This window comes from Antedon mediterranea, chromosome 7, assembly GCF_964355755.1.
Source record: "Antedon mediterranea chromosome 7, ecAntMedi1.1, whole genome shotgun sequence".
Taxonomy (NCBI): domain Eukaryota; kingdom Metazoa; phylum Echinodermata; class Crinoidea; order Comatulida; family Antedonidae; genus Antedon; species Antedon mediterranea.
This window is the reverse complement of record NC_092676.1, coordinates 10,957,939-11,102,117: the sequence shown is the minus strand read 5'-3', so window position 1 is coordinate 11,102,117 and position 144,179 is coordinate 10,957,939. Positions and strand designations below refer to the sequence as shown.

Here is a 144,179-nt window from a genome sequence, read left to right as displayed (position 1 = left end):
ATCGATATCGGTCTATAATTTTCTATGTTCTCTCTTGCTCCTTTTTTATACACAGGAATTGTTTTAGCAATTTTTAGTTGACAAGGAAATACACCCGATTGAAGGGATACATTGATTATATGAGATAACGGTTTAGCCAGTATATCTGAGTTATTTTTTATATAAATGGTACCAATGTCATCACAACCACTTGACTTATTTACATTTAAGTCATTAATGTATTTAATGATATCGGACTCGGATACAGCTCTAAAAAACATTGAATTCAAAATGTCATGTTGTATTTTATATTCGGTGTTACTATTACGGTTATCATCACCTGTCATTTAGTCACCTATATTTATAAAGTATGTGTTAAACGCATTGGCTATGGATGTTGGGTCATTAAGTTGATGGGAGTTGATTTTCATTTTTTGAGGCATGTCTTGATGTTTCTTCCTACCTAATAATGAGTTTATGACACCCCATGTTTTCTTTATATTACTCTTGTGCTTTTCAAATTCATTTTTGTAATAAATAGTTTTCCTTTCTCTTATTATTGATGTTAACTTATTCTTATATTTCTTATATTTAGATTTATTTATATCTGTTGGTTTCTGTTTATATTTGATGTATAATTTATTTTTGGTACAAAGAGATTTTTGAATTCCATATGTTATCCACGGGGATTTAATTGTATCTACTTTTAATCTAACTCTTTTTAGTGGGAAATGCTTATCTATCATTGTTTTTAAAGAATCTGAGAAACATTTATATGATTCATTCAAATTTTCAATGCTAGTTACATATTGCCAATCATAGCCCTGTAATTCAAGTCTAAATTGCCGTTTTTGTTGATCAGTATAGCTTCTTTTTATTATAAATTTTTCTGATCGTGGTAATGAATAATTTTCTGAATCATCCATGCAGAAAACTGCAAAGTGGTCAGATATGTCGTTAACTAATATCCCTGTGTTAATATTTTGGAATTCCTGATAATTTGTATAAATATTGTCAATTACTGTTGCGGTATCTTTTGTGATTCGGGTGGGTTTATTAACTAGTGGAATGAAAGATTCTGTTAGCATGTTGTCTACGTGAGTTTGAACATTATTGTCACCGTTATAATTTTGTAGATCTAGGTTAAAGTCACCCATAAGGTATGCCTTTTTATTTTCATTGTTTAACATGTGCATTAATTCACTAAGTTGATTATTAAATGTTGGAATATGGGCTTTAGGGGGCCTGTAGATTATTCCACATATAATTGATTTATCATTATTTTTTAATTCAATTATAATGCACTCTCCCTCGTTTATCATAGCAGACAAGTCATTTCTTATTTGATATGATTTTAGATCTTTTAGATCTTTTCGCAGGGCCTTTATTTCAGAAGATGACGTGTCAGTCCTCAAGTCGGTAGTCGCGGGAACTTTAAGCTGACGTGGCATAGGCGTTGCCTCAGTAGTTTCAGATATTTGTTTAGATTTCGCTCTAGTAGCACTCATTTTTTACAATCGACTTCTTATTTTACTTTTATTTGATTGTAGAAGCTGTTTAAAACTTACGTTCAGTTTATTTCATCCTTTAACTTACTTTTGGGAGTTCGATAAGTTTTAGCTTTGACGGAGTCTTCATTACATAGCGCCCTAAGATAAGTTGTAAGTTAACTTGTTGTGTATTATTAGTATTGTAACAATGTAATCTGTTAATTTTCGTGAGACTGTCATTACTGTTTTACTGATAATGTTATTTCTGATTTGATTCTTTAGAATTGAATTAAAGTTCATCTAGTATCTTACACTGGAGTTTATCTCAATACTGTCTCTCTGCGCCTGCGCCGATCCCTCGCCTCGCCAGTATATATGACCTTGACCTTGTAGTATCGTGCGCAAAAAAAATACACTCTGGTTTGAGGATTTTTTTAATTGAAATCCGGGTTAAAGTAGCAATAGGTTAAACACTTGATTCCGTGTTTGGCCCTTTGGCACTACCCCGGAAATCAAAATACAAGCTTATTTGAACATTAAGTATAAGTAAAGCAAGATTATCCGGGTTCAATTAACTAAACACAGGTCGGAAATCAATACTTTGTTTTCCCAAGAATAAAGTAGGCCTCACCATAGTTATGGGCCATACCATACCATACCTATGCCATACCTATACAAATATTAGTATAGATATTTTTAAAAGTATGCAACCGTACACAAATCTTAATAATATTAATGATAATGATAAGCTTCCATGAATCTAGCTGACAGAGCGCGGACCGCCCACACTGTTACAAAATAAACACAGTTTAATTAACCGTCGTTAACAACAAAACGGTCGCGTGCCTAACATATTGTTTACTGCACATGCTCAACAACCTTTAACCTTGTTGGCTATGCTTTCGCGCGCTCTTATCCTGGTGGCGTGATTAATATTTTATATTTTTAGCGCTAGCTGCTATGGCGACGAACAAAACTTTATGCGACGAATGTAATATAACTTTTCTCCCAGAAATATTACAAGATTATTAATACATGTAATTACAAGATTAAATACATTTTGTTTGTAAATTGTAGTACCCTTTGGGTTTAAAAAACATTAATTTTGCCATGTTCGAAATCTGCCGCAATTAATCTACGCTAATGTTTTTATGACCTTAAAGTAGCATTTTATAACCTGTAGTAGCCTTACATCTGAGACAACAATTAGTTGTTGTCTCAGCCTACATTTAAAATTACAAAATCAGCAAGCCTTCTAGGGTTACTAGTAAACCCTATGATTTGCCGACATTGATATAGGCCTAGGTAGGCCTGTTGGTAGGCTAATCTTATGTGTAGTAGCTACAACGTGTAATCATGATCTATACTCATCGTTGTCTACTTCTTGTGGGAATAATAATCAGTAATAGACAAGGTACTTTTATGCTTCGTTTGTTCATGGTTAAGTTTGCCTTGCGTCTACTTTTCAAAACGAAACGAGCGCTAGAGAGTAGTAGAGTCAGTGGTGACGTATCGCAACTATACATAGCCAGCCAATCCCGGATCAGGGATCGCAGTTTACATTCAGTTAGGCCCGGTGATTGGATGTGATGTGGATGACATAACGACTAGCCAATCACCAGGCACTACAATTTAAATATAATCACATCGATAATTAAGGAGATTTATGAAGAAACCACTGCTTGGCCATATATTAAAAACACGTTTGTTGTACTTGAGACCACAAGACACGGTAACAACATACATGGTCAAATGCATAATTCTAATATTCTATAGATTAGCACAATTTTTAATGACAGGAGGTGGCAGGCCACTATGATAATTCAAATATAAAAATTGCATATTTTATTAATATTACCAACTACTTAAAATTACCAGTCGTAAGAAAGTGAACTTTTCGTAGTCCGATTGTGATGAAATTAAACAGAATTGTTCAGCAATATATTGTTGTTGTCAATTAATCATCGACGCAGACATGTCAATAGAACAATCTGTCTGCGCATACAATTTCTACATGGCTACGAAAAAAAAAACGCTCCGTATGAGAATGACACAACATAGATCAGCTATCAAAACATTAAAGCTTGATCAACCTGTAGTAACATCAATACAGTACAATAAAAAAAATACACTCTGGTTTGGGGATTTTTTAAATTGAAATCCGGGTTAAAGTAGCAATAGGTTAAACACTTGATTCCGTGTTTGGCCCTTTGGCACTACCCCGGAAATCAAAATACAAGCTTATTTGAACATTAAGTATAAGTAAAGCAAGATTATCCGGGTTCAATTAACTAAACACAGGTCAGAAATCCCAAGAATAAAGTAGGCCTCACCACAGTTATGGTGAGGCCATACCTATACCATACCTATACAAATATTAGTATAGATATTTTTTAAAGTATGCAACCATACACAAATCTTAATAATAATAATGACAATGATAGTGATAGTGATAGTGATAGTGATAGTAATAGTGATAGTGATAGTGATAGTGATAGTGATAGTGATAATAATAATAATAATAATAATAATAATAATAATAATAATAATGTGGACGAGGACACTTTTCGACTGGAAATGTGCTGTACAAAATACTGAAAATCTTTATAATATTACTGAATAGTAATATTACTGGGAAAATAAGAGGATCTCTGCGTTTAGAGAGCCGCACAAATATCGATCATAGACGCGCCAAAACGTTATCCCTCTATTTATTTATTTAATTAGTCAAACCGTTCATAAGCTTACATAGCTACATCAGTATCAGTAAAATACATATTACATAATAATACATCCTCCATCCCATGTACTCAAGCTTAGTTAGCAGAAGAAAAGAAACTACACGTAGGCCTACATGATCTCATTGCTGTATCTACATCATATTTTCGAAGCCTCTCATATTATAGTTTATATAACACCTAAATAAATTCCAGTCATTTGATTGGACGATTGTGGGTCACATGGCGTGCAATAGTACGCACTATTAAACGATCGTTTAATAGTACTTTTTTAAACATTTTTGTGTACGAAAAAAAAAACATTTCCCGGATGAAAAAAAATCTAGTATACAAATTACTGTGAGATACAACAGTATCACCTGTCGTCTGGACTCAGTTTCGTTTCTTTTTTAAACATTTTTGTGTACGAAAAATGTTTCGCGGTGTACGATTTGGAGAGATATTATATGTACTAATTTCATTCAAAAAGGCATTTAAATTGGCTTTACGTCGTTTTTAGGATTTCGATTAATTAATGGGGACATCCCTACAAGATGTGGAATCGTCGGAAAAAACATAATTAGCTTATGATTTAAGTTGCCTGTCGAAGTTTCGTATTGCTGTCTTTCACCCTAGGCCCAGGCTAGCTAGTAATAGGCCTAGGCCTGTTAGTATTAGGCTACGCCTCGGCGTTTTAGCCTTGCTAGGCCTAGGATTGTTTGGTCGTTTGTTGACATAATTAACACTACAGTAGGTGCGTTTATAAAATCCACATGATTAATAATATTTAATAATTAGTATTAAAAACCAAATGTTACTGTTATAATCAATGTGAATCAAATGTAGGTCTTGGCTAGGCCCTAGCCTATGCCTACCTTTTATTTGATTCAAATGACAGGAATCTATTTAGATGTTATATAAAACAAATAATGAATGTTTTATATTCGTCTAATGGTACAAATAATGACATTTGATGAATGATGAAAGGTTATATTTCAACTCGCCTCGCGCCTCGTTGAAATATAACCTTTCATCATTCACCTCATGCAATTATTTGTACCATTACACTCATAACATTCATTATTTGTATACTATCATATTATGGTGCTTGTATCACATAAAGCTTGGTTAAGAGTTATCCTATAGTCTACGATACTAGGCGATATATATGAAGCATACGAAATTGTCATATGATACTGAAGAAATCTAAATACAGTAGATTAATCGGGTGGTATACGAACATAACGATGTTTCCAATAAAGGATCAGGACACGACTCCCTTACACCTTTTGTTTTTTAAAAAAGTTACTCCTTTTATTTTAATTCCTCTTACTTATGTTATTAATTTATCTTTTACTACAGGAATCGTACCTGACCACATAAAATTAGCTAAAGTGGTCCCAGTTTTTAAAAAGGGAAATGCAAATTTACTTAACAATTATAGACCGATTTCTATGGCAAGCCTCAGCTGTCTGAAGTATTCAAAATATTATATTACTATATCATTTTTTATTATATTATATATTGTATTGTAATGAATTTTACGTTTTGCGTTATATTACTTGGTTTTAGCATTATATTATATCTATTTCTAATATATTATGTGAAAAATGTAACAAATTATTGACTTTTTGTATTATTTTATTCGGTTTTGGCATTATATTATGAACATTTACTATTATATTATTAATAAAATACCTTATATTATAATATAATTGTATTATATTAAACGCATTTACTTTACTTTATAACATACAACATTATTATATTATACGCATTCGTTAGTTATTATTATTATTTTATATGATGTTTATTATACGTCACGGCTTATTTCAGTTCTTCTAACTCTTTCTCTCCCTCCCCCTGTTCACTAGCAATCAGCGGCAGAATCTGAATTGTGTGACTGTCGAAGAATAACTATTATCTTTACTACGTAGGCCTAGGCCTACCAGGGGATCTAGCCTAGACGTAGCTAGTTAGATAAGTGACCAAGGACCACCGGACAGCTACAACTAATACTACAATACAATAATACTACTACAAACAATAACTACTACTGCTACTACCTAGGCCTAGCTAGTAGAGTAGGTAGCTACGGATCCGGTAGCTACTACTAGGCTCGTAGGGCGTATGTATGATATTAACTACTAGTACTAGGCCTAGGCTAGGCCTACTAGTACTAGGCTAGGCCTAGACTTAAGTTGTAGTAGGCTAGAGCCGGGCCTGCTGCCTTATAGGCTAGGCTACTACTACTACTACTACTACTACTACTAGGCAGCCAGCCCATGATGGGTACGAGTAAGCCAAAATTTTGGATATAAGTAAACCAAAATTTGGGTACGAGCGAGTTGGCATTGGTACGGGTTGACCTGTATCATTCTAGCTAATCATACTAGGCCTAGGCCTCAAGTAAGTCTACGCTACCCAGTCCGGCTACAATATGGTCTATTTTGTTTTATAGCTTTATTGATAGCTGGGTTCAAATCTGGGTTGGGACGGCTTTTTCTCATTCTAAAACAGATTTCCTTATCATAATAAAATAATATATGAATTTATTTGTAATATTGTAATGTATACATAATATAAGTAGGCCCTAATTGACATTGCATTTATTATTATTAATTATATATTATACGGTTACCCCTTAATTATACTATAGTATAATTTCCTTGTTATATTTTACAATATTTTCTTCATAATTCTACAATTTTGTCTTTCACAGCACAAATTTATCATACTGAATCATCACACACCAAGTCTCATAAATCTCTACTGTATTTGTCCAAGCTACTCCAGCTACATGGTATTGCCTTGAGGCTAAACTACACGGTATACTGGCACTACCATCATTCCTGGCTCGTCAACCTGGACCACATAAGCGCAGTTTCAGTTTCAGTTTATTTACCATTTCAATTTATGAACATAAGAGATGAACAACTTATATGGATGGATAACCGTAAGAGCGAAGCTCGTTTACCGGTCACCCGTTAGTGCAGTGGCTTTACAGACAACATAAAGACAGGACAAAGGTGCAATACATAACAAGACATGTGAACACTTGTGTTTGCAACCCCTTCGATAAAATTAGAAAGTTAGATATTATAATATTTCTTTTTGATCATACAATGATAATTTTTAAATTACTTCTTAAGAAGTAATACTACTGATTCAAAATACTGTAGTGACTTACACCCTTTGGTCAAGGCTTTATTTGCTCTTATGCTTATTTCCTCCAACATACAGAGTACATAGGACTTTGGAGGTATGAAACTTTGTTTGGAGTAGAACCAGCTTCCGGCATTAAATGTTAAAAATATGTTCATATTACTCATTAATTAATAATAATTATTAATAAATTAATAGAAAACTAGAGAGGGCACTTTTCGAAAAGAAAATGAATATTTTTTTATGTGCGTTATTATTCCGCTCGAGTTTATTCAATGTACTGTAATATACACTGTTATACTATTTTATTGGAAAGTAATTATTTTTGTGTGAATCTTCTTGAAGTTGTTTGAAAGCGTATCCTTTTACTTCTTTTCTTCAGAAAACATCTAATTTAGGTCTTAAGGTGACAAATATACACCTCACACCAGATTCTGCCCACACACACTTCATCTCCTGAACTAATATTGTACAGTATAAGTCAAAATAATTGTTTAAAATTTTTTTTTATTGAAAACAATCTGCCTCAAAAAATATTATACAATAGTAACAATATCAGAAAGGTAGGTATTGTAATAATGTTTAAATTAAAAAATGTGAAAAAAAACTGAATGTTTATACATACATTACAACTGAAATATATTAACTACTAGGTTATTTTAGTAATGTATACACAAGTACAGAATATCAGAAATTAATGAATCATGTGTCTAAATGTGGCATTATTAGGCTAATTTGCTTTGAGAAAAACATTGATGCCATTGGCCTATACAAATAATCAAGGCAATTAGACAAAATATTTATATAAACAATTATACTAATATTGGTAGGCATAAAAGTGTATATACACTTTCCTTAAATAATAACAGTATAGGGCCTTACCAATTTATTTAATACATAATATATGAACTATATTACACAAAAGAAATATAAATGAATTTATATGGACATAATGATTATCAAAACTAGTCAATATAATTAAATTTTAAACTCATTACCAGCATTATAAATACAATTTTAAAAAGATGAGAATGAAAGTGAATATCAGATTCTTAGTCCTCATTATACACAATTTTCTACTATTAGTATCACATATTAAAATATAAAACAATCATGTAGCCTTTAATGAATTTACATGGAGGTCTATTCAAATAAATTTAAATAAAAGGGTCACAATATATCTTCGTCTCCAGTTTGTAGAAAATGAAGTTAGGATTCCATTTATTTCAACAATAAAAAATATTCAAAATATCCTCTGCCAGTTTGCGTTCAAGAGTACAACCTGCTTAGTTTTTAATACGAGTACTGCTTTCTATACACATAACTTTGATTTCTGCAAAAAAAAAAAAATCACTGTAATAATGTACTTTAATTACTGTAATAATCTAGGTATAGATTATGTTGAGAGGGCCAGTGAGAGGGCGTTCGACTGTACTACCATAAGTCCTCTAGGTGTATAAAACTTACTTCTTGTCTACAAAGTGTATAGTAGTATGCTAATAGTACTATTATTAGATTAGGTAGTTGGGAGTAGATTGGAGAGATGATACATCTATTTATAAGAGAGTACTGTATATATGGAACTATCTGTGTTAGCCGCCTTTGTATTTTTAGATATAATACCAATAGGTACTATGTATTGGGATGCAATTCAACAGTTATGAATAACAAAAGTCCTATGTACTCTGTATATTGGAGGAAATAAGCATAAGAGAAAATAAAGCCTTGACAAACAGGGTGTAAGTCACTATTTTGAATCAGGAGTATGACTTCTTAGGAAGTAATTTTAAAATTATCATTGTATGATCGAAAAGATATTATAATATCTAACTTTCTCCTTTATATAAATATATTATTTTATCTAAGGGGTTGCAAACACAAGCATTCACAAGTCTTGTTATGTATTGCACCTTTGTCCTGTCTTTATGTTGTCCGTAATGTCACTGCACTAACGGGTGACCGGTAAACGAGCTTCGCTCTTACGGTTAACCATCCATATAAGTTGTTCATCTCTTATGTTCAGAAATTGAAATGGTAAATAAACTGAAACTGAAACTGTGCTTATGTGGTCCAGGTTGACGAGCCAGGAATGATGGTAGTGCCAGTATACCACGTAGTTTAGCCTCAAGGCAATACCATGTAGCTGGAGTAGCTTTGACAAATACAGTAGAAATTTATGAGACTTGGTGTGTGATGATTCAGTATGATAAATTTGTGCTGTGAAAGACAAAATTGTAGAATTATGAAGAAAAAATTGTAAAATATAACAAGGAAATTATACTATAGTATAATTAAGGGGTAACCGTATAATATATAATTAATAATAATAAATGCAATGGCAATTACTTATATTATGTATACATTACAATATTACAAATAAATTCATATATTATTTATTATGATAAGGAAATCTGTTTTAGAATGAGAAAAAAACCATCCCAACCCAGATTTGAACCCAGCTATCAATAAAGCTATAAAACAAAATAAACCATATTGTAGCCGGACTGGGTAGCGTAGACTTACTAGAGGCCTAGGCCTAGTACGATTAGCTAGAAGGATACAGGTCAACCCGTACCCATATGCCAACTCGCTTGTACCCCGGAATTTTGGTTTACTTATATCCAACATTTTGGCTTACTCGTAGTCGTACCCATCATGGTCTGGCTGCCTGGTAGTAGTAGTAGTAGTAGTAGTAGTAGCCTAGCCTAAGGCAGCAGGCCCGGCCCTAGCCTACTACAACTTAAGTCTAGGCCTAGCCTAGTACTAGGCCTAGCCTAGTAGCTAGGCCTAGACCTAGTAGGCCTAGTTAACATCATACATACACCCTAGTAGACTAGAGCCTAGTGTAGTAGCTACCTCTACTAGCTAGGCATAAGTAGTAGCAGTAGTAGTTATTGTAGTAGTATTATTGTATTGTAGTATTAGTTGTAGCTGTCCGGTGGTCCTTGGTCACTTGTCTAGCTAGCTACGTCTAGGCTAGATCCCCTAGTGCCTAGTACGTAGCTAGTAAAGATAATTAGGCCTAGGCCTTGTTTTTCTTCAACAGTCACATAATTTAGATTCTGCCGCTGATTGCTAGTGAACAGGGGGAGGGAGAGAAAGAGAGAAGTGAAATAAGCCGTGACGTATAATAAACATCATATAAAATAATAATATAACTAACGAATGCGTATAATATAATAATGTTGTATGTTATAAAGTAAAGTAAATGCGTTTAATATAATACAATTATATTATAATATAATGTATTTTATTAATAATATAATAGTAAATGTTCATAATATAATGCCCAAACCGAATAATATAGTACAAAAAGTCAATAATTTGTTACATTTTTCACATAATATATTAGAAATAGATATAATATAATGCTAAAACCAAGTAATATAATGCAAAACGTATAATTCATTACAATACAATATATAATATAATAAAAAAATGATATAATAATATAATATTTTGAATACTTCAGACAGCTGAGGCTTGCCATAGATTTCCGTTCTCCCCATTATTATAATTTATTTAATTGTATGCGTTGTATGTGTATAATTATACGGTACCGTTCTTATTTTGTTTTATTATTATTTTAGGGGTCATTGTGAGACAAGTTTTACTTCTAATTTTGATCCCTAAGATGGTCTTATATTAATTGTTGATTAATGTTAAAATATTGTTTGTTATATATTGTTTGTAATGACCATCTTAAATAAATGTTTATTGAAACTTGAAACTTGATGATCATATAATATTTCAGTTGGTGTACGTGTGTTTAAGAGTGCCGGTTATATATTATTATCGTCTACTTTTGAAGAGGGTTGTTCTTTGTGATTTGTGTGTAATGTTTGTTGTAAATGAAATAAATAAACACATATACGCAATAAATCAAAATTAATAACTACTGAAAAGTAATAACATTGGCTAGCATTGTTGGAAAATATGTCAATACATCAGTATTACGCTCAAAATATTATAATTACCCCTTAATATATTATGTAGTCGCCTTTATTCACAGGTGTAAATAATTATTTAAAAACTGTTTACGAGGAAACGAAGAATCATTCTGTGTTCGCGCAGTGTAGAGTAACTATTTTGTTGTTCATTTCCTCCTGATATTGGTTTAACAACCTTATAGGTATGTATTCTGTTTTTAGTATTTATAAATTGAGTAAATCACGAGACACCTTCTTTTTTTCTCATTGTCGTCATTTTTTGTTTATATATTTTAGAATTCCTATTCCAAACTAGTCCATTGTGTTCTTTATTAAAACTTGGAAGTTTTCTTTTATTCTTTAGTGGAACTTTTAACAGTTTCTTTTATATTATTATTCTTCTTTATCATGATATTTAATTAATGGTGTTCTTCCATCGTAGAGTAGCTTTATTTATTCATTAATTTTAACTATGCTACTCTGTATAATACAGTTTATTGCATATTGATTTAAGCTATCAGGTGATGGTTATGTTTATTTTTCTCTGCCTTGGTATACCAAGTTGATGGTAGTTATTACAACGTCTGAAAATGTTCATACTAGACTAGTCCATGTCATTTTAATATCTTTTGATAAAAATTGTAGTCAATAATTGTATCACCACCCGAAAAGGGACAAATTTCCATAATGTCCGGTTAGCCATATTGATGCATGATCCGATATGTACAACTCATCACCTTCCAGAATATGTAATAAAAGTAAATTCACCATTTATTTTAGAAACTATGACTGTGTAAAAAAAGACTTAATTTTGACAAATTTTTGAACTTTTTTATAAAAAACGTGCACGAATTGTCTAATCCGACCTGATCGTATGACGTGATTTTAAGTCGAAATGGTTTCAACTTTAGTAAAATTACTAGAAAAGGATGGAAATACATAATTCACGCACAAAAATTATGTCATTAACGCTACGTGCGCACCGCACACGTAAACATTTACATGCTTAAAATGACATGAATCGTGTAGAAAGTTGATTAGAAATTAATTGTCCATACTATCGGATAGAGGAATGTCCTACTTCAAAAGATTGAAAAACATGGACGAAGGTCGTTTACCAAAAGTTCTGCTAAGAGCGCTCTTTGCACTTGAAAACACTTTAAATTGGAATTGGCTACATAATATAAAATCTATTTTAATCAACTGTGATATACAAAAACATTTTAACTTAGAATATGCTAATAATTGGCTTAAAGATTTCAAAGAAAAAAACACTATAAGAGATAAGATGAAATGGCTTGAGAATGCTAAGAATAAACCATCACTAAGTAATTATATAAGGTATAAAAATGAACCAAAACTAGAAAAATACTTATTAGATAAGTGTAACTACCATGCTTCAAACCTAGAATTTAAAATTCGCTCCAATTCTCTACCACTTGAAGGTAGAAAAGAAGCATGGTCACCTCAAAATGCAGGTATATGTTTATTGTGTAATTGTAATGAAAAGGAAACTGTATATCATTTCGTATTTGAATGCAAACGACTTGAGTACGTTAGACATCCAATACTCATGAACCTTAAAGATGAGCTAAACAACAATAATCTGTCCATGTTCTGGGAATTGTTTACTACTAGCTCTCTAGATCTTAAATACCACTTATTCTTCGATGATCTTGAAATCCATAATGAATTTAAAATTACACCAAATCAATTGACCCATGATGTATACGAATTAGCAAGTATTATTTTCGACAAACATTGTAACATTTTTCTGACCATGGCTTGGAACACACGAAATGATATATATAATAAAATCCCTTCTCAAACTTAATTTATTCATTTTCTTAGTATTTAATCTGTCTCAGTTTTCTTAATTTTTTTTTTTTTTGTTATTTTGTTCTTATGTCTAATTTCTTGTTTTGTATTTATATTTAAGTGTGTATGAATTATTTTTCACTGTAAACTTGTTGCACATCTCATTGAGACTTTGCCTCTGATTTAAAAGAGATACAATAAAAGTTCAGTTCAGTTCAGTCCGTATTTTCAAATTTTAAATGCGCGTGCGCGTAACTTTGTTTACAACACGCCATTATTTATCCACAGCAAGTTTGCCCTTTATATGAATTACACTTTTACCAAGTGTCAATGAAAAATAACGTTTGGTTTCTATTCTATGGTTGATCATAACAAATCATAAATCGCACAACTCTGACATCATTCAAAAATAGGAGGTGCACAACTTCACGTAAATGTCCATATGTTGACAAAGCTATGAAATGTTACGTTTACACGTTTTAAAAAATGACAGGAAGAAAGAATAATACAGAACTAGATTTGAACTCGTCACGGTGACGAGTTAGACTATCGCGCAAGCGCATCGTATCACGCACATGCTATTTATTAGGCTTAGTCTACAGTAGGCTGCACCACAACGATTGTACAAACAGCATAACATTGATCAAAACCGTCCACCAACAAGCGTTAACAGTGGACGGTATTGGCATTGTAAATGGTTTAGTTGACGGTTAATTTTGATTATACACTACTCAAGTTTATTTAATTGTTTGAATATGATGACCTTTTCAAATTAAAAAAAGTTCATATGCCTGAAGGAGAATTTTTTGAGTAATAACATTATTGAAAATTGGAAGAAAATTAATAACGTTTACGTGATACCTATGTGCTCTATTGAATGTGACGAACTGTGTCTAAAGAGATAAAAATCCAATTTGTAAAATTCAGATGGCCATATGATGACGTCATAACATACTTACGGTCTAAATTTCACATGAATTCATATCCACAACTCATTACCTTTTATAATTAGTTAGAAAAAAATAAGGGTCAACAGCCATCCCAGAGAGCTATAATCGATTGAAAATCGGCATATTTTTACACAAATTTGCATAAAATTACCCTTTTTTAAGCGCACGATTTTTAAAGTTTGACGTGCACGTGTGTCATTATTTTACATTCATAATTCATCAAAAATGAAAGGAACTTATCATAAAAGGTATACAGAACAACAATCAATTGCAAAAAAGGTCTGTCTAAGCTGCGTACGAGCTAAGTACGCAGAAGCGCGTAGGTGACGCAGACGTTTGTGAAAAATGTGAAATACTTAAAATGTCCTGAAACGTGTAGAAAGTTGATTAGAAATTGATTTGAGCAGTTTTAACTTTGAAAACGCGCGTACGCGCAAAATTACCAACGTTCAAAAATTTTGCTGATGGTACAGAAAGATGACCCTTGACATGAAGCATACGTGTGTCCAAGTTTCATTTGAAAAAGGCTGTTATTTTTTAGTCAATTTAAGAGTTTAAGAAAATCACGCGTAGTTACGCTATGTGACCATATTTTCATTAAACCAAAGTATGTTGCACAACTACATATATACGTGCATCTGCTGTCCAAGTTACAACATAACTGCTATCGCCGTTTTTGAGATCTGCGTGACACAACAATTGAGCAGAAAAAATGTTTGACAATAATAATAGGCAATCGTTCTACAGAGAGCAATAGACTAAAAATATATATTTCATACAATTACAAGGAGAAAAAAACAGAACGAATATAAGGAGTAGCCACGTTCACGTAAGATTTTTATCATGTCCCCAAAAACATGAAGATTAGTTAAATCAGACTTTGAATATGTTATTTTGTAGCTTTAATAAAGTTAATCACTTCCATAGAAAAAAAACAACAAAAAATCATGTGTTCACTTATAAAATGGCAAAATAAATGGTTAAATTCAACCAAAAATCCATTGGCTGGCAGCCAATTTGACTTTTTTTGCTTTAAATTACATTTTTTTCAGGTAAATGCATTTTTTTTTTCGATCAAATTTTTGGTCAAAGTGGATAACTATTATGTTGCATTAAAATGGAATATTCAACAAAAAAATATTTTTTTCAGGGGGACAATACATCTGAACAGGAAGAGCGTTCCTAAGAATTTAACATCGTCATCTAAGTATGCTAATGAGGTGCACTGATGCGTGAAACGCCAAACACATGTTTGGAGCACACGTGGGAAGGGATTGTTGATTTGTTTTTTTGTAGTGTGGGCCTCTATGTAGTAGCTAGCCAGCAGGCCTAAGATAACAAAGAATAGTAACTAATAGGCATTGTCCATGGTTTTCTTGCGGATGAGCCATGGCATCTTTGCCTTAAATATTTCGTGTCAAAAAGTAGGCCTAAGTAGCGAGCGTGAATTAATTTGAAAACAAACCTGGCCCATCTCTATTTTCACCTCACTCACGCTTACCTTTCCGAAATTGTTACAATTTCGGCAGTAATCAAGAACGTTCAAAATCGATGATATTTATTAACTCCGTAATTTTGCAGAACTTTAGGTTTCAAAACACATGATTTTAAAGATGTATTGTCCCCCAAAAACATGAAAAATGAAGATTAATTAAATCAGACTTTGAATATGTTATTTTGTAATTTTAATAAAGTTAATCACTTCGATTGAAAAAACAAATGTTTTCACTTATAAAATGACAAAATAAATGTTTAAATTCAACCAAAAAGCGAATTTGACCATTTTTTTTCAGGTAAATACATTTTTTCGATCCAATTTTTGGTCAAAGTGAATAATTATTATGTTACATTAAAATGGCATATTCAACAACTATTTTGTTAATAATTATTTTTTCAGGGGGACAATACATATTTAACTATAAAAATTTCAAGTGTCAGCCTTTTCGTAAGGTTGGACGGTCTAGGCAGGGAGTTGTTAATTAGGTTAGGTTAGCTTTCGAAATAGTCCTGGCTGTTTCACATTAATTTCTGGTTCGTTCTCCAGATTGCGATCAGGTATTTCATTCTTTAATCGTCTAACTAACTTGATGTATGATAGTGGGTTAAACCTAAGCAATTTAACTATCAAAGGAAAACAACTTGTTAAAGCTAGCGGTCAACGAAATCAAAACAACAACAATGGTGACTTCTTCCAGTGGGTGGTCGATGATACAGTAAATAACCAAGCACTGATTGATTGAATTTCGTCTCTGCATATGTGTCTTCGTAAGATCATGATAATTAACAGGCTCTCCGAGAGAGCACGTTAGCCGGAATTAACGTGATAAACAAGATCACGTTAACGACATGATAAAGAAACATATTATTTAACATAAATATTCAACATTTTAACATAATATTCACCCACCCTTTTTTTTTGGTTAGGATCTATTTTAGAAGTAACAAGTTGTTTCAATCAGACCCCTCACAAAACAAAATATTATAAATAGTTGAATAAAGAAAATGTAAACGCCATTTATAAACTTCAAATTATCTATGTAAGTATGGAAATATATACAAAGAACAGTAGATTTACTCATGATATTTTGACAAATAATAATATTTTATACATTTCTTTAGAATCATTAAGGTTTTACAAGTTTAAGAATTTAATCCCTTTTTTCACTTTGCCTGGTGACTCTACTTGTAAGTTATGTACTAGCAAGTCTGTGCACCTTAACTGGTAAATAAAATGCAGTTATGTGGTTTTTGTCTACGGATTAGTTTCCATTGGTTTTCACAGGCGCCTTAACCAATTTGGTGGATAAGCGTCTAACAAATCGTATTATATTATTGGTTTTCACTTTTTCGTCCGCATTGCAATCAGAACATAGTAGTCCAACTAGTACATCAAGAAAATGTATATACCAACCCAGTTTTGGAATGCTGTTTGGAATGCTGGCACAACGAACAAACAGATTGATTAATTAGAAGCAATACAAAGGAAGGTACTTAGAATAATTCTTGGTATAAATTATATAACCTATGAAAATGCTCTCAGTGTATGTAATTTAGAAACCCTCGCTACTAGAAGAAAAAACCTATGTCTAAGGTTTGCTGAATACCTCAAAAAGTCGGCATATTTTCAATCATGGCTACATCCTAGAACTGTACAACTTAAGAAAGACCAACCCATATCAAGAAATAAAATGTAGAACTAAACGATATAAAAACAGCCTTTACCATACCTAATTAACCTGTTGAATAATAAAGAATAATTACATTTAGCCGTCATCAACCAATGTGTAATAATAAACAAATAATACATAAGTTTTAATACAGATATTTTATTAGGCCATGATTCGTAACAATTTCTTTTACTTTTCAATGTTTTTCTCATTTTCATATTATGTACTTTATCCAATTCCATTTTAATATAAGATGTTCTTTTTATGTGATAACTTTTTTATATGTGCAATATTTTGTAAAATTTTACACAATTTAGCCTTTGGCTACAATATAAATTTCGCTTTATTGAATAAAACCTTGAATTGCATTGAATAGATTAGATAAATCTTGAATCCATGTCCATGATTTTCTGAACTATCCAAACACTAGCCTGAGACATATTCTTGCATTGCTATCAATAAAATGATTCTAAAGATGATGATGATTTCTCGTCCAGAAACTATTTTGTTTTTGGACATTGCCTAGTTCTGCAAACAAGTGTTGATTATCGCTATGCGTGACCACCAGGATTTGATCACTAGGATTAATTCCGGACTCCTCTTTCGAAAAAGGAAGAGAGTGAATCATTCCAAGCATTGCTTTTTAGTCGCGTACAAAATGCAGCCATGTATATGGCCTTGTTTATATTAGTTGGAATTGACATGGTTCTATTAGTCTCAGACCCTTTCCACTGCCAATAATGATTGTTGATCCAATCATTTTATCCTTTTTTTTTCTTTTCTTTTATTTTTTTTTTCACACTTCAAATACACATAATAGTAATAAGCAGGTATCAGAGAAATAATAAAAATGTAGTAATCAAATTAATTATTATGGTTTTCAAGCAGAAGCAAGCGTCAGTGAAGATTTCACAGCAGCAGTTAGAGCAATTAGAAAAAAACTGAAACCAATGATGGCCGAAGAAATTAAGAAAGGGAAACAAATTAAACTAGAAAGCCACTCCGAGAGTGCATACCTCCGCCTAATGTAACATTCTCCTACATAAGATTTCTCCGGGAAAAAATATATATATATGTATATTTGTGTGTGTCTTAATGCGGTTTGTGATTTAGGCTAATTTCACTATAAACATGTCTATGCGAGTTTGGTTTAATGGTTATTTAACATGCCTTTCAATTAACAATAGCTTCAGTTGACTAACAATAGAACAGCAACGCGAAGATCAAACGAGTGAATTTAAAAAGAAATATGTTTTTTAAACTAGGCCTACTCGCATCAAAAACCTTATCTAATTATGTTTTAAAATTACAAATAATAACTCTTGCCTCTTGTACAAAAATGAAGTTTTTTGGACAAGTAGTTCTCAAAAAATGCAATTTTAGTTTACTTGTTACTTTAAGACTGCTCACCGGCTTGTGAAAATTATGTCCCTTCTTTTAACACTAGCAGGTCTGAAAATAATTCTAAAAAGTGGTCCAGAATTGAGACCGTGGTCAAAATTGGGCAATGTCGTTCTTGCACCAGGCGACATGTATCGTAGTAATTTGGAGTCATTCGAATTAAAATTGTGAGCGCTAGAGTGATGACAAACAAACAAACAAAAGCCGGTATCACCGCTAGGTCTGAGAGTCGGACCCCTTCATGACCTTCTGGCCGACGATCCTCAACTAATTTCAATTGTGGCAACAAGCATTAGTAATCATATATTATCGTCACCTGAACTTAAAGCTGTAGCCTATGTGATAGTAAAACGCTAATTGCTGAAATCAGTAAATCTATAATTGATCAGGTTACTGACAGTGTTTATGACAGCGTTGCCATGGACAACGGAGTAACGGCGGCAAACATTTCTAATCTTCGTGAACAGAATGACATTTTATTAGCTGAAAACATAGCAATGGGGATAGACGTAATAACAACGAGGATCTCAGAAGGGGTTGAAATTTGTGATATTGATCGCACACATCGTTTAGGCAGGAAGAAACTAAATCCTGGCACCGATGTATTACCAGTATCTAAATCCAAGTCACCTCATATCGCACTCGCTCTGATTTTTTTCGCAATAAACGACAACTAACAAAATCTGGTTACTCAATTACTGAGAACCTAACATCTAGACGCTTAAATCTGTAATTACATCTAGCAACACGTAATGAAGCAGTTAAAGCTGCCTGGTCCACAGATGGAAGAGTACACTGTCTGCTAAAGAACAAGAAAAAGATCGTCATCAGATCAGTTTCTGACCTCAACCATCTTTGAGTTTCCACCCAAATCAGGAACAATCAACGAACAGCTAAGTACTCCTTACATAACATTAAGTCATAACTGAAAACAACATTCATAAAAGCTAAGACGTTTTTCTTTTTCTTTTTCCATCATATCAATTTTTTTTTTATTTATCAATTATTATTTTGATAATCATAACTATTATTACTTCTATTTTCATCATTAACTTTTGTTTGACAATGTTTTTATTATTAAACTGGTGAGAGTGTGGATCACGGATGAGAAGCATGAAGAAGATGAAGTGGACAGAAGAGAAGAGGAAGTGGTCAGCCAGGGAAACAATGCCAAGCATCAAGATAACTTATATACTTTTTGAAAGGAAAATAATAATAATTAAACACTTTAAAAATAAATACACGTTCCATAATTTTTAATTTTTAATTTTTTTATTTTGTTGTTTTCATTCATCACATCATATTTTTATCAATATCAGTTAATTTTAACCAAAAATTTCAATTTTGATTCTTTTTTTTTCTTTTTTTCCCCTCTCTTTAAATACGTTAAGTCGTATACTGTTTTTGTAACACATATTTTTTTTTGGTATGTACTATGCAACTGATATAGCCTCTAGCACCTCGCAACATGACCGACTAACCAACTTCATTTTTTCACCCTTTTTAAATGATTTTGACAATTTTACTACTAATATTGATCCTGATACACATTTTTTCTCTAAAAACCAAAAATTATCTCAATACTACTACCCCAACTCATGTGTAGTTAGAGTTCTTGTATCTTGGTATACCAATCAAAGGTTTCATGTTCGGTGGAGAAAGTCATTGTCTAGAGACTTCCCAGTTACCAATGGTGTTAGACAAGGTGGAGTTATGTCTCCTTTACTTTTTAATATTTATATGGATGATTTAATTGTCAATCTCAGTATGTCTCGCAATGGATGCGAATTACAAGGTATAAAACTAAACAACCTTAGTTACGCGGATGATATGGTACTTATTGCACCATCTGCCTCCGCATTACAACATCTAATTCATATGTGTGAAAAATACTCATTAACGCATGATATATTGTATAACAAGAAAAAAATCTGTATGTATGTTATTCTGTCCTACAGTCAGGAAATTGACAAAGCTTCCCACTTTAAACTTATTTGAGTCGGAACTTGACTTTTTTAGAGTTTTTAAATACTTGGGTCACACGTTGACACCCGATTTGAAAGATGATACGGATATCAAACGACAGTACAGGTCATTGTGCATTAGAGCTAATACACTATGTAGAACTTTCTCAAAATGCTCTAAAAACATAAAGTGTTTTTTGTTTAAAACATATTGTAGTAACTTATACTGTGCTTCTTTGTGGGCAAATTTTAATGTAAAATCTATGGAAGCACTAAAGGTGTGCTTCAACAATGCCTTACGCCTGCTCCTTAATAAACCTAGGTCATGCAGTGCCAGCACCATGTTTGTAGAAAACCACATCTGCTCGTTCTACGAACTACAACGTAAGGTGGTGTTTGGCATGTTGTGCAGGTTAGGGAGGTCAGACAATATTGTCATAAAATGTATTCATGAATTTGCTTTTCCTTCATCCAATCTACATAGTAGATGGATGAATCTATTGTTCTAACTGTGACTATGTAGCATAGGTTTTTTTTATATATATCTCTACATATATATTTATATGTATTTGTTATATTTGCAATAATGTACACTAATTTGTTGCTGAACTATGGAGAATTTTTTTTTTCCGCAATAAAAGATGAATGAATGAATGAATTCCCGAATACTAAATCTGACTGCTTTTCTACAATTCATTTTAACTCTAGAAGTATCCTTAAAAACACTGATCAAATTAAACAACTCTTAGAGAAACAACAAAGCATCAGTTTGATGTCATTGGTGTAAGTGAAACTTGCCTTAAATATGATAACCCTCTTGTACAGCTCCCAAATTGCCATTTTACTGCAAATCACAGAGACCATAAAGTCGATGGTGGCGTTGCCATGTATATTCGTGATAGCCTTCAGTATTCTACAAGAAATGACTTGACTCTACACCCCTCTACATGCGAATCAATTTTTATCGAAATTACCATACCAAATTTAAAAAACATCGTAATTGGAACGGTTTATAGGCCCCCCTCTTTTGACCCAAACACATTTTCAGATGAACTAGATTCTGGTCTTTCCACATTATCCAAAGAAAACAAGATTGTGTATATCCTTGGCGATTTCAATATTGACATTCTTAAATATGAATTTGATAACGAAGCCCGCCATTTTATAAATTCACTGGTTAGTAACCATTACCTTCCATGAATTCACAAACCATCACGTATATCTAAAACCACTGCTACTCTGCTTGACAACATTTTTACAAATCAGTTCAATCATCACAACATAAGTGGTTTACTGTATTGTGATATCTCTGAGCATCTTCCTGTTTTCAATATTTCTTTTATTAATAATGTTCCAACTGGCTCAAAAAGGGAAGAAATGCATGAGTAAATGAGTAAATAAACTATACATCCCTGGAAAACTTTCGCATTGATGTGGCTACACAACAATGGCTTGAAGTTATAAAAACTGACGATCCCAACACTGCATATAAACACTGACGATCCCAACACTGCATATAAACACTGACGATCCCAACACTGCATATAATAATTTTTACAATAAATTAAAATCACTTTATAATAAACACTTTCCCCTCCAAAAATGAAAAAAAAATATAAAAAAAATAAAAATCCTGGATGTCTAATGGATTGCTAAATTCAGTTAAATATAAACACAAACTTTATTCTAAATTCCTCCACTGTCCTTCTGTCGCCAATGAAAAAACATACAAAAAATTTCGCAATAAATCAAATACTTTGATCAAACTGGCTAAAAAATTACGGACACTTTCATTAAACATAAAAATAATATCAAGGCAACCTGGAAAACCATCAATTCACTACTCAAAAACCCCAATAATCGAAACTCTGATATCTCTATCAACTGTAACGGTGAACTGACTAAAGATCCCAATACAATATGTAATGCTTTTAACAAATACTTTGTAGAAATTGGTCCTTCCCTTGCTAACAAAATTTCCCATGTCAATAAGTCATTTAAAGACTTTCTGCCAAACCCAACTGATAATTGTTATTCCTTAATCCAGACGGAAGTATAAACATAATAAAAATTATGACATCCTTTGAAACAAACAAATCCCCTGGCATTGACGATTTTAAAACAAAACCCATTAAATATGTTGCAAATTTGATCTCCTTTTCATTATCCCATATTTTTAATCTTGTTTTATCTAATGGTTAAACAGGTTAGACAGGATGAAGATAGCGCGTGTTACTCCTATTTATAAGACCGGCAACAAATCTGATCTCTCCAACTATCGTCCTATCTCAATTCTTTCAATTTTCTCGAAAGCCTTGGAGAGAGTGATTTATGAACGTACGTCCTCATTCATAAATAAATACAACATTCTACAAAAAAACAATTTGGATTCAGAAAACGCCATAATACTGCATCAGCTCTAATCGACCTAACTAATCAAATTGTTGATGGTTTCGAAGACCGTCACCTCACATTAGGAATTTTTATAGACCACTCCAAGGCTTTCGATACAATTGATCACAATATACTCTTATTCAAATTATCTCACTACGGAATCCGTGGCCCTGATATCAAAACAAGGCCATATACAATTAGTGTTTACTGATCAACCGACCGACATGGTGAGCTGTAGAGTAAATAAAAATAATAATGGACCAAGTATAGAACCTTGTGAAACGCCGCATTGAATGGAAGGTTGGGAATTGAAAGGACGAAAAGCAGTAAATTGTTGTCGATTAGTAAGGTAACTACTTGAGAGTTAACGAGGAAGGCCTCTGACACTTTAATGTTGTAGTTTATCAAGAAGTATATCATGATTCATGTGTCAAAAGCCTTACTCAAGTCAAGAAAAATACCAACCGTGTGCTTATTGTAAGATCAATTATTGCGAGATCAGTTAAAAGAAGCTTTTCTGAAACCGTACTGATGTTTAAACAAGATATAATATTTTTAGAAAAAAAATTATAAAGTCGATTGTAAATAGTGATGTTGACCGCCTTTTTAAAATATAGAAATAACTTTGACACTTTTTAATAAAGTCTGGGAACATTTCCGTTTGAAATGACAGGTTAAAAATATGGGCTAAAAGCTTGGAAATAAAGTATATTATGTTTTTGATAACTCGATTGGAAAAGCCATCAGATCCTGGACTTTTTTGTCGTTGAGCTATAATATTATGTCACTAATTTTAGTTTCCGTTATTGTGGTTAGATAGAGAGAGAGTTAATAATAAAGGAATGATTTGAAACTGAAAAGATCTTTGGATAATAATCGATCTATTCACAAAACCGCAATTGCTCTATAATCTAGCGAATCTATAATCTAGATTTGTAAAAAATGGGATACAACCCAAGCTAACAGTAGCCTACATCTTTTAAACAAGGAGATAGTTTTGTTATAAGAAGAGACTTTTGTTGAGAAATTACAAGCGAAAATATTTCTCAGCTTGGTGGTGAAAACAACAACATTTTCTATTATTATTATTATCTAGGAATATATTATTTAATCCTGCACGTTTTGAGTCTATCGATAAAACTAAGAATATGAGGCATTTTAAATCCACCGTTATCAAACTCTTTATATAACAGTTTTCTTGATAAATCTTTACTGCAACTGTTGATTAAATCAAATTAAAAATGATAGTGTACAGTGTTACATTTTTGTTTTCTTGTTTTTTTTTTAGAGAAATGCAAGCTACTCTGGTATTTTTGGTATGCTTAGTTGTATTAGAATTACTACTCGTTGACGCGGGTTTTAGAGTTAGACGACGTAGACGACGTAGACGATCGTGCAGTCCAGGAAACTGCCAGTGGAACAGCTGGCAAGCATGGTCATCTTGTTCAATAACCTGCGGAAGCGGAGGAATACAATCGAGAAGCCGGACTATTAGAGTCCATGCATCATGTGGCGGAGGAGGATGTAGTGGACCATCATACGAAACAAGAACTTGTAATCCTGGAAATTCAGTAAATTGTGTTTGGGGAAACTGGCAGGAATGGGCAGCCTGTTCTGTTTCTTGCGGAATGGGTACATCAACAAGAACACGTGTGAAGACATCGGCAGTATGTGGAGGCACGGATTGCAGCAGTGGATCACCTACAGAATCGAGACAGTGCGTCGATGAAGATCAGGTTAATTGTGTTTGGAGTGACTGGCAAAACTGGTCATCATGTTCTGTAACTTGTGGGAGTGGTGGTTCACAATCAAGAACTCGGAGTGAAGTAACTTCAGCATTTTGTGGTGGTACACATTGCATTGGGTCATCTGAAGAACATAGAAGTTGTTCAAATGAAGATTTTTGTCCAGGTAAAAATTATAATCATTAAAAGAAAGTTAAATCACAAAGGTCTAAGGTATTTGTAAGTGTGTGATGGTAACTTTTTTATAAAAACTTCAAGCGTAAATGCTTAGGTTATTTTGGTATAGTCATAAATATTCGCCAACACTGCCTAACCCACTTAGTGCCACGGCTAATAAGCTACAGTAATAAAATTACTAGATACTAAATACACCAGTTTGTTACGACAATTAAAAAAGCAAGTTAATTAAAGCCGTATTTTGCAAATTTTTTGGGCAGCATCCGTTTTTTATTTTAATTATTGATTTCATATTTCATGGTACCAAAAACAGTATGTCTTTAATAACTTTGTTTTCAGTTTAAAAAAACCCACAAAAACACCATATATACACAACTTACATAATACTATACATTAACCAATAACCAAATGTGAATATGTAAAAAATATATAAGCGATCAGATTTCGAGCTATTACCTAACATTGGTTTTCAACTACCCATTCTGTCCGATATGTAACCACTTTTTCAAGTGCATATCTATTTTATCCTTTTTTGTGCAATGTGCCATTCCATATTTTGGAGATATTTTAGTTCGACTAGGAAATATTTTAGTGTTACTGCTATATTTCTCCATTTACATCTATAAATATAGTATTTTCCTATCGAAATAATGAAATTTATTACAGAAAGTTTTGGAAAATCCAATAATATAATTTTTGCATTAAAAACTATTTTCATATTTCTATTGTTCAACCAGAGTTGGACGTCTTTCCAAAATGATATTAATTTTTGCATTTCCAAAAAAGATATTGCAAACACCCTGGCTCTTCCTTAAAAGAATCTTTTTTTAGTAAAACATTTGTAGTCAAGAACAATTTAATATTTTGTACTGAAAATATATCAGTCTTGTCGTGTCTATTGTACTTTTGTATGTTAATTTATATAACACATCCCAGTCAGCTATATGTAAAAATTCGTTTTCCAATTTGATACAGGTATGCGGGAGATAAGAGTACTAATACGATTAATTATTAATGTGTATGCAAGTTTTGTTATTAATTTTAAATCCGATGCTATAATTACTTCACTTTTTTGTTTTAAAATTATATCATAGTTCTTAGATTGCATGGCATCTCTCCATATTTTAGGAATAGCTACAATTATATCATGGTATGTCAAGGAAGCCAAACGTATATCATATTTAATACGAAACTGTTCATAAGACAGTTATCATTAAGCACATCTTTAACTACTGGAGCAGCATCCTGCTTTACGGATGTCAAACCTGAATATTTAGTGGTTGAGGGGAGAATGTCCGAGATGGTGACCTGTGGACCAGACAAATAATCAATTGTAAGACCAGTGCTGGAATTTGTAGATTTTCTGCAAAACAGGCTTCACCGTTGAAGCTTGAATTAATACAGTCCGTCAGGAAAGGGTGGCTTTTGTACAACATCGCATAAAACATTTATCTTCCATCACATTTAAAACAATTCACGTTTTACTTTTTTTACAGATAGCATCTAACAACGCAATGCAAACATTCAAGCATGATGTACCGTATTAATACCCGAAACAATCATTTGTTGAAGATGTTTAAGAATTGTAGTTATCCTTTCCTTTATTGCATAACATTTAACTAATTAATATTTCGTTCGTTTTGGTTTTGTTATTTGAAATGTCTTCTCAGCAGCAGAGAAAATTATATACACAAAGCAATTACTCATCATAATGTTAATTAAATTAGATTAAAGATTAAACATATGGGGTTTGTTTAGGTTTTATTCTATTAGATCCCATATCTTATTCTCTCCAGAAATTGTCCAAGCGGTTTTTAAAAAACATTAATAGAGACTGAGCTGAGATAATATCTTCAGGCATATCATGTCATGCTTCAAAAACTCTTTGCGTAAAAAAAGAATTGTTTGCATAACAAATACTTGCTTAGATTTTTTCTGACAATATAATCACTTTAAAAAAAAAACTGTTAACATGTACTCTCTCATATGTATAATCTTAAAGGTTTCGAAAGATCATACGGCAAGTCCAGTTCCGGAACAAATTTGGTATTATAATTAGGCCTATAACTGAAACATTCATTTGAATGTATTAATAATGAATAAGTTCATTACTTTTCGCATTGTAAACACATTTACATTAATTAATAGATCTTTACCATTATTGATAAGCATTGCTTAAAGATGTATTGTCCCCTAAAAACATGAAGTATAAAGATTAATAAAATCGGACTTTGAATATATTATTTTGAAGTTTTAATAAAGTTAATCACTTCCGTGAATTAATGCTTTCACTTATAAAATGACAAAATAAATAGTTAAATTCAACCACAAACCCATTGGCTGGCAGCCAATTTGACTAATTGTTGCTTTAAATTACAGTTTTTTTAGAAAAAAAATTTTTTTTTTCGATCCAATTGTTGGTCAAAGTGGATAACTATTAGGTGACATTAAAATGGCATATTCAACAAAAAATTGTTTAAGAATTATTTTTTCAGGGAGACAATACATCTTTAATGTTTGGTGTTTAATTTTGAAGCAGCTAATAATGTATCACATACGCAGAATAAATATTGACAGTGCACACAAAGTGTTTTAAATCTTTTCATTATTATTCATCCACCCCATTCTCTGACTGAACAATTATTGGTACAGTGTTACTACAGCTACATTCAGCTATATTCTCCGAGGACATAAGCATTCAGAAGCAGTTACCACACGCGAAGCTTTAACTTACTACAGCTGACAGAAATGAGAATTTGTAAACTCGACCAATTTATAGGTCCAACGACCTAAAGAATGTTTGGGAAAAGAGAGTATATTACTAAAAACTGTAATTATTTTTATGTCGCTATTTTATCGAAAAATGACGTAGTTCATATAATTGCCGACTGAGGGCGCATTTTTCAGCGATGTTTTAGATCTTATTTATTTCGAAAACTACAAGTCGGATTTTCATAATTATTTTTTTATTATAATATAGATACAAAATACTAATGTATAATTTGTTTGAAAAATATTAACTTTTAATTTTGCGTCATTATCCCTAGAGTATGTTTGCCGGGTCGCGATTTTTTTTTCGTACATAAGTTGGAGACCCCTTATGTAACGTCACAAAATAAACATGAACTAGAATTTAATTCGTCACTTTGACGAAATATAGGTGATCATTTTTATCCTTTTACTGAATTATTTTTTTAAAACATGCACGTACGTTAACATACGATCAAAAAATGTTGATGTATACCATCCTATTATATGCTTATAGTGCTGAGTTGTGCCCATTATATGCCATATACAATATGTACAGTATATACTGTATATCTATATACAGTGTAGCATAGGTGAAATTACGGGACACACATCATGTTCTAATTTTTTGGTATGATGGAATTATCAAAATAAACTCGAAGATGACAATTTCGAAAGATAATGAATTGAGCAATTAAATGTAAGAATTGGAAGAGAATCTGGCACGTAGAAGCGCTGTGCGCGCTCTTTGAAATTTGTATAACTTTGACGAAAAAGATGAAAAAACTACTTTTTAACTTCATCTGGCCATATGTTAACGTCACAACATTCGATAGGCTTGATTTTTATATGAATTCATATCTACATTTCATCAGCTTCCATAATAAATTCTAATCATCAAGGTAACCTTCAATTCTGAAGAGTTGTAAGATATTCAAATTTACGGCGAAGTTGAAATTACACGACCTAAGTTATTCAAGTTTTTATGCGTGATGACGTCATCAAAATAAAAATAGTGGCAAGTCATGAGAAAGTCAATTAATTGAGTAATTACATACTAAAATTTGAGCGAAATCGGGCACAAAATAATAGAGATGCGTTCTATTGAATGTGATCAAATATGACGAAAGAGAAAAAAAACTTAATTTTAAATTCAAGTGGCCATTTTATGACCTCACAACATTTTGTACGTAAAATGTGTACATGAATTCATATCTACAACTCAATGGCTTCCAGAATACGTAAAAAAAAAAATGGGGGTCATCGTGCATTCTGAAGAAGTATTTTCATTTTAAAAATACCTTATTTTTCATCATTTTCAGCACTTTGATGCAATTTATTTGCGCATTTTGTAATTTTTAACCTGCTCGTATAGCGCCATTTTAAGTCGGGACAGACTCAAATTTGGTAAATGTACTAAGGATAGTGAGTAGAATGCGATTTGTAAAAATCATATTTTTTAGGCTTTTTAAGTATCGCGCGCGCACAATTTTTTTTTGCGCAGTAATTTTTTGAAACTCGCAAATGGCCTAATTCATGCTCTAAATTGATCAAAACTTAATTTTGAGCTTTTTAAATTTTTAACGCGCGATTTTACGCGCATGACGCTACGTGCGCGTGCATTTTATTGGCTAATATTTTTACCCTTTACCTGAATTTTACGTATAGTGAATTTTATTGATATGTGATAAAGAGTTATGGAGATATGATTAATAATGTGATTTCACAAAATGGCGTATAAATGACGTCACGGATAAGTGATAACGCTGAAAAGCTAACTATGACTAAATTAAATTATTTTAAAGATATTCTGAAATATTTGTGATTGACATTTAATTAAAGATTTTATACAATAAGAATAGGTGATCATTTTATTCTAAATGATCACCTAATAATTCATTAGTTGTTCACAATTCACGTGATTGCCTTCGCGTATTCTTCTTCACACACATCACCACGTACCTGCATCTACCATGCATCTACACTGTACTCCTAGGCCTTAGCTAGCTCTCTCTCTTGCTCCCCTGCCTGTTCGGATCGTTCAAAAGAAGAACGGTTGCTGTTACACATCTGTTGCGTATATGAACACATGAGATGGAAAGATTAGACCCACGAGAATAAAGAATGTATAATATCATTCAGTGGCGTATCCAGGATTTTGAAGTTGGGGGGGGGGGGGGGGCGGGAATTGCCAATTTGCCGACAAAATTAGTGTCATTACCTGTACATACACCTGATCAATATATGTTCTAGAATTGCATAGTATGCTGTATTAATATTACAATAAAGAAAGAATCACGAAAATCTGACTTGTAGTTTTCGAAATATAGGGTCTAAAACATCGCCGAAAATAAAACAATTTGCGGCCTCAGTCGACAATTCTAATTTTTGGTTAAAATAATTACATATAATTACATTTTTTAGTAATTTATTTTATATATCACCATTGGAAATATCAATAAAACATGTTATTAAATGCTTATAAAATATATAAAGTTGTTTACTTAACGGAATTCGGACAAATTCATTGCTCTAACTTTGTGTAGTAACGATCAGAGAGACCGTATGATCGACTTCATGGTACACGCGCGAGAGAAAACATTCCGCTGCGGGTGATTCGCATCCACCAATCAAATCAGCCAGAATCCAAAATCATTCAACCGTGAGCAAAGACAATCACGAGAAAGCTCAGCTTTGATTGGCTTACGATGACATCATATCACAAAATGGTGGTTTTGTAGTTGAGCCTCACGGAATATTCTGTTCCAAAAAATGAAATACATGGATACTTTTTATGGTATGTGTGCTTTTTCTTTAAAAAATTTGAATAATAAAGGCCTCATATCAAGAAAAAAAACGGGGCTTTTGGGAAATATATTTTAGGGAAAAAAGCACATGGCATGTGGAACTATATAATCTTAGCGTAGGAAGACATACAAATCCCAGGTCATGAGAGGCTCAACTACAAAAACAATCTAGCGCGTACGGCCGTACGTGTTAGATGATAAGATATTTTAACCACTTTTGTTACGTGTTTGGTTAGATGTAATGAAAATAAAAAATAGTTGATCTGAAGGGAATGATATGATAATTATGTAAATAAACAAACACTCAAAAGAATTATGTTTACAGTTCAATTATTACGAATTAAAAGACCTTTACTATATAATTTCAATATAAAATGTAATGACAAAAAGAGAGATCGACGTTTCGGTACCATCATAGAACAATTTTCAAGATCAAGTGAATACAAAACAATAATAATTATGTGCACTAAGCACCAAAGTTGGTGACAGGAAATGCTAATTGAGGGCTAATTAAGTAATTAGCTCCTCCTACTGAGTTAGATAAACAATTTAGCTTTGATGGAATCCGATTGTTTATTGAATGTAGGTTTTATCTCTTTGATCCACAACATCTCCTTAATTAGGCAATCAAACTTATTGTTGCATTTAGATAAGACTCTAAAGTATTCTGAGATATCACCAGTTATGCCATGTTGTTTTAGGTGATCACCTATAATACTTTTGTTATGTTCATTAATGCGTTTGTAAAGGTGTCGGCAAGTGTAACCGACATAGTTTGTATCACACAAACCACATTGAAATTTCTACACAACGCATTGTGAATTAATGATTCTGGGTTTCATTTCTTTAGGTTTTAAGGTGTCACCTATCTTACGACTAGTAAATACTGGTAAAATATCATTTTCAATCTTCGCACTAAGTTGTTTAAGTTGTTTAGTAACCGTGTTACAACAAGTAACTACCGTACAAGGATCAAACTAATAATTGATAATAAATCCTATTTGTGAAGAAAGAACAATAGTTCAAGTCGAGCGGCGTTTTTTGGAAGAAATATTTCTTGTTTATGTTAGTCCACCAGTCGGCGTTTTGATTTTTGTCTGAAAACTACAAATTGTGAGCTAAAGTATTATACGTATGAAACAATATTTACATAATATAAAATAACGCTTAAAAAAGAACGACGTTTCGACTCCATCATGGGGTCATTATCAAGTCCAATGAATAAATTTAAAATACCAACTAATTAAATAGCACAAGCCAAGGGTCAAAGTTTAAATAACAAAAGACTATCCTGTCAAATGAAAAGCTTAGCTTTTACAGAGTCACTTTGTTTATTCAGACTAGGTTTTAATTGTCTGATATACAACATTTCATAGATAAGGCAGTCAAATTAGTTTTTGCATTTTCTAAGTATACTAAAACATGAATTAATTTTACTTGGATTAACAAATCACGTTATGATCCTTTAAATGCTGTCCTATTAAGCATCTACTATGTTCACAACAATGTGTTGGTAGAGGTGTCGGCATGTATATCCAACATAACTTGCATCAAACAAATCACATTTAAATTTATACACACCACATTATTGACTTATAATAGTTGGTTTCTTTTCAACTTTCCTAATGTTATCTTTAACTTTTTTACTTATGAATACAGGGACAATGTTTTTGTTTATCTTGTGACTTAGTTGGCATAGTTGTCGCTTGACGGAGTTCGCAGATTTCTGGTCTTAGAATGGCAGGATGATTCGCACTGGTATTTCGGTTTTATTATCTGTTTCGCCTTCTGAAGTGTTGTTATTGCTCTCTGTTGGTTTAAAGTTCTGTATGGTTGTTGTTACTAGTTCATCTGGATATTTCAGACGCAATATTTATCCTTTTACTAATTCGATCTAGAACCAGACAGCAAACCCGTATAGCTTTAGAAGTTTTACGAACAAAATGATAATGCAAATAATATAAACATTGCATATTTTGATACTCAAAGCATGGTTGTAAGAAAGGGAACTTCCTGGTTTCAGATTTTCATGAAATTAAAAAAAATTGCTCAGCAATACATTTTTGTCGTCAATTAATCCTCGACGCATACTGTACATGTCAACGGAGCAATCAGACATACAATATATATATATATATATATATGTAGTTTTGTAATTGCTGATCCCCTGATTTACAATAGGAACTTTTAGATTTTCACTTCGACTATGTCAACTTCTACCAAGTGACGTCATGTTTATTATATGCACATGCTGGTACGTCGACTGCCAAATTTGAGAACTTGTTTAGTGGCATTGTGCCGTTCGCTCTCTGGACATGGGTGCGAGTGGACGTATGATGCCATAACACTGGCAACGTTTACCAAAACCATGGCGGAGGATGATCTCGCAATGATTTTCTGTGAATAGAGTGAATTTCAGTTAAATTATATTATTTGCAAACTGTGATTTTTATTGGTTATTTTAAATAAATCTGTGGATCTCCACGGACGAGCGCTATTAGAGTATACTTACAGTTTATGTGCAATGGTAGAAATAAAGAAAGAATGATGGAGCTTATTGAGAAGGTTTCTTGTGAAGAAGGGGCCAGTCTTCTTGTGGACCGAACTTTGCAATGGGAAATATTTGTACGAAGATAACATCAAACAGTTGCACAGAAGTACCATCTTTGTCCAGCGACCATATTGAAGCTGATACAAAAAGATCTTATCTGACCTACCATGCTCTTGATGAAAACTCTGGTAATCTCACTATCTGTGTAGTGCGTTCCAGTTCCGGTGATACTGATATTCCGATCATCTTACTAGCCAACGAACGTAAAAAGATAATTATTGACAATAGCAGTGGGAAGGGCCGAAAATTATTAGATCTTACTAAATATCAACTAACCATGCTTAACAACGAAACTGCCGCTTGCCTAATATATTGTTTACTGTACATGCTCAACAACCTTTAGTGACCTTGTTGGCTATGCTTTCGCGCGCTCTTATCTTGGTGGCGTGATTAATATTTTATTTATCAATATAATAAATATTTTTATTTATCAACTGCGGTTGGTGGCGTCACACAGCAAAGATCCGATTTTTTTTCTCTACACCAAACCGACTCTAAAAGGGACTAATTTCCGGCTTTTTTGGATATATTTGACGTGAAACAGCTCATAAACTAACAAAAAATCGTTATTGATTGAAGAAAACGACAAAAATCTATAATTTGTAAGTCAAAACCATTCTTCTCAAAATCTTGATCAGCTAGGCCTTCGCGCCACAAGTACACTGGTTGCCACCCACCGGTAACTAGGGACGCCAACCAAGACGAGCCAAGTAGGCCTATTGTACGGTGGACTACGTATTGCATAGGCTTAAACTTCGCGATTTATTATATCGTCTACAAAGCAAACTACAACTCAACTAGTGCTGATTGTTATACGACCGTCTAAAATACTATTTTATATACAAAAAAGTGCTGTAACTGAGTTTTTTCTAAAGCTTTACTTAATTTGAACAACATAATCTTGATCGTCAAGGTTCAAATCCAAACGCGGTCGTCACACCTAAGCAAGCACAAACAATGGCATTGTCACCAAATGATAGCGCTGACTTGATTGAATTATTTCAATCAATGAAATCGCCCCCGGTATTATCACCGGTTTCTCCAGATCCTGTTTACAACAACTCAACGAAATCGCCTCCGATACTGTCACCGGTCTCTACCACACAAAATCCAGTTAAAAATAAACTTGAACAATACCTTGTGGAAGAAAGAGGCACAATAGAATGTATAGCAGGGTGTGATTCAACAGGAAAAAACGAAAACACAATAGCATGTACTCTTTGTTCAAAGCAGTACCACAGGACATGTGCAGACGCAAAAGGAAAAAAAGGCCCATGGATATGCTTAGTGTGCAAACGTATTCCTAGCATACTATCAACTCTAACAGAGACTATCTTAGTTTTTGACCAACGTTTAAGATATATTGATGAAAGGCTGACCAAAAAGAAACCTGATTCAACCAATGAAGTGACCAAGACCCAGGAAAAAAACAACTTCTCATAAACAGTGAGTCAATGAAAAAAGAAATAGAATGTCTGCGACATGAACTAAATAAAAAAGTAACAACAACCTCATTGAAAACACCAAACTAAAGGCTGAAATAAAACTCCTAAGACAGGAGCTAAAGTACACAGAAAACAACAGACAACCCAACGCTACCGGCCTACAAGAAATAAGGTAGAAATGGAAAAAATGAAAGAAAAAATCAAAAAACAAAAAGAGAAAACAAACTAACAGCTAATGCTTTCATTGATGTCAAGCGAAACAACGATATGATCCTGCAGAAAGATAAACAAATAACAAATCTCCAGGACAAACTACAGACAGCAATACACGAAACAGAAAAAGCAAGGGAGTACGCGTACGAAGCAAAACGAACCCAGGTAGCCATCGACGCGTCAGACTTCCAAACTGTTAACTCAAAAAAAGACAGTCAGAAATTGTCGTATGCAGAAAGTCTAATGAAAAATAATGACACACATCGAGCCTACGAAAGCAAGAAACCATCTGTATTACTATTAGGAAATTCGCACTTAAAAAAAGTCGAAGCAAGTCGTATTTTACCAAAAGCAGATGTAAGCATTACACACGCATACACTAATGACCAAATTGGAAATGCACTCGATGAAATCCACGAAACACTCGACTGTATAGTAATCCACGAAATAACTAACTCTGTAAAGGAATCAGCTCCAGAAAAGTGCGCAGAAACGCTATACAACACAGTCAGTGAGTATGCCACAAAACATCCAGACACTAAATGTTTGATATCACATGGCTTACCACGAGCAGGCCCACTAAATTTCAGAGTTGAAATAGCAAACTCATGTATAAAGCACAAGATACGCACAGACAAAATACCAAACCTAACATTCTGCGACAATAGCAACTTCTTACGAAACGGCGAGCTGGTCGACACACAGCCTATTGGCCAGTAATGTCAGATACAAAGTTGAAAACGTTCTAGATCTATCTCGCAGAAAAGCTAACACGGGAAGAGGTAGACCACGTTACCACAAATTTCAACAATTGTAAGGTAACACAAATTCAGAAAGTTATTGTAACTGAAATTAAGCAGTAGACATAAGCATAGTATTATAAATTATATTAATTAAAATAGTTTTTTATAGACAAATACAATCAATAAACATACCAAATCAAAGCATGGATAACAATAAAAATAACGGTGATGAAAACGAAATATCAAATCCAATGGATATACTATTTAATCCAATATCTATTGATAATGGTAATAATGACCATGACGAATTCATTGAATATAGTGTCAGAAACAAACTAAATGCTATTGAGACATGTTCTTATATGAGTCCATATGACTTGAATGAATCTGTGAAGAAATTAAAAAATATTGGCTACTCATTTCTTCACTATAATATTCGAAGTATCAATAAACACATTGGTGAACTAACTACATATCTAAACTTAATCAACCACCCCTTTACAGTTATTGGTATATCGGAAACATGGTTAAACAATACATCGTGCAAACCATATTTACCGAGCTATGACTTCCTCGCATTAGATAGAAAGAACCGTAAAGGAGGGGGAGTTGGTATGTTTGTTTCTGCTACAATTGACATAAAAGAAAGAAAAGATCTATTTATTGAATCTTGTGAATGTATGTTTATTGAAATAATTGAAAAAAAATGTAACAATACGATTGTTGGTATAATATATAGACCTCCCGATTCGAATATAGAACTTTTTAATAGATCACTAGACGATATTCTTAATACTATTGATATCGAGGGAAAATCATGCCACATTATGGGTGATTTTAACATTAATTTACTTAAGCATGCATCGATTGATTTTGTAAATAATTTTCTAGAAGTAATGATGTCGCATTCCTTCTACCCATCGATTTCAAGACCCACTAGAATACAAAACAACACATCTTCATTAATTGATAACATTTTCTCCAATACACTTTCTGAACAAATGTTATCTGGTATACTAATCTCAGACATATCTGATCATTTACCGGTATACCAAATTATCCACTCCGTGCCCGACAAACATATTAAAGTAAAAACCGGTAATATAGAACCTCATAAATATGCAATAAACGAAAGAAACATAAATAAACTATATAATGACTTATTACCTGTTGATTGGGCTGATGTATATGTAAGGACAAACCCTGATGATGCTTACAATGCTTTTATCAACACTTTCAAAAAATTATATAATAAAAACTTTTAAAAAAAAGAAAAAGTTCAAGAAAATCACAAAAAGTATAAAAAGTTCAAACAACCATGGATGAGCTCAAGACTCTTAAAGTCTAGCAAAAGAAAACATGCGTTGTACAACAAATTTATAAAACATCCCTCGTCTAAAAATAAGGATATTTATAAAGAGTTTAATAAGTCATTTATGCGTACATGCAAAAAGGCAAAGAAATCATATTATGAAAATGTTTTTAACAATACTAAAGGAAATAAAATAAAAACATGGAATATTATAAATGATATTATAAATCCAGGTGGAGGCAAAAATAATGTTCCATCCACTTTTACATCTGGTGACAAACTCATAGAGGGTTGTGAGCCTATTGCAAACCACATTAACGATTATTTTATTAATGTTGGTCTCAAGGTACGAGACAGTATTGAGCCATCAACGGCACAATACTCTGATAACCTGCTAAACAGGCAAAGTAACTCTATGTTTTTCTACCATGTAAATGAGGAGGAAGTGTTAAAAGTGATTCAATCACTTGATGCAAACAAAACACCTGGTTTTGATGATATTTCACCAAAGGTGATCAAGGCAGTTGGTGATGCTATTGTAAAGCCCTTGACTTATATATTTAACGTATCTCTTCACTCCGGCTCAATACCGGAACAGATAAAAATTGCAAAAGTAATTCCCATATACAAAAAAGGGGACCGTCATTTAGCCTCGAATTATCGCCCGATATCACTACTACCAATTTTCTCTAAAATCTTTGAAAAGATAGTCCATTCCAGATTGTATAATTACTTTAAAACTTACAATATACTAAATGATTGGCAATACGGCTTCCGAAACAATCATTCAACCTCCCACGCTATAATTGATCTGATCCACAAAATACTAAAGGCATTTGAAAACAAAGAGTTCGTAATTGCCACATTTATGGATTTGTCAAAGGCATTTGATATTATTGACCACAGTATATTACTGAACAAGCTATTCCACTATGGTATAAGAGGTGTTACACTAAAATGGTTCAGTAACTACTTAAAATCACGAAAGCAATATGTTTTTATAAATGGTACTTCGTCTAATATTAAGGAGACTAGTATTGGTGTTCCACAAGGGTCCGTTTTGGGACCTTTGTTGTTTCTTGTATATGTAAACGAAATATGTAACTCAAGTACACAAATTGAATTAATTAGCTTTGCCGATGATACAACAGGATTCAAGTGTGGAAATAACCTGAACGCATTGGCAAACACTATGAATGTGGAACTAGATAGAATTAATATGTGGTTCAAAGCTAATAAACTTTTATTAAACACCAGCAAAACAAATTACGTAATCTTTAAAACTGCCCAAAGGCGTATTATTACAACCAACATTGAATTGAAAATGAATAACATTACTTTAGAACAACAAAAAAATGTAACATTTCTTGGGGTTGTAATAAATGAGAACCTTTGCTGGAAAAATCATATAAGGCTTATTAGCAAAATAACCGCTAGGTCTATTGGAATATTGATAAAAACTAGACATTTTTTTCCTAATTATATTTTAACAAATTTGTATAATACATTAATTCTACCGCACCTTCAGTATGGAAACATTATTTGGGGCAGTACATATGATAGTACACTAGAATCCCTTCTTAAACTCCAGAAAAAGGCTGCTAGAATAATTTTATTTAAAAAGCCATGGCAACATTCTGAGCCACTGTTTAAGCAATTAAATATACTTAACATACAAGATATCAACAGAGTTACCGTCCTAGGTTTCATGGCCCAGATTAAAAGCAATGTTTTACCCAGAAATACTACCCATAATCTTCGAAATATTTGTAGCGTAAAACAACCATACTCTAGGTTAACGTCTGGTCAACATTTTATCAGTATTCACGGACCAAAACTATGGAACGAGCTCTGTAGAAATCACTTAGATATTGTTAACAAAAATTATAAAATACTAAAAAAATATGTAAAAAGAGACATTTTATTGAATTACAGAACTTAAAATGCTTCACTCATAAAATATAGATGCATATATTATGCGTTGTGTTGGTGTGTGCGAGTATACACACATAGCCTGTTTTATATTATATGTATTCATACTTTTGCTATAATATATATAGAAAGAATCCACATGTACTGGAAGTAATAAACTGAATATCTTCTTTTTTAAGACAAAATGTATAAATAATCATGTTAGAAAAACAGTATCGCTTTTTGATGATGAACAACTCTAAAATGTATATAGGAAATGTTTTTTTTTTTTTATTTTGTATCTATTATGTTGTGTTTATTGTTTTATGTTTTTTATGTAAAAGGGTCCTGCGAAAACAGAAGTGTAAACTTCTCTATGCAGGATCCTTGCCATCATTTATGCTATGAAACTGTATTTATAAACGATGAGTAAATAAATGTGAATTGAATTGAATTGAATTGAATATTTTTTGCGCTATCTGCAATGGCGACGAACAAAACTTTAATATAACTTTTCTGAATTCAAATTAAACGATCTCCCAGATATATTACAAGATTATTAATAAATGTAATTACAAGATTGTTTGTAAATTGTAGTACCATTTGGGTTTAAAAAACATTAATGTTGCCATGTTCGAAATCTGCTGCGATTGATCTACGCTAATGTTTTTATGACCTTAAAGTAGCATTTTATGACCTGTAGTAGCCCTACATCTGAGACAACAACTAGTTGTTATCTCAGCCTACATGTAAAATTACAAAATCACCAAGGATACTAGGCCCAGGCTTTCTAGGCTTACTAGTAAACCCTATGATTTGCCGACATTGATATAGGCCTAGGCAGGCCTATTGGTACTGTAGGCTAATCTTAAGTGTAGTAGCTCCAACGTGTAATCATGATCTATACTCATCGTTGTCTAATTCTTGTGTGAATAATAATACAGTATTAGACAAGGTATCGCAACTATACATAGCCAGCCAATCTCGGGTCAGGTATCGCAGTTTTCATTCAATTAAGCCCGGTGATTGAATGTGATGTGGATGACATATCCACTAGCCAATCACCAGGCACTACAATTTAAATATAATCACATCGATAATTAAGGAGATTTATGAAGTAACCACGGCTTAGCCATATAGTAAAAACACGTTTGTTGTACTTGAGACCACAAGACACGGTAAAAACATACATGGTGAAATGCATAATTTAATATTCAATAGATTAATTTTAATGGCAGGAGGTGGAAGGTCAATATGATAATTCAAATATAAAAATTGCATATCTTATTAATATTACCAACTACTTAAAATTACCGGTCGTAAGAAAGTGAACTTTCCGTAGTCCGATTGTGAGGAAATTAAAACAGAATTGTTCAGAAATATATTGTTGTTGTCAATTTATCATCGACGCAGACATGTCAATAGAACAATCAGACTGGGCATACGATTTCTACATGGCTACGTTTTGTTCTAAAAAACAGTTGATTCGCAGCGTTCTATAGAGGGCCGCGGTTAGAGACACGGAGTTCAATGATCGTGTTTGTTTGATTGGCAGCAGTGCTTTATAGGCAAGCGCGTTGGATAATCGTTTGATGTCACCGTCGATGCATATCCTTCTATTCTTTAATCCATGTGCCAACTGACGACATTATGTGATCTGCTTTGGGTCGTCACATTTTATGTTATTTGTTAGATTTTATTGGGTTTTTTTATAGTTAAATTATTTGATTGGTATATATATATATATATTGACCTTTGACCCTTCGAATTTTTTTACCATGAAAAAGTAATAAAAGACCAAATTATGCTCCAATAAATTGGTTATAATACATTAATATAACACATTGTTGTAATTGGCTAAATTTGAACTTTGACATCAAAATTATATTATTAAAATTATATTATATATTATATTATATTATATATATTTATTATTATATCGAAACCTATCCTAAGGTTTATATTTAAACATAGGAGGGATGTGTCGCGCTTGGCTAATGAAGTAGCATCTCAGTAGTAAAATAAGTTGGCCCAGCCCTCATAGAGGGCGTTTGAGGGGATGACATTAGTTAATCCTATTATAATTAATACAATGGTAAACAATGGTAAGGAAGTAAGACAATGGAGTTGTTATTTAATTTGAAAAAGACAATGGTTAACGATGGTAAGGAAGTAAGACAATAGAGTTGTTTGGTTTTGGAAGTTAATCAATGACAATAATAAAAAGACAAGAATATAATGAAGTGATATTTAAGTATGTCTTTATTGAACTATACCAACATGTACTTAATTTCTTCCGGAAAATTTTAACAATGGGGATTCGCAATGAATGATTGGTGTAACGTGAAGCAAGATGTTAAGTTTCACTATTTTTCAAAAAAAAAGTAAAACAAATAATTATTATTTCTAACTTTAAATTAACTTTCATTTTCATTTAAATGGTTTACGTTTTACATAGAGAATTCTTTGTTTCCTTTTAAAATAAAACAAAAAGGAGGTAAAGAGGGACGCTACTGACATCATGCATACATTATTTTAATGTGTATAAATATAGGGTAAAATGTATACTGAACTCATCAGTATCAGTTTTCAAAGCGTTGTAAGTTATTTGATCCGGATATTATAACAATGACTAAAACATCGGCCTAGTCAGTCGTGATTATAATATTGGTTAACAATGGAGGTAGTATAAGACAATAGAGAATATCATTTCACTAGAATTGTTATATATTAATATACATTATAATATAAAATTATTAAATAATAAATAAAAAATATTTGGTGATGATTTAGTCGTTTGTGATGAGAACGAATGGTTTACAATGGTTGAAGTCAATAGGTGTTATGTTTCGGATATAATAATACAATGGTTAACATTGGGTAAGGAAGTAAAAGATTGTTGTAAGATTTGAATTAGTCATGTACTTGGCGGTATTTTTAAAAAGGGGTACAATAAAAGATGCACCTGGTTTAATTAAAACAACGTAACAACATAAGTTATTTGATCAGGATATTATAACAATGACTAAAACAAAAAGTTAAGAGAATTTAGTACAGTTTTCATCAGTATGAACTTCTACAAACCAACAGCTGATTACGCCGATTCTAAATTAGCTGATAAGGCTAAGGCTACTATGCAGCGAGTTATGAGAAAACGGTTTGATCTTCGATGATCTTGGATCGGAAATTTTTTAAATTGAATGACATTGGGGAAGCTACTTAATGAAACAAAAGATACACGGCGCTTCGACACAATGTTCCGACAGGAAATACAACAATGACAATTGGCTGAAACAAATTTGGTAAATGCCGAATGTAATCTTTTGACTGTATATAACTCTCGAATATTTTGTAATATTTACCTCATTCTACAACGCTACAGAGCTCGACAAGACAGACAAAAAAAAAAAAAAACTAGTTACTATGGGTTCCGTGATTGAAATCATTGATCTTACTATGGACTCTGATGTCGAAGAAGAAGTTATATATATAAGCAGTGATTCAGAATTTGAAGACGAAGACATACTAGCTATGACTGGTGCCTATTTTACAGCAAAGGAGGAGGAAGAGATGAGGGAAGAGATGGGGAATATGACGTGTTTAATGGCGATTCAACTCCACCTCCAATGAACGTTGATTTCAATAATGTATCTAATACTGAAGAAGACGAACATTATAGATCGAGAATAATTTCTAAAGAGGAGAGGATTGTATACGATGACACGTCATCGGTAGTTGACTACCACCTATTTCTGGCAAGAAAAGCCGATGTAGAAGATGAGGTAGAAGATGAGGTGTTTGCGGAAGAGTACCTGAACCCTGTGCTGGAGGCGGAGATTAAGAAAGAAACTACCGAACTTGAGTACAAAGAGATAATGAGAACAATTGAGAAGGTTTTCATAGAAGAATTTATATTCATTCTGAAGGACATGGTTGAACGTTATAACTTTCACGGCTCAACATATGAACAACTCCTAACATTTTTTCGACCAATTCTGGCATTGCAACTTGTGGACAATAGCGCTACTCATTTTGAATGGGCGCTAAACTACTTTCATTTACGTTGTATCAATGTTGATGCGTTCGATAAAGCCATAAAGTTGATTACAAATGATTCAGAACTTTTTAATAAGATTCTTTACCAATTGTAATTTGTACAAATTAAAAATAATATCTTAACACTTTTTTAATTAATGTTACATAATTTTGTAATTCTTATTTCTTTTCGGTAAATTTATTATTATTATGGTTGTAAATTATATTGAAATAGAATGTGTGTTAAAATAAAGGTTGTGTTTTTTCTTTTAAAAGCAACAACAACGAAAATGGAATTTGATCTTTGCGTGTTATTTAAGTATTTGATTTATTTTTAAATTTTCATTTGGGTGAATGAGAGTAATGAGTATGAATGAGTACTTAAGAAAAGTATATTACGATCCTAAGCATCCTGATAGTTTAGGTGGTGTGGACCGACTTTATCAAAAAGACGATTTAAATATTACCAAGAGACAAGTTCAAGACTGACTGAGCAAGCAAGATACATATACATTACACACATCCATTCAACGTAAATTCAAACAAAACTGGGTACTTGTAAGTGCTATTGATGAACAATGGGGAATGGATTTGGAAAAATAACGTGTATAAAATTTGATTCAGACAAACTGTTTGCAAAATCAAAGGTTTGACTCTAGAATTCCAAAAATCAAAGGAAGTCAATTTTGAAATAGTTGGTAGCATGGTACGAGGAATCGGACTGGAAAAAATAACAACAACTAATCCTAACAAAATAACCCGTAAACCAAAATCTCACTTAATATTTATTTTTTATTAGAAATTTGTAAAAGTAGTTACCCTATTTTAATTCATGGTAAATTTATTTTTCGAATTAATTTAATTTGTTTTATTTTCTGTTGAATTTGTATTATTATTATGTTTGTAAAGTGTATTGCAATAGATTTGTTTAATAAAATAAATAAATTAATTATGTTTTGACTTAATTTATGTCAGTGTAAATTTTGTAAAAGTAGTTTTCCTATTTTAATTCATGATAAGTTTATTTTATGACTTTACTTAATTTTTTCTTTTCTGTTAAAGTAGAATGTGTATTGAAATACATTTTGTTTTTTAACATCAACAACAAAAAAATGAAATTTTATCTTTGTGTGTTGTTTAATTCGTGTATGACGTTTTTCTAATTTATTTATACAAAAAAAAAAAAAAACAAGTTTTTGAATTTGTTAAATGTAATTGCAAACATACATAATAAATGATTGCGATTAAAAATTTTATTTTGTAAAGTGTATTACAATAGAATGTGTATTGAAATACATTTTGTTTTTAACATCAACAACAAAAATGAAATTTGATCTTTGCGTGTTGTTTAACTCGTGTATGAAGTTTTTGAATTTGTTAAATGTAATTGCAAACATACATATTAAATGATTGTGATTAAAAATATTCTGTTTACTTTTTATTTTTTATTTTAAACAGTGGTATTTTTAACAGTAGTTATATTTTATATATAATAAGTAATATTACAAAAATAAACATACAAAATGTATAGACTTATTAAATTTAAATACAATTTCTTTATTTCAAAATGAATTTCATTTTATACGTGTTTTCAATTTTAAATCTTTTAAGAAAGACACAATACGTACTGATATAAAAACGCACACAAAAGAAAACAAATTTGAGACGCACGGTTTGTAACGACACTTTCAATAAGAAGGCATATTATAAATGTATTTTTACCAAATTTATAAAGTAAATGCTTATTATTGAGAAATATACATTTTAGATAAATGATAACACTTCTAAAATTAATTAGAGAGATCAATACAATATGGTGTTCATAATAATTTGTTTTTGATGACTAGAGGAAACATCTGAAGACATTCAACAAAAAACAAGCGTTAACACCATACCAGTCACTAAGAATGCTACTATTCTGAAAAAAAACATCTCCCTTCCTACACAGAAACAAATTCTGAACGAAAATAAAAAATAAAAAAATAAAAAGCAATTAGTAAACAAAACACGCGCATTATAAATAAAGTGAATAATTTAAGAATATTTCATACTAACCGATTCATCGTCATTAAGAAGTTCAAATAACGAAAACTTTTCCTTGAAAAATCCACAGGAGACACGTTTTACATTTTATAACTGCAATTCAGTGTCACATTGTGTCGCAACACATGTACATACAACGAGTCCTGTCACAAGTCTGCCGACATTTATTTTTCTATCGCTCATCATTTGTTCTAATACATAATACAGCGCTTCCAAAGAAATATCTTTACACAATTCTAACACATTAAAATTGTTTTCCAACTCTTTACAAGCACGAATAGTACTCTGGAGGATGGGTGAATCCAAAACAACTAACCCCGTCAATTTATATTCAATGTATGCTAAAACTACTTCCTCTAAATCAACCATAACGCTCGACAAAACAAATGATAATGGATGTATAATTACCAAGAAAGTTACAACTTAAAACCTTTATTTTTGTTTTTAAAAAGAAGTTGTAACATAGAAACTAATTTTGTCAGGAAATGTGTTTTTATTATTTATGTGATTTATTTGTGTTTAGAAAGTTACAACATTAACATTTAATTTGGTAAAAAAATGTGAATATACGGATCCGATTGTAATTTTTAATCCTTAGTATAGTGAGAGATTTTATAAACAAAAAAAGAGCGAACGGAAATTAATGATTGCAGATTAGACATATAGAAATGGATTGAAATTGGAAATCTACATGATCAAAGAAAAGAAACCCATTGTTCCGACAGAAGCTAATGACATTTACAAAGGATGACACACTTTGAATTGAGTAAATACAGTATAACATAATTAAATTTTGTCAAGATAGTTGTCAAAAATAAATAAAATATATTATACTGAATTTACTTTGTACATTTATTTAACTTAGGCCGTAATTAGGTTTGTTGTTCATTTATGATTGTGACAAAAAAAAATACATACTAATAAAACAGCTATAGGCCTATAAAAAAAGTTTAAAAAAATAATGATTCAGTGTTATAATTTTATTTACCTGTCATTATGTTAATAAAACATATTCTAAATTTAATTTATGTCATGTTAGATATATTTTCAAGGACATTTGTTACATACAAATAATTTTGTAAAGAAATTTGTTAAGAAGTTTGTTTCATAAAAATATTTGTGAAGATAAATTTGTTACATAAAAATAATTTTGTAAAGAAATTTGTTACATAAATTTATTTTTACAAGAAGTTTGTAACAGAAAATTATTTTGCAAAGAATTAGTTGCATCTATTGATTTTATCAAACGTATGTAACATAAAAAAATTATGTTGTTGAATAAAATATTTTGTAATTCAGTCCATTTGCTCAGTAGTTTGTTTAAGTTGTTAAGTCTTGTTTGTTTAATATTCTTGTAAATAAAAGAATGTATTTTTAATCTTTGTAATTATTTTGTAAATATCATTTATGCATTTTTTTTTCGTAAATAATTTTATTTATTTATACTTTTTGTACGGGAATCAATATTGTTAACAAATACCGATTTACCGGAGGAAAGCGGTCCGCTAATCACGCTAAACACCCAGTCATTGTCATTGCATTCTTAACTTGAATTTCCATATAAGTACTGAACAAAAGGAACTAGAATCATGAAACAACTATTTTTTATCTAACAAATTTAATGACAAAATAAATTTTATAACAAAATTAATGATAAATTAAAATTTATGTAAAAAAAAATTCTTGATAAATTATTTTTTATGTAACGAATTTCATGACAATTTTTGTTTCTTGTGTAACATGTTTCTGAATCTGAAATTAATCGACATACTAAATAAAGAAGAAATCTATAATAATAATTAAATTTATAAACAAATATTGATTCCCGTACAAAAAGTATAAATAAATTCAATTATTTACGACAAAAAAAATGCATAAATGATATTTACAAAATAATTACAAAGGTTAAAAATAAATTCTTTTATTTACAAGAATATTACACAAACAAGACTTAAACAAACTACTGAGCAAATGGACTGAATTACAAAATATTTTATTCAACAACATAATTTTTTTATGTTACATACGTTTGATAAAATCAATTGATGCAACTAATTCTTTGCAAAATAATTTTCTGTTACAAACTTCTTGTAAAAATAAATTTATGTAACAAATTTCTTTACAAAATTATTTTTATGTAATAAATTTATCTTCACAAATATTTTTATGAAACAAACTTCTTAACAAATTTCTTTACAAAATTATTTGTATGTAACAAATGTCCTTGAAAATATATCTAACATGACATAAATTAAATTTAGAATATGTTTTATTAACATAATGACAGGTAAATAAAATTATAACACTGAATCATTATTTTTTTAAACTTTTTTTATAGGCCTATAGCTGTTTTATTAGTATGTATTTTTTTTTTGTCACAATCATAAATGAACAACAAACCTAATTACGGCCTAAATTAAATAAATGTACAAAGTAAATTCAGTATAATATATTTTATTTCTTTTTGACAACTATCTTGACAAAATTTAATTATGTTATACGGTATTTACTCAATTCAAAGTGTGTCATCCTTTGTAAATGTCATTAGCTTCTGTCGGAACAATGGGTTTCTTTTCTTTGATCATGTAGATTTCCAATTTCAATCCATTTCTACTATATGTCTAATCTGCAATCATTAATTTCCGTTCGCTCTTTTTTTGTTTATAAAATCTCTCACTATACTAAGGATTAAAAATTACAATCGGATCCGTATATTCACATTTTTTTACCAAATTAAATGTTAATGTTGTAACTTTCTAAACACAAATAAATCACATAAATAATAAAAACAAATTTCCTGACAAAATTAGTTTCTATGTTACAACTTCTTTTTAAAAGCAAAAATAAAGGTTTTAAGTTGTAACTTTCTTGGTAATTATACATCCATTATCATTTGTTTTGTCGAGCGTTATGGTTGATTTAGAGGAAGTAGTTTTAGCATACATCGAATATAAATTGACGGGGTTAGTTGTTTTGGATTCACCCATCCTCCAGAGTACTATTCGTGCTTGTAAAGAGTTGGAAAACAATTTTAATGTGTTAGAATTGTGTAAAGATATTTCTTTGGAAGCGCTGTATTATGTATTAGAACAAATGATGAGCGATAGAAAAATAAATGTCGGCAGACTTGTGACAGGACTCGTTGTATGTACATGTGTTGCGACACAATGTGACACTGAATTGCAGTTATAAAATGTAAAACGTGTCTCCTGTGGATTTTTCAAGGAAAAGTTTTCGTTATTTGAACTTCGTAATGACGATGAATCGGTTAGTATGTTTCGTTTTTTGTTCGTGGGTAGTTTAACAAATATTCTTAAATTATTCATTTTATTTATAATGCGCGTGTTTTGTTTACTAATTATTTTTTATTTTTTTATTTTTTATTTTCGTTCAGAATTTGTTTCTGTGTAGGAAGGGAGATGTTTTTTTCTTCAGAATAGTAGCATTCTTAGTGACTGGTATGGTGATAACGCTTGTTTTTCGTTGAATGTCTTCAGATGTTTCCTCTAGTCATCAAAAACAAATTATTATGAACACCATATTGTATTGATCTCTCTAATTAATTTTAGATGTGTTATCATTTATCTAAAATGTATATTTCTCAATAATAAGCATTTACTTTATAAATTTGGTAAAAATACATTTATAATATGCCTTCTTATTGAAAGTGTCGTTACAAACCGTGCGTCTCAAATTTGTTTTCTTTTGTGTGCGTTTTTATATCAGTACGTATTGTGTCTTTCTTAAAAGATTTAAAATTGAAAACACGTATAAAATGAAATTCATTTTGAAATAAAGAAAGTGTATTTAAATTTAATAAGTCTATGCTTTATACATTTTGTATGTTTATTTTTGTAATATTACTTATTATATATAAAATATAACTACTGTTAAAAATACTACTGTTTAAAATAAAAAATAAAAAGTAAACAGAATATTTTTAATCACAATCATTTAATATGTATGTTTGCAATTACATTTAACAAATTCAAAAACTTCATACACGAGTTAAACAACACGCAAAGATCAAATTTCATTTTTGTTGTTGATGTTAAAAACAAAATGTATTTCAATACACATTCTATTGTAATACACTTTACAAAATATAATTTTTAATTGCAATAATTTATTATGTATGTTTGCAATTACATTTAACAAATTCAAAAACTTGTTTTCTTTTTTTTTTGTATAAATAAATTAGAAAAACATCATACACGAATTAAACAACACGCAAAGATAAAATTTCATTTTTTTGTTGTTGATGTTAAAAAACAAAATGTATTTCAATACACATTCTACTTTAACAGAAAAGAAAAAATTAAGTAAAGTCATGAAATAAACTTATCATGAATTAAAATAGGAAAACTACTTTTACAAAATTTACACTGACATAAATTAAGTCAAAACATAATTAATTTATTTATTTTATTAAACAAATCTATTGCAATACACTTTACAAACATAATAATAATAAAAATTCAACAGAAAATAAAACAAATTAAATTAATTCGAAAAATAAATTTACCATGAATTAAAATAGGGTAACTACTTTTACAAATTTCTAATAAAAAATAAATATTAAGTGAGATTTTGGTTTACGGGTTATTTTGTTAGGATTAGTTGTTGTTATTTTTTCCAGTCCGATTCCTCGTACCATGCTACCAACTATTTCAAAATTGACTTCCTTTGATTTTTGGAAATCTAGAGTCAAACCTTTGATTTTGCAAACAGTTTGTCTGAATCAAATTTTATAAAACGTTATTTTTCCAAATCCATTCCCCATTGTTCATCAATAGCACTTACAAGTACCCAGTTTTGTTTGAATTTACGTTGAATGGATTTGTGTAATGTATATGTATCTTGCTTGCTCAGTCAGTCTTGAACTTGTCTCTTGGTAATATTTAAATCGTCTTTTACATTTTGATAAAGTCGGTCCACACCACCAAAACTATCAGGATGCTTAGAATTGTAATATACTTTTCTTAAGTACTCATTCATACTCATTACTCTCATTCACCCAAATGAAAATTAAAAAAATAAATCAGATACTTAAATAACACGCAAAGATCAAATTTCATTTTCGTTGTTTTTGCTTTTAAAAGAAAAAACACAACCTTTATTTTAACACACATTCTATTTCAATATAATTTACAACCATAATAATAATAAATTTACCGAAAAGAAATAAGAATTACAAAATTATGTAACATTAATTAAAAAAGTGTTAAGATATTATTTTTAATTTGTACAAATTACAATTGGTAAAGAATCTTATTAAAAAGTTCTGAATCATTTGTAATCAACTTTATGGCTTTATCGAACGCATCAACATTGATACAACGTAAATGAAAGTAGTTTAGCGCCCATTCAAAATGAGTAGCGCTATTGTCCACAAGTTGCAATGCCAGAATTGGTCGAAAAAATGTTAGGAGTTGTTCATATCTTGAGCCGTGAAAGTTATAACGTTCAACCATGTCCTTCAGAATGAATATAAATTCTTCTATGAAAACCTTCTCAATTGTTCTCATTATCTCTTTGTACTCAAGTTCGGTAGTTTCTTTCTTAATCTCCGCCTCCAGCACAGGGTTCAGGTACTCTTCCGCAAACACCTCATCTTCTACCTCATCTTCTACATCGGCTTTTCTTGCCAGAAATAGGTGGTAGTCAACTACCGATGACGTGTCATCGTATACAATCCTCTCCTCTTCAGAAATTATTCTCGATCTATAATGTTCGTCTTCTTCAGTATTAGATACATTATTGAAATCAACGTTCATTGGAGGTGGGGTTGAATCGCCATTAAACACGTCATATCCCCCATCTCTTCCCTCATCTCTTCCTCCTCCTTTGCTGTAAAATAGGCACCAGTCATAGCTAGTATGTCTTCGTCTTCAAATTTTGAATCACTGCTTATATATATATAACTTCTTCTTCGACATCAGAGTCCATAGTAAGATCAATGATTTCAATCACGGAACCCATAGTAACTAGTTGTTGGTTTTTTGTCTGTCTTGTCGAGCTCTGTAGCGTTGTAGAATGAGGTAAATATTACAAAATATTCGAGAGTTATATACAGTCAAAAGATTACATTCGGCATTTACCAAATTTGTTTCAGCCAATTGTCATTGTTGTATTTCCTGTCGGAACATTGTGTCGAAGCGCCGTGTATCTTTTGTTTCATTAAGTAGCTTCCCCAATGTCATTCAATTTAAAAAATTTCCGATCCAAGATCATCGAAGATCAAACCGTTTTCTCATAACTCGCTGCATAGTAGCCTTAGCCTTATCAGCTAATTTAGAATCGGCGTAATCAGCTGTTGGTTTGTAGAAGTTCATACTGATGAAAACTGTACTAAATTCTCTTAACTTTTTGTTTTAGTCATTGTTATAATATCCTGATCAAATAACTTATGTTGTTACGTTGTTTTAATTAAACCAGGTGCATCTTTTATTGTACCCCTTTTTAAAAATACCGCCAAGTACATGACTAATTCAAATCTTACAACAATCTTTTACTTCCTTACCCAATGTTAACCATTGTATTATTATATCCGAAACATAACACCTATTGACTTCAACCATTGTAAACCATTTGTTCTCATCACAAACGACTAAATCATCACCAAATATTTTTTATTTATTATTTAATAATTTTATATTATAATGTATATTAATATATAACAATTCTATATAACAATTCTAGTGAAATGATATTCTCTATTGTCTTATACTACCTCCATTGTTAACCAATATTATAATCACGACTGACTAGGCCGATGTTTTAGTCATTGTTATAATATCCGGATCAAATAACTTACAACGCTTTGAAAACTGATACTGATGAGTTCAGTATAAATTTTACCCTATATTTATACACATTAAAATAGTAGCGTCCCTCTTTACCTCCTTTTTGTTTTATTTTAAAAGGAAATAGTATAGTTCAATAAAGACATACTTAAATATCACTTCATTATATTCTTGTCTTTTTAATATTGTCATTGATTAACTTCCAAAACCAAACAACTCTATTGTCTTACTTCCTTACCATCGTTAACCATTGTCTTTTTCAAATTAAATAACAACTCCATTGTCTTACTCCCTTACCATTGTTTACCATTGTATTAATTATAATAGGATTAACTAATGTCATCCCCTCAAACGCCCTCTATGAGGGCTAGGCCAACTTATTTTACTACTCATCTCTCACAAAATCGTGTTTTTTCATTTAATATTTTATTCATTTGACATATCATTACACCTACCAACTTAAAAAACGGCTGTTTTAACGTTAAATTCCTTATTAATATAAAACCATAACAAAATGATGAAAGGATGCCTCCCAAAAGACATTAACATGTTCACATACAGGTACATCACATTTTTTATCACAAAGTTTGATAGTGTAGACAGAGCTTACAAAGAATATTAAAGTTTCAAACAGTTGTTTTAATTTTAAAATTGCCAATATCAAACATTGCACAATTATTATATAAGGTATATGACTATCAAACAATGGAGGTAAAAATGATCAAACTAAGAATATCAATGTTTTAAATGTGTTTTTTTTAACTTTATATTTTTAATGTTACCGTTTAATTAATTTCAGTGTTCTCAAGCAGGTTTTTCTAAAAAGATTTTCCAGACTAAATTGGCTCCAACCGGTATTAAAAATAGTGCAAGAAAAAAAATTACTAGTGGTAGGTTAGGCCAAAACAAGGGCAATCAAAGGCTACAGTATATTTTGTCAATTTGTCAATACATTACCATCCTGCACAGACCGTCCAAACTTCGTCTAAAGAAGCTGGATTACATTCAAATGCTTCTGTCCACAAGTTGACCATGAAGCCTAACCAATGGAAGCGTCAAGCTTCAGATGTTGGCATCCATTCACTCTCGGAAGAAATAATATGGAATGTAGCATTTCTTATGTTGTTAACAAAAGTTACATGTCCTGTAATCCCTTCACACTTATCTGTAATATCATCAAATAGATTTGACGGACTGTCCTGTTTGAAAGCACTACGATGTCAATGGAAATACACAGCTCCTACAAATCTATAAAAAGCAAGTAGACATTCCTCACAGCTATCAATGTTAACCTGTTCTAGAGAAAAAAGTCATCTTTGAATAAAGAAGGACACAAAGTCACAACCACAAACAATGTAAACAATTTTCATAAAAAGCTGTGTCTTTCGGTAAGTTACTACCGAGTGCCTGTGTATCTAAAGATGAATTGAGTGACTGCACTCAATTTGTTGAGGTTCAAATATTCAGGATTATTTAAATTTAAAGTTAATTACAAGCATTTCTTTGCCAGTCAAATGTTGTAATAAAGGCAACCCTACATGAAATGTATTCCTATCTGGACTGTAAATACATACCCTACCACACCATACCCTGCTATCAATTCTTCATGGCTGTTTTTGTATTAAGAACAACTAACAGCCTCGCCGTTCCTAGAAGCAAATGCCCTGTCTCTATGCTCGCCATCAAATCCACCAGATGTAACCAACGTCAATTTCAAAAATTGCCTTGATTTTAATGTGACAAGAAGACGCTTGTTGCTCCTAACACCTATAAATGTTGCTCATCTAGATGGACACTTTGTCACTTTGTCAACTCGAAACCATCATATTGAACTTCATCACTGTTGTTATGTTTATCGCGTCTACAGTAGCTCGTTTAAAATCTTTAGGGCTAACTCCTTGTCTATTTTGATCATCAAAGAGCATGTGAACCTCTGTAGCTAGCATCATAAAACCTAATAATAGAATTTACCCACATATCATAAAAAAACTGGATGTATTATTTTATGTTTGTATACGATGAAAGTGGATCACTATTGATTATAAACATACCATCTATTATGTATACTAGACTCCCTATGCTAGAAACCTTAGTTTACTGTCAAAAGCATCAGGATACATTGTTTTAAAGACCTTCGAGGCATTGGCTTTATTTGCCTTTAATAGGTACCCATTTGCATCACATAGGGCTCTTGAGAGATGAAGGTTAGAAATAGCTTCGCCACTGTAATGTATTGAACTTGAGTAATATTACTTGCTTCCATTTATTTATACTTCCATTCACCTGTTGCCATATATATTATGTTAACCCACTTCTATACTCCTAATACTTGGTCACTAATGGCTAAAGTAGACCCTCTGCTGAGACCACTAAACATTGCACCTTGACAGATTAATTACCCATTACATATATTGTTATTATATATAGTAGATGTAGAATAAAGAATAAACACTTCAGTGCTAGCTTTCAACTATAACAGAACTTGTCTCTCTCTCTCACTTATTTGTATTGTAAATCGGTACATTACACTGGTGACGAGAATGACCCTTATTGGCAAAATTGAAGAATTTATTGAAGGAAGGTAAGATTGGTCACAGTATGTTGAGCGTTTAGACTTGTATTTCGAGGCAAACGAAATTACTACAGAGGAGAAGAAACAAGCTGCGAACAGTTATTGGCCCATCATCTTATAAGCTGTTACGAAATTTGGTTACACCAGAAAAAACCCAAGGATAAAACATTCGATGAGCTGGTAACAGCTGTGAATGGGCATCACAGTCCAGTTAGTGCCAAGTGAAATTGTACAGCAATACAAATTCAACTCACGCCTTCGACGTGATAATGAAACAGTGCCTGAATTTATGGCATCACTTTGATCGCTGGCAGAATTCTGTAACTTGGGAGCCTCGCTCAATACAATGTTACGAGATCGTCTAGTTTGTGGCGTCCGTAATAACGGAATTCAAAGAAGTCTTTTTGCAGAAAAAGCACTGACACTGGAAAAAAGCTGTTGAAATTGCAACTAGCATCGAGACTGCAACAAGAAATGTAAGAGATCTGGCGCAGTAAACAAGATTGCTTACAAAAAGAAGTCAAAATTTACATCAAATACAGATAAGAAGTCGAAACGATGTTTTCGCTGTGGAAAGAATAACCATTTGCCAGACAAATGTTATTTTAAGTAAACAACTTGCCATTATTGTAACAAGGTAGGACACATTCAATTTGTTTGTCTTAGCAAAAAAAGGGGAAGCCCCAAACGGTTAAAAATGTTGTGGCAGATGAGCCAACAAGCGATGAACCAAGCAAACATAGCTACGTACAGAAATGTATGAAGAATTATTTGGAATAAAGACCATGTCTAGTCTTCCACCTATGAAAGTTAAGATACTGTTAGATGGTTTGGATACTGAAATGGAAATTGACACAGGAGCCTCGGTATCAATAATGTCGCAGACAAAATTTAGGCAATTATGGCCTAAAAGAGAACTTGAACCATCGTCAATTAAGCTACGTACACACACTGGACAAATAATGGATGTTTTTGGTAAAATTAATGCTGAAGTTACATACCAGAGTACTACTACAATATTACTATTAACGATTGTGCGAACAGATGGACCTACCCTAATTGGTCGAGACTGGCTTCAGTTTATAAAGTTGGACTGGCAAAAAATCAAGGTAATAAACCAATTAGATTTAAGTTCACTGCTTGGTTAATACCAAGAAATATTTAGAGACGAACTAGGTACCCTTAAGGGTACTGAAGCAAAAATTTACGTTGATAAAGAGACAATGCCAACATTTTGCAAAGCCAGAAATGTTCCGTATGCTTTGCGACAGAAAGTAGATGACGTACTTGATCGCTTACAACGAGAAGGCATTATTGAACCTATACAGTTTTCAGACTGCGTTGCACCAATAGTTCCGGTACTTAAGGCGGATAAATCTACCGTTAGGATCTGTGGTGACTACAAAATTACTGTAAATAAACCAGCCAAAGTTGATCAGTATCCTTTGCCCAGGATTGAAGATATCTTTTCATCGTTAGCTAACGGAGAAAAATTTACTAAATTGGACATGTCACAAGCGTACCAACAATTACTCTTAGACAAAGATTCTCGAAAATATGTTGTAATCAACACTCAAAAGGGACTTTACCAATAAACACGGTTGCCGTTTGGAGTATCTTCAGCACCAGCAATTTTCCAGCGTGTCATGGAAAGACTATTACAAGGAATTAAAGGTGTTACAGTATACCTGGACGATATATTAATTACAGGAAAAAATTACTCCAAAACTCTTGAAACCGTCCTAAATCGACTGGCAGATGCTGGACTTCGTCTAAAAAAAAGTGTGTTTTTATGGTTAAATCTGTAGATTATTTGGGACACACGATCGACAAAGAGGAATTGCATCCCACAAACGCCAAAGTGAGAGCAATTAAAGATGCTCCAGCGCCTCAAAACTTGACAGAACTGAGAGCTTATTTGGGATTGTTATCTTATTATGGAAAGTTTTTACCAAACGTATCCAACACGCTTGCTCCGTTATATGCCTTACTTCGTAAGGATAAAGCTTGGAACTAGACACATTTAGAAAAATCTACTTTTGATAAATCAAATGAATTGCTACTTTCCTCCAGAGTACTTGCACATTATGATCCAAAAAAGGAAATAATACTACCGTGTGATGCATCTCAATATGGAATTGGGGCTGTGTTAGCACATCGACTAAGTGACGGTACAAAAAGACCGATCGCATTTGCATCTAGAACACTTGCAGAAGCGGAAAAAAGTATTCGCAAATTGAGAAAGAAGGTTTTGCATGCGTTTTCGGAGTAACCCGATTTCATTCTTACATTTATGGTGACATTTCACATTGGTAACAGACCATAAGCCATTGCTGGGTCTTATTAATGAGGACAGACTTGTGCCTAGCCAAGCATCAGCTAGAATCCAACGTTGGGCGCTGAAATTAGGTACATACAAATATACATTAAGATTCAAACCGACAAAGTCCCATGCCAATGCGGATGCCTTAAGCAGATTACTATTGCCAGGAAAACCAGAATCAATTCCACACAAGCTGCCGAAACTGTTCTATTGATGGATTCAATGAACCAATCTCCAGTTTCCACAGCAGATATTACAGGTTGGACAGTTAAAGATCCAACACTTTCTCGAGTTCTTTACTACATTGAAAAGGGTTGGCCCAATACTAATCCAAAAATTGAAAACTTGCAACCATCTTGGATCCGACAAAGAGAACTCTCTACACAAGATGGATGTATTTTGTGGGGAAATAGAATTGTTGTTCCACAGCCTGGTAGAAAACAGTTGCTACAAGCACTACATGACGGTCATCCTGGAATTGTCAGAATGAAAAGTTTTGCTCGGGATTCGTTATGGTGGCCTAATATGGACAAACAAATTAAGGACAAAACAGTGCGATACATGCCAATCCAATCGAACTTTACCACCTAAAGAACCATTGCACCTATTGAATTGGTCAAATAGACCATGGTCACGATTACACATCGACTATGCTGGACCATTTATGGGAAAAATGTTTTTTAATACTTGTCGACGCATACTCAAAATGGCTTGAGGTAATTCCGGTAAATTCCTCAACGACAAATACCACAGTGGATAAGCTCAGGCTTATATTTGCATCGCATGGATTGCCAGATAAAATAGTATCCGACAGTGAAACATGTTTCACCAGTGATGAATTTCACACATTCATAAAGCGAAATGGAATAAGACATTCTTTAACAGCCCCATATCACCCATCATCGAATGGTCTTGCGGAACGTGCTGTACGCACATTTAAAGAAGCAATGAAACGTTTGAAAGACGGATCTACCGAAACAAAAGTCACAAGATTACTATTTAAATATAGAAATACACCTCATAGCACAACTGGCAAAACACCAGCAGAATTACTTAACGGTCGAAATTTGAAAACGCATTTGATCTTTTACACCCTTGAAAAACAGAAATTAGCCCATGGTCGTCATGCAAAAGAACGCACTTTTGTAGAAGGGGAGGAGGTGTTGTGCTGTCCGTTTGAGGAGTTTTATTGATCGTAGCGCCCTCTGGGGTCAACTAAGGTTAGCTCTACCGACCGCAAGGTTATGTTCTTTTTAACAAATTATGCAAAGTTACCTGTGTTTATCACCGTCTTTATGTTTTCTGGTGAGTTTCGGAACCTATATATAGTAGTTATGTTTTTACCTTAGAATCTGATAGTTGTTATTTTGTTAGCTGTTACTTATTATATTAGAAGAATGTTATGGATCTTTGGTCCAACATGTTACCACGAGGATGACAAGGTGTGGCTCGTCGTTGTTGTTGTTAACGAAGAATGTACACCTATGTTAACGTTGTATGCCATATGTTAGCACTGTATGCCGTATGTTAAGCCTAAAATACAACTAGCGTTTATCCATATATATTTTAAGCACTAGAAGGTTATAATTTAATCGTATAATTTTCTTAGGGTATGTTCAGACCTACGGAGTTATGCTTTCGTATCACAGCCAAGGTCATATTTTAATTGTCGTATTCGATTTAGACCTTCACCGTTGAGTACAGTTTTTCCGTTGAGTACTTCTTTAACGGAGTACTATTTGAGCGTTTGAGATTGTTCTTAACGAAAAAGCTTTCGTTGTCAACGTTTTCTATTCGAATGACTTTCTGTAGAGCACAAATTTACAATTCGAATACAAAAAGTACTCAACGAATCTTTACGTTGACAACGAAAGTTCCCAATCGAATACCACAAGTGCAACGAAGTTGCGTTACAAATGGATATGATATCACTCGCTGGCGATTAACCAAATTCTAACGCACGCATAGACCTACCTTCGTTGTTATTAAAAGTAGTAGTGGTTGGTTTAGAAGTTACAGGCCTAGACCAAACACTTGGGCTCGGCATTATCGATTGGTTGTCAGGCATACCAACCAGCCGATCGTTTTTGGGTTTGGGTTTATATTTGGTCTATGACCTAAAATATCATTTATGGCAGAAAAATGTTCAAATCCCGTACTTGCACCGGCTCCAGATTTATTTACTCGGTCTTTTGCCGCTTTATACGACGACCACTTCAATTTCGTTTGGATATTAAATCCTTCTTTATGAGGATGGCCCATCTGCTAACGTGTCCGCCATGTCGTTGAACACAGACATCTTGTTGCCGCCGGTGCTTTTACGCCAGTTTTTCACTTCCAACCGATCTCTGAACTCAGGGCTTCCCCACAATGAAATAAGGTATTTTACTTCGGTTTCTCGTCAATGCGCACGCTTTGATGACATTTTAAATTAATTAATATAATAATAATAATACTGTATAGGGTAACAACAAAAGGTATGATTTTTTCGCACGTTCACCGATCACAACAAATGGATCAGCTTGGCTATACGCGATGAGGAGCACATGTCACGATGTGATGTGGCGACGTCCACTAAACTCATACCTTGAGCTTTCGTAGCGTACGAAATATCAGTGTCGTACGAGGTGGCTTCCACTAATCTTTTCCTGGTTCAGACCTATGGACTTGTACGCCGCGTACAATACGAAAGCATAACTCCGTAGGTCTGAACAGGCCCTTAGTTTCTGGTCATTTATAGCTTCTGCTAAAGGACCTCCACTCGCCGATTTTTCTTAGTCATGAATATTTATGAGTTAGTTTAGAGATTGAGGGCGGTGTTTACCAACGTTATTATTTAGTGATAATATGTTTCTTTTTAGACATTATTTCCCGAAGCTTCCTCAGATTGAATCCGTATTATGTTGAGTCACACTCTGTAAGTTTATTTGTAATAATCTGTTATTATGTTTACATTCGATTGTTCATAGGTTTTGATGTAACTGAAGTGTGTTATGCGTAACGCTAAACTTTATTGTAAGGAATTGAAGTTTGCAAACAGTTGATAATCTCTGTTTGTAGAGAATGTAATATTTCACCATTCTGACATATTTACTATTTAAATCCATTAATCATTTTATTCATGATGTTTGTGACTAGACTATGTATCGATTATGTTTGTTTGCAGTTTTACCGCTTTGGAATAAAGACAAAGAAGTACCCGTACTCAAGTGTTTGTGTTCCTTGGTTATACTCATTGGTATAGAGGGCGTCCCGGCTGCGATTTTTTTTTTCGTACATAAGTTGGGGACCCCTCATGAAACGTCACAAAATAAACATGAATAATTCATCAGTTCAATTTGTTGTTCCGTGTGCACCCAAGCGTATAGCAACAAGAAGTGATTACACAACTGCGATACGATACTTTCTACAGTAGGCCTAGGATTTTAAGTCAATTCACGTGATTGCCTTCGCGCACTCTTCTTCGAGTCGAGGCTAATCGACAGCTGCTAGGCAAGACATTAAACTAAGTAGTAATTCATTGGACATAGCCCAAAGAAAGCTTAGACCCACAAGAATAAAGAATGTGTATAATTTGTGTGCTGTAATTTTTTAATTCTGCTATTTTATTATCAAACAATATGCATGTACTCAAAGGAACTTAAAAAATGCGCGTATATCAACACATGAGATGGGAAGATTAGACCCACGAGAATAAAAAATGTATTTTTGTGTAATGTTTATTGTTTAATTTTGCTGACTTATTACTCTGACTGTGTCATAACTAAACTAACACACACGTCACACACACCAACACAGCTACTACTAGAATAGACATGGGTTTAGAGACTAGTAATTAGGCCTAATAGTATCAATAGAAACTATAATTTTAACACGTAATTCTTTAGTAATAAATTATATTAAAAACACCATAAACTAAAGGCTGATTATTTCGACAATCTACACAAAACGCCGCTATTCTATTATGAAATCGCACGCGGCAACCACAGCGGAGATAGGCCTAGAATCGTACCGCACTTGTGTAAACTGTAATCACTTCTGGTTGCTATACGCTTGGGTGCACACGGAACAAGAACATTTAAATGATGAAGTATTCATGTTTATTTTGTGACGTTTCATGAGGGGGCCCCCAACTTATGTACGAAAAAAAAAATCGCGTCCCGGCTCCCCAGGTCCAATTACAGGTGTATATAAAGAACTTTAGAGGACAAAATTCAAAATGGTTACCCGGAACAATAATATTAAAATCCGGTCCCATCTTTCTTTCTTTCTTTAATTTATTTGGCATCTCAATAAATAACATTAAAAATACATCAATAATATATATAATCACCTTAAATATTAATATACATTAAAAAAGCAAATAAAAATGGCGGGATTAATGAAGTCTGACGATGCACGGGAAAACACATAAAGTCGTTTAAAGTAAAACAACTTAATTCCAATGTGGTCCCTAAAAAGATAGTAATTATAATTTTAACAAAACAAACATTATAAGACGGGGTTCATAATAAGCATATAAACAAAACATCTGATATAATGGCACAATAATAATTTATCTATGTTTAATTTTGTAATATTGTTTCAATTCAGTTTTAAATTTATATGTGTTGGAAATTTGTTTAATATAGTCAGGAAGGTTATTCCATTCTCTGATTGCATTAAAATAGAATGTATTACATTCTATGCCTTGGACTTTAGGTACAACAAAATTGAGTTTACTACCACGAGTGAAGTGACCATGTAAGTTATTAACTCTACGAAAGTTTTCGTTTAGGTATGAAGCACTTCTGCCCATAAATATTTTATGAACTTGGCTAATTTGCAAGAACTTTACTCGATATTTTACATTTAACAATCCATAATCGTCTAATTGATCAGCACCTATATGTCTTCTGGGTTCAACTCCTTTTATGAGTCTAACCATTTTGTTTTGAGCAATTTGTAGTTTTCTTTGGATAGCTTTACTGGTTCCACAGAACCAAGAAGATGCAGCATAATCAAAAACACATTGGATGAGAGCAGAGCATAATAGTTTACGATTCTTACAACTTAGTATCTTACGTTGGCGGTACATAAACTTAAGCCTATTATTAATTTTCTCAATGGTTTTACATGCATATTCAGAACACGTTAAATTTTGATCAATTTCAATACCCTGCAGATACTTGACACAATTACTAGTGTTGATATTGTTACCATTTGTTGAGACATTAAAATTGTTAACATGTTTAGTTTTTCTCTTAGAACCAAATAGTATACACTCAGTTTTATCCAGGTTAATTGTTAATTTATTGTCTACAAGCCAATCACACAAGGAGTCTAGTGTTGACCCTAGCTTCTTAGAAATAATATCTGGATTTCTGTGTGAATAAACAATTGCACTGTCATCAGCGTATAGAAGGAGTTTACAATCAGGATCAATACAAGTTACCATGTCATTAACAAAACATAAGAACAAAAGGGGTCCAAGGATACTTCCTTGAGGAACCCCGCATGTAACAGTACAAGATTGATGATCATCAACAGTTACTATTTGCTTTCTTATTGATAAGTAAGATTTGAACCATTCAATAGATCCAATACCCATTAATTTAAGCTTATTACATAAAATGTCATGATCTACAGTGTCAAATGCCTTCTTTAAATCGACCAACACCATACCCGAGAAATTTCCCTTAGAAGTTTGGGTTTTAAGGGAATCAACTAAGTCTATCAAACATGTGTCAGTAGAGACGGCAGCTCGAAATCCAGATTGATATTTATACAATACGTTGTTTTCAGTAAGGTATTTTTCGATTTGAATAAAAACAGCCTTCTCTAAAATTTTAGACATTGTACTGAGTATACTTATAGGGCGATAGTTTCCAATATCGGTTCTACTACCTTTTTTTATAAAGAGGTATGACCTTGGCCTTTTTCATGTCTTCTGGGACTGTACTGGTACTAATTGATAAATTAATTATGTAGGTAATGGGAACTTTTAGAATTTCAGCCCCATCTTTTATGAAGCGGAGAGGTATCTTATCGACACCCGTGCTTTTTGTCGCATTAAGTTTGTTTAATTCACTATATATAAAGTCTTCGTCCACTGAGTTGAGCATAAAGTTATTGCCACTAACGGTTCTATAGAAATCCTTAAGTTTGGACGACGCACAGTCATACACATTCTTAGGGGATGGAAGTTTACTGACCAAATTGGCTGCAATAGTAGTAAAATATTCGTTGAAGCAAGAAGCAATTTTGGCTGGGTCGAAACATTTAGTACCATTGGGCAGGTCAATAACCGTTTTATCACTATCCTTAGATGTATTACTATAGCCTAGACCTTTAAACATTTTCCATAATTTTTTAGGGTTATTTTTATTTTCTTCAGCCTTGTTTAACAAATGATTTGATTTAGCTTTATTTATATCACGCTGTATTTTATTTCTTAGTTTGCGAAATTGTATTAATAAGTCGGTATTATTCTTGTTTTTATTATACATATTTAATAATTTATCTCTGGTTTCAATGTCTTGTAATATTTCTCTAGTTAACCATGGTTCCGTTCTTTGTTTCATCCTAATGTTTTTAAGGGGGGCAATGGAATCAATAGCAGCCAAAAGTAATGCATTAAATTTATACAGAGCTTCATTTACATCTCCGATAGAGGTAACTACTGACCAATCGATATCTATATCTATATATCTCATTCAAGATAAAACTAGAAGATGGACGAGTTTGTCGTCGTCATGCCGACCATATCAGGAAGCGTTATAGGCCTGTTCAACCTCAGGAAAAACAGCTTAAATAACAAAGATGATCCTGCAAAATTACCTCCAATGCTCATTAATCCAAATAGAACAGTGGAAACATCACAATCAACTGTCGAAGCACAGCTTATGACTGCTCAGCGAAGAGTATACCTTACTCGCGATAGAAAACCGCCGGAAAGATATGGACATTCTTAATAACTGAAATATAGAAACTTTTATGGACATTATTACTGGAAATTTAAAATTTTTATCTTATATTTTACTTTATACAGTGCATTATACCATATACATTTAAAGTGAGTGCTTTAATCAAATTATAAATAAATAGCTTAGAATTGTTTTACTTGCTACCATTTATTTATACTTCCTTCACCTGTTGCCATATATATTATGTTAACCCACTTCTATACTCCTAATCCTTGGCTACTTAATGGTCACTAATGGCTAAAGTAGACCCTCTGCTGAGACCACTAAACATTCCACCTTGACAGATTAATTACCCATTACATATATTATTATATATAGTAGAATAAAGAATAAACACTTCAGTTGTAGCTTTCAACTATAACAGAACTTGTCTCTCTCACTTATTTGTATTGTAAATCGGTACATTACAGCCACTTAGACATGAAATCTTCAACTTTTAATCAGCTAGTTCTAGCTATTGTTACAGTAGTTAATTTCTATGCAGAACATGCACACGCCGTATATTTGGATATCTTGCAGGTCTTCAGAATTAAAGGTTGGTTGGTTATTATAACTTATTATGAAAGCTGATGAAATGTAGATATGAATTCATATAAAAATTAAGCCTATCGGATGTTGTGACGTTATCATAATGGCCAGTTGAAGTTAAAAAGTAGTTTTTTTCATCTATTCGTCAAAGTTAAACAATTTTTAAATAGGGCGCACTGCGCTTCTACGTGCCAAATTTTCTTCCAAATCTTATATTTATTTGTTAAATTCATTATCTTCCGAAATTGTCATCTTCAAGTTTTTGTTTGATAACGTCATCATCATCACCCTACTAGGACAACTACCCCCCTAACACCTTCAAGAATCGCATCGACACAATGTAGTTGATACGGGGTTAAAAAGGCACTCGCCTAAACTTTCCCATTATAACTAAACTAAACTAAACTACCCCCTAGGACAATTATCCCCTAGGACAACTACCCTCTAGGACAAGTACCCTCTAGGACAATTACCCCCTAGGAAAACTAACCCCTAGGAAAACTACCCCCTAGGAAAACTACCCTCTTACTACACACTAGGAAAATTACAACAACAGCTTTGGACAACTACGATTGGCAACCAAATTAACAAGCTGCTTCCTTTGGTGCCAATTATATTGTAAAATCAAATTGTGTGTGAACGAGATGTAGATGTCATGATATTGGTGTGGTTGTTAAGAGGGTGTTGTTGTCCTAGGGGCATAGCAGTTGAACTAAAGGCCATAATACATGGCAGTCGCGTGCTCAAGTTAGTGTTTACCGATCAACCGACCGACATAGTGACCTGTAGAGTCGCGTTGCACGCGACTAAATACAGCGTTTTAACGGCTAAATGAGCACTTTGCTACCCCAACTAGAATCTAGTTCTAATTAACCTTTCAAAATAAATACATTGAAAAGGGGAACTTGTAATAGTTTTCACTATCAAAACAAGTTCGTTGGTACCATCAACGATTCCCATTACAAGAAATGGATTATTTAAACAATTAGTGTTTTATAATAATCATTCATGATCAAAATGTGCGTCCACCATTTGTCGTATAGCGCAATACATGGATTAGCCTTCCAATTTACTTTAATCGGGCCTATACCAGTATTTCGACACCTATAATCATTTAAAGACCTCTTTGTATTTTGAAAAGAAATCCTTTCTATACGAATACTGAAAATACAATTTTAAACAGTAAACTAGATTTGAACTCGTCACTTTGACGAGTTCGGGTTAAAAAATTGGGTAACCAGCCATCATGAGGAGCTATAACTGATTAAAAATAGGTATATTTTTGCACAAATTTTCATTAAGTTCCCTATTATTTAGCACACGATTATTAAAGTTTAACGTGTACATGCGTCGTTATTTTGGAATTAACGTTAATCAAAATGAATGAAATCTACTACAGGTTGTATGAAAAACAAATTTGTGCGCACCAGCGCGTACGCAAAACGCAAAAATTAAACAAATTTGAAATGCTCAAAATGACCTAAAATGAACGCGAAATTGATTAGAAATTAATTTTGTACTACTTGTAAAAATGTTGTGTTAGGATGGAAATCGGTGACGGAAAAATACGAAAAATTGTCTTCAACTTAATGTGATCGTGTTAACAGAGAGGGTGCTTGATCAAAGAGGACAACTACCCCCTGGACAACTACCACCCGGACAATAACCCCCTGGACAACCACCCTCTTAGGACAACTACCCCCTAGGACAACTACCCTCTAGGACAACTACCGTACTCGCGTAATTTTTTGCGTAGCTCGCCATTTTTATCATGTCAAAAGTTGCTCCATATTTTTGCTCAGAATTTATGAGCAACCATAACTTACGCTGCGCGACTCTAACGTCATATAACAACGTTTCCTGCACATCATGAACGATGTTATGTCCACAAAAATTTGAGATACACGTGGAACAAAATTCTGGGAAAGAATTAAGAATAAGATAGAAAAGTGCGGAAAACCAAAAATATTAACATTTCAATAAAATCAATGCCCAGAAAAGCCATGACAAAATCATCGGTCGATAATAAGTTACCTCACGCTTAATGTATGTCCTGTTGTCAATATAGATTAGAGGTGCAAATATTTCTTTTAAGCACAACACTATTTTTATTGTATTTTACTATGGCCTAAAGTGACAATACAGCATTCAAACATATTATCAAACAACGTATTGATCCGTATCCTTTATTTTCTCCTATTCGAGTAAACTCTTCTACAGGACTTCTTTATATTCAAAAAGTACTGTATACAGTACTATTCAACTATACAAGAATTAAAAATGGCCCAAGATAAAAATAAGTAAATAACATAACTTAAATCATAATGTAAACAAAGTGCTTAAATAAGTTAAAAACAAGACAAATCTAATAAAATAAATCTCAGGTAATCTTTGAGATACGAAGATACGATGTTTAAATGCATTTCACAATTAGATTACATAATCTCTTACTTCTAATCGCTGTGATATGGATATCAAACATTCTATCAATAGCCCTATAGATACATTTATCACTATAGTTTATAACATGATTTACAATTAAGCTTGCATAAAATCGACTATATCTATACATAAATTTATATTAACTGTTTACATATTTATTCATACAACATACAGTTTATTTTTAAATATTATTACCGTAATTGATTTCTTTGGAAATTAACAACATAGACAAAAAATATCACACACAATAAAATGTCAATATATTGTATAGTTAACAATTATATTTACAATTTTTGTTAAAATATCTACAAGGAATGATAGTAGATGGGAAAAAAAAATCAAAACTTGGTAAATGTATCTCCAATAGACCGAAACGGAGCATTGTCTCTATTCATTTTGACACCTTAATCACATTATCAAACATTTCTTTAAAAAGATTTTACTAAAAATACTACCACTGATCCGAGAGTCCGGAGTGTGGTTTCTTTCTACAGTGTTGAGACTATTGACCAAAATATCTACAAAACTATAATTTAACCAATTACCAACTTGACCAATGTATATTGTTCTTTATTAATAAGGCAATTTTGTGTGCTTATTACCAGAAAGGAATTGTTGGCAAATCTTGAAGCTTTCTTTTACAATGGAACTATATTTCAAATGATTGTATAATATGTAGATAGTATAATAGTCTTAAGAATTACTTACTACACTAATACATGCTTTAAACACCACGCTTCAGATATTATTATTCGTATAAAATATAGAGATAACATTCAAATCTACTAAAATTGAATCATGTTTAAATAGCACAGATATTAGTTACTAATTACCGACCATAGCTAAATGTTGATCTTCATGAAGATCTTTAAATTTTCTAATTAAAACAATAATAAATTATCAGAAATTACTCAATGTAATTCTTGCTACCATCTACACTGTAATAAAATCAATATATTGTGCTAATATAAAATGTATAACAAAGTACATATTTTTGTCAAAATAAAATAGAAATTGCAACAGTGATTATACATGAATAATGCTTTCTACACTAACATTCATACTTGTTGTCCTATTGGGTACCTCTCTATGATCAAAATTGTTATTGTTTATCACAAAATATAACTTATACCACATTGAATACTGTCACTAGTCTTCCAACATTAGTGAAACAGAAGGAGCTGCATAATGAGAGAAGACCTTAACATGTCTTTGGTAGTAATAGTAATAATGTAAAACTTGATAATTGAAGGTTATATTTTTATTTTATCTTCTCTAACAAATGAAAACATGTAGCCACTGAACAGTCTTATTTTCACCGAGGAGTTATGTGGTTGTATGCTCATATTTTCTTATTAAACAATAATGATTTTAAACTCAGCAATTCCCCTTTTAATGGTAATTAGCAGTAACACATTATTAAAAATACTTCCATATTTTGTATTAATTTAGTCAAAAGAAGTTAACATTCAAAATTACAACAAATTACACTTCTTAATATTTATAAATTGCACAATAAATATCGGAATATTATAACTACATGTACAGTCAACTCTCCCAATACCGGACTCTCTGAAAACCAGAAACTCTCCCAATACTAGACTTTTTTTGAGGACCAAAAGGTCCCAAATTTATATTTACCATTAAAAACACATTCCGAATGATACCAGACTTTCCGGAAAACCAGACTTATTTGGCCGGCCCAAATGTGTCCGGTATTGGGAGAGTTGACTGTACTAAAAAAACAATCATTGTAAATTATCTGTAAGCTTTTGAAAGTCAAAGGACTGAAATACCAATGTACAGTATATTTAAATATTGACATACTTTTATTGTCTAGAGGCATGAACATTGAAGTAGGCCCAATATAAAGGTCTGGTTTGTAGTACTGGTGACTTTTGGACACATAGTTATACAATACAATATATCACTAATAGATTGGACTACAACCTCCAAAATAAAAAATATTTTGCACAAGCATGTCCACAACCAGTTTCACATCAAGGTTTTTTTTTAAAATTATATTTCGGTCAATATTCTATATGTACTTACTAATTTAATAGCATGTCATTTTTTGTATTTACAAACAGCACACAGTTTATGATATTCTGGATATTCTGCACTTTTAATGGGAAATAGATAATAACTTTAAACTTACAATTGCACTGAAAACTGTTTTGAGTAGAACACAACATTGCAATTTGAACAACTTTAGTTTATCATCATTTTGGGAATATCCAAGTAATTTAAGTAACATATCCACATGACCTCAAAAAGATGATGTAGATTTTATGAATATGTGTCATCATCACCACATATAATTATGTACTGATTCATTGCACAAAAGTGATCACAATACTACTATATACTTATTATTAAAAGTTATGGATTGTCCTCCTGAAACATCTGGCGTTTGGAAGTTTAAACATGGTTTTCCCCAATATACAGATACAGTAGTTTTAGTTTTGTTATCCACCTGAATATTAATATGCAAATAAAATACATTTTTGCATATGAGCACTGTAAATGGACTATAAACATTTAATTTGCTACCATATAAATTAAATTAAATATAAACAAAAATTAAATAATTGGAATGACTATGAAAGATTATTAGAAGAATTTCATCTGGTTGTGGAATAGGTATTACATAAAATTTCTTTTTGAACAACCAAAGATAGTATAAGCGAACTTACAGTACGTTTCGAAACCTATCAGGTTTCATTCTCAACTGGCGTTTCATCGTCGAGTCTAGCGTTGTTAATCACATGACGACGATGAGTTGGTATAGCGCCACCAATAGGTCCAAAAGGACGTGCCCCGATCTAAACACTCACTTAAACAACATTGATACTACCCAAAACATTAAATCCACCACCGAATGCATGTCCAACACCACCATTCCTTTTTTGGACATTCTCATAACACTACAAAGCAACCGATCATTAACAACTTCAGTCTACAGAAAACCGACACACACAGATCAGTATTTAAATTTCAAGTCAAATCACCCATTACAACACAAACTCAGTGTTATTAATACGCGTGTGGACAGATGTGAAAACATAGTTTCAAAACCTGAAGGACAGAAACAGGAAATGGATCACATCAGACAGGCTTTGAAGAAATGCGACTACCCAGATTGGACATTCAAGAAGGTAGAAAAACAACGACTCCAAAAACAGCAACGACAGCTTGATCAAAATCGCAGCAAAGGTACAACATCTACTACAGATAAGTCACGTTGTAACATCGGGATCCCATACACTAAAGGTCTGTCTGAACGCATAAAAAGAATTTTCAACCAACATCAAATTGACACCTTTTTCATCCCATCTAATAAGATCAGGCAAAACCTCGTTCATCCGAAAGACCGCATCGAAAAAGACCAAGTATGCGGTTGCATCTACAAACTACAATGTTTGAACTGTCCCGAAGCTTACATAGGGGAAACAGGGAGGGCTTTAAAAACACGCATAAAAGAACATCGCACAGACACAGAAAACAACACGGGAGGGATTTTAACCAGGGCTCAAAGATCGTCTACATCATCAATCATACATAAATCCGCAATAACAGATCATGCACTACAACACAATCACCTCATTGATTGGAACGCTGCTATCCTTGAGAAAGAATGCAACACTCAAAAAAGGCAAATAAAAGAGTCGATCAACATCAGAAAACATGGAAAAATCATGAACAGAGATGAAGGAGCCCACGAATTGTCACACATTTATGATCAACTATTGGAGAAGGGGGGGGGGGGGGGGCACGTCCTTTTGGACCTATTGGTGACGCTATACCAACTCATCGTCGTCATGGGATTAACAACGCTAGACGATGAAACGCCAGTTGAGAATGAAACCTGATAGGTTTCGAAACGTACTGTAAGTTCGCTTATACTATCTTTGGTTGTTCAAAAAGAAATTTTATGTAATATGAAAGATTACATGTAAATATAACACCAGAGTTTGGTATGTGCAGCATTCATATTCTAATAAACTGGTGCTCAATGGACTGTCAACTAAACAGTTTTTGTGCTTGTGTTTAATTTGCTTTCCAATTTGCCTAAAACAATTTTCTGCTTTTGATGCTTCTCTGCTGTTGATGTTTCTCTGCTTTTGATGTTTCATTGCTGTTGATGTTTCTCTGCTGTTGATGTTTCATTGCCGTTGATGTTTCTCTGCTGTTGATGTTTCTCTACTTTGTTGTTGCTATGCTTTTATTGTAGTTGGAGGATCAAAACAAAAAAAATATAAACTAATACTTCTTGGATCATATGAATTACAGTGTTGTATTGTGGTGGAATTAATGTAATTGTATTTAATTAAGTGTGGTTAGAAAGTAGAAATATTTTTAACAAAATGCAAATCATGTTAATATTAAACAGTGCAAGAAAAGAACTAGAGAAATGTATGTACTGACAATTATAGTGGGTTTTAAGGGAAGTTTTAACAGTATGTTTACAAAACATTTATTTACTATTACTAGGGACATTTGATAAAATAACAATAATCAACAGATTTAATACTAGCCTTAATAGTAAAGATTCTTTTTGTGGAGTTTAAAAGGCAATTAGAAAATTAAATTTATTAATTATTTATACACCATTTTTCTTCATTATTCTAAAAATAATGAAAAACATACACCTAATCCTATTTATTGTGCACCTTATTTCACAATGGAACTTTAAGATAATGCGTTTATAGTTTTACATTAATTTGGCTCATTATACATTCACAATATTGGGCACCGTTAGTTTCATTTGAATAACACATAACATAATTGAATTTAAAATTATCCTGCTTGTCACATTACTGTATTTGAAATCAATTATGATACATACTTTATCTTCCTTCCAATTATATTTAGACTGGACTGTTTGTGTTTAAACAAAATTTTCTATGATAACTGTTAAAACACAATTAAAATAAAAATAATACAAGAAACATGTGGTACTTTCAATTACTTTATAGAATTGTTGATGGACCACTTCAATCCCATGCATCTGTTGGATATTCATGTTCACTTTCTGTCACATTCTCTGCTAATGGCAATCTCTTGACTTTAGTTGAAATTGAATTAAACAAACCATGAAATTCAGGTTTTCCGCCATCATTCTCATTCCCAGATAGTGTTTGCTTTTTATCTACTTGTTGATCTATGTGATTAATTGCAACCAGACGTGATACTGATCCAGATTGCCTTCTTATCTCCTCCATGAGTAGAGATCTTGACGGACCAGGTGATGGCCTATCTGGCACTGATGAAGAAGCAGTAACTCCTTTTAACCAATTAAATGTTGCATCTGGAGGTGGAATAGGTAAGGACTGTCTAGACTGACATTTCAAGTCTTCAATAGACAACATTGGAAAATTCTTTGTTCCTTCTGTTGGAGATTCAAGTGATGGTGGGTTTGGTATAAATTTTAAATTACTATTTCCAGACCCATCCATAAACTTCCTGTCAAACATTGAAACTACTTTAATTCCACCTGAAGTTTCTGGGAATCCATTCACCTGACTACGATCCATATATGCAGACTTCACTAGTAATTCTGTAGCATTGTGCCGGTTATTCTTACCACTGACATTAAGGGCAGAAGCTGCCGATTCTGTTCTAGGTGAAAGAGATTGTTGTTGAAGAAGAAACCGAAAATCTTCAAGGGATGTCTGAGGCTTTCCAGACACCTGACAAACTTTGACTGGAGTATGATCAACAATAACTGTATCTGAAAATGTGATACCTCGTGTTGGTATAGAATTCAAATTAATGGAGTTATCAGATCCAAATGGTCCCTTTGCATTGCTTAAAGATGCCATAACAGCTTTTCTATAAAGATCTTCATTTTTAACGTTAACCTTGTGTTTACTTGCTTGCAAAAACGATAAACGTTCTTTCCTAGTACTTTTAAAATATTTATCTGACTCTCCATTCCTTTTCTTTAAAATTGAAAAAGTAGGTTTTCGGTGCGGATCAAATACATATTGTGTTGGAGATGATGGTGTTCCTTCCTCTACATGATTACTATTATTACGATTGGGTCTAGGTGAACTGTCTTGCTCACTTCTCTTTGAAGGACTATGATATTTAGATGCTTCAAGTCCATTTATAAAATTAATTTCACAAGGTATCCTGTGACTTGATTGATCCTGTTTAGTTTTAGGAGGTGTAATACTTAGTTGCCTGACGTGTTCTATCTTTCCAGCAGCTCTAATAATTGCCAAATCAGGGTCATTGTTACTGTTTTGAAGCTCTTCTTTATATGAGTTTCTAAATGAATTTTTTGAATCATTTTTTGCTTTCTTTTCAACTGGTGATATCAACTGTAAACTTGGTTCTGCTTGTACAAATATGTCATGTCGCCTTGATTGGTGTAGCGATGAGTATACATTTCCTGACAATTTGTCACTAGATATCCCAAAACCAGTTTCAAATTCAATGTAGCTATCACTCTGAAGAATTTGGTTCGTTCCAGGTAGTTGTATGTGTATCATTGGTGGTTGCTTAATTTCTTTTAATGTACTGTTATTAGTAGCATTTGAATTTGATTTTATTTGTTTGCTTTCTAAATTGTCTTTGTTTTTTACAGGTGACCCAGACGGACTTGGCTCTGGATTAGAACATAGAGTATTATTTATTGCAGGCAAGGCATTGCAAGGTGAACTCTGGACTGAGTTAATATCTGAATCTGGGGAATCTAACAAGGTACGATCACCTTTGACTGGTGATGCTAGTGGACTCTGATGAGTTACTTCATTCTGTGTACTTGATATATGTGCATCTGAAATTTGATTTGGTGAAGTACTTATATTTAAGAGACCATTATTAGTAGACTTTTGAATGTCATTATTGTTAACAAGAAAATTAGGTTGTTCAACATGCTGATCACTTTGTTGAAGATTGGCTATGTTCTGGTTTGTATTTATAGTTGTCTGAAGAGGAGTATAATTGTCACCAAAATGGATTGTTGGTATTGAAACATGAATGCTCTCAGATGTATATTTTGTTTGAGAATTAGTGGAAGGCTGTTTTTGCCTAGGTGATCGTTTAATTGTATCATAACCTTCAGATCCAAATCCATTTGGACTTGCTATATCTGGAACATCTTTGTTGATAATTTTATTTGCTCTCATTTGTGTAGGACTCTGCTTTTGCCAAACGATATCGGTCTCTGTTCTTTTTTCATCTGATAGCTTTCGTTTCCAGATATCATTTGATTTGTTACTAGGTTCTGTTCTTTCTTGAAGAGTATTCTGTAATGTTGAATTGTGAGACGACTTTTCAATCTGTGATGTAGAAGCTTGGCTAATGGCAGGTCTACTGGGCTCCTTTGGTTTCCGTTGGTTTGTTTTTGTAACCATTACAACAGGCTGACCACAGCTTGTTTCATTCCATTCCAATACTCTATCTAAATCAGTTGTCATGACAGTCTTTCTTTGTAGCCTTGGCGATGGTGTTACAAACTTTGGAGGGCTAAGTCTTCCGCCATTGGATACTTTTTCTTGAGTGGGAATGCTTGACTTAGGTTTAACTAAATATTTCCCATCAGTTGTCAAAGTGAAACATGTTGTTCCATCAGATGTGTCTTTTGTTACATTATATTTTCCATTATCAGCAGACAATGGTGGTGATGCTATATTCTCATGGTGTTCTGGTGTTTCTACAACAAAAATTCCATATCGATGATCATAGTAGCTTTTTCTTGGACTAAGCTGGTCCTCTGTCTTTGTGGCTCTAACCAATTGTGTAGTTGTTTGGTGGTCTTCACTAATTTTTGATGCACTGTTTTGGTTTCCAGGAGGAATCTCTTCAAAATTCTCAACTATACTTCTATTTTCAAATTCTTTCCAAAGGTCACTATGGGTGGGATTGTCAACAGGTATTGTAGATGTTTGTGTCAATGATTCTGATGCAGTTTGTGTTGAAGTTTGCATCAACATGCTACTGCCTCTTGTGAGAGTGTTGTTTGGAGAATCATCGTAGCTTGCTGAAGATACTGAACTTGGTGAATTTGATCTATCTGTGTACTGCTGCGTTCTTTCTGATGTACATTTTATCATGTCATCCAGATGCATACTACCTGTGAAACAGATTGTGTACAGTCCCCCACTGGTAGGAGTCCTCATTGGTTCTGGGAGATCATAACTACTGGCATCTGAGGTTGTATCAGAACATCCAGGTGATGAACTCCTGCTATTGGGAGACAGTGGGCCACTGGTTGGTAGCTTTAGGCTGGTTGGCCTGACTTTTGTTCCTTTAAAAAAAAAACGCAAAGTATATATTAAGCATTTTTCATGTTTATATTCCAATGTTCGATCAATTTCCTAATAGGGTATAATAAGTGCACTAATTACATTATTATGAAACTATAAAATGTTAATGTTTTCAAAATTAGAGTATTATATGTCCACCTGTTTGGACATATATTATAATTTCATGTTTTTGCCACTTTCAAAGTGCTAAATGAACAACATCATTTCTTTCTTAATTAAAGTTTAACCTGATAATATACAGACATTTTATTGGAATTCAGATGATTGTATAAGTAGTATTCTAATTTACTTTCATTTACAAAAAAAATCACAATACCTTTATCTGTGCCTGAATTTGGAGATACAACACCAGGAAGTGTCTTAGGAGAATTGTTACCTCTCTCAGATGCCGGAGAACCATTCTTCTTCTTTCTTAAGCGCATCTTTGGACTTGTTCTTCTTGGAGGCGTACGAGTTGAGTGTCTTGAACCTGACTCTGATTCTTCTGAAGTATATCCAATTGGAATAGAAGCTGGAGGCATGTATTTTGGTTGTCTACGGCTCATACTTGGTAAACCACAATCAGAATGCATAGATGTCCAATAACCATCAGTATCAATCGAACAAAGAGAATTGCTAGAATCAAATACATCACTTCCCGACTGGCCTAAATAAAATTCTAAATCATCAGAAATATCACTTGAATTTTCAAATTTATCTATTGAAGTTAATGAAGAACTACATGTGTCTGACAATATAGCTGGATCATAGTCATATTTTTGCATGGGTGCCTGGTTTCCAAAAGCTTTCTCTAGTACAGGATGCATCACTCCAACTGACTGAAGCCAAGATTCAGTGTCCATATGTGTTATGTTCAAATTAACTTCTGTTTGTGAACTATCTATATTTTTGTTAGCAGAAATGTCTAATCTTTCTTGACTCCCATTGTTGGTTATTGTTGAATCAGATGCTTGACTGACATCAGAAGAACTCCTATCATGCTCTGGACTCTGTGACTTTTCTGGACAATTCATAGAGACGGCCGAGTCACAAGTGGAGATCATTGAGCTAGAGGCATCCGAAATCCATGATTGATTGGTATCAGATTGTAGAGAATTTCTATTACTGTCTGATTCACTCCAATTTCCTGAACTTGATTGTCTCTCATCTTGACGTCGATTACTCGATCTTAGCTTTACATTAGCATCTAATGTATGGGAATGATGAGTTGTTATATAACTGTTTTCAGCAACATTCTTTTTTGGAGATCTGGATACATTTTCCATCATGGTTGAAGAGTTGGTTTTATTTAGCGGATATGCACCATTCCTTTTAATGTGCTCAGCTGATGCAGACTTTGGGATCTTTCCAACTTGCAAATATTTTCGATCCAGTTCCATAGATTTTGGACGAACTGGTGAAGATTCGGACCAGCCTTTTTCAAGGGCACTATTCAATGAATCTTTAAAAAAAACCAAAATTTAAAATAAGTAAAGTAAATACAATATATTGTATACAATGATTGTTTTAATATACATAAAGAACACACAATATTAAAGTGTTGAAATGCAAAGACAAAACTTTCTGGATCTTTATTTTGTAATAACAATTAAGTTCTTAACTATCTGTTTGGCAATAAGCTGCAAACAGAATCAATGCAATACCTATTTTTTGATTATCATTCCTGCTCAAATTAAAAAGTACACATTTTTCTGAAATCATTACCTGCTGAATTGTAAGGAGGTAGGGTTTCACAGCTTTGACAACTTGTAGGTGTTTCATGATGATCAGGCATAGTTACTCGGATTCCTTTCCGGGTACCTTCTTCACGTTTATTACTTCGTCTGACTACAGTACTTGTTCCATTTCCATGAAAATCGACATGCTTTCCTTCAGGAACTACTTCATATTTTCCAAGTGATTTTGGACGTTTTTGTAAACGTAGCGAAAAGGGTCGTTTCCTCGTTCCAATTGGCTGAACAATAGCATACTGTCCATCATTGAAGGATTGTCGCCTTAGAATTAAACTTCTATCTAAGCTTTGAGTCTTTGATAAATTATCTTGATTTAAATCTAGGCCGACAATTGGCAAAGCACTGTACTGGTCAATTGATGGTGCAGCTGTACCTCCGATTGTCCGCCTTCGTAGGCTAGATCTTTTATTTTTCTTTGAATCAAACCTACGAAGGCTGGACATCCGCTGAAAGCTACATCCTGTGACATCAATGCTGACAACAGCTGATGGCAGTACATTTTGTCGAGCTATTTCTTCTGGAGTTGGTAAAGGTGTTTTTGAACGTGTATAAATATCTTCTTGAATATCACCATCCGATAAAGGCCTTGAAGTTTTTGGTGAGCCTGTTGATGTAGTTGGTTTCCTGCGCTGTTTCGGAAGAACATGGGTGACGTGCTATAAAACACAACAAAAAAATGATAAATTGCACTCATATATAGCATTTTGTTGCACAATTAACTGAAGTTTCGTGCAAAGTTCATATGTAAAGATTATTCTAGATATCTGTATCTGTGCAAGGTGTTTATTCACAGACAATATCTGCAGTGAACTTTCTAGTCCATAATAAATCATTATTCAAATACAATTTAACCGGTGACATCATTTTCTTGCCTTTTTACAGTAGTATCAGTTGAAAGTACATTGCAATTTGTCACTGTTTTTTTCTTAAATTTGGTTACATTTAACATAATGCTAACCAAAAAAACGTGCAAAATAAAGGGCCATCTAATAGGCATTAGATGACATTAAAATGGCATATTCAACAAAAACATTTTTTTTCAGGAGACATTATATCCTTAATGTCTCAAGATAATGCTTTCAATACTGACAGAGAGCAGGGGATAATGTTTTTTCCAAGGTTTTTAACAGTGTTAATGTTACCATACTCATATAAAAGAAAGTTAAAAAAACGATTTTATTGAATTGTTTGTTTTCTGTAGTAAAAAATGTATATTTATCGTTGCTCCAAACAGTATTTTGCAAATTTGGAATTTACGAGATGTAAACATTTGAGACAATCTAATATATGTTATGCCTTTTAATTTCATGCAACTAAAAAAATTGGATGTACCATAAACTATACTGGTTCCTTGGAATATATATTATATGAAGGTACCTACCACAAGGGAAGAAGACCGGATAACAGCCATAAAGAAGATGTGCAGGTGAAGGTTGAATCAGACAGACAGGTAGGTAAACATGCAGAGAGGAAAATAAAAACAACCAATTTCAAGCAAATTAATAATTGTGATAACAATATAATTATTAGGTAAAAGTAAGGGATCGAACAAGGACTTACACATTTGTGCAGGGTTTTATTTATTTGAGTGGTTATTTTTTAGTTACAGTACATTATATTGTATTTTATTTTAACAAAACAAATTGTTTATTGAATGTTTCATTGCTGTAAACCTATATATTCTCCTACATGATATTTCACCGGAAAAAAACAAATTTTTTTAACTGTTGTGTCTTAATGCTATGTGTGATTAAGCTAATTTCACTACAAAAATGTGTATGCGAATTTGGTGTAATGGTTATGTAACCAGTCTTTCAACTAACAATATAGTTTCAGTTGACTAACAATAGACCAACAACGCCAAAAACAAACAGGTGAATTTGAAAAGAAATTTCAGTTTACTTGTTACTTTGAGACTGCTCACCGGCTTTTGAAAATTGAAAAGAATTGGGACACTGGTCCAGATTGCCTCCAAAATTTAATGGAATGGTCCTTGACAGATATGTATCTGTATTTTCATTTTGGTAAAGATTATGCAATTACTTTTTGAGTAATCCTGCTAACAAACAAATACACACAATCGACTACATATACTTCCTTGGCGGAGGTAAATTAGACTAAGATAAGAATACAGCGAACCATGGATTAAAGAATAGAAGGATATGCATCGACGGTGACATCAAACGATTTTACAACGCGCTTGCCTATACTAAAGCACTGCTGCCAATCAAACAAACACGCTCATTGAACTCCGTGTCTCTAACCGCGGCCCTCTCTAAAACGCTGCGAATCAACTGTTACATTTCTTGAGACCAAAACGTAACCATGTAGAAATCGTATGCGCAGTCTGAATGTTCTATTGACATGTCTGCGTCGATGATTAATTGACAACAAAATATATTGCTGAATAATTCTGTTTTAGTTTCATCACAATCGGACTACGAAAAGTTCACTTTCTTACGACTGGTAATTTTAAGTAGTTGGTAATAGTAATAAAATATGCAATTTTTATATTTGAATTATCATTATTTGCCTGCCATCTTCTGTCATTAAAAATTGCGTTAATCTATAGAATATTAAATTATGCACTTGACCATGTATGTTGTTAGCGTGGCCGGTGTTCACCCATACAACAATCGTGTTTTTAATATATGGCTATTAAGCAGTGGTTTCTTCATAAATCTCCTTAATTATCGATGTGATTATATTTAAATTGTAGTGCCTGGTGATTGGCTAGTGGTTACGTCATCCACATCACATCCAATCACCGGGTCTAATTGAATGAAAACAGCGATCCCTGATCCGGGATTGGCTGGCTATGTATAGTTTAGATTCGTTACCTAGCGGTCGTTTTGAAAAGTACACGCAGGGCAAACTTAATCACGAACAAACAAAGTACCTATTATTATTCACACAAGAAGTAAGACAACGGTGAGTATATAGATCATGATTACACGTTGTATCTACTACACTTAAGATTAGCCTAGGCCTACTAGGCAGTATCAATGTCGGCAAATCATATAGGTTACTAGTAAGCCTAGAAGGCCTAGGCCTAGTATCCTTGCTGATTTTATAATTTTACATGTATGTAGGCTGAGACAACAAATAAATAGTTATTGTCTCAGATGTAGGGCTACTACAGGTCATAAAATGCTACTTTAATGTCATAAAAACATTAGCGTAGATCAATCGCGGCAGAAACCTATACTAATTACAATTATAGCATCTACAATTCTAAGCCAATAACAATATAGTATTGTTTTTATCTGGTATATTGATGTAGTAGGCCTACACTAGGGTCTTCACAATAACATACAATGTAATTTAATAACTGTTTTCAATAAAAATTATACTCAGTGGCGTGAGGCAGAGGCCTGAAGCCACTTAGGAAACCTAAGTGGCCCTCCAAGTTTCAAAGATCGAGGCCTCGGACGTTTTTAGCATTTTCGACATATTTTATGCCTGTTCCTCTGGGCACTGCTCATGGGCCCCAAGCTTCGGTTTAGCCAGTGAGCGCACATAGCCGTTACGCCACTGATTATACTGTTCAAATATGTATGAATACATACAGTGCAACAAAGAACGCGCGAAAGAAGCGTAGTCAACAACAAGGTTAAATGTCGTTGCACATGTGCAGTAAACAATATATTAGGCACGCGACCGTTTCGTTGTTACCATGCGGTTAATTAAACTGTAACATTGTGGGCGGTCCGCGGTCTGTCGGCGAGAGTCAAGGAACCCTTGATCTCACGTCGATGCATATCCTTCTATTCTTTAATCCATGAGCGAACATAGCTTAGTTTTGATTATTAAAATCATTAAAGATCAAATGACAGATTTCAAGACATAGAAAATGGTTTCACTTTTTGAGTTTTCCGTAATTTCGTGCATGAAAGTCGAGATATTCACAATTTTGTGAAAGACACCACAATAAGAAAATATCCACCGGCAGTCAAGCGATGTTTCTAAACACGAATATCTCTGTTTGGCAGTAAAAGTAGTATTATCCAACTAGTTGAAGGGGACCCTAACTGCAAGACTATCATGCACATGCAAGTATTAAGCAACTTGGCCAATTCAAACTAAAAACAAAAATAGATTAATTTCACAATTATTATTTCACACTAAATTTCAACTTGGATTTTTGGCTATCTGCAATTTGCGGATAACCCCTTGTTATTGTCAGGATCTTTTTTTTCTTCTATCTTATTCTACTTTCTTTCCACGAATTTTGTTGCAGCTGTATCGCTAACTCAACCTAACATTGTTAACTTTGTCAGAAAATTGACATCTAACTGTAGATGTGCAGGAATAATAATAACTAGAATTTAATTCGTCACTTTGACGAATTATAGGTGATCATTTTTATTATTTTAATGAAATTAACATTTTTTAAACATGCACGTACGTTAACATACGATCGTAAAAAGTTGATGTACGCCATCCTATGACATGTTGCATATACACTTATAGCACTGAGTTGAGTTGTACCTATTATGTTTCATATACAATATGTACAGTATATACTGTATATCTATATACAGTGTAGCATAGGTGAAATTACGGGACCCACATCGTGTTCTAAATTTTTGGTATGATGGAATTATCAAAATAAACTCAAAGATGAAAATTTCGAAAGATAATGAATTGAGCAAATAAATATAAGGATTGGAAGAGAATTTGACACGTAGAAGCGCAATGCGCGCTCTTTGAAATTTGTATAACTTCAACTAAAGAAATTTAAAAACTACTTTTTAACTTCAACTGGCCATAAGATAACGTCACAACATCCGATAGGCTTAATTTTTATATGAATTCATATCTACATTTTATCAGCTTTCATAATAAGTTATAATCTTCAAGGTCACCTTTAATTCTGAAGAGCTGTAAGATATTCAAATGTATGGTGTAGCTGAAAATACACGACCTAGGTTATTCAAGTTTTTACGCATGATGACGTCATCAAAATGAAAATGTTGACAACTCATGAGAAAGATAATTAATTGAGCAAGCACATACTAAAAGTTGAGCTAAAATTGGGTTCAAATAACGGAGATGCGCTCTATTGAATGTGATAACCCACACAAAAAGATAAAAATTAATAATTTTTAAATTCAAGTGGCCATTTGATGACGTCATACCATTTTGTACGTCTAATGTGTATATACATTTATATCTACAACTCATTGGCTTCCATATTAAGTTAAAAAAATTGGGGGTCATCTTCCATTCTGAAGAGTTATATTCATTTTAAAAGGGCCCTACTTTTTACCATTTTTAGCACTTTTGTACAATTAATGTGCGCATTTTGTCATGTTTAACGTGCTCGTATACCGTTATTTTAAGTCGGACTGGACTCAAAATCGGAGAATGTACTAAGGATTGTGTGTAGAATGTGATGTATACATCACATTTTATTTTTTACGCTTTTTAAGGATTGCGTGCGCAAAAACGTATTTTTGCGCAGTAATTTTTTTAAACACGCAATTGGCCTAATTCATACTCTAAATTGATCAAAACCTAATTTTGAGCTTTTTAAAATCTTTACGCGCGATTTCACGTGCATGACCTTGAGAAGCGCGAGTTTTTATTTGCTAATATTTTTTACCTTGATCTGAAATTTACGTGTAGTGAATTTCATAAATATGTGATAATCAATTATGGACATATGATTGATAATGTGATTTCACAAAATCGCGTATACGTGACGTCATGGTTGAGTGATCACGCTGAAAAGATTATTATGGCTAAGTTAAAGTATTTGAAAGACATTGTGAAATTTTTGTGATCATTGTTATTCAACTTTTTGAGATAATTGCTAAACAAAAGTGTACAGAAAGAAGAATAATAACAATAATAATAATAAAGATTTTGTACAATAACAATAGGTGATCATTTTATTCTAAATGATCACCTAATAATAATAATAAATACTTTATTTTAACACGGAAAAGCTTGTGTTACCATAAAGATGTTCTTCTACAAGGCCGTGATCAACTAACAGTAAATACATTACACATTTAAAAATAACAAATTTTAAAAATAACAAATTTTAAAAATAACAAATTAGAGAACAAAAATATATGAACAGAAACCTTAATTACATTTGTGATAAGAGTACAAAATAAATAATAAATCACACCAATAATTTTTTGAAAGTATTTAAATTTGTGGCATTTTGAAATGTTTTTTTTAGAGTATTCCATAAACTAGCACCATGATATGAAAAACTTTTTTTTTTATATTCTGTTTTGGGTTTATTCAATTTTAATACATCCTTTGATCTTGTATCTTTGTTATATGACTTCAAAGTGGAGCAGATTAAGTTACGCGCGATTTTATGAAATTTAAAGGTTGATCAAAAATATTTTTCAATGAAACTTTCCAAAAGTACACTTCATATATTGAGCAATTTTGTGTTAATGTTAAAAATAGCACGCTACGCAAAAAAAATATGCATTTTTTCAATTTTTATTTTTATTGTTTCATTTTAATATCATCATGTTAAAAATGTGAATAAAAGATGAATCTTGTAATTTCTTTTTTGCTCACTGTATATAATTTATACAGTGCATTCCGTAAATAAAAAAAATTAAAAAAACAAAATAGGTACAATTCACCACTGTAAACATTTATTCAAACTGTTTTTGTCATGAAATTTTATATTTTATATAAGAAAGATGAGGGCGTATCAATTTGATATCTGTGGTGCGCGTGCTGTTCCGCCGTAACAAACGCAGAGATTGTTGATGCATATAACCGATAATCTATTATTAGTAATGGTGTGTGAAGTAGGATTCTTATTTGAGAAGGCTCAAATTTAATTTTCTTTATAATTTAATACTAATAGAAGGTTTGCTTTGAGAAAAAGACACTTCTATTTCTGAAACTATAATGAATACAAAATTATAAACGAGAGGGAGTGATTAGAACATACAAAAAACTTGTACATGCTTAAGTACATACTGAAAGTGATGTACTACTATTTATAGCATAATGATATTTCTTGTCAGTAATAATTACTTTGACAGAATATGTCATTTTGAAAGTTAATATAACTGTAAAGACTGTTTACTGTTACACACTCGATGGTTAGCACATCTAGATATCTGTGTACAGGCAGTTCGTTTTCAATCTGGATCAAATCAAATCAAATCACTAACCATAATAATGATAATAATAGATAGATTTATATAGCGCAAATATACGATGTCTTTATGCGCTCGACAAGCTTTCCTGCGTTCCTATCTTGATATTCTAGCCCAAGGATATATCGATCTTGATTTCGATTACAGTCTGCTCTTGATCTCAACAGTGAATGAATGAAGTTGATCATGGAATGATATAATCAGGATTTGACAAAATTCGCTTTGCCACAGGGGGGGGGGGGGGTTGTTGGGGGTGGCAGGGGGTTGTACTGTAAGCTCAAATACGCAATGTTGGGTCAGAAAAGGAGGTTGAAGAACGCTGCCCTAATATATTATACAAATACTAGCAGTTACTCGTGCTATTTTTCTGCTTTTTTTTTTTATTGTCTTTGGTTACACAAACCAGAAATGGTGTTGGTAGTTTATGAGTGCCGCTTACCTGGATAAACCCGACATAAGCCCTTTTCCACGAAGTGCGAAACAATTACGAAAAGAAGAATTTTGCGGTAGCTCACCTCCATGATAAATGGGACAGTCCGCTATAGCACCCTCTCATGGGACCACTCCCACGTAATACCGTCATCATTTCTCAAGACCTCTTGTCTGGTGGCGGTGTGTCTGAGGAAGTGTAAGGGTTTTGAATAGTTGATACGATCCATTTCGCAATGGTCGACTTAGCGGAAGCGTGGTGCGGAGGAACAGAAGCGGCAAAAAGGTGAGACACTCCGTCTCTAATTGTCTTAGTGCAGTGGATATACCACTTGAGGGCCCTCACTGGGCACCAAAGTTTGTCTCCGTCAACCGCCTAAAAAGATGTGATGGTGGGGACAAACACAGCCGGCGGCGAATATTTTAAGGTCTGTGTCTTGGCCAGAAAATCTTTCCTAAACACTAGCTTCACGCAGCCCCGCTCAAACCTCACATGACCTGGTTCTAAGGTAAAGAGCTTGCAACTCGCCTCAGCGTTTGCAAGATGATAATGCGAGCAGGAACGCCGTTTTCAGCGAGAGGTTATAAAGAGTAGCCTTACTCATCGGCTCGAATGGGGGGGCGTGTAAGAGCGGCTAGGACGACGTTAACATCCCATTGAGGAATCAAGACCTTGACTGGAAGTCGTTCTCTGAACATTCCTCGTATCAGCTGAGTGATAACGGGGGATGACGACATAGTAGAACCGTCTTTAAGTGTTGGTGTCACTGCCCCAATGGCAGACCTATAGCCTGAAATGGTGCGGACCTGAAGACCTGACTCAAATAGGTAATGCAGGAAGGCGCATACTTGACCGAGGGTAACCGACCCTGGCTCTTTTTGTTGGCGCCTGCACCATGTAAAGAAATGCTTTAATTGGCTATTGTAGACGGTAAGAGTAGATTCCCGATGAGATTTCGCCACGAGGGCGGCAGGGCCATCCAGAATGCCTGAGTCTCGGAGCTGATCCCTGACAATGGCCATACAGGCACAGGGATTGTAGGTCCTGTAGAGAGAACAGAGCTTGGCCCTGCGTCAGTAGATCCTCTCGAACTGAAAAACGCAGGGGATGATTGTAGAGCAGGTCGCTGTGGGCAGCCGAGAGTGTGATGTTGTTGTCTATGCACCACAACGTCAGTGTCCACAGGTGAAAACATTTAACGTCGGGGACTTCGTTCCCCTCGACGATTTATATATGCTACCACCGTTGAATTGTCGGAATGGATAAGGACAAGACGACCGGTCACGTGAGGTCGAAGGGCCTTCAGGGTTCTTTCGACTGCCCAGAGTTCTAGGAGGTTGATGTGGGAGCGTGCCTCCTCGACCGTCCAAACGCTGGATGCGCGAAGTGCCTTGGAGCAACGGCCCCAGCCTGTCTCGGTTGCGTCTGTATCTATACGGACGTCCGGTAAAGATTTTTGAATTGGCATTCCCACAGTCAACCTGCCTTCCACCAGCCACCATTTGAGATGCGTCTGAATGAATGCATTCGACGAGACCTCTTTGTGTAGGGAGTCTATTTGCGGTCGGTAATAAGCCAGCAGGTGCAGCCGGCAATATGGAACTAAAACAACCCAGTGCTCTGAGCCATTCGTAAGCCGTCGGAGCACGAGCAGATATTAGATTGCGTACTGCACTCATTGCAGACACTATGCGTTGTTAGGATGGACACGCCAAGCCTGTCACAAGATTTATCTGTGCTCCGAGGTATATCGGGGATTGAGTCGGCACTGACACGACTTTTGACATAGAAACCTGCCTGTTCTGTAACGAGAAGGACATATTGCAGACTGCTCATCAGTCTGTCCCTGGACTGGGCCACGACCAACCAATCGTCGAGATACATGAACACTCTTAGTAAGCGTCTTTCAGATCTATCGAGGCTGCCCAGTCTCCTCGTCTTAGCCCCAGTAGGATGGATGAGAGTCTCCATCCGGAACCTCTGGAGCCGCTTGTTTAAACTCCTCAGGTTTAAAGGGGGGTTCCGGGTTTAAAATGAATAGTAAAAAATGTAAAATATATTTGTTTGTCTCTTGAACGGTAAAAGTTTCAATTTATATAAGCGCCCAGTGAAGCAGAACGAAGGCTGTGAAATGAGGCCAGATTACAAGTGCAGCTACGGCAAAATCACACTGTGGTTACAGAATAGGAAATTCGTGAAATGGTCAATCTTCCGACGACTCGTTATCATTAACCATATCAATTACTTTTGTAAAATTATACTTATCTGATGTAATTTTAGTCGGTCTTCCCATTTATAAAGTCAATTTTCTATGAAAATCCATCAAAACAGTGAAAAATTAGATAAGTTTGCACTTTACGTTTGCCGATTTTCGCACTGACTTTAGGGAAAGCCTTAAAAATCAATGAAGCGTAACGTATACATTCCTGCTGAGCGAGGAGAGCGAGACGACGATACACGTGCTCTCTCTGCCCATGCCTGGCATCGTCACGTGATAAGCAGATACAGTATACAATACCAAACTGGTCGGGTCGAGTATACCCCGTCTATAATCACAACATGAACGATGTACAGTATTTGATTGAAGGTTGACTCAACCTACCGGAATGGTATAGATAATATAGCTCGAATGAGAGAGTTGGAATATTTGTAAACATAAGTACAGTATTGCTAATTTTAACAAGTGTAGCCTAAGTAAAAGGCCTGGTAGTATCAATTCGCATAGGGTCTACTACACTAGCTAGCTCAATTTTTAACTGGGTCGGATCGGCTAGGCTAGGCTAGGTCTCCTTCCTACTACCGGTCTACTTGCTTGATGCAGTATCCGCTTTTTTTTAGAGTAAACTAGGCCTACTTATTAGACGATCGGGACACCATACGTGCGGACGACGGCGATCGGACCTTGTTTTGCCTCAATATTTACAGCCGATTTTTGTAGAACGTTTTAGGTTTAGATTGTTTAGGAGTTTGGTTGATAGGATGGGTTTGGAATCCACTGAGTTTTGTTATTTATGGGCCAATCGTTTAGTAATAGGCTATATAGCTAGGCCCATGAATGATGGCCCCAATGTTTTAACGTAGCTATCGTGGCATGGAATCTCTAGTCAGAAATGGCTCTCACCCCGGCATGAATAAAATGATTTAGGCTAGGCCTAGCCTAGTACGTGAAGCCGATATACGATCTGTACTATTATTATTAATTCGAGGTATAAAAATAGTATAATTTATGACTCCGTAATCTGTACTAAATTAGCTAGCAAATCTACAAAAAATGTATTTCACAATGATCGGGTGGTCGTCGTTTGACAGAGGAGAGAGAGAACACAACGTACAAGCTTGACGTCGCGAGTTTGGAATCCACTGATGACGTGATTTTGTGAATATCTCATGAATATTAATGAGCTTCCCTAAGCTGCTGAAAAACAGATTTTTCATGAATTTACCCTAAAATGTATATGAAATTTAATTTTTTTTAATTTCTCGTTATTACTTCTTCATTCTGACATGTCTATATTGTTATAATATTTTTTATTTAATAAATAAACGATATTTAAAAGCAATTTTAAACCCAGAATCCCCCTTTAAGATAGGTCGCCAATCGCGTGTCTTTTTTTCTGTGAGGAAGATGGTCGACTTCTGTCCCGATATGGCACATCGTTCGTCGACTGGTTCTACTGCTCCTTTCTGAATCAGAGAAGTGAGGCCGTCCAGGAGCGCACATTTCTTTAAAGGCTCTGGTGATATTCTTGTCGATTGAGCGCCCCCGCTCACCGGGGGGTCATGAATTCGATGCTGTAGCCATTTTCTGGAGTCCAGCACAAACGTTACACGTACGGCAGTTAATGCATCGCATGTGGCGATCCTACTTCACACTTGAACGCGGGCCCCTGCACTGAACGCACTCTTGTTTTGGCATATTGGCGGGCAAAACACCTGTCTAACAGACACACAAATACCGTCTAGCAGCCTACTAACCCAGCGTAACTAGTCTTTGTTATGGTGATACGCCTGACTGGTTCTGTTGTTGCCTACACAATCTGCCGGTGAACTTCCGGTGAAGAAAAATATTTCTGGCTCGTGTTTTCAACGTATCAAGTCAAATTAAAACGATATATATATATCGGTATTTCTGCCTTGTTTACAAGTAAACAAAGACAACGAATTGCAACGTATCTTTATAAATAAAGAGCAACTTAGCCTCGGCTAGCTTGACTTGGCTGAATTCCTTAGAATTCGAGAAATCTTCTCTTCAAATCTTTGTGTCTTGTCGATACGAAAAGAAATGATGACGGTATTACGTGGGAGTGTTTCCACGAGATATAGCGTACGCAGCAGCATACTGTCACATCATTTCTAGCTTATTGCAATCTTATCTATTGTTCATCGATTTGGATCTAATATATTATTCACTTGGAAATAAATTATACAGCTATTATATTAGTAATTGTTTATTATATATCGTTGTGTTAACAACAATTACTAAAGTGGCAGTCGAAATTAGATGATAATTTATTTATAAAATACCAAACTACATATTTTGGGTGTTTTTGGTGGTATATTATTTGATATTTTTGTGTGAAAGCTTTTAAGTTTAAACAAGAAATATTTCTTACAAAAAACGCTGCTCGCTTATTGACGTAACAGTTTTAAGATATATTGTCCCTCTGAAAAATATTTTTTATTTCAAATTTGTTTTTGAATGTGTCATTTTATTGTCACATAATAGTTATTTTACTTGAAAAAATGTAATTTAAAGCAAAAAATACTTAAATTGTCTGTCAGACAATAGTTTTCGAGTTATAATTAAACGTTTCTTTTCTCTTTTTATATGTGAATAAATATAATTTTTTTGTTACAGAAGTAAATAACTTTGATATGAAATACAGACTCAATTTCTGTCACTTTAGTACAAACATGGAACTATAATTATAGTTCCATGGTACAAACAAAAACTTTCATGGACTTTACAGTATTATATAATATCATGGGACTCATAAATACCAGAAATGCTTTGGGATTTGTCATTCAACTGTTAGACTCTTTTCCCAGACGTTTTTGTGGGTCTAGCAGCTGGGACCTATAAATTATAGTGGAGTTTCCATTTTCGCAAAAATGTCAGTCTCTCAGTACTAAAACTGCTGCTTGCTTTATATCGGATTACGTCATCTCTTGTGACGTAGCGGGCTAGAGCAGCAGCGTGAAAAATGTGTATGCAATGGTGGTAGTGGTGATGTACTATATATGTATATCAGTGGGCAGGTTAGAATTCATGTTCTGTGCCTGATGTGTTTATATATACTTTTTTGGCTGTTTTACTTTACACATAAACATATATAGAAAGTAAGTGAAAGGAAATATATAATTTTAAAAAAAATAAATACAATATTAAAAATAAAAATAAGATAATAAAGAAAAAGAAATTTTAAAAAGAAATTTAAGTAAATCATAGAGAACACAATTATTTTTCATTTTAAATTTCATTTCTAAATTTTTGCAATATGTTTTGTGTATTATTTGTATATTTATTATTATTGTAAGAATCTTAGAACCACAACATACAACATTTTTCTAACCTTTCACTTTGAAATGTCAAATATAAAAACTAGTAAAAAGAAAGGCAGTATGATAGCAATGAGCTTCATGTCTCTGGGGCATTTACAATGCATAATTATTTGCCTTTTTACTAGATATATCTTGCATTGTATTAAAAGCCAATGTGATATCAGATTTGGCCTTTAGAACAAACCAAGACGAGAAATGTTGACTAAAGATGCATTGCCTCACTGTACAGTAATAAACAACCGTTTTATGACTTGTACACAGGTAATAAATGGATGGAAACTATACACACAATTTACATAGTACATTGTATAATAATGCTTATGTTCTCTTAGTCTTATTTATGATTATAATTAAATTCTTATACATAATAAATTGAGGTAAAGGGGCCAAACCAGTTAAAGAATGTATCAGCATTAACATCAATGAAACGATCACGATTTTTACTAGCTTCCTATTTCTAGACAACTAAAATATTATACAATTTTGTTTTTCTAACGAATGCCTGTTTCTGCAACATATAGAATAATTATTTATTGGAAAAAATAGTATTCCTGCTAAATTTGTATTTCCAAAAATTGTTTGTATTGTTTATTGGTTGTGCGATCGGTTAAACTGCGCCCACAACACAAAATATAATGTATTAATCAAAATGTTCATCCGCACAAACTAATTACCAACTTGATGTTCAGGGAAATAAAACAGTTGCAACTCCACCAGCACCATGAAGCATCATATATGGGTCTAGTCTAGAGGTCCTGAGCAACGGCTCTTTCATCTGGATTTTTAGATATTAACTGCAGTTTTTAGTTTCCTAATTCTATTTATTGACAAAAGTCTACCATATTTGACCCCAAATAAAAGCTTGTATCTGATTGGCTATTACGTACAAAAAAATGGTCACCATCACCACTATTTGAATTTTCAAAATTGTGTTTCTGCTGTCCAGAAATAAGAGTAAATTATAATACAATTTTATTTTTAAAATGTTTTTAAATACTAAAAATAAAAAACAAAACAAAAAATTCATTATACCTTGCAGACATCCAGTTCATATTGTGATTCTATTTGGTCTTGGGCCGAGACCCACCGAGATTCCATAACACTCTTAACTAGTAACTTATCAGCCTGATATTCCTGACACTTGCGCAAGATATCCGTGAAGTTTGTGCTGGTAATTAGTCGGAGATCCTTCACACAATGTGGTCGAGTTGCTGAAGTAAAGAGGTCTTTACTGATCTTGGGTTGGGCATGGTAGTGCTCACGAAAAACACTGTAATCATCAAGGTTAGATTCAGCTGCAATTAAAAAGTAACACCATTTTATTCAATTGAATTTATATACCAGTAATTACAAAAAACAAATCTCTCTATTTGTTCCTCAATTCATATATTGATTGTCAATAAAATAAATAATAATCAGAACATTCTTCAAATATAATAATGTTGATGATGTATTGTTTCACTTTTTCTTAGAATTAGCAAGCATTGTGAATATAAGTACTAAAACAATAGCAAGGTTTATAAATTATTAAATTATTTTTGCCGTTTTGTAAAAACAATTCATATATATTAATTATGATAAAATGATTAAAACAATGCACTACCTAAGTAGCTCACGTCGAATGTCCTCTCGTGGATGGTCTTTAGGCCAAGCTTAGCTAGGTTTAGTTTTGTAGGCCTAGCTGGTAAACAGCAATAACATACGAACATCGTATGCAAGCTATAGGTTTCTAGCCCGACTTTTAGATTAAGTGAACATGCACACGACGGTCACGTCCACATGGGTCGTTGACGTAATGACCTTAGGATCTGACCTTGTAATCTCTATAGTAGCTCTCATTCGTGGTAGTATTCCACCGCTGGGTCGGTGGAAGTACAGAGGCTTAGGCCAGGCTAAGTGTGTAGCTTAAGGCCTAGCCGAGACACTTAATTTTCTAAACAAAGGCTGGCATCCTAGTGATAAGACCCAGGCCATAACCAGTATTATTAAAAGCTTTATTTAAAATACTGTAACCAACAGCTAATTAATAGCTGTACTGTAATAGGGTACTAGCAGTCGACATGAAAATCTAAAAGTCCCCATTAATTGTCTTTCTGTTTTTGCCAGAATCTGTTAATACAAATTGGGTATTAGAATATCAATCCGCACAAATGCATGTTGGAATTTATAGCTTAAATTATTAGAATCGACTATTTTTCACATTTTTAACCTATTTAAAGACCATATAATATTTATTTTTACATTAAATGTAGTTTGTGTCCTTAAATTAGCTAAAAACATAGGGAATGGGGATTTAAAGAATAGAAATGTTTATAAACTGCCATTGACTTTTATAAGCTAAATAAGTTTGTCAGAATACTCAAATTTTGGGTTGATGACATGGATTGATTTAATTAACTTAATTTAAAAAAACAATCAAGAGTAGATAAATCGTTCAGACATGCCTGTTCAGACATGCCTATTCAGAGCTGTAGCCAGCATGAGGCGCTCACCTCGTCTGAAATGTTAAATTTTAACCACCCACACCGATTTCCCAGCATAGATCATCATATCTTATAATAATAATAATTATATTTAAAACATCTTTGCCTCGTCTGTATTTAACCTCACACTATACGACTTTACCTATTGCTCCTTGGCAAAGGACAAACACTAAAAAGGGAAAAATAACATTAATTTGACGTTTGACTTGGTACGTCACGTACGCAACCTCCTCCGTTGTGTACCGCAATGGCCGAATTAAAATGGTGTCTAGTCTCGGAAGCTGGCCAACCATATCGACTGATTGTGTCATTGAAGTTTTTATCAATTACACCTATCCTTTGAACATAATCTATATATAAATTATGGTTAATTCTGACATAGGCGAGCACAATGCAAAAACTTCGGTACAAATCTCCGCCTTGGATACCTACCTTATCTATCTGAGATGTACCGCGAAACGTAGATTTGATAACATTAGTGTTCACAGCGACGCTATTGTTCCATATTTCTATCTTAGGAAGATGTTATAAAGAGTTTTTTAACACAATTTATGATTTCAACATTAGATTTTCATCTCAATTTCAATTCTTCCTGGTCAAAGTAATTTCTGTGTTTAAGATAAGTTCACCTTGCAACAACCTGGTTTCAAATATTTTCTCTCTTTTATACACAAGGGAGCAGTTAAAATAATAGATTTGACCCTAAAGGTGACTGGAAACAGGCACTTTCCATCAATCAATACAGTGTCCCTTTGGAAGATGAAAAAAAAACCAGATATATTTGGCCATTAATCATAGCCATTTCAGTTTTTTTGTTTATTTTAAAACATACCGCGCATGTGTGAAGGTACAGTAGTTAAATAATAGGAATTATACTGCAAATTAATAAAGATCAAATTAAATATACGCCATAAAGAATCAGAATATATTGTGGGGAATAGTATTATAAAATTACATAGGGAGATTTGATGATAAGACATTTTTCGAGTGAAATCCCGATAGCTGAGTTTTATTGAGTAAGCTTGCAGGAATAACTGTAGGCTATCGTCCCGCTATCTTCCTGTGTCCCGTTAGGACCGAGATGTCTGCCCATGTTGCAAGCCGTAATGTCTTCTTTCTTGGGCCCACTCTGTCACGGCAGTTAGTTTCAAAAGATGATTAAATTAAATAATGTATTAATAATTATTAGGATGGTATTCATTTGAATAAACGCCTCTCCAATAAAACATCACTTTGAATAATAACCCCCCCCCCCCCCCCCAACCTAACTATCTAATAAACGTCCATCCACATATTTATAACAACACAATTATACTATTTGTAGTAGAATTCACCGCACTGTTATTTACAATTTACCAAGCATTTGTTATTCTTTTTTAGCACTTTTCATATCTATTAGAGGATTTCATTTAAATATAAATGTTACCATATTATTAAAACTACAAAATTTAACATATATCCCTCGAATAAGCACCTCCCTCAAATGACCTCCGCCTCCCCAAAGGGCCCTACCAAACAATAAAAACTGTACTTTAAAATGTTATTAATCATCTAAAACACTGTGAAACAAAGTAGTTTAGTTTTACGAATGTCAAGCATTTTCAATAATGTTAACCGACAGAAAACGTATAAGGAGAACATTATCATTCCGAGAACCATCGTCTACACTTCCTAATAAATGTAATGTAATAAATGTTGTCAATCACGGATAGCTCGGTGAGTAAAACGCCGTGGCCATTGATATCAATGCTTAGTACATACGACTTCGTATCCGCAAAATGTGTAAATAATAAGTATCACCGCTTCAAGTAAAAAAATCAAAACTAGACCACAATTTAATTATAAAAGTAACAAATCAACCACACAACAAAATTTGCAAAAGATCAAAACCATTGAAATTTAAAAAAATGTAAATGAATCAAAATAAACACACAAACAAAAAGAATCCAAATGGTTTAATATATTGTTGAACATGAAAACAACTTACCACCACAATTACGGAAAACAATTAACAATGTGTTTATGTCGTGTTTCCGCACTTTTCATTCGATTTATGTCCACTTTTTTATTCTATCTATAGGTGACTTATTGCATACACATCACTATTTCTGAGCATAATTAAAAACAAAGCTCAACAAAATATCAAATGATACACCACAAAAAACACCCAATATATATATAGTTTGGTGTTTTATGTTAGTGTCCGCGTGTATCATCTAAATTCTACTACCACCACCGTCTTGATTTCAAGTCCGTAAGCAGCTTTAGTTTTATTATTCCACATTATTATTATCATCTGAGTTCTATAAATTACCAATTCATATTATTTCATGTAAACTGCCGACTGATTGACGAAGTTCAACATGCATGTCCCTCACTTTCTGATGCGCAACCTAGATTAATATTCACAAATAACAATTTTTCTTTAGCATAAAGTCCCATATCCAGTATTGCTTTCATTTCTTTTACAGATATTTCAAAGTAAAGGAATACTTCGTGTACAAAAATCAATGGACATAAATAGTTCACAATTTGACAATTTGTTTTTTTTTTTTATATAATTTGTCAGAGTACTTTTATCAGGTAAGAGTGTGCTTTTATAATATTTATTCATCCCATGCAAATTAGTATATAATCACATAAAGGCAGAAAAAGAGAGTGCGGAGCACAGGTTACTGGTTATCATAATTATTATAATATCCATTTTTGGATGTGAAAGAATAACTCATTTGATGTTTAAAAAAAAAAATTTTCCCCTTAATAGGGATTGAATCAACCGTTTTACATACTTAAACGTGTCTCTATCACCTTAATAGGGGTCCCTGAGTAGGAGTTGGCTGTAGTATTATAAAATATATCTTGCCTTTCGTTTTGCGGAAAAGTGCCTCTATAATAGGGGTGTCCCCTAAATAGTAGTGTTCCAAAGAGGGGTACGGAAATTGCCTTCATGATACTGTTGACACAGACATGACTTCAAAGAAGTCGACTCCCAAAAACTTTTCTACTAAGAACACGACTAAGAGAAACTTAAAAACTAAAAGTAATATAGAATAGCATCACAAATGATGCTCATCAAAATCACTTTCCAAATGTCTAGCAACAGCTATGCATTAATGATGTGTGAAAAAGTAAAACAAATGCTCTTTAGGACAGGCTTAGTTATAAATTTATGCAACTAGTACAATGATATATACGGTTCTAAATTATGTTATTGGTTTACTATTCAAGTATCAAGTATCAAGTATACTTGATACTTGAATAGTATTAAATGTGTATTAAATGCCCCGACCATGCATACATCATCATTTTCATGAAACCGTGCTATGTTTATTGCGTGGTTATATATAGAATAGCAAGACAGCAAGAATATTAGTACATATTTGGCACTTAAAACATGTTTCAGATACTCTTACCTACAGTAAAAAATGAAGTTTGGTCAACAGAATGGTATCTACAAAAAATTACAGCAACGTAACCCACATTGCAGCTTCATGGCTATGTGAGACTACACATGGCTTATGAGGTATTGGTTTTGATCGCGATCCACGAATTGCATTGTTTTTGATCGCGATCCTATGAGAGGCATTGTAATGTGATATAAACAATATCGATGAATTAAGGGGAACAATGATTGACAAATACAGCAGTTACGCCCAATATTTTTGTTTAGCCTAACTAGCTAGGCCCAGAGTCTATAGCGCTTAATGTTAAAAAAAACAACGAAATACCACGCACCCTACGCCTTTGAGTTCCTATCTAGTATGTAGTAGTACCAGATAGGAGGCATACAATAAATAAAACCTATGAAATACAGAATTAAATGCAAAAAAAAAAATATTATACATTTGCCCTGAATAGAGGTGTTTTCCAAATACGGTACAGTACAGTCTGTGGTTGTTGACGCTGAATATACCCGCACACAATAATATGAGGATGCTTCGCTGAAGGCTATCCTTGGTCTACGCTTCCTCTAGGCCTGATATTTTCAAAGTATCTATATATAAATTATGCTTAATTCTGACATAGGCGAGCACAATGGAAAAACTTTGGGAAAGATCTCTGCCTACCTTATCTATCTCAGATGTACTGCGAAACGTAGATTTGATAACATTAGTTCTCACTATTACGATATTGTTCCATATTTCTCTTTTAGGAAGATATGGAGGGCTTCATCATTATTTCATTCATAAAGCATCAGAGTATATTGTGGGGAATAGTATATAAAATTACATCGGCAGAACTGATGATAAGACCTTTTGTTTGAAATCGATTGAAACCCTATAGCCAAGTTGTTGAGTAAGCTGGCAGGACTGTATTTAACTGTGCACTATCTGTGTACCGTTAGGACCCTGAGATACTTCTGCCCATGTTGCAAACCATTTAAAATGTCTTCCTTCTTAGGCCAAAACGGCCCACTGTGTCGCGGAAGTTAGTTTCAAAAGATGGATGGATTTTCAATTAGGATGGTATTTATTTGAACAAACGCCCAACACCTCCCCAATAAAACATCACTTAGAATAATAATCGCCACAACCATCAAAAGTTTCGAAGTATAATAAGTCCAATTTGCAGGACCTAGCAACTCTATTTATCAAAATGTTCTTAGCTCCACTCCAACCATGGTGGGCTGGTCCCACATAAGTGTCCCGTCATCCAATGGTGTATCCCCATACTCTTGTTTGGGTGCTATAGCTTGGTGTTTTTGTTATCTTCCTTTTGTTTTCCACTCTTTCTCTTTATTGTCAGCGCATCGTATATTTGAGCTATATAAATCTATTATTATGTAGACGTTTCAAATGTGTAATCTTCCAATCTGTGCTAATAATTTTTTAGCTTGGTCTAAACAAAGTTGTATTACAGTCTGACTTAAACATGTAGAGTCTATGATAATGAAGGGAAACAGTAAACTGTACTTTTTAAGGACATTAAAACGCTGTGGTGTCTCTTCCCTCGACCTTATGTCAGTGTATTTAGGTTATGTTAGAACGGTGTTAGAATACGCTGCTCTGGTTTGGAACGGAGGTTTGACATCAAACCATATTAGTCCCTTATCATATTTTAGTACAGTTACTTAATGAGTTAAATTTGTAATGTGTTAATTATTGTAATCATTTTCTATTTCTATAGTGCAATTTAGCTGAAAAATTTTTTTTTTCCTCCTGCTAAATTTTATGAATGTATTTTGTATGTATAATAATTGAATTGAATAGAATAAATAGACCAGTGATATACCATGGCGGGCTGGTCCTGTTGAATTACAATTTTGTTTCATTTATTAATAGGGGCCTATATAAGTTCAATTTCCAGGGACCTAGAAGCTCTATTTTTCACAATTTTCTTAAATCCATCCAATCTGTAGACTTGTAATTTGTATTTTGTTTCATATTTCGAAGTATAATCCAATTTCTGGGGACCTAGCAACTCTATTTTTCAAGATTTTCTTAGCTCCATCCCAACCATGGCGGGCTGGTTCTGTGGACTTGTAATTTTCGCGCCCCCAGACAGCAACCAGCCTACACCTCTGCAATTAATGATATACCTCTTGGCCTGTGGGTACGTTTTACGTTTGCGTATATTTTCTATGCTACAATTTTTAACCAATAAATATAGGCAGGAATATTGAACTTTAAAGGCCATTTTTAAAATTGAAAGAATGGATTTACACACAGTCATTGCTTCGAACCTCATGCAATGTGTTTTGCACGCAGAATTTTATTTATGTACCATAACAAATCGAAAAAGTTTGTTACCCTAACTCTGATTAAAACAGCCTCAAATTACGTTGCTTTGGAGGATTTTGTACTGTTCAACGCAAGTTCAGACTATTTTACTGCAAACGTAACTCAAATACAAAAACATCAGAACATAAATTTAAATGGAACAAAACACGGTTTATTCGACCAAACTAGAATAAAATAAAAATAAAACAAAAGAGAACGGAAAGTATGACTTATCTAAAACGCCGATAAGGTTATTAAAGATAAGGTAGCTACCGCTTCCAACGGCGACCTTGACGTCAGTCTTGCGTTTTTCGCCTTACGGTAGATGAATACAGTTGATTTATATAGCAGTCTATACAGATAATTTCGGTGTCCGAGAACCAGTGGTTCTTCGGTAGCCTATACAAAGAGCCAAAATACAGTATAATAATACAGTATACTGTCTAAAATAGTTTAACATTGAATGTACCATAAGTACATTTTATCAGCCTTGCATGGCAATACTCATAAAACGACTTCATAATGGCAATCGTTGTCTCAAAAATAACATAATGAAAAAGGAAAATGAAAACATTGTCTTAAAGAACAATAAATAAGTAAAAGAGGAAAATAACAATTTGCTGATCTATACAATGCCTATATGATATACAGTAATAGGTCTATCTTGAGCCTGCTTACCCTAACAGTAACAGACCAATCATGGAAACATTCCATTTATAAAAATAGGTTTAAACATAATTAATAATAATGTCACGTTAAGTTATATACTATACTGTAATGACTTCCATTAAAACAGCATTAACTGTAAATAATAACAACAGTAATATACTTATACAATAATGAACTTTAAATATAGAACAAAGTAAATTGGTGTTCAAACACTCACCTATACAAAGAGCCAATATTCAAAATAAAACGAACAGTCTCCAATATGTACAATACAGTCGATCAAATATAGTTTTTTTAGTGCAATATGCCAAACTAGCACAAACTTCCAACCAACGCGAACTTTAAAACTTAGTTCGGTAATGTAAACTTCCAATCAACGCGAACTTAAAACTTAGTTCGGTAATGTAAACTATACTGTAGTACAGTAAAACGTAAGTAAGCTTTAAATAAAGTCATATATTTTAATTTGTAACACTTGGAAATGACCAGCACTTCAGATGGCATAATCAGGAAAAGAGAATGAAACATGGGAACATACCCTAATATTGGCCCTGTCACCTGACCAAGGCTAATCCCATTGGTCAAACCATGTTGCTGGGGAAAAAGCAAAGGATAGAAAAAACAGAAAGCTCCCATGCATTATCACATAGTTTATGACATAATGACATAAACAGCAAAGGAAGTTCTAACAAAAAGATAAACAACTAATTAAAACTTGGGCTTAACAACAAAGAAAGGATTAAAAGATTTAAAAAATCTAATAAGGAAAACATGGGTCGTGTTCGTACGGTGGTTAAAATAAGCGCTTAATTTCACCCATGCCTCGGGTTATAAATTGAGCGTCGTTCGTACTTGAAATATTTAACCGCTTAAATGCTTAATCGACGAATCACAAACCGGAAGTTACGTTTTAAGGTCAGTTGTCTTTACAACCTACGACCCCATTTTCGCACGCTAGTTTCGTGTTGTATATTTTTTACTCGCGATCTTTCTTTACAATAACAATTACTTGCTACCTTTTACACTGCTTATCCTTGCGACAAACCTTATGCCTCTTAACGCCGATAATCCTGCCGAAATATGCCTTCTCCTGACGACCATTATTTTACTCCTTGACGAAGAATTTGAGCCCAATGTTAAACGAAACACCACCGACCAGCTAGGCCTACTAAGCGGTCTACACCAACAAGCAAGGACAGCACCAGCTAAAGATCGCTCTCGAAGCGTGTATGGAAGAGCTTCGTAGGAGAAATGACGGGCCAAGGCAGCGAACGTTTGTATTCCGATCGGACCACTGGTGGACTGTTTGTGTTCTAGAAAATTTCACAAATGCAAAGGTCAAAATTTGACACAACGCCTCTATCGGAGATTTATTATCCTCGAAGGCCGAGTATAATTGGATTATCGCTGAAATAACCTGCAAATTTGGTGAACATTTTGCCTCGAATTTTTTGTAGCCTGAGGCAAAAGTTAATTGGGTCACGCGAACGGAAATCGGGAATAAGCTGGTATTTTCAACCCCTACGAACAGGCCCATGGTAAACCATGGCAGGGTTACACTGATAATACTGTAGGCTAGTGCATTCATATGCATGTTTATTAACATGCATATGAATGCATATGTTTATTATTATTATTATGTTTATTAACATAAATATAAGAGTCATTATAGGTAGGATGGAGTGGTCCTATGTTACATGGTCTTTAAACTTGAGAAGACTTAAAATAAATATAAACTATGCTTTACTAATTGTATTTTTAATATATGTTTAATTTTTCCTTGGTTAAAAAAATAACAAGCTATAATCTGCAAATAATTTTAGTAGACATGAATACACAAATGAAAATGCATGTTTCACTTGAAATAATATTGTACAGGCTTATCTAATTAAGTGTGAACAATGGGGAATCTCACAAATTAGTGAAGTAATATGCAAAGTTAATTGCAAAAGTCCTTCCTTTAGGCATTGTAATTATATGCAAAGGTGTACTATTTTGTAAACTTGAATTATATTGGAGATATGTAGTTTAAATATAAAATGTTGATTTAGTCTTGTTATTCATTGCTTTGGTATATGAGTATCATTGTTTTAATATGGTATATTGTGTATGTAAATGATATGGAAGTGGAAAATCATTTTTTCATGCACCACTCAAGTATAAAGTACCACACCACCTTCACCACTTTTGTCTGTAGAAATATAAATTTACTGTGTAAAAACAACGATAAAAATACCTATTACTATTATGAGCAAGATAAAAACAAATGGACCAAAATTGGTTTTTTTTACCAATAGTAAATGTAAATTAATCACTGTCCTAATCACTGTCCTAATCCCCCTGATACATTTCCTTCCAGACTTCACCTTAAAGGGGGATTCTGGGTTTAAAATTGCTTTTAAATATCGTTTATTTATTAAATAAAAAATATTATAAAAATATAGACATGTCAGAATGAAGAAGTAATAACGAGAAATTAAAAAAATTAAATTTCATATACATTTTAGGGTAAATTCATGGAAAATCTGTTTTTCAGCAGCTTAGGGAAGCTCATTAATATTCATGAGATATTCACAAAATCACGTCATCAGTGGATTCCAAACTCGCGACGTCAAGCTTGTACTTTGTGTTCTCTCTCTTCTGTCAAACGACGACCACCCGATCATTGTGAAATACATTTTTTGTAGATTTGCTAAGCTAGGCCTAAATAATAACAGTAGTAGCATATATTTATTTGACATTTAATGAAATACAAAATTTAGTACAGATTACGGAGTCATAAATTATACTACTGTATTTTTATACCTCGAATTAATAGTACAGATCGTATATCGGCTTCACGTACTAGGCTAGGCCTAGCCTAAATCATTTTATTCATGCCGGGGTGAGAGCCATTTCTGACTAGGGATTCCATGCCATGATGGCTATACGTTACACTTACACTTACACTTAATGTTTGATGGAAATAGTTTAGGCTAGTGCCTATTAGATTCCATTTCTAGCCGGCCGAAAATAGTTGTCAAGTCTAGACTTAAAGATGTTCACTGAAGAGGCTTGTATTACATATTCAGGCAGAGAATTCCAGTGATGTATGACTCTGATGGTAAAAAAAGTTGACCCTGCACATAAGATTTCCTCTAAGTTTTGGACGATATAGTTTTAAGCTGTGTCCCCTGGTTCTGATGTTGTGAGACAATTTAAATAAATCTTTTGGGTCAATATCCTCAAAGCCTTTAAAACATTGGGGCCATCATTCATGGGCCTAGCTAGCCTATTACTAAACGATTGGCCCATAAATAACAAAACTCAGTGGATTCCAAACCCATTCTATCAACCAAACTCCTAAACAATCTAAACCTAAAACGTTCTACAAAAATCGGCTGTAAATATTGAGGCAAAACAAGGTCCGATCGCCGTCCGCACGTATGGTGTCCCGATCGTCTAATAAGTAGGCCTAGTTTACTCTCCAAAAAAGCGGATACTGCATCAAGCAAGTAGACCGGTAGTAGGAAGGAGACCTAGCCTAGCCTAGCCGATCCGGCCCAGTTAAAAATTGAGCTAGCTAGTGTAGTAGACCCTATGCGAATTGATACTACCAGGCCTTTTACTTAGGCTACACTTGTTAAAATTAGCAATACTGTACTTATGTTTACAAATATTCCAACTCTCTCATTCGAGCTATATTATCTATACCATTCCGGTAGGTTGAGTCGACCTTCAATCAAATACTGTACATCGTTCATGTTGTGATTATAGACGGGGTATACTCGACCCGACCAGTTTGGTATTGTTGTATACTGTATCTGCTTATCACGTGACGATGCCAGGCATGGGCAGAGAGAGCACGTGTATCGTCGTCTCGCTCTCCTCGCTCAGCAGGAATGTATACGTTACGCTTCATTGATTTTGAAGGCTTTCCCTAAGTCAGTGCGAAAATCGGCAAACGTAAAGTGCAAACTTATCTAATTTTTCACTGTTTTGATGGATTTTCATAGAAAATTGACTTTATAAATGGGAAGACCGACTAAAATTACATCAGATAAGTATAATTTTACAAAAGTAATTGATATGGTTAATGATAACGAGTCGTCGGAAGATTGACCATTTCACGAATTTCCTATTCTGTAACCACAGTGTGATTTTGTCGTAGCTGCACTTGTAATCTGGCCTCATTTCACAGCCTTCGTTCTGCTTCACTGGGCGCTTATATAAATTGAAACTTTTACCGTTCAAGAGACAAACAAATATATTTTACATTTTTTACTATTCATTTTAAACCCGGAACCCCCCTTTAACAACTTGGGTGGTTATTGTTCAATTCAAAAACAGATTTTCTCATAAATGCAAGACACTATGCCATGCCATGCCATGGGACACTATGCCATGCCATGCCATGGGACACTATGCCATGCCATGCCATGGGACACTATGCCATGCCATGCCATGGGACACTATGCCATGCCATGCCATGGGACACTATCCCATGCCATGCCATGGGACACTATCCCATGCCATGCCATGGGACACTATCCCATGCCATGTCATGGGACACTATCCCAATCAATCTAATTTAAGGCCAAACTATATTTTCTGTCAATATTATAATTATTTATTTTTTTAGTTTTTCAATGGTTAACGACCCATTCCCTACAATTTGTGACGTTTTGTAAAAATAATGCATATACAGTATAAAAACTTTAAAAACATTAAAACCAGGTCATTCCTTGTCTTAAATGTACGTTTTATGGTAAATTATGATACAAAGAGATAAACAATGCACTACCTAAGTAGCTCGCGGTGAATTTCCTCGTGTCGGTTGTCTGCCTAGCCTAGCTAGGCTTAGTTTTGTAGGCCTAGCTGGTGCAATCGTGAAGGGAAAACAATAGAAGAATTGTAACTTAAAAATACCCTGTCTTACCTGATTTGTATTAAATTTGTAATAGATTCTTTTAAAAAAAATTAAGAAAATGAATTCAGCGACGAGACATTTTCACATGCCAACCTTGTAGCCTACTTTAACAGTCTGTAGTATGTTGTTTCTCTCTTGTAATTAACTATAGAATGTACATCAAGGGCCTGTTCAGACCTACGGAGTTATGCTTTCGTATTGTACAAGTCCATAGGTCTGAACCAGGAAAAGATTAGTGGAAGCCACCTGGTACGACCATGAGTTTAGTGGACGTCGCTTACAATACGAAAGTCACGCATCGATGAATATGACCTAGGTTAGATATCTAGCCATTCAAATTACAATATTCGCCACATTACATCGTGACATGTGCTCCTCATCGTATAGCCAAGCTGATCCATTTGTTGTGATCGGTGAACGTGCGAAAAAATCATACCTTTTGTTGTTACACTATACAGTATTATTATTAATATTATTATATTAATTAATTTAAAATGTCATCGAAGCGTGCGCATTGGCGAGAAACCGAAGTAAAATACCTTATTTCATTGTGGGGAAGCCCTGAGTTCAGAGATCGGTTGGAAGTGAAAAACTGGCGTAAAAGCACCGACAACAAGATGTCTGTGTTCAACAAGATTGCGGACACGTTAGCAGATGGGCCATCCTCATAAAGAAGGATTTAATATCCAAACGAAATTGAAGGGGTCGTCATATAAAGCGGCGAAAGACCGAGTAAATAAATCTGGAGCCGGTGCAAGTATGGGATTTGAACATTTTTCTGCCATAAATGATATTTTAGGTCATAGACCAAATATAAACCCAAACCACAAAACGATCGGCTGGTTGGTATGCCTGACAACCAATCGATAATGCCGAGCCCAAGTGTTTGGTCTAGGCCTGTAACTCCTAAACCAACCACTACTACTTTTAATAACAACGAAGGTAGGTCTATGCGTGTTTTAGAGTTTGGTTAATCGCCAGCGAGTGACATCATATCCGTTTGTAAAGCAACTTCGTTGCAATGAATCTGAACACTTTGCTCTTATGACGCTCATTAAAATATGACCTTGGCTGTGATACGAAAGCATAACTCCGTAGGTCTGAACATACCCTTAAGACAAGGAATGGTATGGTTTAATGTTTTTGAAGTAATATATGCATTACCTTAATCATGGATTAGCCACTGATTAGCAAAAATATTATTAATTTATTAATATTTAAAAATATTTAAGATCAGTAAAAACGGATTGGATTTTAGAATTATACAGTCTTGATTCAGATATTGTTGAGGCAATGTCGGTGACCCAGGTCAAACTCATCATCAAAAATAGCCAGATTATAGTTCAATATTAAGAAAATGAAAAAAATAATAAATATTGAATATAATTGTAATATTGAGCAATATAATGTAATATAATACATTTGCACTGTTAGTCTTTACAGCTTATTGATCTCAAAAGAGATCTTATCGACATTTTCAATGTCTTCTCACAGCAAGAGCAATTAACATAAGTAGTAATGCTAGATTGTAATGCTGTCAAGGAATGAGATAATGAGAAGTGTTCTTAAGACTACCAAATTGCTCAATTTTCTTAAAGCCACTTGCATAGCAAAAACAGCTTAAAACAAACCCTATATATTAACTGAGTGGTGTCATCATTATTACCTACCTGGCAGGGCTCGAAATCTCTAGTAAAAATTTAAATAACTAGATCTAGGTCATGCCCACAGATGGTTCTCGAATACATAGTGATTTCAGCGGTAAAAAACTGGCGACTTCAAATGTACATGTAGGACAATAATACATGTCGTTTACAGGAACGAATAAATAGACGCGGTGATTTATGTACTCAACTAAAATTAGCACCCTGGGAATTACTTCCGAAAGAGAAACTTGTCACAAAATAAGACCACTTGTTTTGTAACAAACTGAAGTTGTATTTTGTATGTAACATTAGGGTTGATGGATGGGGAAGAGGATGGGTGCAAAGACGAACAATTTTTAAATGTATTCTTTATCCATTTAGTAACAAAATATTAATTGTTTTGTAATTACATTAAAATTAATACAAACATTCAGAAGGAACTGTCAGTAATAAAGTAAAGACCTCTATTCGTGGTAAACCGTAAATTCGCTTTAATCATCAATAGATAATTATCTAACTCAACTTAATTAGTAGGCCTAATGGTTCTCAATTGTTTCTTAGAGCCAATCCATACTTAAGTTGGTTCCTAACCACCAAAATTGTTTTGCGTTTAGGGCATGTGATCCTTCGTACTGTAAGCCTGTCCTCTACTGGCTTTACAACGCTACTCATGCCAGTGAGGGGGAGGGTGGTGGTGTGGATGGTGGTTTAACTGCAATCATAAAGTTAATTGTACATAGACGACGACTGGAAAGGCTAGCTCATTATCCGTTAAAAAAATACCTAGGCCTACCGTATATCCAACCTCTGCAGCACAGATTGGAAAAAAATGGATCGAATTTCTGTTATGACTGTACTTGTCTTTACGACGCCTGAGGGAGTAGAAACTTGTGGAACAGAGATTGGAATGTTCCATTCATCGCAAATCAATACATTTGTATAAACGTATAGTAACTCTATCAAAATAGTATTTTTTAAAGAAAATCGGCCTGTCTTCAACATTATGATACTGTACTCGAGCTGTTCAACCAGTTTTCAGCCATTAAGAACAATTATCGTAGGAGGAGATAGGAAAATTCGATGCATCCTCGTATTATTGTGTGCAGGTAATTTTCAAGAGAACATCCATTAGACAGTGTATACCACGATCGGAAAACATCCCTATTTGGGGAAAATCGTTGAACCTAAATTCGTTTTAATTGTCAATAACTAATTATCTAACTCAATTTAATTAGTAAACAGGGTTACATCTGGTGGTTAAAATCAGTACCGAGATTCTAACCAACTTTATATACCATCGAGTAAACATTCTAGAAATAACGCGCGATTTACCGGATTTTGCCCTTACGTAAATTTATATATAGATAGTTATGATATTTGTTATTACTTTTCAGTCTAGCAAAAGTAATTTATGCTTCATCTGCTCATTTATCCTATACAATTATATACAGTAGTACTATAACTAGGTGGTTGCTCATTTTACTGTTACACTTCTTTTGTTTTAGCAAAGTTTTACTTGTGGATAATATAGTAAATGTAAAGCTCTAAACTCCAAGAAGTAAATAACTGCTATTACTGTTCTGTGATATTTTTCACTATAAAACATTAAATGCATGTGGCCATATGCCTCATTTGTATGACCAGAGAATTATTGAACATATCAATATCTTGAAAGTGAAGTCTTCACTATGCATTCACTATCAGGATATTAAGCAATTTGAATCAATCATTTTGCAATGTGTACATATAATTACTGTTAAGGTGTTTTTAAAGTGGAATTAACAAATTGAGTAAATAAATGTTCAGTAGGTTGTGTGGAATAATGTATAGACTTATAGTGCATTAATGTCATAGTTCATTAACATGAATGGTCATATTTAAGTTATTATTTCATACAGTATATAGGTATTGTCTACACCCTTGAATCCTAAAAATAAAATGGTAATTACAACACAATTTATTAGTTTAACATTTAAAAGGAATTAGATAATTTTGTACAATATCCAACAGCGGTGATGATTCCACTGGGAATTCTGACTGAAATGTTGATTGTGCTGGCAAAGTTGTGACATTGTCAAATTCGTTGAAACTATATAAAATCTTATGCCCTCTATTTTATTTATATTATCACAAAATACCTTGTAACAGTGGTGAATCCAGAGGGGGGGGGGGGGGGTGCACCCTCCGCATGCCCCCCCCCCCACCCTCAATAAATCTGAAGAAAAAAAATGATCATACCATAAGGAAAAAAAATTTGGGAAAAAAAGCGTAAGTGTAAAGTACTTTCACTTTGATTAAAACACATTGTTTCAGCGCCGTGCTAATTTTTCTTTATTAGAGGTCACCATTACCGTTGCTGTCTGTAAATTTCTAAGAGTTGAAAATGAATTGGCTATTTTCACCTGAAAAATAAATGCATTTTGGTCCCTGGATGTAACATGATATTGACGCGTGTATCGTACACATACAGCAAACTGGGGCACGAACGATTCGTACAAAGGACACCGCCATACAACCGCGTAGGCCTACCTATTGTTTAGATTGCTGTCAGCAAGCATAAAGTGTATATACGTAAAAACTATAACGCCGTGGTTACCTACAGTATGTGTGGCTAGTATAGTGTATCATCATCATATATGAGAGCGTCTTCATTTATCATGAATTTGATGTGCGAGAGTACCATTTCCGGCGATCTGAGGCGTCATTCAACAAAGTTCGCTTCGCCACAGGTACTGTTGACGGCCCTGGACAAGCACGTTTTTCCGTCATGTGCAAACGCTGACTTGCTCAAAGCGCCCTGTTGTAACACTTTTACTAAAAATAGGCCTATGGGGAAAATGTCACCATTTAATAGGCTAGTACCTCAGGTTTTATAAAATAAAATATCAATTTTTAATACATTTATAATAATGTGAGAGTGCCATTTCCGGTGTGGACTCTCTACAGTTGCGCTTCCCTTTCACAAAATCCTAGATCCGCCACTGTTGTAATCACCATTTTAATGATTACCAGAGGTGGAGGGTTGAGCATTTTAGCAACTAATCAGATTTTTTTATGTATTCAATACAAATAACAAAATTCAGACACAGTAAACATGGGTATTAGGGACCCTTATTAGGGATTTTCACGTCGACCATGTCAACTGCTACACTATTACATCATTTTCATGATATGTGCACACATAGGCAAATGGCACGTCGTTACATTTTGGTATTTTGCCGTTCTCTGCACAGTATCAAGGAAGAGTTTGTTTATGGATATAAAAATAGAACATATTGTATTTGATATCAAATACATGTTTCCCAAAACATTTTAAATCTTGAAAATGGACATGAAATGAAAATTCGATTTTTGGGGTGATTGGGTGTTACTAGACGGTACAATTTTCGGCGTCGACAATTCTATTAACTACGCCAATTCCGTATTAGGGCAAAAAAAAATATTGTGTTGGCCACGTCCGACCGACCCTAAACTGACGAAAATGAAGGTCAGCATTTTGTTATTCATTTTTTATATTTGAGAGCCAAACGGCTAGTAGGAAACCATAAATTTCCTTCGCTGGACATGTCAAAAAGAGAGAAGCATGCAACCAACCATGAATCCATCATGTGATAACCGGAATATGCGATTATCAATTCTGGGGGATCCAAGTTTTAACTAAATACATGCTTTGATTACACAGTGGTTTTAATAGTTATCAAATTTTTAAACATCCTGATAATTAATGGACTCTACCAATGTTAATTAAAATTTACCTAATATTACCGGAAGCTCCTAAGCTTTCGATTCCAACTTGTTATTTATTTAGTGATAATCCACCCATTCTGGCACACATGCCTCTAGCATATATGCCTACTCTTCAATCGATCAATGTCTGGGGAATTTCCCGGCAATGAGAAATCAGACTATATAGCTGATTATGGCCTACATTTTAATGTTTTATCTTTAATGCCAGTGTAATTAAGGAATGGATAAAACAATATAAAACTCAGTATTTTTCATCTGAAATAATATGTAAACTTGCGTAATATAGCATAATAACACAGAAATAGTTTTATTTCGATCTTGATCATTTTTGGCTTTAAAAAATTATTAACTAGGCCTAGCAAGCAGCTAGGCCTACGTTTATGTGATAAACTTTTAGTGAAACAATACTTATAGCTAGCGGGAGCCTAGGGTACGATGAAAAGAAAACACGAGAAGTGTTTTTAAATATGGTCTTTTTCCATCATTTGTATACATTGTTTATTATTTTGCCGGGAAAACCAATTTTCCTACCGACCTAGCCATTTTGGGGTTTTTTTTCCAAAATGTGGCAAACACAATAAATTTTTTTTTGGCCTAATTACGTTTTATTTAGTAATTTATTTTATATATCAATATTGGAAATATCAATAAAATTTAAAATGTTTATAAAATAGATAAAGTTGTTTATTTAATGGAATTCGCACAAATTCATTGCTCTAAATTAGTGTAGTAACGATCAGTACAGAGAGCCCATGTGAGAAAAACATTCCGCTGTGGGTGATTCGCGTCCACCAATCAAATACTGTTAGCCAGAATCCAAAATCATTCAACTGTGAGCTCTGCCAATCGCGGGAAAGCTCAGCTTTGATTGACTTACGATGACATCATATCACAAAATGGTGGTTTTGTATAGTTGAATTGTAAGACACCCTCTAACGGTGGTATGTCAAGGGTATTGTTGTTGGTTTTGTTTTGCATGGACAGGTGGTGGGAAGCTGGACAGAGAAGCGTGGAGGAGGATCGGGGGAGAAAGGAAGAGGCCATGAACGAAGCAGGTTGTTATATCCTGTGAGGAGATTTTTGGATACAATTTGTCCTGTGTGGACGCCAGGCCTTGTGAGTTGATATACTGAAATACTGATGTACGTGGTTGGTTATTGTTAGTCCTGTGTGGAGCTCCTGCCTCTCCAATTACAGTTGTGGTACGTGAATGCAGAGAAGCCGCCTCGTAAAAATATATGTTGTTGGGAATTGCGAGTTCGGTGTGAACTTCAGCAGACCGCAGTGTGGGTATGTGAATGCCGAGAAGCCGCCTCGTAATAATAATAATATATGTTGTTGTTGAATTAGCCGTGACAATATTTGCGCGTTGTGTTGTGGATTTTCGTGGCCCGGTAGATTTGCTTGGAATGTGCACGTGTGGTGTTTCGTTTACTGTTGGTACTAACGCAAGAACGCAACCTAGGCCTAGCCAAGGAAGATAACTATTATTATCATTATTGTTTCATTGTGCTATTATTAATGTTATACATTCTGAAGTTTGCAAACTTATTTAAAGTTGAATACAAATGAATAGATGAATAGATTAGTAGACCACTTGTATTATTATTATAAGCATTGTGTGCGATAAAACATCTCGGCCACTTTGTGACAATGCTTAAACTGGACATAAGCAAGGCAGCATGAAATCCAAATACAACTTCATTCTCTACAGAGCCCTGTTCATAATCGGTTACTTCGCATGCCAGTGAAGCTGTAGTCTCCAAGGCCACAGAACACACACTGATGTTAACTGATATCACAGTACATGCCACTAAAGTGCAAATAAACTTCAAATCTTTCAAACAATCGAAAGCGTTCCTCACCTCCTTTCGTCTTGCACCAAAAATCTAGAAACCCAATATGCCCAGTGAGAGCATTGCAATACTACGAATACGAATACGAATAGAACTTTATTGCAATCAAAGGAAGATTGAAGTTTAACAAAAGCGTTTCACTCAGAAACATAAAATGCAATATACAAATATAAAAAACATTTAGAAAGTAAGTACATACAATCAACAAATTAAAACCAAAATTTCAATTAAATATAAATTATGATAAAAACAATATATATGAATATAGATATAGGCCTGTAGTAAAAAAATGAAAAAAATTGTAAAAATTTGTAAAAATTTGAAAACTTCAAAAATTTTCAATATTATTTACAAACAATGGTACGGAAGGTCGCGGAAACAGAACACTAAATGATTACCATTTTTGGAAAAGTCCGTGATTAATAATAAACGTTTTAGAACGGTTAGTTTTAACTCTAGGGATACAGAACTCACGGAGTCTTCTAAGATTATAAGCAGCAGAAGGAGCCTCCGGTAACAAATGATTCAATCTGTGACTGGGGTCTTTGATTTTAACGAAAAAATCCTTGCACAGTCGAACACGGCGGTCTTCTAGGGTAGAAAAACCAAGGAAGCTGCGGGCATCGAAATAAGTAGCCTGCGGAAAAATACATTTAAAGGCCCTTCTCTGAATTTGTTCAAGTTGTTGACTCTGTTGCTTCGTAATATTTGATCCCCAAACTGGGGCCGCATATTCTACTGTAATATTGGTCTAATGATACTAGTATAAAATTGGACAAGTGCGGGGGCATCCAGGCCTGCCCTCCGCACCTGTTTGAGAAAGTACATTCTAGAATTACATTTACTAATCATTTTGTCAATATGGGGTTGCCATGACAAATTATGAGAAATTATTACACCAAGAAGTTTAAATTCGACAATCTCCAACATGAAGTGGCTCAAAAGCCGTCTTTGACCTTTTACAACTAATTCTCATCTCTTTCGTTTTCTTAATATTAAGGGACATATTGTTATCACTAGCCCACTGGACAGTTTCGTCAAGAGTGGTTTGGAGTAGTTTCCCCAGTCGTTGCCGACACGTTCATGGATGGAGGTGTCGTCCATGTATTTCAAGCACGGCACCCCATCCAGAAGATCGTCGACAAAGATGATAAACAACATGGGCCCCAACCAGGAACCCTGGGGGATACCGCCCTTAACGACTATCCATGGGGACAATTTATCGCCTAGTTTAACACGTTGTTTTCTGTCACAAAGAAAAGCATAGATCCAGGAGATTAGATGGTCTTCGACCCCTAACTTATGCAACTTGTCAATTAATATATTATGGTCAATTAAATCGTAAGACTTTTTGAAATCAAGCAATAATAATCTCATTTCATCTCCTTGGTCAGTAGAAGTAAAGCATTCGGTTAACAAATTTATAAGAGCGTCAGTGGTAGACACACCCTTAGAGCAACCAAATTGATTCAACTTGATTTTATCTTTAATTTGGACCCAAATCATTTCCCCTACGATCCCTTCAATAACTTTCATGGTGGTGGAAGTCAGCGAAATAGGACGCAAGTCATTCTCAAGAACCTTAGGTGGGTTAACCTTTGGAATGGGGATTATATCGGCTGACTTCCAAAGCATGGGAAGGGCACTATTGCACTTATAGGCTTAGAAAGGACATTGGCAAAATCACGTAGTACCCACAGAGGGATTCCGTCCGGGCCTGGGGCTTTATTACATTTCACAAGTTTAAGCTTAGACTCAATTATCTCTGGCGTGATAATTAAATGGGGTGGTACAACAGTGTTACTATCATTGGTTTTTGGTTCAAGGGGTTTGAACTCAGAAGGGACTGGAAAAAACCACTAACTTTCGTGGTAAGATCGTATACATTACCGTTACATAAGTCATTAGCCATAGTTTTACAGTACTTAGTACCCTTGCCGAGATTAAGAAATTGTTTAATACCCGTCTACCAAGATTTAGAATCGGACGAGAATAACTGGGCAATACTACTGTATTACGATAAAAATCACCTCTCAAAGATTTAGCCATTCGGTTAGATAAGTTTCTTATATTCGGCAGACGTGGGGTCAGTTGCAAAAGCTGCTTGCCATCTAGAAACGATACCTTTAAACGCATTATTTACCCATGGCTTATCTTTAAGAAGTCTTTTAATCGTTACTTGGGGGAAGTGTAAATTTAAGAGTTCAGAAATGTTCTTATGATACAGTTCAAACTGGTTACAGCATCCATCCATTCGGTATAGATCTTGCCATCTAATGTTATTAATGTCGCGTTCGAAGTTTTCCTTGGCACCCGGTTTACAGCTACGTTTTGTATGGTAAGCGAAGACATTAGGCGAATTAAATGTTCCAACGATTGGGGTGCATACAATGACGTTGTGATCAGACAGTCCTAAAGGTGATTCTTTAGTAGGTGCATTAAAAACATCGCTCATATTAGTATATATTAAATCAAGTGATGCGCGATCCCTAGTTGAAACTTTAACGATCTGTTAAGGGATACTTAATAATAAGGTTGTCTCTCATTCGGTTGAAGTCTCCTGTGACGATTAATCCTGATTCCGGATGTTTACTACAAATATAATCTAAACTCTGTGTAATGTGAGACGCCATTTCCCAATCATTATTTACAGAACTCTCCGGGTGATAGATAAGGCCGTAGGAGATGTTCGAATATTGACGTGGCAAACTTTTTGGTCGGGTTGTAATCCACACACTTTCCAGTGATTTTTTATTAAGTTCAGACCATACTCGATAAGATAGGTCTTCACGGACATACATAATACCTCCGCCGCTGCGATTTTGCCTATCACGTCGCACCATCGAGTATCCCTCTAACTCTATCAACTTGTCAGGAAACACGGGATTTAAGTGAGTCTAAGTGAGTCTCAGTAATTTCAATCACGACAGGTTTAGATTTCCTAACGCGTATAGCCAGTTCATCCATTTTATTATTTAGAGATCGAGCATTTGTCATAAATAAAGAGGGAAGAGTCCATTTCCCATTAGAGAGTTTAACTAGATTATCTTGCTTAATCGTTCTACATTGACTTCGCGATGATCGGTGTTCCCTGTTTCTAGTTCTACGTGGTGTAATTATAACCTTTATTTCTCTCTGTTTTCTTTTTCCGGCACGACATCCGCGGGGCTTGGTTGATGCTATTCCGAGCTCATTGATTCTCATAAGAACCTCTTTGGCAGGAACTGCTAAATTCAGTTGTCCAATTCTATAAAACACGCTTCTAGTGAGACACATGTTGATAAACGCTATGTCGACTCAAACTTCCGTACCACAAATAAATCAATCAACGGAAAAAGACGGCAGAAAAATCCAAAGACTGACTACAATAGACTGGATACAGACAGTTCAGCACCGCATAATATAAACAGCTGATCCACTCCGACATGCAAACTGTAACATGTGCTGAAAGTCCTGATTGTACTTTATTTGAATAACGTTAGACAAATGAAAATCTGTTTTCTGCGCACACTCGGAAAACGAAATAACTGCAACATATAAAACGAAAGCATTTCCTTCCAGACGCAGGCACCAGAGGAATGAGCGTCCTATGTTTATGCATGCATCGGTGCAGTGTGTGCACACTGCTTGGAATTTTTCGGAATATTCGTACTCTATTAGAATAATAAGTATATAAATACTTCTTTAAAAATACATTTATATTAATCCTTGCTATGTACAAATAAAGTTGAGGTTAGTAGATCGGTTATAGCACCTCTGAAAAATTACAGCTCTCTGAATGGATTTTATATTATATTATATTAATAGCAATTTCAAAAAGACTACCGGTACTTTATTGACTTCAGATTCAGCAGGCGTACGTTGTCTGGAGCATAGTTTGACCTCCCTAATTTTAGAGTCAAAGCTATGTCTTGTTTAGATACACATCAATTAAACTTTAAACATACACAAAATCATGTTTTTATGATCATTTTTTTTTTATAGAATCAATTGTATGTATAGCATGTACAGTTCATAATGTTTCCACAACCTACAAAAGCATAATGCTATACCAAATAAATAGTACAAAATGGACTTTAAACAGCACAATTTTATGAAGTCATTGTGTGTACCTAATGTAAATATCGTACTATAGGAGGATATGTGTATTTGATTCAAAACATTTGATTAGCTAAACTCATTATCAGATCTGATGAATAATAACTATGATGAACAACCACTCACATGATATACAGTATAACAATAATATATAATTTATAAATAATTAATATTAGGACACAATGACTGTGTTTTTTAATTTGTGGTTGGAACTTTAATGGATAGAAATTGTTCAGAAGAGCCATTCAAACATAATACTGACAATTAGTGAATTAATGAAGGGGTCCATCCCACAGTATATAAATCTATACAAATTGTGGTAATTAATACTGTCGATGTCGTAAGGCTGCTGTATGAAACTGGACAGCTCTTACCATTAGGTAATGTGACGGAGCATTAGAAACAAAGTTGAAAACATATTTTGCCCTTTATTTCATACATAAAGGCATTGTACAGAAAATTTACACAGGACTTGAGAGGCATTCTGCAGAGAGAGGTCTTTAGAAAGAAAACAATATATAGTACGATTATTCTAGGGTTGTAATACTGTATGTCAATACCAAAATGTCTTATTAAGCCTTATAATATATACAGTACCTTGAACTACAAAATAAGCTAGATGTAAAAAGAACAATTACACATTTGTGGATTTATGAAAACAAAGCATTCAACAAAATGATTGTATTTATTTAACTAAACAATTTTTTCTATGAAATACATTAAATATGAATTCCACAAGAATTCTATAGGTTTGTAAACAACTTTTTTTTTTAAATACCTAATTCAATATAACTCCAATACAATTAATAAAAAAACAAATCCAATTAGGATTAGCAGCATATTAAGAATTAGAGTAAATAACCCTTAGCAATTTCTTTGTTCTGTATGATGTCTGTATTTCACAGTTCACTACCTAAAATGTGCTGCTTTAGAGGGGAAAAAAAACAATTGGCAATCAGTGCACTTGAATATAGAATTAACATAATTAACACAAGAAGAAGCACAATATAAATTGTCTTGTGAGTATACTAGAATACTGTAGTAGCCCAGAGCCTTCTGCCTACTCCTCCATAATGTGTTCTTAACAATAAACAACCATTAGCAAAATTGAAAACACAATCAATTATCTATACAGTTTTTCCAAAGGAAATTTTTAGGAGCAAAAAATGTACAGTAATGAATTACGGATCTGTGAGATTTAGTAAACTGTATAATGATCATTTCCTCATTACCATATCAATTTAATTTGTATGCTGTAAGAACTTGTCAATGATGAATTAAAAGTAATTACTGTACTCATTCATCATTTTTTAAAAAGTGGGCAAATTTGATTAAATGTAAAACAAAACAAATATGCAAAAATACTCTATTTAAATGGTACTCGTTTCTGGATCACAAAGGAACACTCTACAGCACAGTAAAAACCCTCAGTTACGAACCCCAATTTAACGAATTCTCAATTTTACGAACACACATTATAACATCATGATGAAATACATACGTAAATATATTTATAACACTAAGTGCAGAAAAGTTGTTTTTTAATTTTAATTTTCAGTTTAATCATAAATGAACTTGAAATTAACAAAAATGTGGTTATACAATAAATTATTAATAAAGAACTAGAGTCTGAAATGGAACAAAAAATTATTAATTAGGATTATAATTTTAGGAACAACAATCAGAATATTATTTGGTACATTTCAACAACTGAACATTCTATTATAAAGTAGCTGAGTGAATGATTACCAAAAATAGCAGAGTGAATTTATTATTAAATTAAAAAGAGGATTACTTGGTAATGGCCCTATACATATTAGAAAGTTAAGTTATGTTTGAGATTAGCTGCAAAATTTAAATCAGTAGTGAACATATCTTAAATCATTCAGTACACAATTTGAGGTTAAAGTATTCTAGTCAATAAAAAATAAAATCAATTGATATTTTGCATTAAAATCCAAAAGCATGAAAGTGAAAAATGCATGCTTAAATCTGGTCATGTAGACTATGAAACAAATATACACTCAGTACCTTCTAATAATAATAAATATCATAATATGCTAGTATACACACATTAACATAAGGTAAATATTAGGGGGCACGGAAAGTTAAATTCAATTGCAGTAATTGTCGGCGATAGCTGTGATACAGCATGCATATTGAGTCTATTCACACAAAAACCATTGTGATCTACTCTGACGCATTGTTATAATTGAAAAGGAGTATTGAACAATTATTTGTTGTGGATGTGTGAATTTTGAGTGTTTAGTCTCATGTGGCATGATTGGAGAAACAAAATGAAAAGGCGATTATCCGAAGCAGGGTTCACACAGCCTAATATGAGATGCAGTGTTTATGCAAGCCTTATTAGCATCTGCTCAAAAGTACAATGAAGCAAAAACGTTGATTCAACATCATCAATGGTAAATAGCACTATGTTTCAACATAGCCAGTTATCAACTCAAATCATTGTGACAAGGGTCATGATAATGATAATCATGATAATGGGGTTTTTTTTGTCTTTTGCAGAATTTTATTTGGTGATACATTATTTTAAGATATACAAATTACATTTGTAAATGAAAATATAAAACAATATTTATAAAAAAACATAATTCTATCTTGTGTTCAGTATATACTAATAACAAACAGGACATTGCATAAAATAACTAATAAAATGGCAAGAATACACACATGTGCATTATAATAATAATAGTGTGTTATATTATAATATGACTTAATAAAATTGAGAATGACTGGTACATTCCACATTTATAGAGTTAGCATTTAATTTTTTGAATGATGATTCGGCCCACTTTTTTGGTGCCAAGACGATTCAGCCCATTTTTGGCAACTTGGTGAATGGCTTGAGTCTTAAGATATTAATTATGTATTGATTTTGCAACCATACTGTACTGTAACTAACTGTCCAAAACAACCATTGTTCATGTGTTCTAACCTACTTCACATGGCTAATCAAAAACCTTTCATTAGTTTATTCTGGTTCAATATTCTTCTACTGAAAAACTAATAGTGCACAAACAACCTCAGCTATGCATGAAACCTGAAAAGCCTACAGATTTGCTCTCGAAAACATACTGATTTACTTTATAGACATGGCTGCTGTATTTTTGTTTTAATAACAGGCGGTTCCCATTGCCTACATTTTTTAGATCTAATTTAATGTCACAAACTACATTTAATGTAAAAATCAATATTATGGTCCTATTGCAATAATTTTTGGTCTTTAAACGGTTAAAAATAAGTTGATTTTAATAATATAAGCAGCCCGCTATATATCCCAACATGCACTGCGCACGGATTGATATTTTGGTTTTTCTTCTGTAATTCACCCACTTTTCAATCAATCATTAGGCCAAAACAAATGGAAGATTCATAACTTTTCAGTGAAAATACCGGGTTTTCCCCAATTTGGATTCTGGCAAAAATAGAAAGAGAATTAATGCAGAAACTAGACAACGTCAGGCTAGGCCTATTTAGCTAGTGTACAATGTTCGTATGTTATTGCTGTTTACCAGCTAGGCTTACAAAACTAAGGCTAGCTATTATTTACCTGAAAAAACTGTAATTTAAAGCAAACAAGTCAAATTGGCTGCCAGCCAATGGATTTTTTGGTTTGGTGTAATTTTATTGAAAACATGATTTTTTCTTCATTTTTTTTTACGCAATTAATTTACTTGATTAAAACTACAAATAACCTATCAAAGTCTGATGTAATTTATCTTTATTTTTCATGTTTTTGGAGGAAAATACATTTTTTTTAAAACATAACCTTATGTCCTTATGTGACGTCATTAATTATCTAATTACAATAAACTTACATCAAAATAAAGAGACATTGCTTTATACATTGATACCAAAATATATGAGCAAGGAAAACTGCACTTAGGCCTACAGATATTTGTGTTCCCTACCCCAAAATTGTATAATTAGAAATGCGTTAAAATCCCACCTTAGGGATGAGAATATTTAATGTTAACATCAATTTGTGTGTTAACTGGATATAGGTAGGCATACATAAAGATACCAAAAAATGTACGTAGTATATAGACCATCAATTTTTTTGTCAAAGTGAATAACCATTGTAACATTAAAATGGCTTATTCAATAATAAAAAAAAAGTGTGGGGGTCATTTAAGCCTTTGACCTTTAACATTGTATCTCCAGAAAAAAGCACAGACTGTAAGACCACATTTATATTTGTACCTAATACATTCTTATTCAAAATACTCAAGTTTAAGATATAAAATAATTAGTATATAGTGTAATAAATTGGCCTTTGTCCTAGACTCCAAGGGCAAAATTAAATTAAAATAGTTAATTTGAATTGTAAGGATAATGTTTGTATGTGTTTAAAACATTCTTTACAACAAACTTAGTGGTTAAAGAGAAAATTAAGGAAAAAGTTTTCAAATGGCAGCCATTTTGAATTTATGGAAAATAAGTAATTACTACTTACTAGGTTTTAGATACAAATATCTATAGGCCTATATTTTAGTATGTTTTAGCAACAACAAAAAAACATTTTGGATGGAAAATCTATACCACCTATTTCTCATTACATGAGAAAATGTAAATTTCAACCATTTATCTAGAAACACTACACAGGAATTACATGATTCCCCCACGATGATTTTAATGGAAACAGCAAGAGCAAGCTCTCAGCCAACCATGCCTGCACCATGGTTGCTTTTGAAGCGTTACCATCGTATGTATAGCTCTTAGAAAAACATACAAAAATTCCCATGTATAAAATTTTTGAAAACACCCCTAAAATAAATAATGGTATCTCCTAAATTCAATAATTGATTTACGTAAATGTTTTGTTTTACATTAGAGCAAGATTGGTAAAAAAGATTTCACAAAAACAAATTCAGAAATTCTTTTTTGTTTTTTATAGGTGCCCTATCTAAATAAGGGCAAAAATCACACACCTGTTACCATGGCAACCATTTTTTTTTTTATATTTCAGTTTTGTTATATATACCTAAACTGTGATTAATTACCAAAGTATGAAGAAAATTCATTTTTTGGCATTTGGCCACTTTTTAATGAAATAGTAGTCAACCGCTCTTAATGTTTTTAAAGTATATATATGCATTATTTTTACAAAACGTCAACAATTGTAGGGAATGTACTTTAATAATAAATATATTAATATTTATTTGTTATTTAACTGGAATCAAGCGTACTCTTTACAGAAGGTCTGTTTGTATCATTTATCCTCAATTAAAGAAATTCGGATTAGGCCCTCTACAGACACGTAGTAGCCAAAGTGCTGTCACCTACATAAACGACAGGAATTGAGATGGACTAGTACACTGTGGTACTGTAATCCCTACGCTTCTAAAAATTCACTATGTTGTACAAGCAGATCTGCACACCGGACAACCAGTTTCTGGAAGACTTAACTTTTACCAGCTGAAAAATGGTCGTAGAGAGCCTTGAGCCTATGCCGAGTTTATGGCTATGGCTTGATGGTGTACTGTCACAACTCAGACACTTCACTACATCACTCGACTATTGTGGTATACAGATGTATGTATGTATGTGCCTTGATTCAGTTATTCGGTTATCACTTAAAATATGGAGATTAAAATTTAAAAAGATTTAAAATTATCACCCTAAAACATGTGGAATCATAGAAAATATGTTTCTCGGATTTGTGATGATAAAAGTATCAATTTTATTGGGAAAAATATAAACTAAAAAGGCCAAAAGTAATTTATTACCTAGTTGAACCTCCCATAAGCGGCCAACCTCGGGAGGTGATCGCTTAAAGGGGGTTCTGCGGATAACGGGTCAAAATCATTCAAATCCACTCTAGTAGAGTTACACTTAGTAAAGAAAAGAAATTCTCATGACAAAATACTTTTTACACATGTGTACCACAAACCTTACTATACTACTTTTATTCACCATGTAAACGTTTTAATAATACTGTATGTGTGTTCAATCTTTCAACTAATAAAATATTTTCCAAATTCAATTTTGTATACATTTTAGTTGTGTTATAATATTCTAAATGGAACTAATATTTATATGGTAGTATATTATCATAAACAGTCAGTCATTTATGCTGCATACAGAAATTTAAGTCATGTGACAATAAACGGAAATGAGATTTATATGTTTGTCGAAAAACATTCACAACAAAGACAAGAGTAAACATCCCTTGGGAGCAGAGTGCACTAAGACACTTAATTAAACACAATTAACTTTAGGCATGTCTATGGAACTAGACTGTAATAATTTATCATTCCTTAATATATACAGTACAGTAACATAGTATAGGAACATTCTAGAATAATAATTATATAAGGGTATGTCTAGAATTAAGAAACAATTTTATAATTAATAGAAGAACAATCAGGAACATTCCAGAAGTATACTATTAATAGAAGTTGTAATCCAATAGAATAAAGTATAACAAATGATCTAAAAGGTTATGAACATATTGTATAATGTGAAGTAGGACAATTGTAAATAGGGAGAAGGATTTTGATTGAAGCATATATTTTGAAGAAGGTTTGATTTTGGATTGTAAAGGTTATTGTGAAGCTGTTGTTTAAAGTGTACTGGATTGTTGAAAGTTGAAGTTGATTGAAATTAAAGCTTTGTTTTGAGTTATTTTACAACTTTGAGAATTTTGTGTGTATACTTTTATGTCACAAGGGAGTTCCTAAAGTATTTTCAACCACTCAGAAACATATGTAATAGGAGTTCCTGACATACGTAATAGTGACACAGCTTTAATCTACACACAGCAACATTTCATTGCTGTATGCAATGGATAAAAAGCTAACATAAATAATGTACATCCAAGGAGACAGGCTGTGTGCATAGCTAAAGACCAACATTTAAACTGCATTCACAGAGGAGATAAATATTGTACCCATTGGGAATTAAAATGTGTGTGGTATACAGCTATATTATATAATGTAACTTTGTGTATTGCAAGTTGAAATAGGATTTTTGACAGATGCTTGGCATGATAAAATATTCTACTCAGTGACAACCATATACAGTGATGATAATGATATGTTTATATTATGCTAATAATAGAATGATGCGCAATAGAGGGACAAAGGAAATTGCAGCAAATCAATCTATATTCCTATACACTGGAGTATCTAATAGCAATATAGTTATTTTAATGATCCTTTACATTATGCAATCTCATATGAACTATAACATATTATTATCTATCACTTTCAGTATAAGAAAAAAGCTAAAAAAAATTAAATGACAGATAGTTACTAGACATATTACAGTATTTAAAAAACTACATTACAACAATATTTTGTAGCAAAATTTAATTAAAACGTCAGTGAAGGTCATCAAAATCCACTAAATATGGCAAATTTTCAACTTCTTTTTATAATAACTTTGCAAATAATAAATTCTTTTGAGGAAAAAAATTAAACTGATCGAAATTTAATCATCTTTACAGAAATTATAATTTTATAATTGTAATCATAGCACTTCCATCGGACTTTGATTTTTATCGCACTTGGTTGTGTTTTTCTTCCGTGGAAAAATAGTTAAATCGGCCAAAATCACCTGATGAACCTGAACACAAATCCCTCTTGAAATGTCCAATCTTTTGAATTGTAAATTTCACAATTTGTAGGCCTTTAATACTGATCTATCTTTCGCTAGCCTTACTGTTACTTTTAGCGGTTGTCAATCAACATAAAACTTTAAATCTAAACACACATGGCTATGGTCATTAGTAAAGCGTGGTTCCCACTAGCGACGCAACACAAGGACGTAACACAACGCAAGTGAATTGACCAATCACAAGCGATGGCTTATTCGCTTGTGATTGCTAACTTCTATAACTTCGCTTGTCATTGGTTAAAACGTTTGCGTTGCGTTTACGTCCTTGCGTTACGTTCTAGTGGGAACCAAGCTCAAGTAGTACTACTAGTACTAGTAGGGTTTAATCACATTTTTAGACAAAAGTGTACCTCATTAAAATGAGTCTAAATAATGCAATTTTTCAGGGGTGTTGAGGACCCAATGCAGAATTTCACTTAATCAACGCCCCCCATTATACCATCGTTATGTAACGATTGAGATGTTTTAGGTTGAAGACCGGCCTGAATCCCTCCGCACTTCGGTACCACAAAAATGTTTGAAATGAACTGACCCTGAACGGGTTTGACTTGACATTTTTTTTTATTTCTAGATCGCATAGGTTTGCTGTTGCCGATTCATTTTTATTCGATTCAAGGGTATTTTTGTTTGAACAGGTTTTTGATAAAATTTGATTCTGTAACTCATTACTGTTTGTCGTATCCATGGATCTGTCATAATTTTCCCAATTGTTTATGTGGAATTGTATCCCACCAGCTTCATAAGGCGGAAGCAATGGGGTACCGAACCAAACTGCTTCATGTTGTCTAGTTTTTTTTTTAATGGTTGTATATTGGTCTTTTTGATTTGGCAAAAGAAATCTGTTGAAGTACTGTAGATGCACTGTGTTCAGATTTATACGTTATACGTTATACGTCTATGACTTGGTCTTTTTTTATATAAAAAATTCTGGCCAGCCTTTGTGTCTATACCCACTAATTCCTTTTTCGCAGACCACTTTTCGCCAAAGACCCACTCTATTGAAAGGGTGACATTTCGGAGATACTGTAACCCTGAAGGGTTCAAAATGTCTCTTTCGCAACAGAGAGATACTCTGAATTGCCGAGCCTAGCAAGCTTTCAGTTGACTCTAACAGTGGTTTTAGTTCGTTTTTACCCATTGGGTTATTAATTTCCATGGCCTTTAGAAAAGGCATTGATGCTCGAAGGAGGTCCTCCTGTATTGACCACATGTTTTCCATGCATTGGTGTTCGCTCGTTTCATTAAGTCCCTCATTGGTTTGGGCATGTCAGGAGATTTGAACTATCGTGCCACCGAGGAATCTGGCTTTAGATCAAATCGTCTTTCTTTGGTTGTTCCAACGTATGACTTGGACTTCCCACCATTCTAGTACCTTATGGGAATATGCAGTGCCCTTCGACACTTTGTGCAGGTTTGTTAGCTTCACATTTTCAGTTGGGCTGGTTGGTAGCTGGACCAACTCTTCCTCTGCCACAATTGAGATCATATCATCAGTTATTCCTCTTTTCGGCGATAGTCTAGGCCTATGCCTGGAAATGTACTCCTTATCTGAGGAGGTTCATGAACGTGACACTACTGTACAGGATCTCCTTCTCTTTTGTGATCTTTTGATCTAGACCTAGACCGAGATTTACGATAGAAATGTTGAAGTGTATCAGCATGGTCCTAAATGACTCTGATTGCTCTCTCTGCATCTTGTCATGCCTTGTCATCATAATTATCACGCCTGCGGGCGTAGATTCAATATCGTGGTGTATCGTGCCCACAACATGAGTTGAGGGTCTGCTAAAAAGAGACAGCCACTATGAATAGGTAAAAATGGAGGATACAATTATGTGGGCCTTCTTGTGCAGGCCTACTGTATCTGAACTTGTAAATAAAATCACAAGATCTATAGTGTTAAGCAGTTTCTGCATTGAGAGCAAAGTGCAATATGCAGGGCTGAAAATTAACCGTCGCCCGGTCACCAATGGCGACCTTTATTTGGTGACTTCCATAAACCGCATCCACCTACCTTTTATTATAAACAGCCTAGGCTAATATAAGCTAGGCCATATCAGGCCTAGCAGTCATGTTTTCTTTACACTCCATCGCGGGTGAAGATCGCTGCACACACTATGCTCGAATAAACAAGTTGGCCACTATGGTTTAAAGGTTAATTTTCAGCCCTGAATATGGCTATTGATTAGTCCTAGACACTGGCGTAATGCAGCCCTTAGCTAGGGTCCTGAAGAAAATAGGATACGATTATTTTGCTGTTTGCTAGCCTGCTCAATGGAGTGTCATTTCCGGCTAACTACAGTAGATGTGCCACTTACATAAATTTTATGTGCAAGTACCATTTCCGGCCATCTAGGGGTGTCCTTTAACAAAATTTGCTTCACCACAGCCCCCACCATGTGGCTCAAATACTCTAATGTTTAGTTTGTTTCATTTTCAAAAGAGACTGTGGTACTAGAGGTAACGATGCAAAAAAGCAAAAACTATAAAATCTAACTTATTTTTTTTAATAAGGCCGAAAAATTGTAAACATTTTCATATTTTCCCACACCAACGATTCAACAAATTCTTCTCTGCAAAAACTATACATTAAGATAGTATTAATTACATACAATTATATTTTCTAGTAATTTATTTGATATATTCTACCGACATTAGTTCTTTAGTCTTTTAAAAACTCGATAAATACCAAAAATATAACAATCAGTGGTCTAAACTGGGATATTTCGGACAACCAAGTGGAATGTTTTGGACTGAATTGTCCCAGGCATTTCTGAAACATACAGGACTTTGAAAGGTGACAGATTGATTATTCGTCTCCCTACTAAAATTTCACACCACAAACACTCAAGCTTACCCAATTTAAAAACATTCACTCGATGCATGGTTTTGATGGTAAGTGACTGTGAAGTCTTATGTCCAGTTTTAGGTACAAAACTGCAGTACAGTAGCACCCTAAAACCATGGCTACATGCAGTCAAACATTTAAAAATTTGATTTCAAATGCGAACATTATTGGAAATTTATTGAAATTCTGGCATTTTTAAACAAAAAAAATATATGTTTGAGAATAAAGAGAGGCCTTGTTTCTTGTGAACTTTATTCAGTCAATCAGAAATTCATAATTAATAACCATAATAATGTGTAGGCCTATGTGCAGTGATTTTTACAAAAAAATATAATTATAAAATATATACACAGTGATTATTTTACAGTAATGATAATAAAAAAAATACTGACTATTAATTGAATTATATTGACTATTATTGAAAAAAAATACAGAAGTTGAATAATAAAATACTGAATAAATACAATGTTTCATTAGAGTTCTACAATCAATGGAAAAGATGAATAATTGATATTGTATTGTATCAAAAATAGCCGATAGTTATAAAATACTTACGAACTTTAACTGCTCTTGCATCCAAATTATGTACCTTTGCTTTTAATTTTTCAACACATAGAATCAACGAATTGGTCCTTTCAAACACTAGTTTTGTTTCAATTCCAATCTCATCAAAAACACTGTTGGCCTGGTCTGCTAGGCAGGCCAGCTGCCTTATCAAGCCACACAACGTAAAATTAGATACTGTCTCCAACTCATTTCGGCAGCATTTAGGCACCGGCTTATCGCTAACGTTCACGGGCTCAACCGTTCGTTTTATAAAAGGCATGGTTTTTATCGTAAAATAACTATATTTTGACAGAATCAAACATCATCCCATCTTCGAAAAATAATCCGTAGGAATTAAGAAACAACAAATTGATTAAATTCATCTGACTGTCATCGCCTTTTCTTATTATCACAACATCAGTTATAGCTTGCGAACTTAACGACCCAGCCAAAGAATATATATCACAAGAATGAGTAAAACGCGATTTTTGCATTAGAAATTTGTAACAGAGAGTGGATGCCCGCCCTCGTAAGGGCGGATGTATACAGACCAAGAAGACTTTATGTAATAGCTATAATATACATGTCACATTAAATAGAATTATGATAATATATTTTGCAATATTATGAAATATTTTTGTAACAGAAAGTGGATGCTTAAAATCTGATCTAAATAATAATGGTAGATTCGCGATCTTGGTGTCTAAACACATGTACTTCAGACACAAAATCCATTAGGCCCTGTTGACACTTCATTGTTTGCTTTATATTGAAATGGCGGCCATTTTTTAAAATGGCAACCAATTTCATATAAAATGTGCTTAAAATCTGATCTAAATATGGTAGATTCACGATCTTGGTGTTTAAACACATGCACTTCATACAAGGAATCCATTAGGCACAATTTTTTGCTTTATATTGAAATGCCGGCCATTTGTCAAAATGGCGACCATTCAATTTAAAATTGCTTAAAGCGGAACTAATTAGGCTAGATTGAATGATCTTGGTGTCTAAACTCATGTTCTTTTCGGCAAGGAATCTATATTAACAGTGGCGGATCTAGAGCACCCTCCGCACGCGCGCCCCCTATAAATCTGGAAAAAAAATTATCATACCATAAGGAAAACAAATTTGGGAAAAAAGTCATTAGGCGCAGGAGCCCCGGATAGCGTTACGTTTGAAAACCCCAGAAAGTGGGGTTTTCAACCATTAGCGGCATGACTGATGTGAGTGATTAATGTGTTTTACGGACGGTTTCAAGGACTATCCTACCAGTGGGCTGTTCACTGGTCAAATGATTGACACTTTGTATCACCGTTTGTAACTGGAGCTGTGACGACCTTTGTAACTGGAGCTGTGACGACCTTGCAAGAATACTAGGCCAGAATTTTTAATTGAAAAGTGCCTTGGTATTAACAATAACATGGAGATGGAAACAAATTTGTCTATCTTTCTTTCTAAAATAAATGGTCACTATAGTTTCAAACTAGGCTTAGTCCACCACATTAGTAATTACGAATCGAAACCTAAATTAAAATTGTTGGTATTCTTTGGCCGTTGTTTGATTAATTACATCTTCATGCCATGTTTTTTTTTCTCTAATGATTTGGCGATACGCTGCTATATTAATTAGGCCTACTAGCAGAGGGTTCGATGAGTTTTGAAAAGTTATGGAAATGTGGTCTAACATATAGCAATTCAGTTTTTTAAGGCCCTTCTTCCTTGTCCGAGCCTTTGGAAATATTAAAAAGTTATATTAATATAATATATTCTGTGTTTTCATGTTTTGAGAAATTGTATATCATTTCAGATGTTTCGCGCTGCGCTTTTATTTGTTTCGCGCTTCGTCTTGTTCGAGCTTCCTCTCCGTACATACCGATAATTAATATGATTTTTCATTTCATTTTTTGTACATCATTAACAAATAGCATACAGAACCCCATACAGAACATACCCTTCTCTGAGAAAACACTTGTGGGCGATTCCCCGAATACGACATGATGGAATAGCTTTGGAGACTTTGACTTTGGAGTAGGCCTAAATCGAAACGTCAAGCAACTCAACAGTTCTTTTCAGAACTAATATAGGCCTACGTGGTGTACCGCAAATTTATTTCAACAAATATGTAACTTGTTTAGCACGTTTAAAATGGATAGCAAACCATATTTTTTAAAAAAACCTGAATTATTTCAAACAGACAGCACATTAGTTCAAACGGATAGCACAATAGATAGCTCAATCAAATGAATGATATAACTGTACTGTGCATTCTATACGGATTATCGGGTAGCACGTTCTTTCAAATGGATAGCACATTTTTTCAAATGGATACTGTAGCACATTCTTTCAAATGGATAGCACATTATTTCAAATGGATAGCACATTAGGTAGCACAATCAAATGGATATAGTACTGTACATTATTCTATGATTATCGGGTAGCACATTCTTTCAAATGGATAGCACATTAGGCCTATTTCAAATGGATAGCACATTCTTTCAAATGGATAGCACATATTTTTCAAATGGATAGCACATTATTTCAAATGGATAGCACATTATTTCAAATGGATAGCACATTGGGTAGCACAATCAAATAGATATAGTACCGGTACTGTACATTATTCTATAAGGATTATCGGGTAGCACATTATTTCAAATGGATAGCACATTATGTAGCACAATCAAATGGATATAGTACTGTACATTATTCTATACGGATTATCGGGTAGCACAGTCTTTCAAATGGATAGCACATTAGGTAGCACAGTCAAATGGATATAGTACTGTACATTATTCTATACGGATTATCGGGTAGCACATTCTTTCAAATGGATAGAAAATTATTTCAAATGGATAGCACATTCTTTCAAATGGATAGCACATTATTTCAAATGGATAGCACATTATTTCAAATGGATAGCACATTAGGTAGCACAATCAAATGGATGTAATTGTACTGTACATTATTCTATACGGATTATCGGGTAGCACATTCTTTCAAATAGCACATTATTTCAAATGGATAGCACATTATTTCAAATGGATAGCACATTGGGTAGCACAATCAAATGGATATAGTACTGTACATTATTCTATAAGGATTATCGGGTAGCACATTATTTCAAATGGATAGCACATTAGGTAGCACAATCAAATGGATATAATTGTACTGTACATTATTCTATAGCCTACGGATTATCGGGTAGCACATTCTTTCAAATGGATAGCACATTAGGTAGCACAGTCAAATGGATATAGTACTGTACATTATTCTATAAGGATTATCGGGTAGCACATTCTTTCAAATGGATAGCACATTAGGTAGCACAATAAAATGGATATAGTACTGTACATTATTCTATACGGATTATCGGGTAGCACATTCTTTCAAATGGATAGCACATTCTTTCAAATGGATAGCACATTGGGTAGCACAATTAAATGGATCATAGTACTGTACTGTACATTATTCTATGCGGATTATCGGGTAGCACATTCTTTCAAATGGATAGCACATTCTTTCAAATGGATAGCACATTATTTCAAATGGATAGCACATTAGGTAGCACAATCAAATGGATATAATTGTACTGTACATTATTCTATACGGATTATCGGGTAGCACATTCTTTCAAATGGATAGCGAATTATTTCAAATGGATAGCATGGATTTGGGTAGCACAATCAAATTGAGCACATTGGGTAACGCATTGCATCAAATGGGAGCCTACTGTACAGTTATTCTATTGAATTGAATTGAAATATATATTTATACTAGGTAACCTCTTCAGTCAAAGACTGGTCTCCCAGGGGGCTAAGTTGGTGATCAGTGGCTGTGATGTACTAATACACCGGGGTAACCCCCCACTCGTCTCGAAAGATGTACTAGGTTCTTTAAAGTACACACGAGCTAGATGTGTATTCTATTATCGGGTGTAGCACATTAAAATTGAGAGGATAAGATGGACATCATAATTTATTATTAAGGGGAAAAACAGCAAATCCTTACTGAGGGGACACTCCTATAAAGCGGACATTAAGGGGACGGGGAACATTTAAGCTCAGTGCCAATGTTCACTCAATATATTTTCCATCACAAAATAACAAAAAAGACGAAATATTTATATCCATTTATCGTTATTAAATAAAAATGGATATCATGATAATTATGATACTTTGTTTGTCTTGAAAGTTTTCATTGGTGAAACGTTGCCTGCTACATTTTGAATTTCCGAGTCCAGATCAGTATTGGTATTGGTTTTCCGTGATCTATTCTAACTAATGAAACAATTTCTAGAAAATGATATATCTGATAGATATCATCTAAGTGATGTTTTACATATAAGTTATAACGTTTAACTTTTCATTCTCCATACATTCAATTCTTTTAATATAGTTCTTGTATAACACCATATCAAGTAGTAGTAGAAATTGTTGAAGGGTTTTCTTATTATTCAGTCAATTCTGTGTTTCTATACAGAAAAGAGTAGTCAGTGGCCTTAACATCAATTAATTGTATAATTTGCACCCAAGGTCGAATAGCAAGAAACTCAGGTCCAGTTACATTGGTGTTCATTGGTCAATAGGAAATGAACAGCACACTTATGGGTGGTGACAAAGTTTAGTTATTGATAAGTTGTCCTTGGGAAAAACACATTAGTTGGGTTGACCATGGGCTGACAGAGTTAACGACTTCGTAACGCTATCCGGGGCTCCTGCGCCTAATGTGTATGAGTAAAGTAGGCCTACTTCCACTTTTGATTAAAACACATTGTTTCAGCGCCGTTATAATTTATTTTTATTAGAGGTCAGCATTCAGGGGCGGTCGACAAATTGATAAAATAATAGGCCTATGGGTTTGTTTGAATTAAATGCCCGATAAGAATTAAAGGATGCATTCTTTTCCGCACAATAGAAGAAGTCAGTCTAAATATGCCTCACTGCACCTTATTTAGTCAAAAGTCAAATGGATTCACGAATTGAAGAAGTTAAATGGAAAGACCCCTTTTTGCTTCACATAAGCAAATAATAATAAATAAATAAACTGGACATTGGAGGAAATCTTGCAACGCAGCTCACAATGCAATCAAGCAAGCTACGGCTGCTTTTTATACTAATTCCATTGCTAACCTGAAACTTATAATGATGCTTCAAAATGGCATAGCAAAATCTAGAAATGTTGTAATCTCAAGCCATCTCAAGCCATTTTATTAACTCTCAGTAATCGCACTAATTAAACATGAGAATGAATTTTCATTTATGGTTAATATTATTCGGGAGCCAAATTGGGAAATATTATAATTACGGAAATGTCGCTCTATGTAAATTAGTTTTCTCGGCAGAGATGTTCGCCTTCCGGTTTCTTCATTTATGCCACTGAGTTTGAGAAGGTTAGCCACATTCAAATATTATACGTAACAATTAGTAATGATTTAAAATGTAAAGTTCACGGTGATGATATCGTAGCTAGAACTTCTACATTATTGTTTATGTACCAAAAATACTATTATAAATTAAGATTAATATACAATTGATACATACTAGATGGTCGTGCCCACAGATGGTTCTCGAATACATAGTAATTTCAGCGTAAAAATCCTATTTTTGTACGTACCACAGGACTATAATACATTGTCGTTTACAGAAACGAATAAATAAACACGATGATTTTGGAGTCAACTCAAATTAGCACCCTGGGAATTACTTCCGAAAGAGAAACGTGTCACAAAATGAGTCCACATTTGCCTGTTGGTAGGCAGTATTCTATGTAACACTTATAATTGAATTGTGCTAGTTTCTTATCCTTCATTTTACATACTTTCCGTAACCAAGATGTTATCCAATCTATGTTGTTATCATTGAAGTACTCTTCCAATTTTAGTTGTGACATTGGAATAATGAAATATTCTTTCACAAACCATGAATATATTACTTTGGTAATATTAACCTCATATTTGGTACCAGCTAACTTATTATTTTTCATCAGATTTGAAAATATCTGCATCTTATAATACATTTCCACTGAATTGGTATTGCCTCAATAATGCACAAATGCTCATTTAACCAGTTTGTTTTACATTGTAGTTTCACCAGTAAATCGTTTGATGTTAAAAAAAATGTTCTTATTAACAATGTCTTTAATACGAATAATGCCACTGGCAATCCAATGCTTGTAGAAAAGCGATTCATTTTTTAGTTTAACGTTTCCTCACAGTTGCTCATTCATTATATCGTCATAAGTTTCAGGTTTTTTTTTTGAGATTCTGTTATAATTTATGTAGGCTTTTATCATATTTTTGTAAAACAGTGGAATATTATCTGAATTATCATCAATAATACTATAATATAAAATATTAAGTAAAACATTAACATCACATTATTGTTTTAATATAATACATTGGAATACTTTTCCATTTAGCACCATCATCATTCATAATTCTTTTTAACCAGCCTGTAATAAATTACCATTCCCTAACATATAGAGTAACATAGTATTTACATGAACATTCTAGAATAAGATGTTTTGATTTAATAAACCATGTATAATTAATAAGAACAATCAAGAACATTCCAGAAGTGCTATTAATAGAAACTGTAATCATGTAATAATGAGAAGTATAAAGAATGATCTAGAAGGATAGGAGCATCTTGTATATAAAGGGTTGTAAACTATTGTAAGGTTGTTGGATTAGAGGTTGGATGTTATATTGTAAAGATATTGTAAAGTCATTGTGAAGCTGTTGTTTAAAGTGCTTACTGGATTGTTAAAAGTTGAAGTTGATTGAAATTAAAGCTTTGTTTTTGAGTTATTTTACAACTTTGTGGATTTTGTGTGTATACTTTTATGTCACAAGGGAGTTCCTAAAGTATTTTCAACCGCTCGGAAACATACGTGAGAGGAGTTCGTGACATAATTTGGTGGCAGCGGTTATTTCGATCTACTGTTCGACTTAACTGTGTATTTATCTACAGTACTGTTGTGATATTTTGTGGTAGCAGTTTGATCTACTGTATTTTGCCATAGATTGGTGGCTGTTTAGGATCAACTGTAGGCCCTACTTTATTGAGATTTTGTGAAAGCGGTACTTACGATACTGAGATATTTTACGGAAGCCGTGGTGCTACGTTTTGTTTAATCGTAAGTACACAAACATTGTTTTAAGAACAGTACCATTATTATTATTATTATTATTATTATTGTTATTATTGTTATTATTATTATTATTATTAGTGACACATGAGTGCGCTAACATGAAGAGTGTCACAAGTGACATAAAGTTGTATACTGTATATATTTTGCTAGTCCATTTTTACTTTCCCTTTGTTTTCACTATTTGAACCTTTCTTTTGTTTTAGGAAGCTATTGTGTGAAGCCAGTGGAGCAGAGTATTTGTGTTGCAGAGAAGGAGTGTGGAGGTTACTGATTGGAGGAGAGGTATAAGAGTTAAGTTAGGGTGTGAGTTGCGAAACAACAATTATTCTCACAAGGGACGACAGGGAATTCAAATTTGAGGGTCTCGTCGTCGAAAAACTTGACGTCGACATTCTTGCCGGAACTCATTTTATGGAGCTAAATGACATCGCTGCGACACCTCTGTTGAAGAACCTGATTTCACAGTTGATCCGTCTCTCCATTTCCTCCACCCGATGTACCGTCAACACTTTCAGCCTCTCCTAATGAGGTGAACGACAAGTCATCATCCATACAGAACCCGGAAGAATCACCAATGGAAGTTCCAGCACAGTTGTCTCATCGCACATCCACACGTTCACGCAGATTTCCTAGTCATCTCTCTGATTATAACGTTCTTGATTTATAATGTTTCATACGTTTTATATAGTAATTATATTATACATGCTTGTCTTCAGAATTTTGAGTGCTTTTGCCTGCTTTGTTTTGTTTTGTTGACTTTTGAGTTTTTGAAAAAAGAAAAAAAAATGATTGCGCCAGTCTAGCACCCCTAGCTGGGTTTACATACACACTATGGCCGCTGGTTGTTATGTTATTGTGATATTTGGTTTTGACGAATAAAGATCTTATTCTACTTGAGTCTACCGCCCGTATTCTTAAACGGGACTTTAGTCGTAGTTCGAGCTAAAATTAAAAAAATGATGTCATTTTAATTCATAAACCGAACTTCAACTAAATTACCGACTAAATCAGGCCAACCTCGACTAAATCGAGACGGATTTTGATCGATTTTTTTAGTCCTGGTAGTCCAGTCCCTAAGGGGAAATGATGTTACCATAGTGGATACAAGTGTGCCCTTTGGCATGTTGATAGAACATGATATGGAGATACCAAAACAAAGTTACTGGAAATCTGATTTGACCTCTGTGACCTCTGACCGACTGCCAAACACGAAGATCTTCGTTTTTCGCGTTTTTTTTACGAAATCCGGTAGATAGGTTAATTATTGGTATATACTATAAATATGGACACTATATTCGGTCTGGACCGTGAATATTTTACTTTTTGAAAGTAACTAATCTGGTTACGAACGATTGTCAAAATGGTACCTGTCGAAATAACATACACCGCGCATCACAGTAGCGCGTACAGCGATGGTTTGGCGCATTGTGTATCGGTCGCGCGCTAGCTATGCCGCCGAAGCATTACAAAGGTTTATGTGGATTTGCATGTTTGTTTGTTATCTGAATAAAAAATAATGGATGAATTTTCAGTATGAAGTCTTTGATTTTATTATTGTATGTATACCCAAATTGTTTTGGTGCTTCACTGTAAGTGGCCGAGTTTCACGCAACAAACTTGTTTAGAAATGGTATGAATATTATCATCAGTTTACTAGCTAGGCTAGTAGTACTAGGCTAGGATTACGGTCGAAGCGGCCGCCAACCAAAGCGGCCGCTAGTTCAATAACGGTAATTTGTATGGAACGCCGTGTGCGCTTTGATTGTCGTTGTTTTGTAATCTTTGATTGTCATTGTTTCGACAGGTTTTCTTTACCTCGGACGTAAATAACAATCTAAATTATTATGTAATTTATTCTCTTTTTTTACAGATTGAATGTGATACGTTCTTTTAAACGAAATGGCGAATCGATGATTACTTACTTTAACTGTTCTAAATGATATGTTTAATAAAGTCAATAAAATACATTGTGGTGTTTGTATTGTATATTAATATAATATATAATAAGCCAATTATTAAGAATAATGTATATATATTTTCAATAAATTATATCAAAATATATATATTTGTTATTGTATATTAATTAATTAGTAAAGTAACTACTGTAGTAGTGTTCGCAATCATAATAATTACAATAACATGATGACATCAATTCATTTATTTAATATCCTAAATTATTTTATACCTTCAGATATCTAAATATTGATCAATTTAAAATGAGTTTTAAATACTAAAATAAGATGCAAGTGTCTGTACGGTACGGTAATTAATTACGCGAATTTCTGCTAATAACTACACGGCCGGCTGTAGAAGGTCGCGTTTTCGTCCCCATGTTGCTTTATTGAAAACACAAACAATGTATTACAATGGAATAACACTTAATGTATAACACACCCTATTACTAATCAATAAAAAAACAAGATTCGATAGTACACATTGTAAATGAGATATAAAGATTCGGCAATACCGTACGTTAATTATTATTGCAATACTGTATGAAGATTCGATAGTATGTAGGCCTAAATGAGATATAAAGATTTGGCAATACCGTACGTAAATTAGTATTGCAATACTGTATAAAGATTCGATAGTAAAGTAAACGAGATATAAAGATTCGGCAATACCGTACGTAAATTTTTATTGCAATACTGTATGAAGATTCGATAGTAAAGTAAACGAGATATAAAGATTCGGCAATACCGTACGTAAATTAGTATTGCAATACTGTATAAAGATTCGATAGTAAAGTAAACGAGATTTAAAGATTCGGCAATACCGTACGTAAATTATTATTGCAATACTGTATGAAGATTCGATAGTAAAGTGAACGAGATATAAATATTCGGCAATACCGTACGTAAATTATTGCAATACTGTATGAAGATTCGATAGTAAAGTAAACGAGATATAAAGATTCGGCAATACCGTACGTAAATCATTATTGCAATACTGTATGAAGATTCGATAGTAAAGTAAACGAGATATAAAGATTCGGCAATACCGTACGTAAATTATTATTGCAATACTGTATGAAGATTCGATAGTATGTAAATGAGATATAAAGATTCGGCAATACCGTACGTAAATTATTGCAATACTGTATGAAGATTCGATAGTAAAGTAAACGAGATATAAAGATTCGGCAATACCGTACGTAAATTATTGCAATACTGTATGAAGATTCGATAGTATGTAAACGAGATATAAAGATTCGGCAATACCGTACGTAAATTATTGCAATACTGTACAGTATAAAGTTTCGATAGTATGTAAATGAGATATAAAGATTCGGCAATACCGTACGTAAATTATTAATGCAATACGTATGTATAAAGATTCGATAGGAGAGTGCCCGAGAAACGTCGGGTTAGTTCAACGTTATTTTTTCCCTTCACTGCCAATATTAAAAAAAAGAGATATAAATAAATAAATAGTAAATGAGATATAAAGGTTCAATAGTACGTAGATTATGATACAAACGTAAATTATTAATGATTCGATGGTATATGTAAATATATTTAGTTAGTTAACAGTATTAAAATACAAATAAAATATACATTAATTTTTATAGAAATATAAAGATTCGATAGTTCATGATTTGGCTTATATTTATTGGTTTGACCATACATACAGCTGCCATAGGCCATGGTGTTGACAACGACAATCAAAGATTAAAGCGCACATGGCGTTCCATATAAATGACGATATTAAACTGGCGGCCGCTTTGCTTGGCGGCCGCTTCAACCATACTCCCTAGGCTATAGCCTATAGGCTATAGCCTATAGGCCTAGTCGTAAAATGGTTCCGGACCAACTTTAGGCCTAGGCTAGTTAACTAGGCCTGGTGTCTTTACTATGTGGATTTTGGCGAAACATTGATGTAAGATTTATGATTTATAAAATGTAATACATTTTTCGATAGTGATAACTTGTTTTTATAGGCCTACCGGTGCCGTGTAAGTAACTTTTTTGTTGTTTGTTGATCTCACCGGGCGATATTTTCATATTGTGATGTCTTGCAAAAAATCGCGAATATCTCGACTTTCTTGCGCGAAACTACTCAAAACTCAAAAAGTGGGTTACTTTCATTTTACTATTACGATTTACATATTGCGATTTGAAAATCGTTCTTGGTACCATTGTAAAGCTAAAATCTTTATGATTATTTTAGTCTAAATTACATGTAAATCAGATCACATACATAGTTTCAATCAGCTTTAATAAGAACATCGAATTGGGCTATAAACGCTGGCGGTGGCAGTTTCTAACTGAAAAAACCTCTGGCAGTCAAAGTGTTAAACAGCCATATCTCCGCAACGGGTTTGACAATTGAAATGATATTGGTGTCAAATAGATCAGAGGGTACATATTTATATTCGCTCTAATAGAACTTTTTTCAAAAAAACGAACGGAAATGTAATTTCTCAATGTTTTGACCTTTGACCTCGGCTTACTATATCTCAATAACTACTGGTCAAAATTTCTTGAAATTTGTTTCAAATTGTTAAGAGCATACATATTTATATATACTCTAATTAAACATGTTCTTCCAAATCCACAGGAAATGTCATTTACTGACCTTTGACCTTTAATGTTTAAATATGTCTGTATCTCTGTAACCAAATGTCATAAAAAGTTCAACTTGGTGTCAAAATGTTCAAAATGTAAACATTTATATTAGCTCTAATAGAAGATGTTATCATATTTTTACTGGAAATGCCAGTTTGAGGTATGACCAGGATATACTGTTAAGCGTGCGTGTGTCATACTTATAATAATATACCTAAAATATAGATTTAGTGGACCAGAACTACATTCAATATCCTATTTAGCCTTTTACAATTTTCTTAAAACTTAATGTTTAATTTAATTTCAATATATAATTCCATCGCATGGTAGGCCTACACCGTAAGAGCAACAAAAAATTAGATAAAATAAGTTAAATAACATTTTAAAAAAAAACAAAGAAAATCAGGATCTTAAAGAAAGAAAAGAAGAATTAACCAATGCGATTTGATACTCATAAAACATATGACCTAATTATCAATTAATTGCTTGAAGTATGCTGAAAAAATAAAATGTTTGAAACAGTGAGGAAAAAGCGAAGAAAAGAAAAACATATGTTTAAAATATTAGAAATCTGAAAAGGATCAAAGACAAATTAATTACAAAGCTGATTTCTTTTCAAGAACATACTGTAGTGGAATATAAAAGGAAAAACAAACCAGTGAGCAGTCAAAATTACCTTCTTGGCTTGATGAGGCAATAACACATCCAGCTCATAACACTATACAACAAAATCTTTGAAACCAGAAGAAATTAAGAGAAGCAATGATAATTATACTTTAATCCACAAAAACATGACAAAACTGACATCAACCATTACCGACCAAACGAACATTATCACATGTACACAAATAATTTACAAAAGTAATCAAAAAACAAAATCAGAGACCGACTAGAAGTAAATAAACCAATATATAAGGCTTTATACAGTAGGACCATCTTATACAGTTTGTCAATCAACTAAAATAAAAAGGAAATGAATATCACCAAATCTTTGATTTAGAGATTATCAGAAAGCATTTGACTCAATAAAACAGGCATTACCATATTAGAGGGAAATATTATACCTCAACAAATATTGATTACGATCGTTCAAAGAGAAGTTAAGGAAGATTAGTAAGACAAGGCGACACTTAAGATCTTCACTGCACTGGAAGAGGTGTTTAATCAAAGAGCTAATCTAAAAAATAGAGTAAATATCACTTTAAAGACAAAATAAACAGTTAATTTATCCAAAATCACATTGACTTCCAGCCTATTTTTTGCTTTGAATTACAGTTTTTTTGGGTATGCACTATATCATTTTTTTTTCAATCCAATTTTGGTGAAACTGTTATGTGTGACATTAAAATTGCATATTCAACAAAAATATTTGTCAAAATTACTTTTGTCAGGGGGAAAATAAGTATATCTTTAATAGCATGTGATATTATTAGCAAATATTTCAAATGTAGTTTTAAAACTTTCGGATTCCCATTATAAACAATTGCCATAATTCTGATAACATTACAATACACCCATCCTCTGGGACTTATTTTCAAATGCAGCTAAAAACTTTCCAGTACAATTCCGGCCATTTTGATGTGTATAGATGCATGCAGTAGCATTGGAAAAGCGAGAGAGGGGGAGGTGGTTGGGTTGATGGAGAGACACATATTTTTTACATGTTTGTCTACACTATAAACTAGTTTAACAAAAAAGGTGTGATGTGCCCAAATATGGTAGTGATATGTCATTCATCGTGTCCATATATGGGCACATCACATTTTTTTGTCACATAAAAATGTTATAGTGTAGACAGAGTTTAACATTTGTGTAACATGTAACAAAAATATGTGTCTCTCCATCCACCCCAACCCCCTCCCCTCTCTCGATCTCTTTTTATAGATTATAAATTGCTAAATATATGCAAAACGATGGGTCATAGCTCAAAATGACATTTACAATTGAATTCTGACAAAATATTTTGTTAGAGCAAATATAAATGTGTATATTCTAAACAATTTGACACCAAACTGAACTTTTTAGGACAAATAGTTACCGAGATATTGACATATTCAAACATTAGAGGTCAAGGGTCAAAAAAGCTTAATTTATGGTAATTTTTTGAAAAAAGTTTCTATTAGACTAAATATTAGATTTATTTTCTTAACATTTTGAGCCCATTCTCAAATCTCTGAGATTGCGTGTTATTGAGATATTAGGCAATCAAGGTCAAAGGTCAAACTGAAAAATAAAGCCTTTGCGGCCATTTTTGTACAATTTTTTTTCATTATAGCGAATATAAATATATATCTTCCAAGCATTTTGAAAAAAAATAAATGTAAAATGTCCCTGCGTTGTCAAGATATGGCGATTTTTAGTTATATAATAGAAAAATATAAAAATTGAGGTCAGAGGTCACAGAGGTCAAATCAGATTTCCAGTAACTCTGTTTTGGCATCTCCACACTATACTCTACCAAACTGCTATATTGAAAAATTTGTATCCAGTCTGGTAACATCCCACCCCTTTTTCTCCCCTTAGGGACTGGACTATGGAGGGGGCAGGCTAAATGGTCGATTAAATGGTTTTTAAACGATGTTTATAAAAAACGTAACAGTCATTGAGTTGTTATTGGCCAGATATTAAAGAATGAAATATCTATATTTATATTAGCTTAATTAAATATACATTGGTATAAGTTATAATAATGAAAATCATCTTTATTTACGGGTGTGTAGAAAGCGACGACCTCGAATTGGACGACCCCAACGACCCGGGCGACCTCGAATTGGACGACCTAGAATTGGACGACCCATAACACGAAACCGACGACCCCTATAATAGCCTAGCCTAGCCTAGGCCTAAGTATGGTATAACATCCCGAAGCCGAACATAACCAAAGATCTTTAAACCATACCTTATATAATACTCGCAAGCAAGCAATTGATTGAAAAAATACAGAAATATCGCCATTTGATACTGAATGTGTCGACACGAACAAACGAACAGATATGGAACGCCAAGAGTGCATCATTAAAACTGCATTCGACTCGATTAGCACACGAAATATCATAAACATGGCAAACCAGGCCCCTTTTTCAGCGGCAGGTAAGGTTTGACCATGGAGGTACTCCATGGTTTGACCAGCTCCATGGTTTGACCATGGAGGTATAAAAATATTTTTATACCTCCATGGTTTGACCGTATAGGCCTACAATGCATGTGTGAAATGTAAAGCTTTCTTATGGCCCTCCCCATGCAGGATTAGGCCAAGTTGAGCCGCCGACAAGTTGAGGCGCCGCCAGAAAAACGTTATTTTCTATGAAACGCCAAATGCTTACTTTCGCCGGTGCTCGTTTCTATTTAATAGAAGTTCTATTTATATTAATTATTAGATATAACGATGTATATTCCAAAGTTTATATATCACGGTTTTTAGTATATATTATTAAATATTATAATTAAAGAGAAATAATTATGAATATCTGACTTGTAGATTCCAAAATATAAGGCCTAAAACATGACCGAAAATGATCGTTTTTAGCCAAAAATGACGTAAACATGTTGCCCCCTCAGGCGGAAGTTGAAGTACAATAATTGCATAAAATCACCGTTTTTTAGTAAAATATTTTGTGTATTAACATTGTAAAATTCAATAAAATATGATATTAAAAGATAGTAAATAAAAAATAATAATTATTTAACCTCATTCGAAGAATATCAATACTCTATTAGTCCTGAGAGACAACGTGATTTTACGTGGTAGGCATACACGCGAGAAAAATATTATGGAGTGCACTGCATTTTTACCTTGAAAGATTAAAAACAATTAAATTATTAAATATGACTACTTTCCTTTGCTGTTTCAAACCAACAAAATTGTAGTATGTAATTATTATTTATTTTCATGACACAATAAACCTAAAGACCATGAACTTATGTAGGGCCTACTAGGACACCATGACTCTATCACTACGCGAAATGTCGTAAAAGACGCACTGGCCGTTTCATAGAGATTACCGGCGGCTCAACTTGTCGGCGGCCCAACCGGTCATCCCCCCATGCACATGTTACGCTGCTTGGTAGGCCTATAGTGTTCGTTATAAGAAGACGAGATGTAATTATACGTCCATGGTTTAACCATGTATTGTATAATATTTATTTCTTTTTAATTTATTTTTAATATGTCGAATGCAGTTTTAATGATGCACTCTTGGCGTTCCATATCTTTTCGTTTGTTCGTGTCGACGACACAATCAGTATCAAATGGCGATATTTCTGTATTTTTTCAATCAATTACTTGCTTGCGAGTATTATAAAATAAGGTATAGTTTAAAGATCTTTGGCTATGTTCGGCTTTGGGATGTTATACCACACTTAGGCCTAGGCTAGGCTAGGCTATAGGGGTCGTCGGTTTTGTGTTTATGGGTCGTTCAATTCGAGGTCGTTTAATTCGAGGTCGCCCGGGTCGTTGGGGTCGTCCAATTCGAGGTCGTCGCTTTCTACACACCCCTTTATTTACAACTGTATACAAATTACATTATTTTCTTCGCGCAAAGTCCGACTTGAGCTACAGTACGTCACGCCATAGCGACAATGGGAGATGCGGCAATTCACCACGCGATGGAATGTTTAGGGGGCCTAGCGCTTTCTTGTCACGCTATGAAGTGCGTGGTTCGTGGCGATCATACTTTGTTGGGGGCCTAGAAAATATAAAAGTTACCGTACCGCCATGGTTCCTAAATATATTTTGAAGATTTTATTTGTTGTTAATCAAATATACTTCACTGTTAAATTAATACTGATCTTGTTCTAATAATTAACGATTAAAATTATTTTTCATGTATATAGTCCTGATGCGTAAAAAGTGTTGTAAGAAATGGAAAGTGATATCAATGCGCAAAATTTCGTCTGCTCCTCAAATACTCTCTTGTCATTGGCCAATGTATAGCCTTTGTTACCCAGACGTGTGCAACTCGACTAAAAGCTCGACTTCATTAAGTCGAACTGCAAACTTCGACTACTTCGTTTTTTTAATCGAATTTGAAGTAATAGCTCGAACTACGACTTTTTCAAGTCGAACTTCGAACTACGACTAAAGTCCGGTTTAAGAATACGGGCGTTAGTCTCATGCAGGGAGTTAATTGAAATTAAGTTTAACATTACATTATGTATGCAGTCAGTAAAATTCATTGCAACACAAATAAATACAGAATATTTTACACTATATTTTAAATTCTTGCAAGTTTGTATACCATCCGTAATCTGAAGTTCAAAAGGCAAGTCCACTGTTATTAATTTACGAATTTGAAAGTATTGCTAGAACATTTTGAATTTTGAAAACGGTGGTACGTCTGTAATATGCAAATATTTAAATATTAATATTATTTCAATTAATTACTTCACAGTAAAAAAATGTTTCCTTTTACAGTAGTAGCGTTTTTTTTACTGAAATACAATGCAAATACACAAAACAAATAAGATATAAAATGTGACGCTTTTACGTACCTAGACTGTGTACATACATGAAATTAGGAAGCTTATGGAAGAATTATAAATTACTTCTTGGGCTTTACATTAACACGTATTTAATTGTAGGATTTTTATTAAAACATACCGTAAACAAAAATCAAAAACTAATATAAAGCTATACGGGGACAAACTTTTAAGGCTTGTAACATTTTATAACAATTACTTTACTACTATACTGATCAATAAACTGGAAATAGACTCATGTGGTCCAACGTTGACAATCCCGAATACGATGATAAAATGTTACTTGTACAAGGTACAGTATCCTTCATGTACACTGATGTAAGCACTGCAAAGTAAAATTAAAATGCATAACATACTTTTTGATTACAAATTAGGAAATCCATATTAAACAAAATCAAATCAAGTCAAACAGTAGCCGTAATTATAATTAAGATTCTGTACCAACGATAAGCTGGTAATTATTCGGCGGATTAGTAGAATAATGAAGAATATTACATTCAAACCTACAACATGGGATTGTGTAGGGACTTCAGTCGTAGTTCGACCTAAAACTTTAAAAATGACGTCATTTTAATTCATAAACCGAACTTCAACTAAATCGCCAACTAAATCAGGCCAACCTCGACTAAATCGAGACGGATTTTGATCGATTTTTTTAGTCCTGGAGGGGGCAGACTAAATGGTCGACTAAATGGTTTTTAAACGATGTTTATAAAAAAACGTAACAGTCATTGAGTTGTTAAATTGGCCAGATATTGAAGAATGAAATATCTATATTTATATTAGCTTAATTAAATATACATTGGTATAAATTATAATAATGAAAATCATCTTTATTTACAACTGTATACAAATTACATTATTTTCTTCACGCAAGTCCGACTTGAGCCACGTCACACGCCATAGCGACAATGGGAGATGCGGCAATTCACCACGCGATGGAATGTTTAGGGGGCCTAGCGCTTTCTTGTCACGCTATGAAGTGCGTGGTTCGTGGCGATCATACTTTGTTGGGGGCCTAGAAAATTTAAAAGTTACCGTACCGCCATGGTTCCTAAATATATTTTTAAGATTTTATTTGTTGTTAATCAAATATACTTCACTGTTAAATTAATACTGATATTGTTCTAATAATTAACGATTAAAATTGTTTTTCATGTATATAGTCCTGATGCGTAAAAAGTGTTGTAAGAAATGGAAAGTGATATCAATGCGCAAAATTTCGTCTGCTCCTCAAATACTCTCTTGTCATTGGCCAAT

At 33.5% G+C, this 144,179-nt stretch overlaps 2 protein-coding genes across 2 annotated transcripts; one reads left to right on the top strand and one right to left on the bottom strand.

Annotated features, from left to right (window-relative positions):
• The first annotated feature begins 11,395 nt into the window (after positions 1–11,395).
• Positions 11,396–27,500, top strand: LOC140054460 (adhesion G protein-coupled receptor B1-like). The gene is made up of 3 exons (XM_072099451.1): positions 11,396–11,483; positions 24,263–24,885; positions 26,393–27,500. Exons 2-3 carry the CDS (start codon positions 24,267–24,269, stop codon positions 26,401–26,403), a joined length of 630 nt encoding a protein of 209 aa, XP_071955552.1. The 5' UTR covers positions 11,396–11,483; positions 24,263–24,266; the 3' UTR covers positions 26,404–27,500.
• A 42,730-nt stretch (positions 27,501–70,230) lies between these two features.
• LOC140054166 (uncharacterized) lies at positions 70,231–126,256 on the bottom strand. Its single transcript, XM_072099056.1, has 5 exons — positions 125,728–126,256; positions 90,585–90,847; positions 76,384–77,068; positions 74,996–76,120; positions 70,231–74,660 (listed from the first exon to the last, which is right to left on the bottom strand). The coding sequence occupies exons 1-5, from the start codon at positions 125,996–125,998 to the stop codon at positions 71,398–71,400; spliced, it is 5,607 nt and encodes a 1,868-aa protein (XP_071955157.1). The 5' UTR covers positions 125,999–126,256; the 3' UTR covers positions 70,231–71,397.
• Between the last annotated feature and the right edge of the window lie 17,923 nt (positions 126,257–144,179).

Bases quoted from the DNA above. Each gene is read 5' to 3' on its own strand.
- LOC140054166 (XM_072099056.1), bottom strand. From the start codon at position 125,998: ATGCCTTTTATAAAACGAACGGTTGAGCCCGTGAACGTTAGCGATAAG. The intron at 77,069-90,584 runs GTATAATGAATT...TGTGTTTTATAG, and splicing joins ATGAACTGGATGTCTGCAAG to CACGTCACCCATGTTCTTCC. The intron at 76,121-76,383 runs GTAATGATTTCA...TTTTTTTTAAAG, and splicing joins ACCTCCTTACAATTCAGCAG to ATTCATTGAATAGTGCCCTT.
- LOC140054460 (XM_072099451.1), top strand. From the start codon at position 24,267: ATGCAAGCTACTCTGGTATTTTTGGTATGCTTAGTTGTATTAGAATTA.